Genomic DNA, 119,151 nt, shown 5'->3' with positions numbered 1-119,151 from the left:
TTCTTTATAAGACCAAACAAAAAAAATCAATTAAATATCTTACATATATCAAATTTAATAGCTATATGTAGGGCAATAAACAATTGAAAATCGTATTCAGTGTTTAGCCCATTTTGGGTAAAGACAAATAAATGCTACTCATTTTAGGTCATTTTGCACAAATAAAATGAATTATTATTCTGGGAAAACAGATTGAGCGAATTATCTGGAATTAGCACACAAGAATATTGAATAAACTTAGATGGGTCAGTATAGAACATACTTTAAATCACAACCTGATTACACTTATTTTCTTTATGTCGGGTCCTATTTTTGTGATATACGAACTAATTATGAATGAAGCAAACTATTTACGGACATTTTAAGAATATCAATATTAAAGCTTTTAATATTTTTTTGTTTTTCAGTTTGACTTCCTGTTAAATTAACAGGGAAGGACTGAATATAAGAACATTTTTCATCAGTCATTTTAAAATACAAACTGAAATTGGTGAATCTCTTACAGAATATTGCTTTTTTTTGCTTTCACTATTCTTGAAAAATTAATAATGTTAGGTCTATGAAATTATGAATTGTCTAAATATGTCTTTCTCAGGCATTGAAAATAGGAACATTCAAACAAATAATGAAATTCGTCACCAAACAGATTTTCAGAACATAAACAACACACTCTAAGACTTCTATCCAAATTAAAATATCTACCTGTTTCAATTGGCATTTTGTGGTTCATACATCTAAATTTGAAAAACGCTATTGCTAAATCTGATGGTAAAATGTTAAAGTATTTCTCAAAACCATATTGAGTTTTAAAAATTCTATAATTCAGACATTTACTGGATTCATAAATAGAAGTTTGCCAACCTTGAATAGACTGACCCTTAATTCTAGCAGAAATAATTTTCTTAAAATGTTGGCCGGAATTGACTGATTGAAAAATCTGATAACTTGACAAACCGAGAGAATCTAAAGAAGTATGCACAAATTTCAACCAAGGAAAGTCCCCATCAAAATCAGAGTATAGTTTCTTTGACATGCAATACAGCATAGAACAAATTTTATCTTTTTTATCATTAATCAATTTGCCCCTATAGTTCAGAACTCTTGACTTAATTTGCAATGACAAAGGCAATATTCCTAGCTCGCCATAAATCATACATGATGGGGTAGATTGCTTCAGTCCGAAAACTAATTTAATATATTTTAATTGGAAACGATCTATTATTTCTACATTTTCTACTCCCCAGACCTCTGATCCATATAAAATAATAGGAGCCAACATTGCATCAAATTAACTCAATTGTATATCAAATGGTAAGGCAAGTTTCCGAGACTTTGTTAACACAGAATACATAGCTTTTCGAGCTTGATGAATCCGTTTTTTTTCTTTTGCCCAAAATTTTTTCGTTAAATGAAAATAAAATCCCCAATATAATGAAAACAATATACGATCTCAAGTATGTTACCCTCAAACTCTAGAGGATTAATATTATTCAAACCCCTTTTACTTTTACAGAGCACAACAATTTTTGTTTTGGCAGTGTTTACCTTTAAACCCCAAATATTACAGTAATCAGACATTGCAATTAATGCTTTTTGTAACTCATTAGGACTTTCAGCTAAAATAACCGTATCGTCAGCATAAAGCAACATAAACAATTTAAGATAAACTTCAAAATCATCTGTGCTTAAAGTATGATTAACACTGTTAGACAGGAAATTTAAACCTTCAAATCTCTGAGACAGGAACGAGTTCTAGTCATTTAAGAACAAAGAGAATAAAACTGGGGATAAATTTTCTCCTTGTCGGACGCCAGACAGACTTGAGAAAAAGTCAGAAAAATGGTCACTGACTCGAACACAGGACTTAATATTTTCATACATATTGTGTATTATCTTAAAACATTTACCATCTATATTTGAACTTAATAACATGTTCCATAAAGCAAGTCTATTTACAGAATCAAAGGCTTTTCTATAATCATTAAAAGCACAAAATAGTTTCCTTTTGTTAGCCAAATACAAATCTATTAAACATTTTAGTGAAAAAATATGATCAACTGTACTGTATTTCTCTTCACAAAGAATATTATCAGATTTTTAAAATTTATTCAACCGACTATCCACAACAGATGTAAATTATTTACCAAAACAGCTCAAAATTGTTATTCCCCTGTAATTGTCAGGATCATTTATATCACCTTTATTCTTGTATAAAAGGAAGAATTACCCCTTTACTCCAAATTTCCGGGAAGAAACCTGAATCAAAAATAATATTAAATAGTTTGCAAACAACTGGTAACATTGAACATGGCAAATTCTTAAGGTATTCATTTAAGATATTATCCATTGGTGTTGCAGATATGTTGTTCTTTAAAGCATTTAAAACTGACTGAATTTCATTAACTGTAAATGGTAAACTTAGTCTTCATTGTAGCTGCTTATCTGATCAATTTCTACCTCGTTAAAATGTTCTATATTATGAATGTCTACGTTATTTAGTTCCTTAAAATAATCATAAAAACCTCGCATGAAATTTTATCACCGTTTTCCAGTATGATTTGGGATCACAGTTTTTCTTTTGAAAATTTTTGTTAATTTCCGTCTTATATTGTTTGCTTCTCCTCTGCATATCTTCAAAATTTTCTAAAGATCTGTTTACTCTATACTTATTTTTTGCTAAAAAACCATTCCTAGCATTTCTACAACTCAGATCAAACCAAGGTTTGTCTAAACATGCGGCTTCTTTACCTTACTCTTTTTATCTTTTATAGGATAACTATTCTTGATCAAATTACAGTTTTGAGCTGCAGAAAAGAATCACATCTGAAACTTTTTCTGTAAGATAATTTATTGTACGGTGATCAAAAACATTCAATTGAGTACAGTCATCTAGTTCTTTCATAAGATCTGATACTAGATTGTCATCAAATTTACTAATAAAATCTGCTCTGCCCTTTAATATTGTCCAACAATGCTTTGTGGATAACACTATCATATTGATAACTATCATTACTCTTGTTATCATCATCCTCCTCTGCCTGAACCTCACAAGAATAACAAAGTTCTAAAACACAGTGAACATCAGACAATAAAGGATCAAATTCTTTAACATCAAAGAAGGTTATTCTTGGAAATAAACTACCAGATAATAAAACATAGTCAATAACACTTTCATTAGTCGCCGGTAGAAACCGGCGACTATATTTGTAACAGTTTAATATTATACCTATGGTAGGAGAAGCCCTTAAAATCTGAAAATAAAAGCATATCAATTATTGAACAATTAAAGACCACAATTATTTTTCAGTAATCTCAAAAATTCAAACATATGATAACTTTGCTCAATGAAATGAAATATACACATATTGACATCTTAAAAGGCAACATTACAATTTTCATAAAATGAATCAATAATGTATCCCTAAGGATCAGTCATTGAATATTAGGGTTACTTTTAGTTTTTTCTATGTGTCAAGCGTTGCTATTTTATGATATATGAATCATGAATGATATTTGAAATGACACTTTTAAATTATTTGGTTGTTTATATTTTATGAGACCTATTATATTTCAATTTTATCTAATTATAAACAAATTCTCCCTGTTACTTTGTAAGAATCACGTGGCTACATGTTGTATGGTATCGTTATAAAATCTATTAATAGTAACAGATTGCTGATAAGACATACAGGTAACTTGTTAATGGTTGGCAAATGGTTTGGCAGCTGATAAGATGCAAATCATTGTAATTTTGTATAGATAATTACATATGTTATTTTTCATTAATCAGTTTCATATTTTATATCATTAGAAAAACCTGTATACTCATATTATACACATTAAAATAAATTTTCAAAACCTTTTCCTTTTTTCTTGGTAAAGGGTTAAACTTGGCCCTTTCTGTAAAACTTTTGACAAGAAAGTTCAATAGTTTAGTTAAGGTTGAACATCACAAAATAATTTTATGCTTAAGAGGCACATTATTGAAATATAAAATGATAATCGGTGATTTCGTTATATTCCGTCGGTTTCCGTCGCGCAGGTTTCCAAAACGGTATGACGGTAGGAGTCCGGAATCGTATTAGATATATAGAAAAAAAATGATATACTATCTTTGTATTGATAGTTTATCGCACTGAAAGGCAATTAAACGTTAATTTTATATATCGTATGTAACGATGGGAATACATGTACATGTATTGATTTCAACTAAATTATATATTTTTTCGATAGCGCATAATAATGATGTACAACACCTTTACAGTAGAATTGCATTGTTTCATGCAAATAATTAAAACATATATATTTTCATAGTCACCTTTGCAAATATTCGATGATCGGTAATTATTTGTCGGTAATTATCGGAATCTGAACTAGTAATCCATACGGATTTCAATGTATGGTACAGCAGTATATGTATAAAGTACAATAACAAGAAGAATTACCAGCATATCACTTGCCTTACAAGCCTCGGTGGCAAACATTACTCAACTTATTGTTCCTCTTATTTTTATACTTGAACCATTAAACTGATATTTTCTTATATTTATGATAATACAGTCATTTTCTATCCGGCGACTTGATTCTTTAGCATAAAAATCTCTACTTGTATATAGTTGTGGTTTTACCAATGTAAGCATCAGCACCACACCTTCCAAAACAATGTGTGGTATACGGAAAATTGATCCGGATAAAAACTATTAGGTTCTCGTACTTGTGTGCAAGTTATGATAAAACAAGTGTTATGACATTGTCGCAAAACAAGGTTTTCCTGCCAATATGAAAAAAAAATCTACAAAAAATGATCAAATCACAAAAAGACGAAATTATCATGTAGTGGAGAAATGAGTATATTTCCTGACGTATACTCGTATAAGCAAGAAAAGTAGTACAGTGACACTAACAATATATTGCCAATTTCCACTGACTTGCTAAATGCTATGCTCTTACTACGGAAAGGCTTAAAATGAAAGACCGGTATGATTTTCTACATTTCTACATTATCCAAAATGAGTCAGACTTCTATACATATACATATGCGTTATAATGAAGTTATGTTTATATTCCACATTTGCATTACATTTTATTCTCTTTTTTTTGCGAAACCTCTAATATTAAATTTTGCTTACCTTTTATCAAAAGTACCGTGGGGGTCCTTTTTCATTCTTTATAACAAGTAACTGATTGGTAAACTTAAATGACCACAAAAAAGGTGAATCGCCTACAAGCTCTAATGATAGAATGTATAATTCGACAATCTAAATGTGCTAAAAGGCACCAATGAATATAAACCGGCTTAAGCTGGTGACACATTCGCAATGTGATCACGTGATTTCTGAAAAACAATAAACAATATAAAGGATGGTGCGATCACGCGTGATGAAATTGTAAATACTTATGAGTGCCCATAGATTATGGACAGAATATTCGTTTATAACTTCGTAAAAACAAATTGCAAATATATTCTATTTATTGTTCGACATGTCCTTAATGGTCATTCGTGATTAATTCATCAGCATGCCCCTTCCACATCACAAGGTTATTACCTATGTTGACGACAGTTTTACGCAATTTTGTCTTGTTGATCATTGTGAAAGGGTATTTTTTGTCTGAAGTAAACAGTGCAAGAGTATTACATGTAACTAGTATTATAAGAATTAAACGCGGTCAGCTGTCAATTTGACGTCAAGCCCGCTTAACTAGCCTGTAGATGCTTGCCCCATTAAATTATGTCCCAGTTTTTTTGTATAGTTTTTGTGGGATTCATTCATTTTATTCATTCATTCATTCATTCATTCATTCATTCGTTTAATCGTTTTCTTTCTTTCTCTCTCTTGTATGATATGATAGATGCTCATACTCATAAACTGTGTTACGATAAATACACAACAATCACATTCACGTTGCTTTATGCTCTCTTTAATAATCTTAACAAGATACATACATACATACATACATACATACATACATACATACATACATACATACATACATACATACATGTATATATATATATATATGAATGCCCTATTCATTTGGCCATATGCTAAAAATTAAATACTTTTGTACGTGTACTGGGTTCTGGGACAAAAAATATTTTTGTCCCAGATAATTTTGTCCCAGACTGGTTGGAAAATTAAAAGTACAAATGTAACTACAACACTAAATTACATTTTTTTGTTGTTATTCTATCAATTCTTTAAAAAATCTTCCCGAAGCCGGTTGCCTAGCTGTGATCTGTGACAATTCTAACTACCTTAATTATGGAAGTTTAGTAAAAAAATACTTTAAGACAGTTTGTTCCGGGAATTTGACACACATTACAAAGTTTACTTAGTTAAAAAAGATCATCACTGTCAGTGGTCCTCATATATAACTAGTTGACGATGTACTTGTTTCTTGAAAAAAAAGTTAAACCAATAATACTTCAAAAACTATGTGTCGGAGTTATCTCCCCAACCAGTATCTCTGTATGATAACCCATTAATGGGGACCTAAACGTAGCGCTTTTAAATCGGTACGTTACGATACCGAAATCAACTTGATTTCGGTAAAGTTACCGAAATCAACTTTTCATTACCGAAATCAACTTGTAAAATCACAATTAAGCGTTTTATTATATTTTTTTCCATTATAATATATTACAATAGGTTAAGTTTGACTTTCATGCAAAAAATCAGTTCGAAATAATAAATAATTATGAAATTAGAAACAAATAACTAAATATAAAGATTACTCCCTGATTTGCCACGAACCGAAATATATGTTACAATACCGAAATCGGCTTGTAAAATCACAATTAAACGTTTTATTATATTTTTTCCATCATAAATATTACAATAGGTTAAGTTTGACTTTTATGCAAAAAATCAGTTCGAAATAATTAATAATCATGAAATTAGAAACAAATATCTAAATATCAAGATTACTTGAATTCCCTGATTTGTCACGAACCGAAATATATGTTACCATACCGAAATCGGCTTGTAAAAGTTAAAATAAACATTTTAATAGATCTTGTTTTAGTAATTAATATAAAATCATTCAAACTGAACCATAAACAAAGGAAAATAATATTTAATTATAAAAAATGATGATGTTATAGACGGATAATTATGTATATCATATCATGATTACTTCCCTTGTTATTAATGTGTTTTATTACCGAAATCAAATCCGATTTCATTTCAAAGATGAGAATAATCCCTAATGCATGAATTTCAGAAGTCTATTTAAAAGGGTATTTGAGTGAGTTTTAAACTTTGAATTCATATCGCTTATTTTCAATGTTTAAATTTTCCCTTAAGTCAGATAACATAGCAGCGTATCATCTCTTTGATGATTCTTAATGATTTCAAAATACAAGATTAAACAAAACTGTGTTTGAAGTTATCCGCCTAATTTAGATCACTATTAACATAGTTGATTGAAAATTATCACAGTACAGTCGAACTTCGTTCGCTCGAACTCGGAGGGCCTGTGAAAATTTGTTCGAGAGATCGGTAGTTCGAGCCAACCGAGGTTGAACTATTATTACGTTGATCAAATGCCTAAAGGTTTTCCTAGCTTACATCGGTCGAATGATAAATGCGTCACTATAATTGTTTGTTAGTACATGTGTTTGCCGAATATTCCACATGTTTCATATTCAGAATTATTATCCCAGTGTTTTATAGTATCAACGGTACGCTGTGTTAATCTATATTCATGCATATAGTAATTGATTGAGTTCGATTGGGCAATCACACCAAACTTGTTGAACAATGTTCAAAATATATTTATATGTTTATAATGGGATGAATTCAATTAAAAAAAATAAATGAATGAAATATTTATTAAAAACATTTACAGCAGCGTCTATTTATAGTCATCTACTAAAATAAACACACATACAAGTATCATTCTATAAATAGATAACACTGTTACGATTCACTTTACATGAACCACGGTTGTAATTAAAGCCGTCCGGGTAAACGTCATTCTTTATTTGCATGCATATTTCACTTATTTCACAAGTTGTTTTCTTTTTATCGTTACCATAAACGACAAATCAACAATATTGTCATAACAAACAAATCGATTACAACACCTCTTATTTTGTATAACCTTTGTCACGATCACGAGGTGTTAAAAACATGTGTCGCCGACTGTCATACCGACCTGTCTTTTTGTGTTCGAGCGAAAAGGTGTGATTTTCACTTTATTTCTGCCGAAGGGACCAGAGATCAGGTTCGAGAGTTCGAGCGATCGGTGTTCGAGCGATCCGAGGTAGAACAATATAAATTATATAGGAGTTTTGCCGGGACTGGGCGATGAGTTCGAGCGAAGGGAGGTATTCGAGCGATCCGAGTTCGAGCGAACGAAGTTTAACTGTATTTAATTTAAATCCAATGATTATGATTTGATTTAATTAAAAAGACGTAGCGGTTGCCATTTATCATGTAATCATAACACCTTTTCTATAAAGAGCAAACATACACGTGCTCAGACAATAGAGGTGCTAGTTGACATTACATACTCGTTAACCGCAATTTTTTAATATACATCGGCGCATGGAAACTTTAGAAAGACTTTTTTTATATAGTTTTATACTATAAATATTTCAGATCTATTAAGCTGGTAAAATATAATGTTATATTAAATAAATTGTCAAAAGATCGGTTTAAACTAACATGTAGGGGTGGTCGCTATACGTTTCCGTAGAAAACATTTCGGTATATGAGACAGGGTGCCTTGATATTATTGTTACCAAATTGCATATCAGTTGTTCCAAAAATGTATGCATTTTTTTTGATGTCCCGGATACTTTATAATATATTTACATATTCTACTTATTGAAAAAGTTGTTAAGTCATGATTTTATGTTGATCGATTCATAATCTTTTTAAATTTCATATCTGTAAACAGCATACATTTATGGAATGACTGATATATATTTATATGATGGAAAAAAATGGAACACTTTATACTGACAAATTTCAATTATGAAATGTTGTAACTTGTACGATATGACATGTTGTTTATTACTGTATTAAGTAAGGTGTGAAGTAATTAAGACAGGAGGTACATGTACAGTTGACATACAATGTATGTTAAAGATAAAAGATTATAATGAACCATCGATTTATTTCGCAATAAACATTTAAATAAATACTAAAATATAAAACTATTATAATAAAGAGTCCCCATAACATATGTTAGCGATTTGTTAATATATAGTTTAACTGTTCAATAAAAGAAAGAGACAAACTTTCCGATTTCCAGTTTTACTGCCTGATACATTATACAATGTTTATGGAAAATTTTTAGAGCAGTCGAATTATACATCTGTATCCAAATCATAAAACATAAACATGTACAAAATTTATTATTAGATTTAACTCATATTACAGAGTATTATATTTTTCCATCATAGTCCGATCATAGCTTTTTAAAAATACGATTTGATTAGAAAATTATTATGCACGATAATCACGTGCAGATTTATCACATGCTTGTAATAAATGGTTGCTGAACATACATAATTTGTGTACCAAATATTTCTAAACCTGCAATATATTTTATTGCATAATGACTTAAAGTGAATCAAACCCTGTTCGAAAGTTCATTTCATAGGTTAGAGAAAAAAATCTTACTTCGTTCATTAATTTTGTACCGTGTTAAATGAATATATATCTTTTTTTTTTCATATTCATGTTCCATATTCTATTAATAATCGGTGGAAATAGAAGATAATGTTCTGTTCGTTATAAATATCGACAAGTTCTTATATGCCGGAATAACATTTATTTTATTGTTGTTTCCTTGTCTATAAATGCTTTACACGCATCATTGTTCTTTTTAACTCAAATAATGTACAATAATTAAACATTTTATTTACCCCTGTTCGTGCCTGTATATTGAAATTATAGCACGTGTATTTAAGCATCAGCGACAGCGCACGTTTAGTATTTATTTATTTAGTTATTTATTTATTTAGTTATTTGTTTATTTATTACAATGTTACTTAAAAAAATAAAAGAAAAAAAGAAAAGAAAAAAAGATGGGCCATGAAGAGAGCGCCTCCCCGTGGTGTGGCCTGGATGCACTGAACAGATATTACACGCGATATCTATTCTGTTGCAACTGAACGCTTTCATCAATGCAGTCGGGTTTTCTTAAATTTCAAAAACATAAATTATCTTAAATAATCACTATATATGTATTATACATGTATTTATATACATAATTTAAACTTAACAGCTGATTTCGGTAATGCTAAACATTTAGAACAAAGGGAAGTAACTCAATAATTACATTTTTGTTAATAACATCTTTAAAATAAAATATTTTCAATAGATTTTTTAACTGAAAGTCTATTACACTAATTTTCATCAAATAATGAAGAAATAATAGCAATATTTTAACTAGGTTGGTTTTTACGAGTTGATTTCGGTAATGAAAAGTTGATTTCGGTAACTTTACCGAAATCAAGTTGATTTCGGTATCGTAACGTACCCCTTTTAAATTACAGACTGACTGCTTCCGGGTCCATATAGACGAAATATTTTAATTTAAGCGACTGCTAGTTTCTCCAAATTTCTAAATAATTATCATTTTAAAGGTTTATAGGCTTGTTTTACCAGTGTTCAGCCTATTACGATTAAATGATTTATTTAGTGGCGTGAAACAATTTTATTGGCGTTTTTTGTTGTCAGTTCTTACGTTTCACCGGTGCCAAATATCCCGGATATTGAACATGGAACAGATGTCAACAAAGTGCGTAGGCGATGCAAAATAAGAAACAATTGACATATTTATTTAAAAAACAAGCATGAGGACCTTCTAAAATAAAAACTAACCAGGTGAAATTTCATTTGCAATTAGTATTTTTGGTGTTAGATTTGATAATTCTGTTTTGTATCGACTAGAATTATATTGCTGCAGCATCTTTGTATAATTTCAACAATTCAACTGTTCAATTAATTAAATCTGTTTGTGGGTTTTAGACAAGTTAATTATATTTTGTTACATCTAGGAAGTTGTCGTTGTCATTATTTTTTGCAGCATTTTGGATGACAGTTATAGCATTGCAACATATTTGTCACCGTTTTGGTTCTATCTACATGGACACTATCACTGCCCGATTAGAAGTTATTGGGAGAGATAACTAACAATGAAAGGAAGAAACCACCCACCTTACCTGATAGATATTTGTAATTTTGTTTCTTAAACAAAGTCCCAATATTTTATTTTTCAATGGGCAGCACAAAATACCCAAACATTGCACAAATATGCCCAAACATTGCCCAAATAGACAAAAAATAAAAAAATGCTGTTTTAATTATGAATTTAATATGTACTTTCACTTATATATAACCAAATATACATTTTCCTATCGGTGTGTTTCGAACCGAAATATACCCAAATGTAGATCTACTCCAGTTAAAGCTATTTTAAATTTAAAAAGAATAATATGATGGACTCTTCACTCTTGTATGAAATTTCAACTAAATTATACCTTAAACAATTAAATGTAGACAACAATAACTATCATATCTTTATCTAAAATTGCAAGTTTATTCATTGATGAACCTAGATCAGCAAATGTCACAATTCTTACAATATCTCAGCTGCCCATTTCAACAGAATGAATGAAAGTTATATCATACATGTGACAGATGAAATGGGCCAAATCTGGATTTTCAGCTGGATTTTGAGACTCAAAACTGGATTTTTTAGCGACTCGAATTTCAATGCGTGTTTGGCACATTTGCTTCAAAGAATCTATATTACGCTCAAAATCATTAAATTATTATATTTTTTTATGATTTTTTTGTTGATCAATATTAATTTATTTCACCAAAAAATAAATAAATAGAAAAATAAATAAGTGTGGTCGTACAGGCTATTTCTAAAACAGTCACATTTTCAATTTTCACATTTCATTATTTTCAGTTTAAATAATTATATCTGTCTTTTCAGTCATACAATAATTGGCTAATAATTTAAAACACAAGACTCCGACAGGTAAATAACGTAACGTAAGTAGAAGACTCAAAATAAATGCAAGAACCGTTCAGTAAATTAAATCCACATTTTTGCCTCGATGATTGTATAATTCCTAAACAAAACAAAAAAATTACCCACTCACTAAAAAGGTTAATTTGACATGGTTTTGTCGCATCTCAAATGATCCACTTTAAATGATTCTGCTTACCTTTAATCTTTATCAGTCCGGCACTAATCAAAGGTTGAGCCGAATTCATACATGTAAATTTACAGGGTCGTTTTGATGACGTATTGATGACGTAGCGTGTAATACCTACTGCCAAATTAGAAAGGAGGTCAATTAACTGAACATGATAAATTTTGGGTGATGGAACTGTTTATTAGTCGCCTTGCTGTCAATTAGCGACTCAACATTTAATCCGCTGTAATTTAGGATATGGACAGATAACAATCAATGCCCAGAGGCACGGTTTACATTTTAGATACAGGTGCTGTGTTTGATTTTTTTTATGTTGATTTTTTTTTTAAATATCGGGAATTCAAGCTGTAATATCGGGAATCGGGATCAGTGTCGAAATATCGGGATTTTTTTAAATCCCGCCGGGATATCACATGTATGTTATATGCAGCTAAGTCATATTAAAGCTACATGCCTCCAGATTAGTAAAAATATTTCAATAAAACCAAACTTAAGAAAAAATGCACTAAGATGTAAGGAAAAGTAAAAATTTTCAAGAATCAAGTAATACTTTACATATAATGTACGATTAATGACTGATATTTCAGTATTTACCACCATATTTCTACTGCGTTAGTAACGCAGTAAAGGCTATTTATGCATATTTTGACCACCTTTTGGTAATTAATGTGGTTTGTCACTTTGTAAGTGCAATTGATAATGTGTAAATTGCTTCCTTTAAGTTACTTCACACTATTACATGTTTGAATGCATTTTCAAAATTTTCATGAAAATTAGCATGAATCTGGAGGCGTGCTGCTTTAATATTATTTTATAAATATTAATTAATTTTCTCATTATAATCAACATTTTTATACATACAAAAATGAATATTAGTTAGATTAGTTAGATCTCAATGAGTAATTAACTCCTAAGGAAAGAGATATCAGCATGAAACTTTCTAGGTCAGATAGATTCATTGGGTTAGAAGTACATTGAGACAAAATCCCCTTACTTTTCTTGTTAATGCCCAATTTTTGAATTATCTCCCCTTTTAACTAAAATCTGGAGTATCTAATAACTTTTATAAATATCTAATTAATTGGATTATCAACATTAACATACTTTGTATTAGTTAGATCTCAATGAGTAGCTGTGCAGTGCACAAGAACCATAACTCTGCTTTACCTAGTTTTGGAGTTTATGCCCTTTGTTTATTTTTACACTTTGAACTTTGTCCGGAACATAACTCTAAGATTATAAGAGATATCAGCATGAAACTTTGTAGGTAGATAGATCTCATTGGGTAGAACTACATTGCAAAAGAACCATTACTCTGTTAAGCCCCAATTTTTGAATTATCTCCCCTTTTAACTAAAACTATAGGAGATATCAACATGACACTTTGTAGGTAGATATATCTCAATAAGTGGAGTTGCAGTTTACAAGAATCGTAACTCTGCTTTGCCTTGTTTTGGAGTTATTGCCCTTTGTTTATTTTTACACTTTGAACTTTGTTTGGGACATAACTCTAAAATTATAGGAGATATCAACATGAAACTTTGTAGGTAGATAGATCTTAACGGGTAGATGTGCATTGCACAAGAAACATAACTCTGCCTTGGCTTATTTTGGAGTTTTTTTATTTATTAGAAGTCCAGTGCAAAGAATAGTTACTCTGCCTTGCATAATTCTGGAACTATTGCACTTTAAACTTTGCCTAATTCTGGAACTATCTCACTTTGAACTTTGTCCAGGGAACTACAAGAGGTGTACTTTCCTGTGTCAAAAACCTATTCTGGGAGCATCAACCGGTTCAAAACGGGTTCTTGTTGTTGTTTTTTTTGGGGTAGGGGGTATATATATTATAGGAGGTCCGAGGAATATAGTTAGGCATTTTTTCCATATTAAATATTATCAATTTTAAACTTGAAGATCTACTAAAAATGACTTTTCAAAGTTACCAAAACATGAAAATGATTCATGTAGTCAAATGACTCAAAAAAAAAAAAACTGATTTGACTCATGAAAATTTTGGCTAAAGAGACTTTGACTTGTAAAATTCTGACCCTACTGAGAGTGAGAGCCCTGTACCTAGTAGTAATACTCTCTGGGTTGGGTTAAACACATTTTTCCCCAACCCAGCCAAACCTCACACTGTAGGCTGTTTTATTTTAGTATTCATATAATTTAGAATGTTTATATACTACTATCATATAACAAGGCAAATGTTAATGCTTGACAAGTCCCATCTTATGTATGTAGCAGAGTAAGTTTGAAGCAATGATAAGAGATAAATGGTTACATCACAGTTTATAGATACATGTACATATGGTATTATGCTATAATAAGATAAGAATGTTATTTCTCATGGAATTTTAGTTTTATCATGATATGAAACAATTATCATATGGTACATTTACCATTATATAAATTAGATAATTTGGTTTCTACTAATATGATGCAAAAGAACAGTTTTGTTCATTCTAAAGTCTATTTGGCGACCTGGGTATCTTTGGTTTCTAAATTAGTGACATTATCTAAAGCAGGTAATTTGGGATTTTATTTTCACATGTTGGGGGAACATAATCATGCGTTGGGGGAAACCATAATCATGCATTGGGAATGTTTACTTTGTCTAAAGGTGACGTCTGAGTAAAGGAAGGTAACTCTATAGAAGAAAATGGTGACATTATAGGGAAAAAATACATTGTTAAAGTGATTTACTTTGTAATAGAAGGAAAACATCTATAAATTAAATCACACTTAATCTTTTAATATAGAACAATTCAGGAAACAAATATGGCTTCAACAACAGACGATACTGCTAACTATGACAGCTATGATGAGCAAGAATATGATTCTGACAGACCAACAGAAAGATGGGCCCCACTAGGTGCTGTATCAAACCCTGAACCATCATCTTCTCTATCAGAACACAGGTAATTATAGATCATTGCTTAGTTCATTCATGAATTGTTTCTTCTCAAACAGAACACAGGTAATTTAATAGATCATTGCTTAGTTCATTCATAAATTGTTTTTATGAGTTTGACCAACTTTATCACTTTCTGTTATCATGTACAAACCTGGAAAAAGGTGATTGTTAAATACTCAAGGTTATGATTTGTATATGCTCACAGTAATGGTTAGTATATGCTCAGGTTATGATTTATATGATTTGTATTGATTTGTATTTACTTAAGGTTATGATTGTTAGATTACCAAGGTTATGATTGGTATAATAGAGGTCCTTTTAAATTTTTTAAGCATATTATCAAACAAAATTGTATGTCTAAGTGTACCAATTACATCATACATATTATACATGTATGGTATTAAACAGTTAAACACTAGTGTACACACAAATTAATGATTTTTTTTTATTTATATCAGTGGGTTTATGTTTGAAAGTAATCAATAAAACATAAAAATTAATATCTGATGATTTAAACAATTTGTAAAATCTTCAAGATGTGCATAGCTTTCTTAGCTTAGCTTGACTCAATTTAGAATAATTAGGAAATCTCAGAGTACTGTTTATGAGATGTTTGAGTAACTGTACCGTATTTGCAATGTTTGGTTAAATTATAGGACAATTAGTAATAATGGAACATGTACTCTATTGTTTCAATCATCATGAATCCGCACAAGCATTTTATTCAGATTTATTCAGCCACTTGTTTTTCTATAAGACAGTATGCTCAGCTGTAATACAATGCAGTAATGTATATTTCAGTCACCGTAGTGAATCTGAGGAGCTGCAAAGGCTTGAAGAGGAGCAAGAACAACTGAACTCTTCGTTGTTGGCATTAACAACACATTTTGCACAAGTTCAATTCAGACTTAAACAGATTGTTAGTGCAGATAATGATGACAAAGAGGTATGTTCTAGGTGATTTTGTCACCTTAATGCAATAACAGGCTAAAGTCCTTCTAAATTTAATAGGAGTTAACCAGTTATTGCACTAAGGTGACGATTTTGTAATATTTTAGTAATGAAGACATTATTGACACAGTGGTTAAACCTACTGACTTTATCAGGGCTTCCATTTAGTTTGAAAATTTGGAAATCAGAGGCTGAAAATATCTGAAAGTCACATTATTTAGGTAAAGAAGGAAAAGCACTATATTTTGTAAGTCACAAGCCAAAATCAGAATAAAATGACTCCCAAATTTCCACTAATCGAAGCCTTGCTTTATAAATTATATCAATTGACCATCACCATTTTAGGATCTAATTGATAACATTGTTGACAAGAAATTTTCATGAAATGTTAAACAGGAAGAAAGTGTATAGAAATTACATGATGGTTCTATCCAATATGCTTGTTTGTGCCGTTAATAATGAACAGTGGGGTATCTTTAATAGCTTATCACTGGTAAAAGGTGGAGTGTCCCCAAAGCACCTTAGAATAAATGGTGTCTCTACAACATGAAAAATGTGTAAACTATTAATTTAATAAGGCATTTTACAATTGCTAGTTTCTTATCTGCCCTGTATTTTTTCCATATTTTAACAAACATTTCTTTAAAGCTTCGTGTTTCATGTTACTGTCTCTGGGTGCTAACAACGTTTTAACAGTATGAACTTCTTCAGCATTTTATTGCTTGAAATGAGGCTTGTAGTCAAGTCATAGCCATGTACTTATTAACCCATTGATATAAAACATATTTTAATACCCTACTCCTCCACCAAAAATACACAAAAAAAACATAACAAAACCATAAGTTTTGTATGTCTGGAATAAGTGATAATCATGATGACAATATTTACAATATTACATTTTTTATTATTTTAGACACTATTAAAGGAGTTGGAAGAGTTTGCCTTTAAAGGTATACCAGATGTGAGAGGTTGCAAGGTGCAAGATGCGCAGATTCTGGAAGAAATGGTAGGTTTGTTTGAATAATTTAGGTAATACATTTATGATACAGAATCAGGGTTGTGAAAGTTTTTTGGAATACAGATTCTCTGAAGTATATCTTACAACCAAGACTTGAAATTCCTTCCTTGACTGCTGTATTTTTGTCTGAAACAATTTGAGTGATCAGGATAATATTTTGTGTTATGTCTTAGATTTTTCAAATGATTTATTTGGTATGAGAAGTTGGCATTTACTTGTGGAGAAACAGATATTTAAGGAGCAGAGTAGAGTCTTGGGACACTGTCTACTGATATATGACTGAAATACTGTTAAAATATTAATAATTTGAAGAAACAAACCAACTTTATCTTTTACAGAGTGACAGAGAGCATGAAACAAAATTGTCAGAACAACGAGAAAAACAAAGGGAGCTAATTACCCAACTTAAGTCACAACTTGAAGATCTTGAGACCTATGCTTATGAGGTAAAATTTTAATACAAATGACTTAAGTCCCAGCTTGAGCTCATGAGATAATATTTGAATACTTAAAAGTCAGTGTTTATAAGGTGATATCTTACTTTGGTATAAGCTCAATAGATGACATTTTATAACTATTTTGATTTTAGGTTTTATGGTGCTATTTTACATTAGTCCAAGCTTATGAGTTAACCTGTTACTTTGCACTGTTTATGAGCTAACATGTTACTTTGGCACCAGCTTAAGAGTTAAGCTGTTACTTTGCACTGTTTATGAGCTAACGTGTTACTTGGCACCAACTTAAGAGTTAACATAATACTTTGGCACCAGCTTAAGAGTTAAGCTGTTACTTTGGCACTAGTTTATGAGTAAACCTGTTACTTGGCACCAGTTTATGAGTAAACATGTAACTTGGCACCAGCTTATGAGTTAACATGTAACTTGGCACCAGCTTATGAGTTAACATGTTACTTTAGCACCAGCTTATGAGTTAACATGTTTCTTTGCACCAGCTTATGAGTTAACATGTTTCATTGCACCAGCTTATGAGTTAACATGTTAATTTGGCAGCACCAGCTTATGAGTTAACATGTTACTTGGCACCAGCTTATAAGTTAACAGGTTATTTTGGCACCAGCTTATGAGTTAACATGTCACTTGGCACCAGCTTATGAGTTAACATGTTACTTGGCATCAGCTTATGAGTTAACATGTTACTTGGCACCAGCTTATGAGTTAACATGTTATTTTTGGCACCGGCTTATGAGTTTACATGTTACTTGGCACCGGCTTATGAGTTTACATGTTATTTGGCACAAGCTTATGAGTTAACATGTAACTTGGCACCAGCTTATGAGTTAACATGTTACTTGGCACCAGCTTATAAGTTAACAGGTTATTTTGGCACCAGCTTATGAGTTAACATGTTACTTTGGCACCAGCTTATGAGTTAACATGTTACTTGGCACCAGCTTATAAGTTAACAGGTTATTTTGGCACCAGCTTATGAGTTAACATGTTACTTGGCACCAGCTTATGAGTTAACATGTTACTTGGCATCAGCTTATGAGTTAACATGTTACTTGGCACCAGCTTATGAGTTAACATGTTATTTTGGCACCAGCTTATGAGTTTACATGTAACTTGGCACCAGCTTATGAGTTTACATGTTATTTGGCACCAGCTTATGAGTTTACATGTAACTTGGCACCAGCTTATGAGTTAACATGTTACTTGGCATCAGCTTATGAGTTAACATGTTACTTGGCACCAGCTTATGAGTTAACATGTAACTTGGCACCAGCTTATGAGTTAACATGTTACTTGGCACCATCTTATGAGTTTACATGTGACTTGGCACCAGCTTATGAGTAAACATGTTACTTGGCACCAGCTTATGAGTTAACATGTTATTTTGGCACCAGCTTATGAGTTAGCATAATACTTTGGCACCAGCTTAAGAGTTAACCTGTTACTTTGGCACTAGTTTATGAGTTAACATGTTACTTGGCACCAGCTTTTTAGTTTACATGTTACTTTGGCACCAGCTTATGAGTTAACATGTTGCTTGGCACCAGCTTTTTAGTTTACATTTTACTTTGTCACCAGCTTACGAGTTAACATGTTACTTGGCACCAGCTTTTTAGTTTAACATGTTACTTTGGCACCAGCTTATGAGTTAAATTGTTACTTTGGCACCAACTTATCAGTAAACAGGTTACTTTGACAACAGCTTGTGAGTTGACATGTTATTTGGCACCAGCTTATGAGTTAACATGTTACTTGGCACCAGCTTATGAGTTAACATGTTACTTGGCACCAGCTTAGGAGTTATGTTATTTTTGCACCAGCTTATGAGTTAACTTGTTACTTTGGCACCAACTTATGAGTTTACATGTTACTTTGGCACCAGCTTATTTAATGCTATAACAGATCCTTGTCTATTTGGTTGTATTTTATTTATATCCAACTTCAATTTTACTTGTACCAAGCCTCTACTTAAATTTTACAGACTGGAGAGTCAAAGGAGCTACCTACAAGCAAACAGATAGAGAAACAAAAAGTTGTATTAGATCAACTAAGAAACACACTTGATCTGAAAATCGACAAACTTGATAAACTAAGGTAAGATTCTTTCAATTATCACAACACTTACAGTAATAGAGACTCAAGCCACCAGTATAATTATAGCCATGAGTGCTGTCACATCTGTTCAGTCTGAACAGGCTCTTTACTGTTGGTAGCATAATTTAAGCATTTTGATTTTGAACTTGATATAGCATATTCACAGTAAAGGACTAATGGTTTACAATAATCAAGCATGAAAATGATAAAGTTTATACTAACACTTTTGTGTGTTTGTCGTGCTATTAGTTTTCTGACTTGAATCTGCTGCACTGTCTTTATATTGGCATGGTGGTTAATGATTGAACAATATATATTGCTTGATTGATTTATATATTGCTCTTTCAGATTTGACAATTGTATTATGATATAATTAAGAAAAGAGATACTGATTTTTGAGTGCATTGTTGTGTGGTATTGCATGGTTTGAGTTAATATGAGAAATATTATAGTCAAGAAGGTCACACAAAAAACTTTTCTGAGTTATAAACCACATGCCACCCAAATAACAGTCTGTTAAAAGATATACTGGTCTGGTTGGAGAGATAACTCTGACACTAAATCACATATTGTTTGCAATATTTTAGTTATCTTCCTGTGTATTTTAAAATATTGAACCACCTAAACAAAGTTTAGTTTAATTACTTACATTACACTATAAAAATTATGTTTGAAAAATTGAAACTACTACTTAAAGGTCCTGAATGAGGTATACAAAACAAAGCCTTTTACCCCACAACAGTAGATAAAGTTAACTATTATATCTTTAAGTAAAAGATGACAGAAATATCAGAATCAATAATTTATTTTTACACCTTATATGTTTTATCTAATTTTTGTTGATATAAAACAAATTTTTAAGAATCTTTCCCAAGTCAGTGGCCTGTGGTCAATACATTACAATTCTAACTACCTTATTGTAATTTAGTAAAAAGAATGTTGTGAAGCCATTTTTATCAATGAAAAGTTTAGGTTATTTGAAAAATATTTAACAGTTTACCAAATATCATCACATTCTGCCCTGCTCCTATACTACTAGGTGACGATGTGCTTGTTTGTTGAAAAACAAAGTTATAACAATAATATTTATCAAGTGGATAGAGTTATCTATGTGTCAGAGTTATCTCTCCAACCAGTATAGTAATGCAATGTCTATTCCCATTCATATACAGGTATCATGTCTGTATTTGCTTGATTGTTTTGTTTTGAAATGGAAATAATGACAACCATGTTAGAATAAGTAATAGGTTGCACCCGCTTGTAGAGGTTTGATAAATTGTTTTGAATGCAGTACTAACACTTGCAACTGACTAACATGTTTTTGGTGCTTGATGTGTGATTTCAGTACTGAGGAGTTACGACAAGTGGTGGATCATGCTGTAGGCCAGGTAACTATTTATTAGAGTACTTGAAACCAAGGGGAAAAAATGTTGTATCAATATTATAGCAGTTTCACTGTTAAACCAATACCTCCCCATCCCATTTAAAAGGTAACATGTTACAGAAAACATAAGCCCATTTCTGCTACAAGTTCAAAAATGAAAGGGAACACAGTCTGTCTCCTGGCTCAAGGGATATTTTAACACGAGTTAAGGTAGTACACCCCTAATGGGCACTATAAGGAATTGTAAATTTGACAACATAGGACAGTTATATGCATTAAATGTCACCTGTATGCAAAATTTAAACAAAATTTACCGTGTGGTTTATGAGTTATGGACATTTTTATGAACTAAAACTTTGCCATTAGAAGGGATTTTTTCAGAAATGAGGAAACTCTAAATAATCTATAATATCATCAATATGAAAAATGTTTTCCTTTTGCTCATTGTTCAGAAATAAATAATGACATTTAGGTAACAAATTAAACAAGCAAAATGATTGTTTTTAAACGAAATGTTTTTAATATGTATTAAAATGTAACCCTACCCCACCCACTTTTAACACTTATTTGACCATTTCCCTATGTAAAAAGCCTTATTTAGAATATCCCTAAAATTTTCCAAAATGAGGGGCTATTTTCAAAGTTTGCCTAAATTTTCTTTAATGTATATTGGTTGGTCTTGCAAAATATAAAATACTTTTACCGTTTAGTTTTTATTTTATTAAACTTTGAAAATATCTGGTATCATATTTGCTATTAAATTTGGCATTATTTAGTAAATAAATACCTACAATAATAATATAATTAAAATAAAACACTTTTTTCTTCCATAGGGGGTCTGAGAGATTAATAAAAAATGTTAAAAAGAAAAAAAAGAAAGAAAAAAAATTGCCCCTTCTGGGGTTTGAACCCACGCCCCCTCAGTTTCAATACACTTTACAGTGATTTTAGCCTATTTGAATACTCTTCAAAGTGGAGACAGTGCATTAGGGGTGTACTACCTTAAACTAGTATTTTTACATAGTATAGTGTTAATCATGCCCCTATTGTAAAATTTCAAATACTGAGCTCTTTCCAGAGAAATAGAAACACAAAGGAAAAAGGGGTGATATTTAATTCAACATCTCAGTCACATCCCCAAAGCTTCACACCAAAGAGAATTAAAGACTTTTGAACTTTCTCAATTCAATTTGGTATCCCTGTAAGCAACTGTTTATCCAGGGCCATATGACCTGTCATATTTTTATAACTAATAATTTAAGCAGAATCTCACATGTTATATGGCAAACAATATTTTTTACACAGCCATATAACACACACACACAAACTTTATATTAGATATTTTAACATTGCATAATCCCTTTATTTGTGGAAAATGTAAAAAAATTAATTCAATAAATTGACAGCAGCTGTGTATATAGATGATATAAATGCCTTGTTTATTCATTCAAATTCAGCGATAACAAATGTGTAATATTGTAATGTTTAAAGTAACATTATGCCCATTCATGAGGAAATGGTAAATGTTAAGGTAAAATTTAAATGAGCTTTACATTTTGTCATATTTGTTTTATATTTTAAAATACATTTATATGTCATCCGAATAATCAATAACCTCTGTGACCTACATAAATATCTATAAATATCCCTTTGAATTTATCGGTAATGTTTAATTTATAAAAAAAATTGGGACAGTCTTTTTATTTTTTCGCCAGTTTTAATATTTTCTCCTAAACGTTAGTCATTATTAATTTTTGGTCAATTTGATATATGTATTTGTAACCAGAAATAGAGAGAACATCTGCATCTTTCAAGATTTATGAAATGTTTACAAAAACTGGCAATTTTTTTATATAAAATCTATTTTAGACTGATGCAAGTTTTCTTCCTTTTTATTTGTATAGAAGTAATCTGAATACCAGTATATATTTTGCATTTTCTTTAAAGATATATTATAAGAGAGTAAGATAGGTTAAAATGATTTTATGTCAACAACAGCTGTTTAATTCTTCAGGAAGTTAATGACAGATATTGCTGTTGTATGACATATATACGTGATATTTTAAACCATCTTCAATAAAATCAATATCTTAACGCATAAAGCATGTCGTCTTCCCTGATGTTTTCACCCTATTCAATATCACTCAGTTATCACTCAGTTCATAAGGATACTTTTCTTACATAATAGAATTGTTTTTGTTACATCTTTACACTGTTTGAATTTTGGATATCTTGATATCTTGATTATGATAGACCAGCTTGCTCAGTGTGACCAGGGATTATACTGTACAAAACTTAGTTTTAGTATATTGATATAACTTTTCCTAAATTCAACAATAGTTGGTTCCAAGTTCAAAGCAGGAAAGTTTATTATATAAATGTATGAGGGTAAATGTAAAATTGAATTAATCATTTTCAGATTGTTAACCCAGCAAGGGTAAAAGAGAAGTTAGTGACTCAATTAAAAACACAGATAACTGACCTAGAGAGATTTATTGACTTTCTACAAGGTAAGGAATTTTTCTCTTTACTTAATTTGACTTGTATTGATGAAATTATTTTTCAAATTGATGTGGGATGTTTATTGGAGGTCAGACTTTCTTCCATACATCACTCACCCTCATACATTTAAAGTATATAGGCTACACATTAAAGTTAAGAAGTAGATAATATTTGTCAATACATACTTTTGTTTTTATTTTCAAATGATTTGACACAAAAATTTACCATGATATGAATTTTATTGTGTGTCTGATCAAGGTATTTTTTATGTCAAGGTCTCACATACAGGTCAAAGATTAGACATTCAATCTTTAAGTTATGCGGCTAAGTTTTCAGATTTGGTTGTCAAGTTAACTTGAGTAAGCTGGAACATATTTTATTTTATGTTAAATGAATTACTCTATGTACTTAACATGTATATGAATACATGTATATTTCTTTACGTTCAGGAGAAGCCACTAGCCCTGGTCCTCTTGGTGAACACAGGTGTACTTGTCCAGTTCACCAATCTGAGGGAAAAGGAAAAAATAAGGTAAGTAAACCCTCGCAATACTGGAATCAGTGCCTTTTGTAGTTGTAAAGAGAACAGAATATAAAATGTTTGAAAAAAGAATTTGATAGGTTTGATAATGTTAACATTGGTATTAGCAGTATACCTGTGCAATGTGCAATTTTTAAATAAACAAATTAGAGGGTCGGTAGCTGAGTGGTTAAAATCCTTGACTTCAAACCACTTGCCCCTCAATGCTGTATGTTTGTGTTCTGACAAGGAACTTGGATTCTTTTTGCGTGGGGAAGCTACCCAGCTAGCTTACAGAACATCAGTTGTTTTGCTCAGGTGCCTGAAATAATGTATGGAATGGCACCTGAGGTCTTCTTCTTCTAGTAAATCTAGAAAGTCTCCATATGACCTATACTGTATTGGTGGGGTGTAAAACCCAAACAAAAAATAGAAATAATAAATAAGAAAACAAATTAGGTTTATTTGTATTGATATGAAATTATTTTCTTTTTCTCTACAGTTTAATTTTGATGAGAAAAGTGTGAGTAAAGACAGGAAGGATAAAAGTGTTGATGGTTCTGGTGTAAGTATGTCCCTAAATATAGCCAGCCGCAGTAGGGTTAAACTTTTAATTCATTGGTTGAGACGCAGACACCAGAGCAACAGATAAGCTTTTAAAGTGAATTGGGTATTACTCCATCATTTCCTTTGGAATTGGGTATTGGCTCAATTTAATTGGGTATTCCAAAACTCGATACCCTATGATTTCAAGATCAATTATGAAGATATGAATATGATAAAGAAAATAGGATTAACAAATTACTAGAACTTTTCACAATTGTTTTATGTTTTATATAAAATGCTCATGTTATATTTCATAATATTTTTAACAAGTTCGTTTTTTGACTGATTTTTGATTATTTACGTCTGTTATGTTTCAAATCATTTTCCCTTTTGTACGACGCCATATTGCTTTGATACAGCTGGGACCTACTTATTGACGGTCTCCGCAAAATCAACGGTCTCTGCCGGTCTGTAAAGACCGACGACCTGAGTAGACAAATCGACGGTCTCATGCTTTATTGATATGGCTTAGTCGGTCTTTGGAGACCGGGGACCGTTGAAGACCGGAAACCGTTGATAGTTAGCATTGATTCGGGAATATTTGGATAGCATGCATATCAATATAATTGGTCCAAAACAACTAGCATACGACAGATTAACTTTACGGTGATGAAAATGACAATACGCACGGGTTTTTAAGACAATTGCGTATTTTATTTTTTTAGATGGGTTTTGATACGCATTCTTAAATAATCAATTGCGTATTTTATAAAATTAATTGCGTAAATACGCAAATACGCACCTTATCTGTTGCTCTGAGACTCTGTAACTATTAGGCTACCTCTCAGCTACTATAGCATTTTTAAAGAAGTGAAGCATTGTTTGTCTTCTTTTTTATCTAAGTTTCATTTCCTTTTTCTTTAATCATAGAACAAAATGAGTTATAGCTAATAGCATGTGCTGTGTTTATTTTTACTTATAATGTATAATAGGAGAATTTTTTTTTTTTTTAAATCAGTTTTGTGAAAACAAACTTTTTTAATGAAATGTTTAAACAACTTCCCCACCAGGATCAAGAGAGTCATGTGAAGCAGCTAAAGAGGACACTCCACATGCTGCAGATCTTTCTCATTACACAACTAGGTTGTGGCAGTAGAAATTTCCAGAAAAATGCAATGAAAAAGACGGCTAAAGGCAATCATTGGGGGTAGGTGTTTACAGCTATAAATCTGTATTTTTCTATTGCATATTCATCAAGTGTATGATGAAACCTTTTAGTGGTCTCTCTGGCCAAGTGGTTAAAGTTGCTGATTTTAAATCCACTTGCCCTTATATGTTGCTTGGGAATAATATGTTAAAGTTTATTTGTAGTACTTACAACTTTTATTAAGTCATAGTGCTTATAAATTTTGTTTAATCTAAATAGTACTTGTTTAGTCAAAATATTTATTACTTGTTTAGTTATAATACTTACAATTTCTTTCTTGTCCAAAATAATAAGTTTTTAAGTCATAAGTACTAAACATAGTGTATATGCTCTTGTCACTGTCAATATTGAGAAATAAAATTAACTGGTATATTTGCAGAGATTTGAGGGCCAGGTTAGAAGTTGCAATAGATAAAGTAATGACAGCAGCTAAATATCAGCCAGTTAATGATGATGAGGACAAACCAGAGTTTAACAGTGACTCTGAGGAGGTATGTCTAACATATGTTTTATATCCTGATATGGCTACACTGCCTACAAGAAAATGCTTTATAGCTACATCTCCTAAAAAGATTTTATGGCTACACCTCGGCATAAGGAGGCTTTCTACCATTTATTATTGCTATATCTCCAGTATATATATATATATATATGTTTCATTGTGATTTTGTGTCGCCTCTACAGACTAGTAGATTTCAGTATCCAAATACTAAAAAGCTACAATCAAGCTTCATAAAGTTGCAGCCTAGCATGGTTCTCTACTGCTGGCAAATATGTCAATCACTTTCAGTTCCAGCTGGTTTAGAGTTAAGAAAAGATATTAACCCTTTCGCTGCCAAAGGGTTATTGATTTATTAATCACATATTTGCCAGAGGGTTTTTTAAGAAATTACTATATTATAAAATTAATATAATTATTAGTCCCCTACCGGTTTACCGGAGGGGACTTTAGGTTTACCCTCCGTCCGTCTGTCCGTCCGTCTGTCTGTCTGTCAGTCCGTCCGTCCGCAAAACTGGATCCCGCGATAACTTGAAAAGTACTGAAAATATTTTTATGAAACTTGGTATATGGATAGATGGCAGTATGGAGATTATGCAAGTCATTTTCTTTTCTTCCTATGTTGAAAATTCTGGTTGCTATGGCAACAAATAGGCTGAAAATATGGCAAATTTTACACATAAACTGGATCCAGTGATAACGCAAAAAGTACTGGAAATATTTTTATGAAACTTGACATATGGGTAGATGGCAGTCTTGAGATTATGCACGTCTTTTTCTTTTCTTCCTATGTTGAAAATTCTGGTTGCTATGGCAACAAATAGGCTGAAAATATGGCAAATTTTACACATAAACTGGATACAGTGATAACGCAAAGAGTACTGGAAATATTTTTATGAAACTTGACATATGGGTAGATGGCAGTCTTGAAATTATGCACGTTTTTTTCTTTTCTTCCTATGTTGAAAATTCTGGTTGCTATGGCAACACATAGACTGAAAATATGGCAAATTTTACACATAAACTGAATCCAGTGATAACTCAAAAAGAACTGGAAATATTTTTATGAAACTTGACATATGGGTAGATAGCAGTCTTGAGATTATGCATGCCTTATCTGTTCTTCCTATTTTGAAAAAATATCAGTTGTCTTGGCAACAAATAGGCTTAAAACATGGCAAATATAACAATATTTGTGATTAGTCAAAAAGAGCTGAACATTTTTATGAAATTGCATCTTTAATTCTAGTCCAATATATTAGACGTTACAGGCTTGTTATAGTTTTTGTCGGTCAAGCCTGACGTCTAATAGTTATTGCTCAAAAACGCATAGCATCATAAAAAATTCCAAAAATGTCTATTGTCCTGCCTTGCAAGCTTTATTCAAAAGATTATCTTATTTTCTTTCAATTTCAAGCTCAATCATACACAAAAACTGTCAAACGATGTACTTATCAATTTAAAATAAAATATAAACATCAATCTGTTTTTGTCTATCAGCCATACTGGTTAAACAAGGTGCTTTACATATTGATTCCAAATTTTTGAACGGAAAAATATATTCAAACACACTGACGGTGCATGGGCAATTATTTCGTTAAAAAAATATTCCGTTAGATTGTTCTGACACAGTTAAACGCTTGCATTTGAATTAGCCAATCAGATTTCGCGCACTTTACGGCCGCCATTTGTTTATGGGCTGTAAAAGGAATTGAAATACATGAGAGGATTTAATCATGATTTTTCGGATGTGACAGTTTAATTATTTTGACAAAAGGTATTTATTTTTTAGTTTTGTTCATAAATAGGTCAAAAAATATGTAAATACACGCTGTCTTCATTGTTTTTCGTTCCGCCCGATTTTCTGGCGGAACATGCTATGGGTTTTTGAGCAATTTCGATATGACGTTGCTTTGCCCATAAGCAAAAATATCTCAAAGCGACGTCATATTTATAGGACTACTTTAATTCAAGAGTTATCTCCTCTTTAAGAATTTTTCTTTTAAAAATGTTATATTTTGGTAACAGGGATGTTTCAAATATTAACTTTAGAGTGTCTTTCAGTCCGTCTGTCTGTCTGTTCATAAAAACTGTATCCTGTGATCACTTTTAAAGAACTTTTCCAAAAATTTTTTTTTAAAATAGAGAAAAATTGAAACATTATTGAATGGCCAATGGCCCTTCAGAATGTTGATGGGGTTCTAACCGGTAGGGGACATATGGATTGCTTGCAATACTATGATAATTGCTTGTTATTATTTGTTATTAGTATTATAATAATTATATATATTTCCAAATCTGCTAGTATAATAATAATTATTGTCGATGGTATAATTATCTCTATATTTATTATTATTATTATTATCGATGGTATAATTATCTCTATATTTATTATTATTATTATTATAATTATTATTATTATTATAGAAACGGCAAAAGCCTACCATATGACAAATACCCCAAAAATAATAAGGACATAAATATGCAGTCCTTATGGCAGTAAAATGGTTAATACACATGTAATTTTTGTATTCAGAGCCAAGAGATGAGCAGTCCATTATTAACACAGACTGTGAGAAAAGACCTAGCCATGGCAATCAGGGATTTAATACAGCATGGTCTGATGGAAGTAAGTACAGGGTATTTTTCTTCTCTTAGAAATTCTATAGAGCATGTATAATAGACAGTGTGTCCTTGCATGTCTTTTCTTTCTTTGTACAGAGTTTATTTAAGTTCAAATATATAGGAAGCTTTAAGCATATACAGTAAACTTCACTTATAGCGAACTTCCGGTTATAAGGATCATTTTTTTGGGCTCGAATTTTGCCCTTCTTTATTGAATATAAAAATATACAGTGAAAGCGAACGGTTATAAGGAATTTTTGCTTATAAGGAACTCATTTCCTTGTCCAAATTTAGTTAAAAGTATAGAAAATTACACTTTTATAACAAACTCAAAAATATGAGATCCAGCATTTTCAACTTTTGTTTTCATTTGCACGGATTAAAACTCCGCTGAATGTACCTTTTATTGTTTTATGTACTTCAATACAGCTGTGGAAATGAATTTGTATAGCAGTACATAATAGTTTTCTATTTAGGATATTTTTAGCATTAGTGTTCTTGTCACCATGATAAAACGGTTATTCTTTTTATCCAAATGTTTCTTTGCTCGAGTAAAGTAATTATGATAATTTATAATCGGTTTTCAACATAATCGCAAATGCTTTTCCTTGCTAATCCATTGAAAACTTCAAAGTATGCTTGATTAAAATAAAAAGAAATCTATTTATTTCATAATTAAAGGTCACCCTTAAAATATGATAAAAGTTTCAATATAAAAGGAAGGAAAAATCGAAAATCTTTTTTATTCTTAATCATAGAAAGAACACGAAAAGCACTGGGTTTAGAAACAAAATATGATCTTTTATGAGAAATTGGTGAAAGGGTAAAACTAAAACTGAAAAAGCAAAAGATTTTCAAATTCCTAAAAGTATACTCTCGGGTATCGTATCTAAAAAGGAAATAAATAACTAATTGTTCTAAAACAAATGCTCTTCAAAATGGAGGACAATGGTAAACAATTAGTTTGTTATATGTCAATCTGTTGGCTATAAAAACTCCTGATACTAGGAATTAATTCGCTATATGCTTACAAGGAACTCCAGATATAAGGAACAGATTTTGAATGCCAAGCCTAATGAGTTAGTTATAAGTGGAGTTTACTGTAGACACACTCTAGAATCTGTTCTCAGAATTAAACAGTGCCATACAATCCTTACATTATTAGTCGTAAACATTAATGAAGAACATGTGCAATAGAATCAATACTAGTGTTTATAAAATTATCAGAAGTTGTTAAATATTTAGTTGTAACAGTTATTTGAATTCTTACCTATGTTTCAGCTGGGTCAAAGTTCAACACTTGTACCATGGGGATGTTTCCCATCAAGATCAGCTGCTGTCACCAAGGAAATGCATGCCTGGGATCTGCTACTTAAGTATTATGAAATGAAGGTAAATAAGAAATAAAAATTTAGATGTTTTACTTTGATTATAAAAAAAAACCTTAAAAGGAGTAAAAGGGAGAAACAGTCAGTACCAGTTAAGAATTATGTCATTGTATTTTTTAAATAATATGCATGTAAATTTTGACAGAAGGTGCATGAAATATGCTCAATGAGTAATTACTGGTTAGTTATTCAGGAAAGCCAGTAAGGTGGACTGATGCCGAGACATGATCAAAAATGTGTTCATAATAAGAATAAGGAAACAAACAGTGGTGTACATGGAATTCCTGTTGAAAGTTATGACATTGAAAAAGCAATATTTAATTATTATACCCCCAAAAACGAAGTTTGGGGGGGTATATAGGAGTCACCCGGTGGTCGGTCGGTCGGTCGGGCGGTCGGTCGGTCCAGACGTCCGTTGCATTTTCCTTGTCCGGAGCATAACTTGAAAACTAATGGTTGGAATTCAATATAACTACATACAATGGTCAAGCACATTGAGAGGAAGTGCAGTGCACAAGAACCATAACTCTATCTTGACTAATTACAGAGTTCTTGCCCTTTGTTACTTTTTCTTGTCCGGGGCATAACTTGAAAACTACTGGTTGGAATTCAAAACAACTTCATACAATTGTCAAACACAATAAGGGGAAGTGCAGTGCACAAGAACCATAACTCTATCTAAAGTAATTACAGAGTTATTGCCCTTTGTTGCTTTTCCATTGCTTTTTTTTTTGTCCGTTGCATTTTCCTTGTCCGGAGCATAACTTGAAGACTAATGGTTGGAATTTAATATAACTACATACAATGGTCAAGCACATTGAGAGGAAGTGCAGTGCGTAAGAAACATAACTCTCTCTTGACTAATTACAGAGTTATTGCCCTTTGTTACTTTTCCTTGTCAGTGGCATAACTTGAAAACTACTGGTTGGAATTCAAAACAACTTCATACAATTGTCAAACACAATAAGGGGAAGTGCAGTGCACAAGAACCATAACTCTATCTAAAGTAATTACAGAGTTATTGCCCTTTGTTGCTTTTCCATTGCCTTCTTTTTTTTGTCCGGACCATAACTTGAAGACTAATGGTTGGAATTCAATATAACTACATACAATGGTCAAGCACATTGAGAGGAAGTGCAGTGCATAAGAACCATAACTCTATCTAAAGTAATTACAGAGTTATTTCCCTTTATTACTTTTCCATGGCTTTCTTTTGTCCGGACCATAACTTGAATACTAATTGTTGCAATTCATTATAACTTCATACAATGGTCCAGCACATTGAGAGGAAGTGCAGTGCACAAGAACCATAACTCCATTTTGACTTATTACAGAGTTACTGCCCTTTGTTTCTTTTCCTTGTCCAGAGCATGACTTTAAAACTACTGGTTGGAATTCAAAACAACTTCATACAATGGCCAAGCACAATAAGGGGAAGTGCAGTGCACAAGAACCATAACTCCATCTTGACTAATTACAGAGTTATTGCCCTTTGTTACTTTTCCATTGCTTTCTTTTGTCCGGACCATAACTTGAAGACTTATTGTTGGAATTCATTATAACTTCATACAATGGTCAAGCACATTGAGAGGAAGTGCAGTGCATAAGAACCATAACTCCATCTTGACTAATTACAAAGTTACTGCCCTTTGTTACTTTTCCTTGTCCAGAGCATGACTTGAAAACTACTGGTTGGAATTCAAAACAACTTCATACAATGGTCAAGCACAATAAGGGGAAGTGCAGTGCACAAGAACCATAACTCCATCTTGACTAATTACAGAGTTATTGCCCTTTGTTACTTTTCCTTGTCCAGAGCATAATTTGAAAACTACTGTTTGGAATTCAGTACAACTTCATACAGTTGTCAAGGACAATAAAAGGAAGTGCAGTGCACAAGAGCCATAACTCCATTTTGACAAAATACAGAGTTACTGCCCTTTGATACTTTTCCTTGTCCGGAGCATAACTTAAAACATACTGGTTGGAATTCAAAACAACTTCATACAATGGTCAAGCACAATAAGAGGAAGTGCAGTGCACAAGAACTATAACTCTATCTTCAGTATTTATAGAGTTATTGCCCTTTGTTCTTTTTCTTTGTCTTTCTGGACTTATTACAGAGTAATGCAATTAAACTTCATCAATGGCCAACCACATTGAAAGGAAATGCATCATACATGAACCACAATTATCTTTAATTGCCCACAACCATAACTCTATGTTTCAATTCTATTACAAGGTATTCTGTTACTAGTAACATCCTCATTTCCGAAGCAGACTTGTGGGGGTATTAATCACATTTAGTGATAGTTCTAGTTTTTAATGACTTAGTGTGTAAACCACCCATTTATTATATTTTATATTGCTCTTGCCTTAAATTTTATATTCCATTATTATGTATGCTATGTGATATAGAAATTGGGTAGGACTAAAACCTATCAAAATACTAAAATATTATTACTGATCATTTTTCCAGCATGGGACAGAGTATAACCAATCTCCAGCAAGGAAATTGTCTCAGTCGTTCCATCTGGAGATCGTTGGTGGTAAAGCGATCACGTCAAAGCAGACGCTGCTCGGTGCAATAGATACAGTCATCTCCTCACATACACATCTCAAAAGATCCGAAGATTCTCACTTCAAGGCATTCATATGTCTCGCTCTCAAGTCAGTGTTATTTTTTAGTGTTATTTTTATATTTAAAGTATTTTAACTGTCTCCATGTTTACTGTCTGCAATGGAATAGCCTTGCTTAGAAACTGGAAATAGTCACATATATGTTTTAAAGATTTCAAACAAAATTGGTCTTCCTTTACAATTTTGTTGTTCACCCCTTTAGTTCAAAAGGAAGAGCATCAGATTTGTAATACAGGAGTTGCTATGAGGTGAAATATTTCCCTGACAATTGATCTCTGGCATTGAGTCTAATGGTCATATGTCTCACACCTATGATTCAGAGATCTTGTAGAATAAGTAGTCAGTCACTTTGGAAAATTGGTCATTACTAGTAAGTTATCCAGGAAAGCCGGTTTGTTTGAGACTGCCAAGATATGACCAAAAAAAAGAAGATAAAATCTGTATAAAAACCAAAGAAACAAACCATAATGTTGAGTGAGGAAACCTTTTAATAAGCATTACAAAGACAAATTATTCAACCAAATTGCTGGCTTTTGTAAAGTTTAGAGTTTGAAAATGACCAAGTATATGTATTACTGTTCTTTGTATGTAAACATGGAAATGTTTATTAAGACTGATGATTAACAAAAAGAATAATTACTTTGAGATATATTTTGTTGTTTAAAGAACCCTTTATGGAATGATGTTTCATATACTACATGAACTTATAACAATAAATGTAATATATAACAATAATGATGATAATGATCATACATGTATAATTATCTTTCAGTGAGAACAAACTTACACAGTGGTTAAAGTTGATATTCCGGACACAAACTGTCGTAGACAATTATTACCAGGATTGGAGTTATGTTGCCAGAACAGGTTAGACTTGACATTCTGTTTTTCTTGTTATAGCTCACTAGAACACAAGGTGTTCATGGCAAGCTATTGTGATTGCCCTCTGTTTCGTGTCATCAACAATTTCTTTAAATAACATCTCCTCTAAAACCAATGCCTGCACATTAACCAAACTTTACAGGATTGATATTTGGGTGGTCCCATGTCAAAGTTGTATAAATGGTTGCAGTCCATTGAGTAGGTAGCTCACAGGGCCAGAAAAGAAGTTTCAAAAATGAAATGATTAGTAGTCAGCCACTTACAGAGAGATCGGTAATTGGTAATTACTGGTTTGTATTCCAGGCAACATGTTAAGGTGGATTGACCAAAAATGTGATAAATTAAATTTGTTACATTGGATGCCGGCTTCACAAACTTAAAACAGTGTTTTGCAATGTCTGCAAGACTGTGATTTTAGAAAATTGCTTTTAGACTTTTGCTGAGATTCTTCAGGTGAAGCTGTTTTGAATCGTTATTTGCCATTTAAATTTCTACATATCTTATTTTCTTAGGTAATTATTAAAATAGAAGGTCAGATTTTAATTCATGTTTTGATTTTACAGGGTTTGATGATGCAATAAAGTCTCTTGACAAATTGAACTCTGTAAAGTTCCGGTTACCTGTTGACTTGGCGGTACGACCTTTCAGTAACATCAAGGACGCTTTTTAAACCACAAACCTACCACAAACATTATCAGAATGCAGTTAACAGTAACAGCTCTTCTCTTTGACAAATTTTAGATCATACTTATGTCAATTTTCAGGCTCTTTTTGTGGTTGTTTTTTTTTTCTCCAAAAAAAATGGTATTATAAGTTTCCATAAGAATGTTTTAAGTGCTAGAAATTTATGATAAAAAAAAAGGGACGATTTTCTGCAAGAATTACTTGTGGATTATCATACTATATAATTAAGATGTTATGTTAATTTTTTTGCTTCAAGTATTACAGACATACATGTATATTGAGGGTTCCATTTAGTGTTGTAGTAAAGTGTTGAACATTGAGAGTAAAGTTTAGTCACATGCCGTTTATGGCCTTTATTTGTTAGCAAGTTTTACCAGGAATACATCAGCTGATTACTTACACCTTGTTTTAAAAGGGATTAGCATATTACTATATACTTTGTTAAAGGCACATTATGCCACAGAAATAATTACATTTTTCATTCTTAAGAAAGGGCAAATATGATTTTATGATGTTTGAATAATGGTTTTAGAGCATGTTAGATGCTTTTTGCCTGGAGAAAGTAGTGCTGAATGTGAAATTATGTGTCATAAATGTAGCAAAATGTAAACAAAGTAGTATTCTGACATCCATAAAAAGTACTAAACTGTTATAGTTGTACAAATTGCCAAAAAGCAAAAGATGGTTCAGGTGATGATGACAAATGTGTTACTTTTTGGAAACTATAACAAGACATCAAAAATGAAAAGCTATAATGGAATAGAAATAAAAGTATTTCTGGGACATATTAGGCCTTTAAGTTATAGATAGATGGTCTTTTTGCCAAAATTTGTGTTCTTTTTATGTTGTATTTATTTGGTTTCGGGTGAAGATAGTTATAACATTCCTTCATTTTTTAGGGGAAAATTGGTTTGATAGAGACAATATCATAGCTATATATAGCTTATTTCCAAATATATAACATCATTATACAGCAAACATATGATGTATATCTATCTATAGGGTCTTTATGTATATTTAGTTTCTTTTTGAAACAGATTTTATTTTGTTTATGTTGACTTTTTCAGCAATTTATTCACCCTGTATAGCAGTTAAATAAACTTGTTCATAACCTTGAAAGAAGCAGTTAACAAATATAATAATGAGGTTGTTCAAGTTGGTCTTTAAAACGAAATAAAATTATGCACCTTCTGATACATTAAACAGGACCAATGTGAAAATTCTTTATCGAGAAGTGTGACTGTTAAAAGAATGTCAAAACTTTTCAATAAAAAAATATCATTTTGACTTGAAACAGTAAATTCAAACATATTTCTACATTCAAACATTGAAATGTTTGTAGCTATTTTTGAAATGGAATTGCAGTTTTCACAAGATAAAAAACGTTCTGTGAAGTACTGCTTTGTCTCAAAAGATAGTTTTATGTGAGATTGAATCATCAAATTTTTTTTTTGTTATATTGATAAATATTTTTGTTTGTGATATAAACAATTACTGATTATATTACATTAATAATTTTCTAGTTTCTAAAAGAAAAAACTCAGAAAATGTGATTTTACATTTTACATTAAGTTGTTTTTTTATTGTTTTCTCTATAAAGTGAAGTCAATTTAAGTTACTCATAATAAAAATCTCCACTTCAGTTATGGGTATGGAAGTTGTTGAATATATGTTAGTAATAGAGAATACTGGTTATCAAAATGATAGTTGTACATACTAACAAGAATGTTGTGATAAAACTTGTGCAATGGTAGGTTGTTTCACACTCTTTAAATGAGTTTAGTTTATAAGGTTGTGAATCGATAATACTCTTTTTTTCTGTTTTATTAACTCTATTGATAATATTCACGAGGATGTAATTACTTTGAGAAGTTTCAATTAATTGGGGTTATTAATGCACGAAGTTATTAAAAAGTTAAGTTGTTAATATAGACTGCTATTATAATGACTGAGGTTATTAATGTAAGATGTTATTAAAGATGTATGTTATTAATGTAGGCTACTATTAATGACTGAGGTTATGAATGTAAGATGTTATTAAAGATGTATGTTATTAATGTAGGCTACTATTAATGACTGAGGTTATGAATGTAAGATGTTATTAAAGATGTATGTTATTAATGTAGACTGCTATTATTTATGCAAGATGTAATAAATGATGTTATTTATGACCGAGTAAAATGTTATTAATGACTGAGGTTAATAATGTAAAATGTTTTTGATGACTGAGGCTATTAATGTAAGGTGTTACAATATGTCTAAGGCTATTAATATGAGATGTAAAAATGTCTATTGTAATCTCTTAGAAACCTAGTTAAATATATGATAAGTGTCTGACACTACTATTTTAAGATATTATGAATTAATGAGGATATAAATGTACAAGATTATTGTTTGGTTTATTCCCCCCAAGTTGAAAATGTTAAGGGACCGAAATTTGGGGGAAATGGAAAAAAAAAATTTTGAAAATGTTGAATAGGGAAAAAAAGTGTTTTAAATTTGTTGTATAATAATTTGACAAAAAATTTTTAAATTTGCCTTTTAAAATAAAAAAATGAAACGGAAGGGCCCCCTAAAGGTCTTAAAAACCACCCCTTTCCCAGGTTTAAAAAAAACCCCCTTTTTTTGATTTCATACTTTTGTTGGCATGAATTTTCCCCCCAAACCAAAAAAAAAATAGTTTTTTAAAAACATGAAAGATGTTTAAATTCAATTTAAAAAAAAATTTAAAGCACTCTGGGGTTAAAAGGTAGTAAAATTAAACAAAGATAGTATTTGAACATCCCATACAAACTACGGTATTATTATAACTGTACTTTTCGCATAAATGCCAAAGATGGCTCAGCTTTATTGCGAATGAGACTAATAGGAAACTAGAAATAAAAAGCTTTTCAAAAAATAAATATGTCGGCATCTTTAAGGCTTACAGGGCCCTTTATAGTGTAAGTTGATATAAATGTGTTGGGCTATAAATGTAGAATATTAAAAATGTCTAAAGTTGTAAATATAAGGTATTTTGTATTTATGGCATTTATGAAGGGTTGATTTTATTGCATCACATTGATGGTGAAGTGACACACGAGACAATATGTGTGCATATTAACACATGGACAAGTTGTAAAAATGCCAAAATAGTTCTGTCGGTTTAAATGATAAATTATCCCCTTACCCTTACTCTTTTATTTCTTATCTGTCCAAATTGTTTTTGGTGTTCACATACCATGGGCTGCTTTTCTTGTGCAATAATATATCTTTGTTTGTTACTTTTATTAGATGAATTGTTATTAAGATTTACTTTTTAAGATAAACAGAATATTTGTTGTTTTGTTTATGAAAAAAAATAATGATTTCCATATTAATTATATAGAAATACATATAGGTTCAAGAAGTGTTCAGGCTCATTAACAAAGGGAAAAGAATTTTAAAAGCTTTACATTCATTTGATTCAATATAGAGATTTTTTATTTTTTATATTAGGAGGCTATGTAGCTTACAGAAGGTTGTTAATTATATTCATATGATGGCTTATACCTTATGCTGATACCCAGAAGGGCATCTTAGGTATTCCTCAAACAGTAAAGCTACAAAGTTGTCATAACACTTGTCCAACTTGATACCCAACATGTTAAATACACAATTGTCTGGTAGAATAAAGGACAGGATTAAGCCATCAGTGTAGAGTAATTACTTCATTTATATCTTTTTGATGTTTAACGAGACACCTCTGTCCAGTGTTCATCTTCAGTTTACTAGATCTTGAAATCCAAGATGTAATAAAAATGAACTGTCTTAATTCAAAGATGGGGCAAAATTTTTTTAAAGGCAATCCAGTGATGAATGACCTTCTATTGTGTTCACTTTCATTTTCAGAAAACTGAACTTTTGATCTTCAAATACAGTCACTGTTTTTTGAAGCTCATTCGATGAAATAAAATTTCATCTTACCCAAACACAAACAACCTATATAATATATGCCATCTTTTGATTCAAGAAAAGATAATTCAATTTTTTTTTCACGTAACTGGGTTTTCTGGGGAGACAGTTATTGAGAGATATGTTAGGGTTGTTTTTTTAAAGATTCTGATATTTTAAACTTTTTATGGGATAAGAATCATCATTACAAGAAGATATGAACATTTTTACAAAAAAACATTACTATGTTATTACTAGGCTTCAGTTTGCATTTATAAACAAAATCAGGTAATTTTGAGATTTTATTTGTTTTATTTTGTTGTAATTGTTGTTTTTTTTCTCTCAAGAAATCCATTTCTATTTATAGTTTGTTATCCAGAGGATTCTTTATAAAGATCTGTTTACATAGACTCTTATTCTTGACAATTATATACAAATATTTATTTTATTGTATGTCATGTTTTTGTTGTTTTGCTTTTTCATTTTTCTTTCGTTTATTCTCTCTTTCCATGACTGTTACAATGGTATTATTCTTTATTATCTTTTTATAGAACAGGTTCTCACTTTAATATGATTTAAGTATATTTCTAATTTTTGTGGTGACGGTAATTTTGGATACTTAGTTTTCAGTGAGATATAAAACTTTCCTAGCAGATTTCCATTCTTGAATTCATAAATAAAATAACTGACTCAGAATATTCACTTTTGTTTCGATAATATTCATAGAAACTCAGTACAGTACAAAATTATGTTTGATTTGTAATGCAGTTTTGAGTAACTTTGTTGATAAAGTAGCTATTGACATGTTTGTATATTCTAAGTAAATAAAAATACTTTTAGTATAGCTTTTTGTAGATACAACTGAAAAAAATGGCCAGTTTTTTGCTTGGGGTCATTCTTGATTGGGGTTTTCCTTTTTATAAAAATTAATAAATATTAGAAAGTCAAATTTTGTAAGTTTTCCCATTTTATAAAAATTAAAAAAATATTAAAAAAGGGGGATTTAATCATGTTTTTTTCATTTAAAGTCTTTCATTATTTCCACAAAACAATATTTATGTAAAATTTGCATTAATTTTTTTTCATATTTCAAGAACAGCACTATTTACTAGTCAACATTTTGTTTTGTACCTCTCTGGGTGAGATTTATATTTTTCCTGTTTTAAGGTTCTCTATATAGTTTATCTATGTTGTGTTTTTAGATTTATCTTCTTAAGTTCTAAAACCAGTTTGAACTTTAGCATCTGATTGGCCAGTTCTAGTTTATAATTGACCAATCGTAGAATGGCAATTTGTTGACTTGTTGTTTCACTTGGTTTTCCCTTCTGATTGGCTGTTTTGAAATTTGATATTTACCAATGGTTGAACGGCTTTACCTAACTGGTATACAAATAATTTTTACTCTGAAACTTGTACATTTGATAGGCCAGTTTCAGTTTGGAATTGACAAATTCTAGAATGGCACAAACTGATTTTCTTACTTAATATTTTACATTTATCATGCTTTGGTTAGTGATCTTTGTTTTTTGTTGTAATTATTTTTTGTTATTTATTGTAGACTTTTTATTTTAAAAAGAGAAAAAAAAGTGTGTAAACAACAATTCAGAAGCTCAATACTTCTAAAGATGCATGTATAGTAATAATAAACTATGGGTTGGGAATTATCTTTTACAATAACTAGAAAAATCATGTAGTAGTAGGTGGACCTAATACCTTCACTTTGGGACAAAATTCATATGAGAATTTTTATTTTGCTCACAGAAAAACATGAAACTCAAATTTTTGTTTTTTGTTTTGAATCAAATAGAGAAAGAAATGGAGGTAAAAAGTAATCATAACTTACTTTTATAATACCCGATTTAGAAAAGTAAAGGACTTGTATCAGTTTTCATTGTTTCAGTCAATAATATATCCATTTTTTAGCTCACCTGTCACAAAGTGACAGGGTGAGCTTTTGTGATCGCTTTTCGTCCGGCGTCCGTCCGTCCGGCGTCCGTCCGTAAACTTTTGCTTTAAATGACATCTCCTCATAAACCACTGAGCCAATTTCATCCAAACTTCACAGGAATGTTCCTTTGGTGGTCACCTTTAAAAGTGTTCAAAGAATTTAATTCCATGCAGAACTCTGGTTGCCATGGCAACCGAAAGAAAAATCTTTAAATATCTTCTTTTAAACAACCCTAAGAGCTAGAGCTTAGATATTTGGCATGAAACATCTTCTAGTGAGTGTCTACCAAGTTTGTTCAAATAAAAGCCCTGGGGTCAAAATTGGCCCGCCCCAGGGGGTCATTGATTTTCCCTATATGAATATAGTAAAAACTTAAAAAAATCTTCTTTTAAAGAACCGTAAGAGCTAGAGCTTAGATATTAAGCATGAAACATCTTCTAGTGAATGTCTACCAAGTTTGTTCAAATAAAAGCCCTTGGGTCAAAATTGGCCCCGCCCCGGGGGTCATTGATTTTCCCTATATGCATATAGTAAAAACTTAAAAAATCTTCTTTTAAAGAACCCAAAGAGCTAGAGCTAAGATATTAAGCATGAAACCGCTTCCAGTGAGTGTCTACCAAGTTTGTTCAAATTAAAAGCCCTGTGGTCAAAATTGGCCCCACCCCGGGGGGTCATTGATTTTCCCTATATGCATATAGTAAAAACTTAAAAAAATCTTCTTTTAAAAAACCATAAGAGCTAGAGCTTAGATATTTGGCATGAGACATCTTCTAGTGAATGTCTACCAGGTTTGTTCAAATAAAAGCCCTGTGGTCAAAATTGACCCCGCCCCAGGGGGTCATAAATTTTCCCTATATGCATATAGTAAAAACTTAAAAAATCTTCTTTTAAAGAACCCAAAGAGCTAGAGCTAAGATATTTAGCATGAAACATCTTCTAATGAGTGTCTACCAAGTTTGTTCAAATAAAAGCCCTGGGGTCAAAATTGGCCCCGCCCCAGGGGGTCATTGATTTTCCCTATATGCATATAGTAAAAACTTAAAAAATCTTCTTTTAAAAGAACTCAAAGAGCTAGAGCTAAGATATTTAGCATGAAACATGTTCTAATGGGTGTCTACCAAGTTTGTTCAAATAAAAGCCCTTGGGTCAAAACTGGCCCCGCCCGGGGGGGTGGGGGGGGGGAAGTCATTGATTTTCCTTATATGTGTATAGCAAAAACTTAAAAATCTTCTTTGAAAAAAACCCAAATAGCTAGAGTTTAGATATTAAGCATGAAACATCTTTAAGTAAATATCTACAAAGTTTGTTCAAATAAAAGCCCAGGGGTCAAAACTGGCCCTACCCCAGGGGTGTCATTGTTTTTAACTATATGTGTATAGTAAAAACTTTAAAAATCTTTTTTTTAAAAAACCCAATGAGCTAGAACTTAGATGTTTAGCATGAAACATCTTCTTATGGGTGTCTACCAAGTCTGTTCAAATAAACAAATAAAAGCCCTTGGGTAAAAATTGGCCCGGGGGTGTGGGGGGGCCTATATACAGGTGAGCGACCTCAGGGCCATCATGTCCCTCTTGTTTTAAATTCTTTTGAATAAAATGATTTATTCAGATTCATGCATTTATTTTAAGTTATAATGTGTACTTCACTTAAGGCTTTTTAAGCACTGATATTCCAAAATAAATAATCTCATTTCAGGTCTTTGCCAAAGAGCTATTTGAAATCCAACTTTTTACAAACTTTTTTTTGTTTATTTTACTTTACTATGGATAATTTATAAACAGAATACAAATATATGTGAAGGTTTGTGAAAAAAAAAAAATATGTTGAAATAATTGCTTCAACTAATAAAAGCATATATTGGTAGCATATTGAAGAGTTGCTTTTTTTATATAACCATTAATGTCCATAGGAGCATGTAGCATTACATTGTAGTTCTAGAAAAAATTTTGTAAAAAATAAATACCCTCTGTGAAATAAAAATTAAAAAGGGGTTTCCCAAAAGCCCATGGACAACAGAAGTACTTGCTTTTTAGGTTTTTTTTGCCGTTTTTAAATTTCACTGTTATTGACAACACCAAAAAAATCACAAGAAATCATTTAATTAATTTACACAGAAAAATAAAGGCGCCTGGTAAACACAATGCGGCCCATGCTCTGAGGTCATAATTACATTATGTGACATTATGTCAATGTTTCTTATTTTCAAAGTGTAGGATACACTTGATGTCAAGCCACCTACTTATAGGAAACATGCACAAAATATGTGTTTAAAATTCTCAGCACAGACTATTTTTAGAGTCTAAAATTACTGGGATACTGCAAAATGTTTGATATCTGTCTTCCTTCACAGTTCATGATCGCTCGACTATGTGCCTCCAATTTTTAGCTTTTTTTCGTGTCCTTATAAATATTTCTTATGACACTTGTAAGCTTACGCTTGCAAAACCTTGTGATACTTTCACACATATTTATCATGACCATTGGTGTCATTAAAGACTAAAAAAGTTTTTGATTACTATTGCGGGGCCGCATCGAACCCAAACATAAACTTTTTTTATGGGGTTTTTTAACGACGGGGCATCAATAAAAGGGAGCACTGAAAGACAGAAAATTTTAAATGTATGCCCTTTTTTTTCCCTTTGAAATTTTAAAAAACATTTAATGTCAGAAATACGGTATATGCAATTCAAAAAACAATCAAAATTTTTAAATTTCTTTTGGGACCTTTTTAACCGTTGGGGGAAAAAGCTCTGGGTTCCCTTGGGGGTGCTATAAAAATTAGTGAGAAGTAAAAATTTTTTTTTTTTTTTTAAAAAAACCCCAAAAATCCAAAATTTAAAAATGTTGCAGGCACTTTTTAATTTGAGCCTTTTCCCATGGAGGGTCCCCGGTCAAAAAAAAAAATGAAAATTTCCCAACAAGCTCCCTAGAAATCAAGCCTCCTATAAATCATAACTTGGTGTCGTAAAAATCATACCCTACTTGGTGTCCTACAAGTCATGCAGTTTGAATCCTAAAAATCATACCCTTGAAGTTCTATAATCCATACACTTGGTGTCCTACAAGTCATGCAGTTTGAATCCTAAAAATCATACCCTTGAAGTCAAAAATGGCCATGCCATTGAGTCACTTTGGTTACACAGACTTGTGTAGGCATGTTCAATTACTTCTTGTCATCGAGGTACAAGCTCCCATTGATTCACCTTGAAAGTTTTACCCTGCTTTTGGCAACCCATATAGTGTAACCCCAGATCAATCTTGTCTTTTCAGGTATCCATTTATATACCATAATGATGTAAGATAATGCACTTTAGTGAGTTCTGGCATAACAAAATAAGTACAGGACACAAACATGGGAAGTCTTATACCCCACATCCTATCACCATTCCCCACATTACAAGGAAATATAAAATACAAACTTTGAAGAAAGAAATTTTATTCAACTTTAAAAAGAACTTCATGGATAAAATAGTTAAAAATACAGCTTACAACATACCATGTAATAATATCCCAGTCATTATAAAACTGGTGAAACTATTAACTATATGAAGTAAATAAAAGATAAAAGCCTATCTACATGTATTACAAACACTGATCAATCATAAAATTGGCACGATTTTCAATTTTTAAAATTGCAAATTCATATTTCCTATTGCCATCAATAATCATATTAAAAAATTTTTTTACTTTAAAACAATTTGACAGAATTTTTGGGGGAGATCTTTTACTTTAAAAGAAACAATGACCCCACTTTTCTTTTCCCCAAAAAATTTTTTTTAATTTCTTGGAACTTTTTAACGAAAATCATTTTTTTAAAACAATGACAAAAAAAAACTTTTTTTGAAAAAAATTTTGGGTTTTGGAGTTAATATATAAATTACATAAAAAAAACCTTTAAACCCTTCAGCCCCCAATGTTGGCAAAAATACAAACACATTTACTTTTCCACACGTTTTTTTAAAATTTACAGAAAATTGAAAACTTTTTCGTCACATAAACATATACGGGTATATAAACATTGTTATGATTCATGTCATAAAAATATTCTCAATATAATATATAGAAAAAATTCTAGAGTATTCTCGATTATAGGTGACTAAACTTCTGACAATAAACAAACATGTATATATTATATTATATATTCTATAAAGTTACTTGGTTTAAAACATGTAAAACAATAAAAAATTCTGTTTAAATCCAAAGTAAATTAAAATACCTACATTACCTTTTTTTAAAATTTAAATCTCCCAAAAAAACTTAAAAAAACCGGGGGCCCCAATTCCAGGTTTTTTGAACGGGTCCTTTAATCAATTTGGGGAATTAAGAGGGAAAAGTAAATGTTCATCTGGCCAATATATTGTCCTGTCAGACGGCATGGATGTGCAGGCTCTATACTGATGGCAAAGTCTAATCCCTTTTAGGTAAGATTTATTATTTTATATACAAACGGCTATCAAAAAGTAACAAACGTCTGTATTGAATATAAATATTGCCTATACACACACATGATAAATAAATATGAAGAATATATCCCTCCTAATGATAAATTCAAATGGCAAAACAATTGTTTAACTTTCAACTGGTAAAACTAAGGACTTACGTTTGCTAGCAGCATACAGTCAGGCCAGCCTGGACATCCATGTAGTAAGGCCAGCCTGGACATATATATAGTCAGACCAGCCTGGACATATATGTAGCTGGGCCAGCCTGGACATCCATGTAGTCAGGCCAGCCTGGACATACACGTAGCTGGGTCAGCCTGGACATCCATGTAGTCAGACCAGCTTGGACATATATGTAGATGGGGCCAACCTGGACATCCATGTAGTCAGGCCACCTGGACATCCATGTAGTCAAGCCAGCCTGGAATACATGTAGCTGGGCCGACCTGGACATCCATGTACAACAGCCGGACATCCATGTAGCTGGGCCAAACCCGGAATCCCATTAGGTAGGTAGGTCAGCCGGACATCCAGTAGTGCGAGAACCAGCTTGGAGCATATATGTAATGGGGCCAGCCGGGAACACCATTGTAGTCAGGCCACCTGGAAACAATCATGTAAGTCAGGCCAGCCGGGACATACAGTACTGGCCGACCTGGACATCCATGTAGTCAGGACCAGCCTGGACATCCATGCATCAGACAACCCTGGACAAAATTAGCTGGGCCCAACCTGGAATAATCCATGTAGTCAAGCCAAATGGACATCCATGGTAATCAACCAGCCGAAACACCATGAGTCAGGCACATAGACAACCCATTGTTAGTCAGGCCAGCAATGGACAACCATGTAGTCAGACAGTCTGGGACATCCGTAGCAAGGCAAAATGGCATCCATGTAATCAGACCACCTGACATCCAAACCAGGCTGGAAAATACTTTAAAACAGGCCAACCGGAATCCAGAGCAACCCGGACACCAGTGTCAGCAGCCGGACACCAGCAGTCGCCGGCCTAACTTTTGAATTTCTATCTTTACCATTTGAATAGATAAAAATCGGGAAAAAAGTGTGTTTAAATAAAAATTAAAATTCCCACAACTCAATCAATTTAGTAATAAGCTAAATTTTAAAAATAATACCATTACTCATTACATGAATAAAAAACGTTTAGGGGTAGAAAGAACATTTTACAAGACCCCCTTACAGTAAATGCAACACAACTTTTAGCGACTTAGTCAAAGTTTTATATTCCAAAAGGGCCTCACATAAAAAATAATCTTCCCGGCAATACTTTTTTTTGAAAAACAAAACAGCAAGTAGAAACTGAAATTGCCAGGGTTTGGGAAAACTGCGAACACAAAAACTTTTTTTAAAAAGGAATAAAGATTCACCAGGGAAAATTTTGACCAAATTTGTTTGACATTATACCCTTTAAAATTTTGGAAAAAATAGTAAAGGAATTATTTGTGAATAAAATTTAAAATTTTTTTCTGCACCCCAAAATGGGTTTTGACCTTAACATGTGCCCTTATTACTAAAGTCAGGAAGTGGACAGATTGGGTTTGATTGAAGGAGAAATTTGATTTTTTTATAAGTTTAAAAAAGCATTGATATGGTTCCCCAACAGACAATACTTTAAAATTGCAATCTTTTGGGATTGGGGGGCACTTTAATGGATCAAAACTTTTTACAAAAAACCAAATTTTTTTAATAAAGTAAAATTTGCTATTTTAGTGTAACAAGTGCGTGTCCCCAAGGAAAGGGTTTAGACCCAATATTGTTTCTTATATTCATTAATGACATTGAAAGTCAAATTAAAAGTACCTTGCGTCTCTTTGCGGATGACACCAAATTATTTAACCTGGCAAATGTAAATGAAAGACTTTAATCAATATACAAAATGACAATGATAGTTTAATACAATGGAGTGAAAAGTGGTTAATGCAATTTAATGTAGACAAATGCTGTGTATTTCATTATGGACACAATAACACGGAACATCAATATTTTATGAAAAGTGACTTTACAACTAAACAATTGAGGTCTAGTGAGGAAGAAAGAGATTTAGGTATATTATATGATAAGGATTTGAAATTTCGACATCACATAAGTAATTGTATCAATAAAGCAAATAAAATAACTGGATTGGTCAGAAATACCTTCTTACATGTTAATATCAAGCAATTTCGGAAACTTTATAAAACACTTATAAGACCACACCTTGAATATGGAAATATTATTTGGAGTCCAAGATTTAACAAGCAATTATCATAGTATTGCAAGCAATCCATAAGTCCCCTACTGGTAAGAGCCCAAGCAACATTCTGAAGGGCCATTGGCCATTCACTTATAAATGTTCCAATTTTAAGTAAATTTGTTGAAAAAGTTCTTTAAAAGTGATCACAGGAAACAGTTTTTATGTACAGACAGCCGGACTGAAGGACACTCTAAAGTTATTTTTTAAACATCCCTGTTATCAAAATATAACATTTTTAAAATCCTTTCATGATTAAAGAAGTTGGAGTAAAAATTACCAATTTCTCAAAAAAAAAGTCTAAGTTCAAAAGGGGCATAATTCTGGAAATAGTCTTGCTAGAGTATTAAACACTCACAAATGTTGGGTGATAATAAGAATCATTTATATGAAGTTTGAAGTAGATACATTCAGAAAAAGAAGTTATTAAAAAAAAAAACAATGTTTTTTTTTCATGAAAATTTTAAGTTCAAGGTAGGTAATTCTGATAAATTTTGTGCTAGAGTTGTAAGCCTTGTCACATATGATGTGGTTGATGACTAGCAACTTATATTTAAAGTTTGAAGAAAATACCTTAAGAAATAAAGAACTTATAGTGAAAAAACTTAAAAACTAGAATCAGAAATCTTGAAATTCAGTCTATTTGTTGCCATAGCAACCAGAATTTTCAACATAGGAAGATAAGAAAAGGATGTGCATAATTTCCATACTCCCATCTACCCATATGTCAAGTTTCATAAACATATTTTCAGTACTTTTTGTGTTATCACTGGATCCAGGTTATGTGTAAAATTTGCCATATTTTCAGTCTATTTGTTGCCATAGCAACCAGAATTTTCAACATAGGAAGAAAAGAAAAGACGTGCACAATCTCCATACTGCCATCTATCCATATATCAAGTTTCATAAAAATATCTTCAGTACTTTTTGCGTTATCGTGGGATCCAGGTTATGTGTAAAATTTGCCATATTTTCAGTCTATTTGTTGCCATAGCAACCAGAATTTTCAACATAGGAAGAAAAGAAAAAGACGTGCATAATCTCCATACTGCCATCTATCCATATATCAAGTTTCATTAAAATATATTCAGTACTTTTTGTGTTATTGTGGGATCCAGTTTTGTGGACGGACTGACTGACAGACGGACAGACGGACTGACGGACAGACGGACGGAGGGTAAACCTTAAGTCCCCTCCAGTAAACAGGTAGGGGACTAAAAAAGATATTGAAGCAATCGAAAGAGTTCAAAAAAGAGCAACAAAAATGGTTCATTGTATCAGAAATTTATCGTATGTAGAAAGATTAAAAATTCTGGAAATTCCTACATTGGCTTACAGAAGATTTAGAGGTGATATCATACAAGCATGGAAATTATTAAATGGGAAGGAAGATATAGATTATAATGTATTTTTTGAAAAAGCACAACTTGATAATCATCACATCAGAGGAAATTCCATGAAGTTGAAAATAAAATCATGTAAAAAGGAAATAAGAAAACATTTTTTCTCATTAAGAGTAATACCAGAATGGAATAAATTACCAGATACTGTAGTATGTTCACCAACGCTGAATTCGCTAAAAAACAGACTCGATAAGGTTATGAAAAACAAATTATATACTGTTATAACGGATAATAATCATTGGGTGTCAGACCTCGAGGGGGTTATAAGAGATTTCTGATCTCGCGACCCTACGCTAGATAAAGTATAATGTAAGGGTATGTGATAAAAACAATTTTAAATTCCAAACTGGACAAGTCATTGACATACATTAAACAGGTTAAGTGTTAAATATCACACAAAAAATACTAGACTATGGTAATTTGATTTATTCCGAGGGTTTATTTCCATGTAAATAAACAATATCATTATCAGAAGAGTCTAAAAGAAATAAAAAGAACAATTTTATGACAGACTCGCATGGTCTGTAAACAAGCAGGATTATAATATAATAACAGCATGAGGCTGTCTAACAAGAGAAAACACACTCCAAACAAACTACACTATCACATTAAAATCACAGATAATTTCCAGTCTACAAGCTATACATGAAAATAATATACATTGTAGTAATAAAAGTCACTAACTTCCTTCTAAAGGCTGAAAAAAAAACATCCAATATAACATTGTTACTGTGACTCAATAAACCACATTCTATATGTGGTTCTGTGAAATTTTACAACCTTACATATTAATTATTTTTGAACAATTAAGACATAACATAAAAAATTAAAAACATTCCAAAAGCTTAAAACAAGATAAAACTAATAATTGGTATATTCTTTGTTGCATTCTAACTAAATACGCATGTGAAAATATGCATTGAATAAAAAATTTAATTTAGAAAGTAAAATGTTTGATTTTTTAGAAATTTAGAAAGTTTTGCAAGTCAAGCTGTAGTGAAAAATATACTTCCCAGTTGAAATCATTAATGAGGCGGTCAATTTAAAAAAAAAGCTAAAGGAAGATAAATATTGAAAAGAAAGTTACAATTATGTGTATTTTGTCGAAGAGATTCACATTAACATGCTGTTTGATATCAGATCAATTTTTACAGAAAGGATGCTTTATTTTGTTGGATTTTTAAGTTGCATCAACACTGTAAAGGTCATAAGGTGACTGTCCAGCTTTACTGGTGGAAGAAAATCTCAGAATGATGTCCCTTTCTACATTATTTAAGGTATAAGTGGGCATCCTAGTAGGACCACCGACAGTCCAAAAGTAAACCTAAAGGATACAAAGCATCATAGTATAGTATCATATGAAATATTCAATGGTAATTATACACAAAATAGAAATCAGATCATTTTGAATAAAAAATCACATAAAATAAAAACAATATACAGATCTCTAAATGTGATGTACATACATAAAAAATTTAAAGCAAATTATAATTAGGAAAAATCAAATTGACTGTACAGAAGAGTCCCTTCTCTCGACCACTCTATTTCACAAACTATCCAACTCTATAAGAACTAATTTTGATCACTTGATTTGTCTTTCTATCCAAAGAAATAAGCCCTGTTATTGGGACCACCTCTCCTATTAATAAAAATTTAATTATTTAATGCTGAATCCATTGATGACATATTCTTCAGTCTTAATTATACGTATGTATAAATAATACAGACCACTTTGCCACCGGGTTTATACTTTATAAATTCTATAAAAAAATATTTTCTAAAACTTTCGTCCTATCACAATATAACTAAAAGATAAGGGTCATACATTTGCTGGCAACACACAATAATAACATGTTGTTTTTTTCTACTCTCCAATTATAACAACTACATATACATATACCATTTTTCAACATTACAAAAAAATTATGCCTCCAGAAAAAATTAAAAAATGACAAATCAACCACCAGTCTAGAGCCAGACCAGCATGCACTTTCATCCAATCTGACCAGTCCCTATAATACTCTTCAGTATTTGAAATAGAAATCCCTAAATCTATCAATGGACTGTTCCCATTTCATAGTAGGACCCATCCATTATAATTATTATATATCTATATGTTGTAGGGTAAAATATAAGTCCAGTAATAAGGTGGATTTTTTCCCCCTCTTCTATCCTTAATTAGATAAAGTGCTAATATAAAAGAAATTGTAGTATTTCTATATCCAAAATAGTACTTTACTTTTGTAACAATGTTAATTGTATAATTACATTTTATTTCATGCTTTCCAGTGTTTTATTGTAATATATCAAATGATTATATTCTGATAAACCACTAGTGAAATTTATAAAATATAATTTTCACTGTAGCCGGACTATATCTGAATGCGGATGAAAAGAAAATCAAAACTGAATGGAATAACAGGCAAAAATAAATGCCGTCATGCGTAAATTTTGCTTATTTCGGAAAAGAAAGGCGATGTCACCATACATTATGTTAAAAATGTAACAAAATTAGAGAAATTTAAAAGAACTATATTTCAAACTTGTTGATGTGACGTCATGATGTGATGACGTCACGAAGGAGAATGCGCGACGTTACGCGGCAAAATCAGTAAAAATTACTTAAAATCACTTAAAACGCATGAAATAAAAAGAAAATTTATTTGTTTTACATATAAGATTGAAATATATTTCATTCGTGAACACCAGCTATTATATTTTCACTCGTGGCTACGCCACTCGTGAAAATATTGCATCTGGTGTTCACTCAGTGAAATTATATTTTAATCTTACACGCAAAACAAACAAATATCCTCTATAAAAGATTCTATAAAATATGCATATTTCAGTCTTCTAACATTCATTTACTGTTATTGCTTCATGTCCATCGTTTTGTTTTAAAATTTATCCTGATGAAGGTGTAATCCGGAACGTCAGTAAGTAAATAAGTTGTTTTGTTTATCTTTAATATTTCTACATTAACAATGTTAATATGAGAAATTTTTACCAGCAAGCAGAATAAATGTTTGGTGAGACAGAATGACAATACAGACTGGACTTCCTCTAGATTGATATACATCAAATAACTGACCATTTGACTTGAGGCACCAAAAGATGACATTTACAATAGACGATACCAACAACTTTTGTCCTTACAAATGACAATCTGTACAAACTGATTTAAATGTATAATAAAAAAATATCTTGTTTGTACGTCCCTGATACAGCTAGAAATATTCATTTGCTGGATTTAAAATGTATAAGATCAATGAGTAAAGATCTATAAGTAAAGCTGTAAATAAAAGATGCCCATATTGTAACAAATAATCATAAAAAATAGTAATAAGAACAAAAACACAAAAAAACAACAACAAAAAACTTAAAACTATGAAAAAAATATAACACTATGAAGGAATGTACATGTTGTATTATTGAAAGTCTAACAATCAAAGTTAGACTTACTTAACTTGTTCTTTTCAAAACAAATTGTGTTACAAGTCTTTTGTGTTGAAACTTTTAACTGGAATACATGAGATAAGTCAGTCTAAGCATGGCAATTAGGTGGAATATGATTTCTACAGATCATTTAAATTCCACAGATCTATAGTAATGTATATATCAGACACAGACAAGCTTGTAAGGTTTATAAATACATGTACATGAAAAATCCATAAAATTCTATAAATATTTCAAAATTGTAAAGATCCATACAGTTCTACATATCTATACCTCATATCTTATGATTATAAAACTTAACAAAAATTCTGCACACCAATAAAATTCTACAAATCTTTTAAGTTTAAAAATCTAAAAAATCTACAGCTCCTTAAAATTATATAAATCATATTACTTAAAGGTTGATAAAGTTTTCATATTTTTGTATGTAGAATGTTTGAAATTAGATGAGCTTTTGAGATCACATATATAAGTCAGGTTTTCTTTAAATTACAAAATCATAAAAATCTTCCAAAAAAAACCCCAAACTTATAACTTTGTACACATGCTTATATCCATGGCAAAATTGATACTGTTATTCTGTACATGAGCTTTTGAGATCTATATTTATTCTTCTGTTAAATTCTGCTATTAAATCTTCCATATTAAATGGCAAAGCTGTTACTATCATTCTCTCTGGGGATTCACTTAATTTTGCCGGCATGAAATTTTGTGGTTTTGTCTAAAAAACATTTTCATGGGATCTTAAATTTGTGGACTGTTTATTTTTCCAAAAGGTAAAATGTAAATAATGGGATGCAAAATAATCTTACAGCAGACAAAATAAGATTTCGTTGTACCTAAAATTTGTGGATTGACAAAAATTAGTGTCCCACAAATAATAATTTTTTTGCAGTAAGCTGTTTATAACAACTCACATCTATCACTGTACAATTGGTAAATATGTGATTATCATTAGTAAACTTTTAAAGTGTAAAATTTTTCAATACAAACAACTAAGCAACTAACTACACAACCATTTGTAAGTGGTAAAATGCTAACACATTTCATAATTTTTACAATTAAACTACATGCACAAGCTTTTTATAATTGAAAATCTCAAAATTCTTATTTGTATAACACCAATGAGGTCTAAAAGCCTAAAATCATAACAAGAGCCACCGCTGGGTGGGGGCAACGCTCGACTTTTTACTTTTTCCAAAAGCAAACAAAGAAATGTTTGAACAAATCTTAACGTTTCCGTTTTATAAATTTAATCGGTCTGTCTTGTCACATTAGTTTTGTCTATTTATTTTGTATATATAAATATACTCATTTATATATGTATATAAAAAGAAACATGCAATTCTATAAATAGAGTGGTGTTCCTTTAAGCTTTCATAAAATATTCTGTGTATAAAAATAAATTTAATTTATAATCAAAAAGAAAGATCTAATTTGTTCTATAAAAATAAATCTAACCTATAATACATGAATAATATCTGTAAAAAACATTCACCTCAATATTGGAAAAAAATTAATTAAAGTAAAACAGAACAAAAGAAGGGATCAAAAATTAAAAAAAAAAAAAAAAAAGTTTTATAATAACAAGAAATGAATTAGTAAAACAGAATAAATGATTTGGGGATCAAAAATGAAAATAAAAAAAGTAAATTTCTGTCACTAGAGGTAATTCAGTCATAGATTAAAATGAGCCGCGTCACGGCAAAACCAACATAGTGCGTTTGCGACCAGCATGGATCCAGACCGGCCTGCGCCTCCGCGCAGTCTGATCAGGATCCATGCTGTTCGCTATCAGTTTCTCTACTTGTAATAGGGTTTGTAAGCGAAAAGCATGGATCCTGATCAGACTGCGTGGAGGCGCAGGCTGGTCTGGATCCATGCTGGTCGCAAATGCATTACGTTGGTTTTGTCATGACGCGGCTAAAATATCATCTGGCCCATCACGTATGCTCTATATGTCAGACGGCAAATACCTGCAAGTATGCTATAAAAGTGAGACCAGTTTTAGGTCATAAAATAAAGAAGTCAAATCACTCCTAATTTTTTGTTTAATCCTTAACCTGTTAGCAGCCTCAGATTTTACCCATGTGACCAGTGTAGGCCGGTCAGACCCTCTTATTATGGTCTGTACTGTTTGCTTTTCAGTCAGTACATTTTTAGAAAATTTTCTAAAAAATTATTGTTTTGTAAACTGAATTGGAAGATGGAAAAGTCGAATGTTTGGTGTGGTAATGGTTAATGATCACACAAATTCATGAAAGAACCAATAACTCAATAATTAGAAGATATACATGTACATAAATCATGATTTCATGAGAGCTGATGTTACATTAATACATACTGCCTAAATGGACTGAATATTTCTATTAATACATATATATTCATAAATACAAATGTAGTTCAATTAGTTTAAACACAACAAATTCTACAAATTATCTAAACAAAAGAGTTGTCACATTATTCGAATGACATTATAGTGTATCATTGAGGAAAAAAAAGAACAATCTTTGTGACCGCCTGTCATATTAAAGTCATCAATTATTTAATGTTTCCTTTGTCTTCTAAAGAATGCTTTCTCCAAACCCATAAATGGCGATTCAAACAGAAGGGAAAGCACAAATGCTGCTCCATTTGCCATTATAAGGTGACCAAAGAAGAAATATACCTGAAAAAGAAGGCAAATAAATCTTACCTACAATTACTAAGTAAATGTGAAATTAAAAATCAAAAATTTTAAGATAACAAAGTTTCTGTTCTCATGAGCACACACTGAACGAGATATTTGAAATAAGTTATAATTATGAATAAAGTAGATTCACATGCTAATGATGTCATACCTCCAAACTATGAATGTGTCCAGAGACCCAAAGGTCATACAACCTGTGTACAAAGTCAGGGTTTGCAAATTTGATTCACTTAATATGTTTATAAATTGGTTTTAATCAAATATGACGTTTTTCTTCAAAAAGCTTGTCACAATAAGGTAGGCGTGCATTTATTCAACTATCCTGAAATGCCTTTGGACCGAATAGTTTACTGTTGGCCACTCAAGTTTCAGAAGTAAGATATTAAAATCCCTTTAACTAAAAATTGACAATTTCTAAATCAAAGCAGGTCCGGTTCATCATAAAAATTTTGAAAAATGAAATATTAAATAAGACAGCTTACCGCATCAAAGTCAGTGATATATATCGGGTCTCGTTTGGACATGTAATATATCTCCATGATGACCGGATGGATGAGGTAAGAGATATACGTCAGTCGGCTCAGTGGTATAAATAACTTCCATGACAGAAACGAATTTATTATCCCTGTAAAATATAAAGATTACAGTTACTTTTGGTACATACATATAACATTGTGTTTTTATGTTATGGAATCTTCAAATACCTTAAATGGATTCAAAATCCTCGAAAATACACTACAGTTTGTTCAATATATGTATGAGACATGTATTAAATTTTGATACAAACATTTTCACATAGATTTATACGAGGAAACACCATTGAATTCTAAAGCAGGGTTCGTACAGACATCCAATGCCAAAATTCAAGGACTTTTTAAGCACTATTTAAGCACGTATTCCCATTTTTCAAGCACATTTGTTGCACATATACCGACACAATCTTCAACCTATGATGGATAGTTTGTTCACCATTTTTTGTTAAATACAAATTTTCTAACATTATAGAAGAACAACTAAGGGTGCATCAAGTACAGATTAGTTCAAAACAACTGCAATTTGTCCACTTACTGTTACCTTGAGTAAACATTTCATTGATTTTGATACTAAATTGGATCTTTTTTTTATTTTGTTAACCGTTGATTTTTATCAAAACTATGTCATTCTGTGATTCAAACATTTTCAAGCAAATTTAAGCACTTTTTAAGCACTTTTCAAGAGAGTAATCAAATTCAAGGACTTTTAAGCACTATTTTACATTTTTAAGCACTTTTTAAGAAAGAGACTCAAATTTAAGCATTTTTTAAGACTGTACGAACCCTGTAAAGGTTGTGCGCATCTCTCAAAGGAATATTTTCTTGCTATAACTTGATTATTAATAAAATGCAAATACACCTTGAACCTTGTTAAAATGTTTAGCCTTTGCCATCAATATAAATCCCAGCCAGTTTGCACAATGCTGAAGTGTGACCATGCCCTATTCTTGTGCTGGCTTAATTTTTGTATTTTGATACTCAAAAATCCCTTTAACTTTAAATGGACTGTTTCAAAAATGCAATGCCGAACAAATCCATTGCAAAACAATTCAGCAAGTTAATGGTGAATTATCTATTTTTTAGTTTGAGATAACATCTAACTTTAGTGATTTCCTTTAATGTCAAGCAAATCATTTGAATACATCAATAGCTGTAATTAGAAATTTATGGAAATCTTGAACAACCTACCTCCATAGCCAGTGGCACAAGCATACACCACCCAACCAACACCAAGACCCCATACAGATGAACTTAAAGCATTGTGCAGGGCATTCTCTTCCTTGCTAGGTATATGTGTACCCCTGATACTGTCAAAATTACCGTACAGTGTTGACAGGCAACATGCTGTAGCAACCAACCATCCAAGCAAATTCTGAAACTGAAAAAACAATACAACAAGAGCATGAGTAAACAATTCCTGTTAATGTGAAAATTAACTGTAGTAATATAAAAATTCACTGCAAAACAATACTGAATATGCAGGTTTTATTGAAAAGAGCTTTAACCAAGTGGTAAAGGTGTCTGGCTGTCATAGGATACATGGGCTCCAGCCACATTCAGGACATAATTATGTTACCTCTTATGACACAAGCATATAAAAGTTTTTTTGCATGTAAGATTGAAATATAATTTCACTGAGTGAACACCAGATGCAATATTTTCACGAGTGGCGTAGCCACGAGTGAAAATATAATAGCTGGTGTTCACGAATGAAATATATTTCATCTTATATGTAAAACAAATAAATATTCTTTTTATTTCATGCTTTTTAAGTGATTTTAGGTATTTTTTCACTGATTTTGCCGCGTAACGTCACGCATTCTCCGTTGTGACGTCATCATATCATGACATCACATCATCAATTTTGAAACATAGGTCTGTTAAATTTCTCTAGTTTTGTTACATTTTTAACATGATGTATGATGACATCGACTTTCTTTTCCAAAAGAAGCAAAATTTACGCATGACGGCATTTCTTTCTGCCTGTTATTCCATTTAGTTATGATTTTCTTTTCATCCGCATTCAGATATAGTCCGGCTACAGTGAAAATTATATTTTATAAATTTCACTAGTGGTTTATCAGAATATAATCATCTGATATATTACAATAAAACACTGGAAAGCATGAAATAAAGAGATATATCAGTGATACAAAACTGATAATTTCACTGTTTTAAACAGTGAAATTATCAATTTGATAATTTCACTGTTTTGAATTTAAGCCCCTTACGTTGTTTCAGTGAAATACCAGCGTGCACAGTACTAGGAACCAACTTAATGATGTGACGTCCAAAATGATGTCACGTTGTATTATTATTTGGCGCGCTTTTCATTCAGTATTAGGTTAAATGTCTTTTTCAAATGTTTCTTTGCATATAATTAAAAGAAAATTTGTTAAGTTTAGTGTAAGATCGAAATATATTTTACCTTGTGAACACCAAAAGTTCATATTTCACTCGTGGCTGCGCCACTCGTGAAATATACCTTTTGGTGCTCACTCAGTGAAATATATTCCGATCTTACACTGAACTTAACAAATATCCTCTATTTATTTATGTTTTAAAAAGGTACAAAAATAAATCCAGTTTCATTGGCTCTATAAATAAATATTTTTTGAAGATAATGTTTTATATAAACCAGGATTTACTTGTGTTAGGACATAAATCTTTCTACATTTTTATGATTATAATGTTGTTTTTTTTCCTTATAGTTGACCTGTATATCACTTTAGTTTAGACTAATAGAAAAATATATGCAATAATTACATCAATAGTTCCACTGATAGAAAACTTGTGTTGCCTTTTAGAGAATCTAAATATCTAACCAACAAAGAGAAACGTTTTTTTTAATATTCTGAAAGACCAGTTTATTCTATCCCAATAAGTTCTTTAATACATAGATTTTAGCATTCAATTTCTGTATAAATGTCCCCTATTTCTTTGAACCCAAAAGACTGGGAAGATACATTTAAAACTTTAGTATAGTGAATAATAATATCTCACCCTGGATATTCGCTTCTTGCAGTCAGTTTTGTACATGATATATCCAAATATCATGCCCACTATGTATGGTCCTATACGACAATATGGCTTTGTGTAAATTGTGTCAAAAAATTTCCCTGTATTTCTGTAGAATTATAAAAAAATATATATAAATTAAGCATTTATTTAATCTTAATTATTAGCTGCACCAAAATGGTAAAAGTGAAATAAAATTTGTGTTACTATGCTTTACAGTCTAACCTCTACACAGTAACACCCTTAAGGAGACATATAAATAGAGGTTATTGCTCTACATAGGTCCATACTGTGGAGGTTATACTGTATTTTTGACTTTCCGCAGTCTGTACACTTATACCATCATAACTGTTATATTATACTTCAATTAAACATAGTGTGTAACTTTAATTTAAAATATAATGCCACAAAAGAAGTGGTTTTTAATGTAATAATCTCTGTTCATTCTAACATTAGCTTTTAGATATTGTGTAGCTGTTGACAGACAAATACACACACAATGCCAAAACTTTTTCCCTTTGTCATTTTCACCAAGATATAAAAATGACAGGCACAAATAACGCCATGAGTTTAAAATTAGAAACCTCTGCAGGTTGTCATGGAAACCTACTTACCCTGGATCTCCACCTACTCCAATGATGTTCATAGGAAAGTAGTAATGTGATGTTAGCACTCCAGTAACGGTGAAACTTGTAATAAGGAACCCAAAGCATACCAAACCACCAAAAATACTGGAGCTGAAAGAAAGATAAATTATTGAAATCAAAAGCATATAAAATAACCAAAAATACTTTAGCTGACATAAAAGAAATGTTCTGGATTACTGAATTCCAAAACAAACAAAGCCACCAAAAATTGTAATACTTGAGCTGAAATAAAGGCAGGGTTTGGGCGCTACCCATTGTCTAAATTAAATTATAATATTTTCACAAATTTACAGTGACTTAAAATTGCAACGCAACTAAACATTACATAATTACCAACAAGTGTAAAAATCTATTTCAAGCATTGGTGACCTTGCCCCTTGTAACCCCAAACTCCACCCTAATATAAAAAATGTTTAGTTAATAACCTTTGGAACACCTTGATGGTTATTCATTATCATCTCAGAGTTGAAAGCAATCTCCTATGCAGTGATCTTCCCTTATCAGTACAGAGATCTCTGCCATCACAAACATTTTTATCAATATTTTGGTATTTTATATTTTTTAGTTTTTGAATTTATTGATTATTATTTTGTATACTTTTGATAATTTTTTGATAAATTATAATGAACATAGGTATGTAAAGTTAAAAATAAAACAGAAAGAGAAAAATGATGTTAGATTTTCTATGTAAAGGTCGATATTACATTTGAATTTCGACGTAATGTCATGTGACTTTCATCATCATGTGATGTCTGTGAAGGCAGTGATTCCCTAAATGAAAATTGTTTATTTGTTTGTTTCATTTTACACCTTTTCCCAACAGTATTTCAGTCATATAGGCAGGTAGTTTCCTAACCATCGTTCCTAAATGAAAAAAAAATACTTACAGTGTCTTGTGACTTAAACAGATTGTTAACATAAAGTAGGTTCATCCAGAAATTATTTTCACAAAAGTCTTTTTCTGTTCCTCTCTGTGACCAGAATGGACCATTTGAGACATATCTTAACAGTGGTATGTATAATAACATTATCAGACCATATGTTGGTGTTAACCTGAAAATAAATGTACAATACCATTATCAGACCATATGCTGATGTTAGCCTGAAAATAAATGTACAATAACATTATCAGACCATATGCTGATGTTAGCCTGAAAATAAATGTACAATAACATTATCAGTCCATATGTTGGTGATAGCCTGAAAATATATGTACATTAACATTATCAGTCCATAGACTGGTGTTAGCCTGAAAATATATGTACATTGACATAATCAGTCCATAGGCTGGTGTTAGCCTGAAATTATATGTACAATAACATTATCAGATCATATGCTGGTATTAGCCTGAAAATATATGTACAATAACATTATCAGTCCATAGCCTGGTGTTAGCCTGAAATTATATGTACAATAACATTATCAGATCATATGCTGGTATAAGCCTCAAAATATATGTACAATAGCATTATCAGACCATATGCTGGTGTTAGCCTGAAAATATATGTACAATACCATTTTCAGACCATAGGCTGGTGTTAGCCTGAAAATATATGTACAATAACATTATCAGACCATAGCCTAGTGTTAGCCTAAAAATATATGTACAATTACATTATCAGTCCATAGCCTGGTTTTAGCCTGAAAATATATGTACATTAACATTATCAGACCATAGGCTGGTTTTGGCCTGAAAATATATGTACATTAACATTATCAGACCATAGTCTAGTGTTAGCCTGAAAATATATGTACAATACCATTTTCAGACCATATGCTGGTGTTAGCCTGAAAATATATGTACAATACCATTTTCAGACCATAGCCTAGTCTTAGCCTGAAAATATATGTACAATTACATTATCAGTCCATAGCCTGGTGTTAGCCTGAAAATATATGTACATTAACATTATCAGTCCATAGCCTAGTGTTAGCCTGAAAATATATGTACATTGACATTATCAGACCATAGCCTAGTGTTAGCCTGAAAATATATGTACATTAACATTATCAGCCCATAGCCTAGTCTTAGCCTGAAAATATATGTACATTTACATTATCAGACCATATGCTGGTATATGCCTGAAAATATATGTACAATAACATTATCAGACCATAGCCTAGTGTTAGCCTGAAAATATATGTACATTAACATTATCAGACCATATGATGGTATATGCCTGAAAATATATATACAATAACATTATCAGACCATATGCTGGTATATGCCTGAAAATATATGTACATTAACATTATCAGACCATGGGCTAGTGTAAGCCTGAAAATATATGTACAATAACATTATCAGACCATAGGCCAGTGTTAGCCTGAAAATATATGTACATTAACATTATCAGACCATAGGCTGGTGTTAGCCTGAGAATATATGTATAATACCATAGGCCGGTGTTAGCCTGAAAATATATTATGTTCGTTAACATTATCAGACCATATGCTGGTGTTAGGCTGAAAAAATATGTATAATACCATTATCAGACCATAGACTAATGTTAACCTGAAAATACATGTGTACATTAACATTATCAGACCATAGGCCAGTGTTAAACTGAAAATATATGTACCATAACAATATCAGACCATAGGGTGGTGTTAGCCTGAAAATATGTGTACATTATCAGACCATAGGCCAGTGTTAGCCTGAAAAAATATGTACATTAACATTGTCAGACCATAGGATGGTTTTAACCTGATAATTGGTAGAGCTTTGGGCTCTGAATCAGGTGACCTGGGTTCGATTTTCTGATGGTATAGGCCACTATCATTGGAATTGATAATGAAATGTTTCCTACAGTCATTCACACTGTACCTCTGCTGTGGCATGTACAGAAGTATGTCGGTTCCTTGCAAAAGTGAAGGTATTAAGTACAGACAAACTGCCTGAAAGCCTATCAAGAAAAGATGCAGTTTCTGAACAGTTCTCTGGTGAATTCAATGTGCCTTACAGCCTTGATACGAACGGTAAACAACAAAAAATGCCTTATTTTAAGCATATACATGTATTTTGTACACATATAAACTTACATATCTTAAATTGTGTGTAATGAAATACACGACTTGTACTTTATTTCTAAAGTTGTGATGTTACAACATACAGTCATATTAGTTTCAAACCAATTACAATGTTATAATGACACTGATATGTACAGTTATTTTAATCAATATATCAAAGATTTATAACAACAAGAATGTAGATATAAATGATATTTTACCCTGTCCATGCTAAATATCTTAAATGGACATGTCCATTTTTTAATCTGGACAAAACCATTAATAACTTTGAATGAAAGTCATCATATTGAAGCAGTCTATGTTTAAATTTTAGTAATATCACAATGAAAATATGGAAGTTGGTCAGCTGGATTTTAAGAGTCTTATATAAATGAAGCATGCTGTTCTTGATTTATACTAGTGGCAAGGGCTTTATGTTTCCAGTTTAAAAATACTACTGGTTAACATTTATGGCCTTATATCAAACTTTACCTCCAGAATCTGTGAAAATAAAACATTCCCCACTTGAAATTCTTCACACCACCAACCTTCCTTAACTCCTTCAGTGAAAGATATGCTACTAGAAGTCCACTGTAAAGATAGATTATATAATTGTATTGGGGCGTAAGTCACAATTTAACACTCATGTAGAAACTGTCACAGTATTAACTAGTACAACATTAAGCTAATGACACATTGTGCATGATTCTAAGCCTGACAGGCATTAATATAGACCAAAATAATGACCTATATGTAAACAATAAGTAAAAGAAAATTGATGAGTTACATATTACAATAAATTTAACAAAATTCAAAGGTCAGTCACAAAGTTTTAACTGACAATTATACCAAAAGGGAGCTATTTAAAGTTTTGTTAAATGTTTATAATGTTCTATATCTTACAATCAATCAACAAAAAAAATACTGAAACTGTATCAGTAATCAATAACATTGTATGAAAAAAAGATAAAACATTTCCACATATTTGATTTAAATCTGATAAACAATAAAAAACATAAGAAAATATCAAATAACTTATTTCATGGTTAGGGTCTTAGGTCTTGCAGTCATATGGCAAGTTTTAAGCTTAACCAGTGGATAAACACCTCAGATGTCTAATAAAGCATATTTCAGACAGAAACAGACCACTTACTTAGTAGAACCACATTATTGTTAGTGTATCAAAGCTACAACTTTTAACCACTGAACAATAATTATACACCCCGCCCCAAATTTGGGTAAAAAACTTTACTTCTTACACCTTAAATTTTAAAAATAAGAACAAAATATAAGCTGGAACTTTATTATCAACTAAATTCTCACAAACCTTAACAAGAAAAATGTATCCACGGCAACTGTAGCATTCAAAATGGTCATGAAGCTGAATATTTTTACATGACTTTGTATAAATGGATAAATATTTTCTGAAAATATCAAAAAAAGTTGGTGTTATATATAGTCAAGTTTGAAAATATCATCTTCATGAAAACAGAGAAAATATCAATTAAAAAGAAATGTTAAAATGCTGCAAAAATCACTGGAAGTAAAACATATTTACAAATGCATGTAAGTCTGATTATGAAACTAGTACATGCGACTTCTTTGAATAATTGACAAGAGTGTTTTCTAGGAACTAACTAGTATATGTGTCACAAACAAAGTTTTACCCAAGTAGGGTTCGCATCCACAATTCAATTGATAAGCAAATGATTTACTTACTAGCTGAAGCTGCCAGGAAGGCGTATGAATGTCCGAGAATAACCCACGACATGCTGAGAAACCGGATCCCGTTTACAGCCCCTAATGTGCCCACACCAGATTTTGTACTGAGAAGCTTGGAACCATTAGTGTACAGGGAGAATGCTTGAAGAACTCTTCCACCGATCCCTGAAACATTTAATATAACATGTAGAACATAATTATCTTTTAATGCAAACAGTCAAATAGTCAAACAGTTCTTTAAAATAAACAATCCAATTACAACATACTAAAATTAGCAGTCCTAAAATATCATAAAAGGTCAGTTTTATTTAAAATCTTGACTTTTTTCAGAAAAAGAAACAAGACAAAAATACTCATCAGTTCTATGGAAATAATTGAAGTATTGATCAGGTTTTACAGAGTTCTTGAGAGTAAAAATGAGTTTATACCAGAATCGGTGAGTTAAAAATAAATATCAATTAAAAATACAAGAAAATAAGAAAGAGGTTGTATGAAAGCTCCAGTTCTAGAATAATTACTATATATAACGTCATTAAAATGTAATGTGACAGTGACATTGTCTTTAAAGTTTATTTTAATTCATTGAAAATTAGTATTAAAATTGTATTGTTTATGCATTTCTATCAATGTATTATCACATTTTGTATGATTATGTAGTATGTACAAGTCAAAATAAAATAATGCCCTGTTCTGTTCTGTTCTTATCAAACAAAGAAGTGATGGCAAAATTTATAGTTATACCAAGACAAACAGAAAACAAACTTAAACATGGTGTAATGAAGCATTCCTAATGAAGCATGAACATATAGAGCAAGGCAATACCAATTTCCAAAATACCAATTTCATCCCCCTCCTGTATGTTACTCTTTCCCTCGTTGCTGTGACCATCACCCTCCGCGGGTATGCTACTATATCCACGGAATTTAATATTCCGGCTGGAATTGTGATCTTCAGGCCCAGGAACCAGGGGTTCTGTTTCATCAAGATGCTCATAATCTTGTGAAGCATGGAGCCGATGTATAACAAACACGTCATATATGGTTCCTATGACAACAATCAATCCTAGAAAGCTGAGAACAGTTCTGGAAAAAAGGTGAAAAAACAAATAAACAATATATACACTAAAATGTAAATTTTCAACCATAAATAAGGAATAAAGTTATTAAACATATAAAGAAAATCAATACAGCAAAATATTTAATTGGAGACTGCTCAATAATTTTGTAAAATACCTGTAAACCAATTGTTTTTCAAACCTAAAACTTAAAGAATAAAAGTACACTAAAATCAAAACAATCACCAAGACTAAGTCATGAACATCAAATTCTGAAGATTTGCAGTTAAGGTGTTTACATATTGTAGGTGTCATTTTCCCTTCTACAGCCAAAGGTTCCCACAACCACTGTTACATATGAAATGAAACACTGGAAACCAGAAAACTGTTTAGAACTTACAGCGAGAGGAAAAAGTTGTGAAGTCAGCAGCGTGTATCACTCTTACATGATGGCCCCTAATATATATGAAAAGAAAAACTGGAAAACTATTAAGAACTTACATTGATATTATTGCTTTGGTGTCAAGTTTGATACCATCATAGCACACTGCTACATCTGCATGTAATGTGGTGTTCCCGAAGGGCACCAGGCCTAATACTGTGAAAAATACAAGTTTATAATATGTTATTTTTGTTAGTTGCTAAATGTATACAATAAAATAAGTACAGGTATAATGTATTATTTTAATAAACTGTTACATGTGTATAAAAAATAAAGAAAACATTTTGCCAAGGGTTAGAGAAGACTTATTGTTGGAAACAGTCAAACACCACAAACCTAGGCCCAGTAAATATACCATTATCTCTTGACTCTTAATGACGCATGATTACTGGAAATGAAAAACGTTTGACCTTGACATTTAAGCTTCAATCCTTGGTTTTGCACGAGAAACACCAGGTCCATGTGCCAAACATTTATGCATAATTATTTCAAAATCCTTTTGTAAATGACAAAGTCATGGGCTGGACACTGCCATCAATGTATTCTTAATCATATTATGACTTTGAAGATACAAGTATGACCTTGACCTTTAAGCTAGAAACCAGATTTTTTTTTTGCACATAGCATGTCATCATTATGTCTAATACATTTTTGCAAAGTTATTCTAAAATCAAATCAGGAATAATAGAATTGTAGGCTGGACATAAACATCAATACACAATATGCTACCTCTCTAAAGAGAAGAATGGGACCAAAGTGTGGCCCAAAAACTGGCAATAGCACTAATCAAGCATAAATGAAGAATCAGTATAAATGTGTACTTATATAGTATAAAACATATCTGCCTTCCTTGGGAAATTGTACAGAAGTTAAATAACCATTTGCATTAATTAGATGATGAAATTTGTATATCTAATTAGTAACATATCAGCTGAAAATTCTCACTGCACAAAGTTATGTACTATGTTTGTATGACTATTTTCTTTATTTTCAATGCCTATTGACCAATACTGCATCAAGCCTCATTTTTATTTTACTGACTAAATGATATATATTTGATCATAATGAGTGATATTTTATATATCAAACTCGTTAAATCAACCATGTTAAAATGACAATCTGACCAAATACTTAATTTCTTTATTACACAATTATCTGAAGAAATTTTAACGAACATATGAGGAAGAAAGTAAAGGCTTTATTTATTGAAGATACACATTTGATTTCCCAGTCTTCCATGTGTTTACCTCTAAGAAAAACATAATTTACAATATATCCAGCTTTAAATTACTACAATAATACAGCATCAGCAATGTGGTACATTTAATGTACATTAAATTGTTAGAACAAGAAATGCATGTTAAATATTTACATTATATTAAAAAGTATACATATGAAACAAAAACTAACCTGAATTAAAGATGATCAGCACGTCTGATCTAGAACATGTGTTCGGCATACAGACACCTAACTGTAAATCCCCAATTGGTATTTCTGCCTCCTGCAGAATGTATCATATATATGTTAATATCTTATGTAAAACATTTAATCTTTTATACAATTATGCATTTTGACAATCTCTCTGCATGCTAATATATAAACTGACTTGCCAATGCAGTCAGTAAAGTCTAACAGCATTATATTATATCTCAATTTCCTACCCAATACACATCCTCTGTGCACTACAACCATACAAAACCATCCCCATGTATATCTTTAGATAAGAAAAAAAAACACACAATAATGTTGAAGGTAAATATGACAATAATTAAGGTAAAGAAAGTAGATTTTAAATCTCTTACCCCCATTCCAGCAAGTGATGGTGCTGTTGCTCCGAGGGGTATGCCAAGTTTGCAATACTGGCCATTGAACGGATGAGTTGGCACTGATGAATTAGGTCCAGTCATAATGGTGGCAGTAGAGTTAACACACTCATCATATTCTCCCATCCAGAATATATTTCCATTTAAAATGCCAGACGGTATCTTCCCTGTGGCATCCAAAACTATATAAAAACAGAAAACAATAATTTATGTTTAAATTATTAAGGAACCAGAACATGTTGTTCCAGTAACATCCATACATAAAATAAACATACTTTTCTATGCCAACACCTGGGTTAGTACTCTCTCTATTCTCCAAATAGTTGAACTAATAAACAAGCCAGTATGTAGAGGAAATGACCTTATTACAAAAATGTATTCTGAAATAGGCTTTAAATTAATAATGCAACACTTTTGATGAGTCAAAACTAGTTAAACAATCAAAGGTCTCAATAATTTTTTCAATCTTTATAAAATATACTATAAATCTTACATCTTAATGCCCATGTTTCCCGTGTAATTATTGCAGCCCTTATAGTTGCATTCAAATTTTGTAAACATACTTCAGATATATTTGCTCCTGCTAAAAATCTGCCATATTGTCCTTCCTGCAGTAACTGAAAATACAAAACCATAATATGTCTATGTACATATATTTTATAACAGTACCAAGCCAGGTAATCTTACCTACACTTAATGCAGTCTGCTCAGCCTCAATATATTTGGTTTTAAGTAAATATTATCCAAAAACTTTAAAGGTCATATGGCCACTTTCCAGCTTTACTTGTGGAGTGAGCACCTGAGTAGAACCGCACATATTCCTTAAGCTAGCTGGAAGTCCTCACATGACACATTTAAAGTCTCTGGTAGGAATTGAACCTACAGTGTGAGGGGCAATATGGTTAAACACCATAACCATTCGGCCACAGACACCTCTTTATCTATAATATTACTAGCTGTCATTTTACTATTTTGATGTTGACAAATTTGAAAGTATAAGTAACAATGCACAAAACAAACCATTAAACAAGTTCATGATATACATATAGCAGTGTTAAAATCTGGCTCAATCATTTTCCTCACTACACACTGTCAGTCGTTATAATAGACTTAACTGCATAATGTAGTAAATGTGTAACATGGATTCCTTCTGAATACTCTCTGGTTTTCAACAGCAACTTCTTCAGAAAAATATATATGTGATGCATTGCAATCACTTTGAACAATCAGTACTGCAATCACTTTGAACAATCAGTACTGCAATCACTTTGTATAATCAGTATTGCAATCACTTTTTGCATAACAGGTATTGCAACCACTTTGTATATAACCAGTATTGCAACCACTTTGTATATAACCAGTATTGCAATCACTTTTTGTATAACCAGTATTACAAACACTTTGTGTATAATCAGTATTGCAATCAATCTCTGCATAACCAGTATTGCAATCACTTTATGTATAACCAGTAATACAATCACTTTGTGTATAATCAGTATTGCAATCACTTTGTATAAAAACAGTTATTGCAATCACTTTGCATATAACATGTATTGCCAAATACAAATCTATTATATCTTTTCAAAATACAGCAAACTAGAAATTTAAATGTGATATCATATAATTATATTTTAATGCATCATGTTTGTATTTCTGTCTTAACTTATTACACTGACTGCATTTAAACTATATTTGATTTAGATAAATATATGTTGTAGGCACATTTGCACAATGAGTTTAATCTTTCCATCAATTTTATAAACTTAACAGATGCTGCATATGTTAAATATATTGGATGTTATCCTATTCATAAATCACAAAAACTGAATATCATTAAGGTTTCACTTGCTTTGGCAGATCTATTGGTAAATGTTGTAATGGAAGACCCATTAAAATTAGTAAAGTTCAAACTCTAATAACTATATTACTGGGGAATGCAAAAATTTAACATTTATACAGATGTCTAAACTTACTGAACCATAATTTTCTTTTCAAATCTGTCATTTAATTATTTCTTACAATATTTGTTATATTATTTTATTTATTTATTGTTTTTTGGGGGTTTTTTTTGAGATTACATAATCCCTCCATTATAACTGTTCAAGTGAAGGTCACAATGTGATATTTGAGCTTATACTGGTGTAAAGAAAGACCAAAGATGACAAGTTTTTTTTTTGAAGGGGGGGGGGGAATAATATTGTTTTTTGTTGTTGTTTTTAAAAGGCCAAAAAGGAAAATTTAAACAAGTGAAGAGATTTTTTAAAATTTGTGTGATTAACGAGAATCATGTCTGAATGAAATTAATGAAAAAAAATTGAAGGTTACCATCCTACTTTTTTTAAATATCTGTCCCTGAAAGTGAAATTTTGTCCTTTTTTTATTGGTTATTTTTTCAGAAAATTTGGACAGGCCCTCCTTTTCTTTAAGTTTAAGCAAGAATTGTTCAACTGTAGCATATTTCCTACCTAAGGTAAAAATAATCTTAAAGTTTGAAAGATGTCAAATCTAGATTGAGCTAAATCATTTACAATTATACAAATTACAGTATTGCCTTCCTCAAATGAATTTTCTAACAAAAAAAATGAAATTTAAAATCAACATTCATATCAGTTTCTATTGAATATATAACAAGAAAATTTCACATTCCATAATTACAGCTTCAAAAAGTTTTAAAGTTTGCTTACATATGACAGAATATGATATGCTTTATAAATTAAAGTGCAGATATATTTGCACTTTTAACTGAAGGTTTAAACTCTGTGAAACACATTATATTATACCATTTAACAAAATATTATATACACTTGCACAAAAGTTGATTCTAAAGGTGGTATTTTACAGGTTACACACTGTGGACTACCAGTTTTAATTGGTAACCAAATATGACCAGAAAAAACAACACCATATCTCATGTAACAATTTATTATTCCTGCATGGACATAATTCAATAAAGAAAAGCTATACAATTTATATGACCTATGAGTAAGTCCTGATATTGCACTGTAAGACTAAACATGTAAAAATAAAGCTAGACAAGCTAAAAACCATTATACCTTAAAATGGACTTGTCCATCTTTTCATCTTGACAAAACCATTAATCCTTTTTAGGGAAAATTTTAAATTGTACTGATTGAATAGCGAACATATGGGGGCTGATCTTGGTCTGCAATGGCCACTCAGGTAGGATCACTCATTTGCTGACAGAAGGCTATAGCTTAATGGGTCAATTATATATTTATTTGTAGGTACATTAAGCCCATCTCACACAGTACACACGGCTTACACGGTTGGCCGCCCGTGTAAACCGTACATACAACCGAACTAACCGTAGTGTTATCCGAGTTACACTCGGGCCATTCGAGTGCATCCGTGTAAGCCGTGTATGATTTTTAAAACTTTTAAAAAACTGGTACGGATGCCATGTCCGTGTATGACCGTATTAGCGACCGTAAAAGACCGTAAGAGACCGTGTGAGACCGTATGAGACCGTATATACAGCCGTATGTGAAGTTCACTCCACAAGTGAGCCCAACCGTATCAAGGTCGTATATAAATCGTACTGAATCGTTCGAGACCGTCCCAAAGTCCTACATCCAACACCCGATTAACACCCGAATGTCACAAGATCACGGTACGATTCAAACGAGTGCACACACGGTTTCATACGATCACCATACGACCAATACGGTTCATATACGAAACATACATGGCCGACACGGTAAAGTACGGGTATACAGGGTCTCACACGGCCTCGTACGGTCTAACACGGCCTCTACGTCAGCAAGAACGGTACAAAAAACACAACTACCTGCTGCCACCCTACCAAGAGTGCTTGCTGCATCACACTAGAATGTATCCAAAGAAGAAGTTTAGACGCATCTAGAAGGAATACAAGGAGAGCCATCCAGGTCCACCGACCACTCCAACTTATTGACCCTGATAAGCTGGAGGACCAACCGGCAATAACCGTGTCTCCCAGGGATTCAGACTCCAATGCCAGCTCGGTGGACCCTCCAGCAACTGCTGCACAACAGAAAAAAGACACATTCATTTTGCATTGCTTCACCTTTTTATTCATTTATTGATGTTAATATTAGTTATAAAGATTGTTGACATGTTATATGGCCTTATATAAACGGCTGTTTGTAAATATAACCCGATCCGCTAGGCGAGGGTTATATTGCAAACAGCCGTTTATATAAGGCCATATAACCTGTCAACAATCTTTATAACGAATTTATAAAACAGCAAGCATCATTTGTAGAGGAATAAAGCGAGATTTCTTTATAAAACGACAGCAGCCGTGTATATAAAAATATATAAACGTCACGATTATCCAATGAAAAGCGACTTTACAAACGTGCAGTATTATAATGATCTATATATAAGTGTTCTTCGTTGAGATTTCGAAAATTCATGAAGCCAAGTCATCAAAATGGGTTAATTTATATCAAAACATACACAAATGTGTGATATTTCGAGCCTAACTCGAACAAAAGACGGCGGGACCCTATGTAAACCCTGTGAAAGCCGAGTAAATCGAGTAAAAGTCGTGTTTAATCGTACCAGACCGTACTAGACCGTACTTGGAACCGTACAACAGTCGTATGTATTCGTATGCAAATCGTGTTCAAACCTTGTTTGACCGAGTATATCCGTACTCAATTCGTACATACTCGTGCTATATTCGAGTCTAATTCGTGCCAACTAAACCACAAGCACGGTTGGAGCTCAATACTCGTACTGGTCATTCAACCCGTGTATAACCGAGTATACCGTATGGGAATCGTGTGTCCAACCGTGTTTTGTGTGAGACGGGCTTTAATTAGATTTTCATTTTAAAGGGACTCCACTGAGGTTTTTTGACATGACAAGACTGGAATTATTTAAGATTTTTGTACCATTTAATGTAGGTCTGAACCAAAAACTTGTGAGCAAATTGTCCTCTGTTTTTTCTGGAATATTATTTTACCTTTATATTATGCAAAATGGTCCAAAAATGAAAACCGTTGAAGTGCTTTACATTTAAATTGGGCTAAGAATTGCACAACCTATGAATTTTCAATTTTGAGTATATATCTTTATCATTCTTTAAAGATTTTCCATTTTAGTTACTGCACTTGATCAATTTTATGTATTTAGGCTTTTAAGTAAGTCTTCTTCTTTGTTAGATCATGAAACACTCATGAAACCAGTGTCTAGGGGGGTGGGGTGGATTCACTCATTTTTGAGAATTCCCTCCCCCCCCCATCCCCCTAAGGAAAAAGATCAACAAATGTAATAAAAGTATAAAAGTACTAATATTGAGTAAGCAACAGTTCTGCACCTGGTCATACCGCACCATTATAAATGATGCTCTAAATCAAAGATAAACAGGAATTAAAGTTTTTACAAATAAAAGATAAGTGAGTGAGAGAAATCATATTTCACTGGTCAACTATTTCACATATCGTAATATCAAATTAATATTTCCCTATAACATTTCTCCAATTTTAATAAAGATATACTACGCGCATCTTTGGGTAAAAACTTTTATTGTCAAAATTCATTGCAATCTAGAAAAATTCTTCAAGAATTTGAATAATAAGAGAATGCACAAAATTATGATGTTTAAGCTACAGTCTCACATACATCCCGGCAGAGCCCCGGTAGACGTCCGGGGTGATCCGGGAACGACCGGGGTACGACCGGGAACAACCGGGGTACATCCGTAACTCTGCCGGCAACGTCCTGGATGATCCGGGATGATCCGGGAACATCCGGCATTCGACCCCGGATGGAATAAAATATTTAATATCACCGGGGTGGTCCGGGATGATCCGGGAAGGTATAGCTTTGCCGGCTTCATCCTTAGCTCTGCCGGGAACGACCGGGGTTATACCGGGAAAGCACCGTAGCTCTGCCGGCACAAACCGGGGATGATCCGGGGTATGATATAGCCGGTAGAGCTACGGTAGAGCCCCGGTATATGCCGGCAGAGCCCCGGTAACTACAGGCAGAGCCCCGGAGGATAAAGGTAGAGCTACGGTTGATCCCGGTAGAGCCCCGGCAAAGCCAGGATCATTTCAAAAGAATAATGACAATTTGCGATGATTGCACTTGTTTGTATTAAAAGCCTTCCCATTTCCCTTCTATCCAGTATGGCATAAGGGTTTTTCAGAAAATCATCACGAATTACTATTCTGGAACATTAGATATTATATTAAATAAAAATTATGTATCAATGTTATCATTTTCGGGCGTTTTCAATCCACCGGGGTTCTACCGGGGCTCTGCCTGGATCGTCCTGGGCTCTGCCGGGACTCTGCCTGGATCGACCGGGGCTCTGCCTGGGTCAACCGGGGCTCTTCCGGCGTCATCCGGGAACGACCGGGGAAGCACCGGTATGAACCGTAGCTTCACCTGGGCTCTGCCTGGATGATTCGGAGCGCATCCTGGGTGGTTAGTAGGGAACTACAGTAGTGCTGCCGGGGTAAGTGTGACTGCAACAATAATTTCATCCCGGATCGTCCCGGTAACTTACCGGGATGGTCCTGGGCTCTGCCGGGAATAAGTGAGACCGAGGCTTTAGGAAGCTGTATCCCCTTTTTACTGGTCAAGGTCACTGCAAGTTTTTTAATGAGACTAATTTGTATTCATACTGTATTTACCTAGAGTGTGTAGAGTTTGAAATGTAACATATCGTCTCTGTGTGTACATTTCTACTAAACAGATAATATTTTACATTTAAAAAGAGACTGAATAAAAAATATCAGTTTTTTTGTTTTCAAATATCAAATTTGAGCATAATCATATAATAATTTGAGTTTTAAACTTTTCCTGCTATGATTTTGTTAGTTGTTTTTTTTCACTATCCTACACAATACTTTTTTGTTAACAGATAAAGTGTTTGCATAATAATAGCTTCAACATTTGAATATCCTTTAAATTTTGGTACATGAAATATCATACTGTTTAAACATGCTGTATATTATATCTTAATCTATACCAAGTACAGCAAACATTTTATGATTCATGTTCAATATCGTATCACAGGTATTACAGCATGCATACCTGTGTGCAAACTTACATTTTGCTTTCTAACGAAGATAAAAAATCAATCATTTACTATGATATTTTACTTATCCTTTACTTTGTCAGTTACTAGATATTTACTTTAATATGATCCACTTTTAACAGAACTCTTGCATACAATGACATATAATGTCATTTCACTAAAGACTTTACTATTTTATTTCACTTGTCATTTTGATACTTATTAAATTCCTCATAAATATGTAACTTAATATAACAGAAAAGAAGATCAAAGTACAAATTAATTAACTTGTGTAATTAATACATGCATACATGCAATATGCCATGCAAATTAAGATGTTCAGCTGCTAGCTAATTTAAAGGCTATATGTTAATATATACTGGCGAATGATGTGTTGTAAATCACACTGAAAACAGCATTTGATGTGGTTTACATTCAAGCATGGTACATATTCACTCAAGTCTTTTTTTTTATAGGGTCAGGTTTTTACAACCATTTCAATTCACACTGACACTCTAACTGATACTATTTTTAAGATCATAATTATGGTATCTTTCCAGCTTTCCTGGTTCAGGACGATCTCAGGTACCTCAAATGTGCATCATTCCAGGCACAAGAAGGGACTGCAGTATAACCACTGACCATCCATAAAGCTAACAGGATAACTTCTTCACATGAAAGAATCTGCAGTCCCTGGCAGGGAGTGACAGGATTTGAACAGCGGAAAGACTACAAAATAATAATTATAGATGTAAACAAGGGAATTTATAATTTATAAACATTAGTATGTTTGATGTTAGTGCAACACACCTTTCATTGTGACAAAACCAAAAAAATAAAGGACCAGTTATTCAAAGTCAGACCCCTAAACAATGTGAACATACTACTGGTATCTCTGAAGGACCAAGAAAAAACCTTAAAATTACAGTATGTTTGTCACATACATTTATTATCTAGAAACTATTAATTATATCTTACCTTTGAATACAGGTGTCTAATATCAAAGTCATTAGATAAAGATAACTTGTCTAACTCTGAATCATGTTGTAGAAGTTGTGGCATAGACTTGATGATGTTACCATAGTGATCATTCCCTGCTGTAACCAATGGCAACAAGGTGCAAAGTATCAAAATCAGTGCCATCATATCTATGTGCCTGTAGAAAATATATGGATTATTATTAAAGTTAAATGCTATATAGTTTTACAGGCACTGTGTTTAGGGCAAAATCAGGTCAAAACTTTTGTATTTTGCTCTATGGCTCATTTTGAGGAATGAGTCAAATTTAATAAACAATTGTGATTCATAACATTATTTGTTTATCTATGATAATTCATCTATTAAGTACTCAGTGATTTTTTTTTCAATTTTAAAAACAGCCTTTCTGAAGGGGAAAATATAGCCTAAGGGAAATCTGAAATCAAATTCATGGAATTTACCCACACGTTTGATAAAATTTTCAATTTCAATTCAATTTAACATGCAAACAAGGCTATCTATAGAGACAGCTTTCTCATATACAAGTCGGATGCTGATAAGTCCTGGTACTGGTGGAAAAATGCACAGGGCATTTAAGAGTAAAATATTAGCATTTTCAGGAAAATATACATTTTTGGACTAGGGAAAACAGCCTTTATTCATCTGTAAAATGTCATACATGTGACATCCCGGCGGGATTTTAAAAAATCCCGATATTTCGACACTGATCCCGATTCCCGATATTACAGCTTGAATTCCCAATATTTAAAAAAAAAATCAACATAAAAAAATCAAACACAGCACCTGTATCTAAAATGTAAACCGTGCCTCCAGGCATTGATTGTTATCTGTCCATATCCTAAATTATAGCGGATTAAATGTTGAGTCGCTAATTGACAGCAAGGTGACGTAATAAACAGTTCCAATACCCAAAGTTATTCTCACATGTTTAACTTATCACGTGTCGTGTGTAAGTCAATTGACCTCTTTTGTAATTTGGCAGTAGGTATTACACGCTACGTCATCAAAACTACCCTGTATGAATCACAGGTTATCGGCGTGGGACCAAGCCCTACCCCTAAGGTACCACCCCCCAGGACCCACTATACTACCCAAATATACTTCAATACATTCAAAATACATGTCAATACAAAATCAAACAATTCTATCAAAAAATATAATACTGATACTATAAACTACATCTATCAAAAAATATAATACTGATATTATAAACTACATAGTTTATAGTATCAGTATTATATTTTTTGATAGAATTGTTTGATTTTGTATTGACATGTATTTTGAATGTATTGAAGTATATTTGGGTAGTATAGTGGGTCCTGGGGGGGTGGTACCTTAGGGGTAGGGCTTGGTCCCACGCCGATAACCTGTGGTATGAATTCGGCTCAACCTTTGATTTTCTTTGATTAGTGCCGCACTGATAAAGATAAAATGTGAGCAGAATCATTTAAAGTGGATCATTCAAAAACCTGTTTGAGATGTCTAATTAACCTATTTTTAGTGAGTGGGTATTTTTTTTGTTTTGTTTAGGAATTACTCTATCATCGAGGCAAAAATGTGGATTGAATTAACGGAACGATTCTTGCATTTATTTTGAGTCATCTTCTTATGTTACGTTATTTAACTGTCAGAGACTTATGTTCATGAATAGTTGTTGCACGTTTTTAAATAGCTTGTGTTTGAAATTATTAGCCAATTATTGAATGACTGAAAAGACAGATATAATTCTTCAAACTGAAAATAATGAAATGTGAAAATGTGACTGTTTTAGAAATAGCCTGTATGACTACACTTATTTATTTATTTATCTATTTATTTATTTGGCGAAATAAATTAATATTGATCAACAAAAAAATCATAAAAAGTATAATAATTTAATGATTTTGAGGGTAATATAGATTCTTTGAACCAAATGTGCCAAACACGCATTGAAATTCTTCGAGTCGATAAAAAAATCCAGTCTTGAGCCTCAAAATCCAGCTGAAAATCCAAATTTGGCCCATTTTATTTGTCACATGTATGAAATGTAGGGGAAAAATCACTGGTACTTTATATATTTCAAAATTTCATTCCGGTTAAAATACTATTATATAGACAGGTGTAGTTAAATGGACCAATTCCCATTTTTAAAAATTGTTTAATTGTTACTTACTATGCTAAAAAATGCATTAACTTCAAGGTGACATTTGTATTAATTATAATTCTGTATACAAAAAATTCTGTCAATCAAACCTGAATGTCACAAAAAATATTTTTCAGTGGAAAAATTTGTTTTTTAGTATTCAATGGTAAGAATGAAAAAAATACAGCAGCAAAATTGAAAAAGAATGGTGTTACAACAACACAGTGATACATTTTGATACTTTTAACTAACTGTTAATTCATTGTTGTTTAAATAATATAATGACTGTTGATGTGTAATATTTAAATCATCATCACCGGGATTTATTAAATATGATGTTTAAAAAGTAATTTACAAGTTTTGATAAAATAAAAACTCTTTAAATATTTCATTAAAACATTTACCAAAAATGACAATTCCTTTTTTTCTAAAATGACCCTTATTTTTCTTATTTTTTTTTTTTAGATGTTGATAAGAAAAATTAATTACATATTTTTCTTAAAGTTAAAGACTGAGAGTTTGATATTCTGATACTTCATGGCATTTTAATTGAAGGGACGTCTTGTAATGTGTTATTCTTTCAATTTAAAGGCCTCCGACACCCAAAATATATATCAAACAAAAAAGTAGCATTTGTAACAGGTTATGTCAATATTATATGATTATCAGTATTTATGACATTGTCTATTAACTTCAATATTATATAATAGCAGTATTTATGACATTGTCTATTCACTTCAATATCATAACAGTATTTATGACATTGTCTATTAACTTCAATGTAATATAAAAGCAGTATTTATTGACATTGTCTATTAACAATATAATAGCAGTATTTATCATTATGAATATGACATTGTCTATTTACTCTAAAATAATAGCAGTATTTATGACAATGTCAATTAACTTCAATATAATAGTAGTATTTATGACCTTGTCTATTAACTTCACTATAACCGCAATATTTATGTCAGACATTGTCTTTTAACTTCAATATAATAAAGCTTTAAAAAAGTCATTCTTATATAGTGCACCAATAATAAACTATTTCAGGTCATAGGTTATTGTGGTATCGGTTATTGTACAGTATACATTTGACACATAATATTATAATGCATGCATGTCAGTTCTAATTTAATTATTTTTCTCTTTTACTCTTTATTTCTGTAAAAAAGTTTTGAAAGTTTTGATCTGAACTAACTAAAACTATCATAAGGTTACTGTCCTACAAATGAACTTTTGAGGCCAATGACACAGATGCATATGAACTTCTTATTTATAATATTAAACACAACTCTAGTAGATCTAGTGTAATAGCATTAGTGAAAACATTTCTAAATAAAGTATACATTATGTTTAAAATAAATAAATATGCACATTTCAATAATCTTAATTTCTATGCAAACACTAAGAATGACTTAGGTGATTATAACTGAAAATTAAGCATAATAATTTATTACTTACGGTTGACACTGTTCTCTGCCGTTTAAAGAGTAAAGCCAAGAAGTAGGACACCGGCTGGACAAACGTGAATAACTTCCCTTTGATTTAGGAGGCGTGACCGATAGGAGCGCTGTGAAATCCAATATGGCGCTGCTTATGAAATTACTTAGTTTTCTAAGAATTTTCCATATTTTATGATACATCTGCAATTAAGTAATGTTGTAAATACGTCTTGATATGAGCATTAAAGCATTTGATCTTGTACCCGCAATTGAGCGGGTACATCTCATGTCAGAGAAAGCCAAAACCCAGGTTTTACTATTTTTTAACTTTCATTTTAATGAATTTTACAAATTGATGTGTTAAAATTTCTTTTTAACAGATTAAGCACTGAAAGTACGTTTAATAATGTTTCAATGTTTTAGGATGTTGTTAAATACATTCATGAGAATAAAAACTGAAGTTTGTTATAGATAACAAAATCCAACACAATCTTGTGAGGCCTGACACCCACTAGAAACCTGAACTACCTAATACCATATTCAAGGACACAATATCACTCCTATTCATTTTTCCCCAGAAGTATTCGTCTGTGGAATGGCTTACCCGTGTCCTTACAAGCTAGTCCCAGTATAAACCTCTTTACTGGGCAGCTGCATCCTTTTTACCAGTTCTAAGCCAGCTTTGATTTTAACTTTTATCTCGGTCTTGTAGTTCTTTTTAACTTGCTTTTACCTTGTGTCTATAAATTTGCACTTAACATATTTGTTTTTAACAGCTATTCCCAGACAACGCGCCTGCTTAGTGTCATCGATTACGATTTTGAAGCAGTATAATGTAGATGTCGATATGTAGAGAAATTTTTGGCCTAACTAGCTACTTTTTGACATATTGAAATTCGGAGATAAAATTGGGGTACCACTAAAATACGCAACGGAGATTTTTTGGCGCAACGGACGCAACGGGCGCAACGGAGATATTTTTTTTTAGAAAAACCGGCACAACGCCTTTTTTAAAGTCAATGTGCTATATTTAAGCATCTAAAATGATTGTTTAGCACTATTAAGTAAGTATGTTTTAAAATGTTTCATAAATTGTATATGTTTAATTGCACTGAAGGGTTATATGCCTGGCGAAATGGAAATTTCATGGCGCAACGGAGATATTCTTTTAGAAAAAAACCGACACAACGCCTATTTTTAAAGTCAATATGCTGTATTTGAGCATCCAAAATGATTGTTTAGCACTTTTAAGTAAGTATGTTTTAAAAGGTTTCATAAATTGTTTATGTTTAATTGCACTGAAGGGTTATATGCCTGGCGAAATGGAAATTTCATGGCACAACGGAGATATTTTTTTAGAAAAAAAACCGACACAACGCCTTTTTTAAAGTCAATATGCTGTATTTGAGCATCTAAAATGATTGTTTAGCACTATTAAGTAAGTATGTTTTTAAAAGGTTTCATAAAAATTGTATATGTTTACACTGAAGGATTATATATGCCTGGCGAAATGGAAATTTCATGGCGCAACGGAGATAATTTTGGAAAATCGGCACAACGTATGTACTAATATATGAAATTAATTAACACTGGTCAATGTTATTTGAATAAATAAATCAAAAAAAAAAAGATTAAAAAACCTTAATCGTATATCAAATAATCAAATAGCTGCAATGATGATGTTGTAAAGGATTGTGTGCCGGTGAAATGGTCATTTTGTCTGCGCAACGGAGATTTTTTTTTTTGGCGCAACGGAATTTAAAAAGAAAACAATGTTTGTCCTAATAAGTAGTAATATGAAGAAGTAAATCATTAAAGATATTAACTGAATTACTAAAGTGGTGTAATATTAATTTAAAAATGGAATTAAATACGTTTTTATCGTTATGGCTGACACTGAAAGACAAGTATGGGTATTTACAATCTGTTTCATTTTTTTCCCGTTCAATCCGTTATGTTTACGAAAAGTACTGTAATAGCTTTTCTATACATAATTTTCAGAATTTTACTTGAAAAATACGAAAAGTCCATAATGCATACGCTGTGGACTTTTTAATGTAATCTTAACAATAAATTACCAAATTTTCAACAAAAAAGCTGCTTAATGGCTTTACTGCTGCACTTTATTTGTTAAAAGCATGACCAGTAGCAAGCAAATTTGCTAACCATATTACATTACCTTTTTAGTAATGATTGAAATATTTTATGCATTTTTAAATTAAAAATAGTAACTATACAAAATATTAATTGTTTGATGAAATTATTAAAATAGTAAAACGACATGCATGTAGAATTTGATGTTCTTTCTATTTCCATTTTAAAAACAGTGAAAACACATAAAATAATTAAATTGAACGTTACTTACCAATCAGAAAACCCCGTTAAAATCAAATGCAGCTACTGTTTATTTAGCGAAACAACAGCAATTTGGTGATTTTGAAGAATGTTTTATCACGGGTGTTAAGTACCGGATAATTAAATTACCAATGACACGTGGTTGATGTTTATTGGACACGTGTTTTCACACCATTTAAATAATGTAAGAGGAACGTGTATTGACTTTAAGGTATTAAATATTTTTTATAACTTGTTATTGTCGAAAATATTGCTTTTGAAGCTTATAACCAAACTATGAGAAAACAATGTGTATATATAATGTGAGACGTAATAAAACATTTTGGAGTCTGAATCCGCCACTGATGACGGTCAAGTTTTCTATTACAAGTGTTAAAAACATTATTAAACACCCGTGCCTTACACGTGCACGATACGTTGCTAATTGCTAACAATTCTCGCGTAATTGATTACCTTAAAAATTTAAAATTGTCAATATCATAATAATGAAATATTTGGATTGCTTTTGATGAAATATACAATGTATACGCAACAAACAATTATTGAAAAAGTACACAATGATTAATGAAAGATAATAAATTAATAAAATAATATGATATGATAAAACTGTTATGATAATCCCCGTTGCGCCGAAATATTCCATTTTGCCGTAATTTAAATATCTTTTACAATATCCTTTTTTCAACATTTTCTAAAATAAAGGAAAGTTAATCATTTTTAAAAGACTGTCACTTATTATTCTCAAATTCTTAAGTTATGTTCAAACATAAGATCTACCCGTTATGAAAATCTTCATTTTCCGTTGCGCCGAAATTATGTCCATTTCGCCGTCCATTTAGAATCTGATATATTCAGTATTCTACCTAATAAAATCAAACTTATACAGTATATGTAAAAAATATGTATAAAATATCAACAATACCAACTTATATGATTATTTTATGTTTTAGACATAAAAAACAGTACACAGTTTTGAAAATAAAATCTCCGTTTCGCAATAATCAATCGACGCAACGGAGTTTATGAAAGGTATAACACAACAATACAATGAATGTTTATAATAAAAAAATACTGAACATTGATTCTGTAATATCAACATATGAGTTTATTTAGTATATACTAATGCAAATTCAATTAAAAATTATGTATAGAAAAAGCTATTACAGTACTTTTTGTAAAAAATAACGAATTGAACGGGAAAAAATGAAACAGATTGTAAAATCCATACTTGTCTTCCAGTGTCAGCCATAACGATAAAAACGTATTTAATTCCATTTTTAAATTAATAAAACAGACTTTTATTACACCACTTCAGTAATTCAGTTAATATCTTTAATGATTTACTTCGTCATATTACTACTTAATTAGGCCATTTTAAATTCTGTTGCGCCAAAAAAAAAAAAAAAATCTCCGTTGCGCAGACAAAATGGCCATTTCGCCGGCACACAATCCTTTACAACATCAACATTGCAGCTTATACGATTAAGGTTTTTAATTTTTTTTATTTATTGATTCAAATAACATTGGTGTTAATTAATTTCATATATTAGTACATACGTTGTGCCGATTTTCCAAAATTATCTCCGTTGCGCCATGAAATTTCCATTTCGCCAGGCATATAACCCTTCAGTGCAATTAAACATATACAATTTATGAAACATTTTAAAACATACTTACTTAATAGTGCTAAACAATCATTTTAGATGCTTAAATATAGCACATTGACTTTAAAAAAAGGCGTTGTGCCGGTTTTTCTATAAAAAATATCTCCGTTGCGCCCGTTGCGTCCGTTGCGCCAAAAAATCTCCGTTGCGTATTTTAGTGGTACCGATAAAATTGTTAAAGCAGCATGCCTCAAGATTCATGCTTAATTTCAAGAAAATTTTGAAACTGCATTTAAAAATGAAATATTGTTAAGAGAACATCAATCGAGACTTTGCAAACAGAAATTATAGTATACTATAATTTAAATCGATCGGCCGCTACACATTTTATGTTTTCAATACACTTAGAACTGCACACTTTCAACTGCACAATTCTTTTAACACAATATTTTACATTCTGCCATTTGGAATTTTATGCACTGCTTCCATTTTTTCTGGTTCCCTGTCCTATTATGGCACCCGCAAAAGTGCGCAGTAGACTAGTCTATGCATCTGTTTTCAATCAGAATTCCTCGGTTGTTATCGTTATCTTGTAATTCGAAAAGTTGTGATTGGTCATTTACCCATAATTTTGCAATACTTCTGGCAAAAGTTTTAAAAACCATCACTATCTAGCAGGCACTCACATTACCGTCAAGCTGGCCTTGTGAGCAGTCAAGCTCGCTATTACTTGAATCTTTTTACTTTTCTTAAAATCTTAATTAATAGATTTTTCTCAAGTTTGAACTTTGATTTTTTTTTAATATTTTGGCTTATCTGGAGGCATAAGGCTTTAAGGGTTATATAGTCATTACTTTCATAAACTAAAATCAATAAATGTACTATGCTTCACATTTGATTTTTACAATTATTTGATGAAAGGTTGTACATGTTTGAAAACATTTTTATTGAGATGTGATAGATTTAAAGCAAGTAATCATTCATTTCACAACATTAAAAACATTAGATTCTTCTAAATATCTTTCAAGTTTGGGTGACAATTTCCTAAGATTTAACCTTTACTGAGCATATGAATAATGAATATCCAAAACAAACAATTCCCCCTGTTTTATTAAAGGAAATGTTAAAACATGAAATAAAAAGGTTAAGAAGGCTTTATGCACAGCTTATGTTTGTTCTGTTATTTGGCATCCCTGGCCTAAAGTATAAAGTGTACAGAGAGATGTTGTCAGGTATGTCTGTAACAACTATGAGTTCACCAATGTGTTACAGGATTTACAGTGGAATACTTTATATCAAAGAAAGGTCCATAATTCATTACAATTTTTATACAAATTCAATATAACCTAGTCTTTTTAGACCACAATCACTTAGTACCAACTAGAAATTGAAATTTTCTTATATCCCAGTCTCATATCCAATACCATCTGAAGTCTTCTTACCTAGAGCTATACATTACTGGAATAGCCTCCAAAGTTATATCAAAGCTAGTTCCAGCCTTAATATTTTCTCAGGAAGAATTCAAGATTGGTATTGGTTAACATTTAAAGTCCTACCGTGATATTTTTATTTTATTACTGCACTCTGTTCTTTTATTCTTTCATCTTTTCACTTAAGCACCTATACTAGGGGTGTTCAGGAAGTTTAAGGACTTTTGCTGTAGTTTGATAAATAATAGGAATCGAAAAACAAGAAAAACACCATAAAATATTTAATTCTTTTACAGCCAGCTGTAAAAATTACAATGAAATACATTAAACAATAAATAAATTACAAATAAAACAAAACATACACCGAAGCATACCCGGAGCACGCTAACGTCACGTCAGTGCTAAATAGGTTAACGTCAAAATACCCCGATCGTCATATCAACTCACTTCTCGATGTAATCTCCATTCACAGCGGTACATTTTCTATGCCTCTTGACCCTTTGTCGTACTTGTCCTCGTACCAGATGTTGTCAAATGACGAAACTATTCTCTGGGTTTCAATTTGTAATTCCAACCCGGAATCAAAGCGTCAACCACGCAGCTGTGCTTTGATTTCCTTGTCTTTTCCTACACAAAACTTGATGATTGCCCTGACTTCAACGTCCCCTATTGACGTCATTTTTCTCTTGATTTGTGTAAGCACCAGTGATGTTAAAACCGTTGTTATTCAAACAATTGTAACGATTTAGTAGAATTTTCAGGAAATGACGTTGACGTTGCATTTAACGCTCGTGCTTTTTCGTGACGTTATCCATTGTAATTTAAGAAAATTATTATCAATTAAATATATTGGTACCATTAACTTAAATACGATAAAATAGGAGTGCTCCGGGTATGCGTTATGCGGTTCATATAGAAACAAGTTTCATGCGGTATTTGTCTATTCTTGTCAGTGAGCGTTATACTACATATTGAGCACATATGATATTTAAATTACATTTTGTGAAATATGGATAAAAACGCACAATTAAGGAAAATAATACAGCAAAAGTACTTAAACTTCCCGAACACCCCTCATATGTTAAAATATTTTAGACTTATACTGTTTTTCCCTGGCAGTGCCCCAGTTATTATCTTCATTGATTATCCAGTAGTATCAAGTACAAGTTAATTTTGTTGAGAATTTGGTGTGATTTCTATCATTTGATACCTTCAACTACTGCTGTACAACATCCAGTAACAGTGATGTTATACTGCTGTCTATTTTTCTTTCCATTCATTTCAAGTCAAAGTAGGGACAAATTGCAATATAGCTTACACTCCAAGTCAAACTGGATTGTAAGACCAAATTTAGGTCTCTGTTGCTGAATAATTATGATTCCTGGTTGTGGACCACTTGCTATTCAACACTCAAATATATATACTAGTAACATACAGGTTTTAGTGTTGGGAGCTATCTAGTTAGCTTAGCTTGACTCAAATTAAAAGGCTTTAAATTTTATGAAAGTTATTAGTTTTAATTTTTATTGTTGTTTTTTTCTTTTCAGATTGAATGTATTGATGTGTGTGGGAAGAACTTGTATATTGGTACCAATGATTGGTAAGTACTGTAGTAAGACGCAATGTGGGTTTTTCCATATTTTTACTCCTGTTTTTAACCCCAGTCTTGCATATTTTCATTTTAACCCATTACGCGATATACACGCCTTTTTCACCCCCCCCCCCCTTTTTGTTGTCTCTAATGGTGAAAAAATGCCTTATTTAGGCCCCCAACACTTGTTTTTGTTTGAGAAATGTTGTTTAAAAAAGTGACCACTTTTTCGGCGCGGCCCCCCAACCAAAAGATACATCAGGGGGTTGCCAGAAGGGGGATGTGCCCCCTTCTGTTTGGGGGGTTTGAAGGGGGCGGAGTCCCCCTCATCGCCAAGAAAATTTTGGACTTGTGAGAGGCTATAAATGACCCCAGATTGATCATAAGGTAACGTGTAACCAACGCTGAAAAGCATTTGACTCTATCTCAATTCATTGAGAAGTTGCAGCACTTTGAAATCAATTTTGATGGAAAAAATCGACACAAAATAGTGATTTTTGGCAATTTTGAGATTTTCCTTCGTTGCCATGGTAACAGAAAATTTAAGCCTGAGTATGTTGTTTCAAGGGCAATGGTCCAGTCAACATTTGTGCCAAGTTTGATTAGTGTTGAAGCAGTTTTTGAAGCAGTTAAATATCACACTGGCCATAGCTTTCGCAGAAGCGGTGGGTCCATCGCAGCGGCGGTGGAGAATTTGTCGCAGAAGCGATGGATAGAATATGGTCGTTTGCTGTTGTCGGTAAGTATATAACTGAATTTTGTTTTATGTTTTAATGTTTTACTGGCAACACTCGGTGAGACTGGAGCCCACATATGTACTCTTTCAAGCTTTTACACGGACACGGTGCAATTCATTGCCGTTTATGCAAACACTTCTGTACAGTTTGGTGAGGGGACGCCATTTTTGCCTAATTGTGGTTAAAACACATACAAATGTGTGCAAAACGACCCCATAATACATTGGCATCACATTGAATGAATGATACCTTCACAAATTAACCATAATTGGAAAATTGGGGAAATATTATTGCCTGTTTGCAACATAAATGACAAAAATGTTTTCGTCACAGACGGCGGTGGATTCGATTGCAACGCAGTGCGGTGGTCCCGATACCATTTTTTTATATTTTAAGAATTTAACTTGACGTAAGGCACTTTTCAATTGAGTACAGCCCTTTTCTTACTTTGACATCTGAGAAACGCGTTTATTTTGTTAGAAAAATATGAGATAATTTCATAAATCGACGGCAGCCATGTATTTAAAAAGTACATTGTATGTATATAAACGTCACGATTATCCAATTTAAAGTTAGGTAACAAACGTGCAGTATTATAAACACATACACGCAAAATTAAGGAGGTTCAATACAATTATATTCTTTAAATTAAGCATGATGCTAGAATATGATAACATAAACATTTAGAGCGAAAAAAAACTTAGGGGTCACCGATCTCATTTCCTGTACGTGAATTTGATTTTTTCCTTAATTGTGGTTATTTCAAGGTCATATAACTTAAATGTAAGTCTGAAAAATCTTTTTTTCCCCGCTTGTTATGTTCTTCACTATATTTGTGTACATTTTCAAAGAAAGACTTAATTCCATAAAATATTTCTATTACCTTTTTTTTTATTTCATTTCATACTTTAAAATTCTTTAAACATATACCATATTTGAAACCATTTTTTTTTTCGATAAATGTCACAATTTAAGAAAAAGAAGAAAAACTAAAGCTATTAAACGCGTAGGTCTTTACAAAAAAAGTAATAGAGAAAACTTTTTCTGAGAAAACATAAAATTTATTTAAATTGGTGTTCTCAGTATATAGTAATATAACACAGTGACATTAAAAACTGAGGTTGTTTTTCGAATTCAAGAAGCATGTTCTGTTTATATTTATGAGTATCTCTTATATGTCTGTATGACAAAAAAATGTTGAACCTGGAACTTACGGTCTTTTTAAGTCCAAGGTTGAACGTGGATTATTCTATGATAATTATGGCTGAAGTAATTTTCAATGGAAGGAAAATGAAAGCGGACCTCGGACATATATTTGTACGAGCGTATATAATAATAATTAATATCGTTTTAAACATCAAATAAACACGTTTCTCAGATGTCAAAGTAAGAAAAGGGCTGTACTCAATTGAAAAGTGCCTTACGTCAAGTTAAATTCTTAAAATATACAAAAATGGTATCGGGCCCACCGCACTGTGTTGCAATCGAATCCACCGCCATCTGCGACGAAAACATTTTTGTCATTTATGTTACAAACAGGCAATAATATTTTCCCAATTTTCCAAATTATGGTTAATTTGTGAAAGTATTATTCATTCTATGTGATGCCGTTGTATTATGGGGTCGTGTTGCACACATTTGTATGTGTTTTAACCAAAAATAGGCAAAAGTGGCGTCCCCTCATCAAACTGTACAGAAGTGTTTGCATAAACGGCAATGAATTGCACCGTGTCCGTGTAATAGCTTGAAAGAGTACATATGTGGGCTCCAGTCTCATCGAGTGTTGCCAGTAAAACATTCAAATTCAGTCAAATACTTACCGACAACAGCAAACGGCCATATTTTATCCATCGCTTCTGCGACGAATTCTCCACCGCCGCTGCGATGGACCCACCGCTTCTGCGAAAGCTATGGCCAGTGTGAATATGTTAGTTTGCTAAAGAAATCCATCGATTAAATAGTCATTTAATTGCTAGATAAAAAAATTCAATAAAAACTGATAATTACTTTAAAGTTACACATTATTTTAGAGAACTTCATTTGTATGCATATTCCAGTATTAGTAAGTTGGGAGTGCAAATTTGGCAGAATAATCTTATACTTTACATCTATATAAGTGAATAAATATGTAAAAGCTTGCTATAGTATGAGCTACATTGTATAGTTAGACATGATATTATCTAGAATGACATTATTTTTTAGTTTTGTTGTGCATTACATTATTGAAGAGAGATCATCTAATTCTGGAAAGACTAGTTTCCATAGTGATAAGCAGGGTCACAAATATCTCACATTGGTAAGTATTGTTATGTAATTTTTGGAGAAAAAAAATGCCTTTTTAGATATTTATCAGGGGCAGCAAAATCTATTGTCTGTATTACCCAGGTTGTCCTACAGTTTGTAAGGACAAGTGGAAATTTTCAAGAATTTATTGATAATTATATAAATATCATACGGACAAGTTAGAAAATGCCTAAGGTAAAACTGGGCAAGTAAGTCAAAATCAGATTTTGTCGTTCCTATTTAGTATATATGATATTATGCTTTTATATTCTTGAAACTTGCTATCATATGATCATCTGTATATCATAATTACATAAATTACATTGTTTTTTCTTTTGAATAGGATTTGCATTCAAAAAAAAATACCAATGTGAGTGCAGTGGTTGCCTCTTTTAAGTTTAAAACCTGCCATGACAAATGTATTGTTTTTATTTTACAGAAAAAACCAGTTGTGCAGTTAAAGGCTGCCTCAGCTTTGAACAGAATTTTAGTATTATGTGACTTTACACTGACAATGTTGAATATGCTTGATCTGGAGGTTTGTATTTGATTAAGTAATCTTCTTTCCCCCCACCCCCCCCCCTCTCACCCCTACCCCTAACTTTGAAATAAATAAGTGTATTAATAAAGCAATAAAAAAACTGACTTAAAAAATGGGTAATATTGTTAATTGTCAGTATAGTAGAACATTTATGTCTGAATTCATATAATTGACTAATACCTAAACTTTCTTTTAGATTTTAGTAAAAGTGCTCTTATACAAAGTACATAAACATGTATTTTGTATATAATTTTTTATTGCCCTTCCAGATTTTTTCCGCCTTTTTGATTGGATATTGATCACCCGAAAGAAATTGATATAACCGAGCTAGACGGGTAATATACACACTAAATTTCCCCGTTGGGTACCCAACGTTGTAAACGACATGCGCTGAGGTGATGCGCGTACGGTTCGATTTTACGCGGTGTAAATTCCGATTTACAAGCACTTTTTAACTGTCAAATGATAAATATTTACCAAAGTAGAGTAATGATACAAATTCCCATCAGTATTGAAAACAAATATGACCTTGTGAAAGCTTGATATTAATTACAAAAAAGTGCTTTCAATAGACTACTCCTTTTCTCTTGTTTACATTCATTAGGTACGGGGAAAATACGTCATGTAATTATGTGACGTCATGTTGTGACGAAGAGGTACCCTAAAGGGAATCTTATTTCGACGTTTCATTTGAAACAGCAATGATTTTTTAAAAAATTGTCTAAACATGGCAGGGGAAGGGTAATAAAATTATTATTTTGGTTTTGGAGTGATATATGTGGATATATTACCTGCCAAGATAAATATCACCCTCGCCTAACCGCTCGGGTGATATAAAATCTTAGCAGGTAATATATCCACATATATCACTCCAAAACCAAAATAACATATAATATACAGAATACATTGTAAAGAGAAAAAATTGTAAAAGCATAAAGGCAATTAAGAAGTCAAGAGTCAGCAGTTAAAAAAAAGATAGGTAGGGAGGCTCACAAGGCTGAAATAAAACTTTTTGCCTAAATATTTCAAATTTGGGTTGCATAATAGCAAGCAGAACTATTTTTTTAAAGATGACAAAATAATCCCTATTCTGTTAAGTTATTCTTTTATGATGTTGAACATTACATTGTTTCTGTACAATAGCCTGCAGTGGGAGGAGCTAAAGTGAAAGGTGTGACACATTTCTGCCTGAATAACAACCCTGTTCAGAGCAGTCCATTTAGTGTGGAGGTGTGTGTAGCATTGAAGAAGAAACAATTACAGTTGTACAACATTACTGATGATAGAATGATCCATGTGAAGGATATATCTTTATCAGAGCCTGCCAGTGTTATAGTATGTATATGTATATATATCCTGGTATAATGGTAAATGTATATAAAACTTCTACAGTTAACCTTTGATCAAAAGCACTTTACTAGAAAATAGAAATACCAACAAAATACTAACCTTTGATCAAAAGCACTTTACTAGGATATGGAAATACCAACAAAACACCAAAATAATTTGTTACCAGGGTTTTCATTTTTATCTGAGGCAAGATGTGCCATCCAAAACAGTCAGTGTGACCAAGAGTCAAGGGGGATATGTTAATCTATAGGCTGAAAATATAACTGATTTTTACAGCATTTCAACCGATGAGATATTGATCACCAATTTGTTAATAATGAAAACATTACTGACTACATGATAAATAATATAATATTGCATACTAGAATTTTTAATGATAAAGTTTTATCCATGAAGTTCACAAACTGGTGTGCCTTCTTATAGTGACATTATGCTTATTTTTTGTTGTCAAGTTTAGCTTAATAAGCTATATATTTCAATGGATTGACTGTTAAAATGGTCATTGAACAATGATTGATAGAGACAATTTATTTGGTAAAAATATAAAAACTGCCTAAAATATAAAAAGATTGTCCCTCTCTTTTTATCAAGTGAACATTACCATCAATTTATGAAGGGTGTTTATAGATATTTCTGTGGGTCACAAGAGTCACTGATTATTTTCGTGAAACAGATTATAAAAACTAAATCAGTTGTTAGAAAGAAAATATGCCAGACAAATTTTGTGAAGTCCATTGACAACACTTGCTGTAGAATTGTCCATGGAGGTGCTTTCAAGTTCCTATTCTGCCAGTTAAAATGGAGTTGCCATGTAACCTGTACAGTGATAGTGTGCCATATAACCAAAGTAAGACAGAATATTTACATGTATAATAGAAAGTTATTCCCTTTTAGGGTCTGGATGGACATGTAGTTTGTGCAGCAATGATGTCACAATATTGTATGATAAATTATGAAACAGGACAGAACACAGATCTCTTCCCTGTAGATACAGAACACACACATCCTATTGTGAAGAGGATCAGTAAGGTAATATAGTCATCTTATTTCTACCTGCATTAATTGTAGAATATTTGGGCTCACCTTCTCACCTTAATGTTGTTGTTGTTATATGATTTAGTTAAAAAAATGTTGCATACAACATCATGTCTCATTAACCATTGAAGGGATATAATTGAAAGTTTACACATGTCTTGATGGAGTTCATTGTAAGTCACTATCCAGCCTGTGCATGAATTGTTGTTGAATTATAATAATTATATGTAAACTTTATGTTTTTGGAAAAAATGTGTGCTGAAAAAAAGTTCCTATTGCTAAAGGCCATATTTTCTCATGAATGACTTTTTAAGACATGGAAAAAGGTGAGATATATTAATTATTCATTAGCTTATGATTTTGTATACATTGTACATGTGTAAGACCAGTATTGAAATTTAATTTTACTGTTATTTCAGGAAGAGTTTTTGTTGACTGGTCCTAGTGCATTAGGTATGTTTGTCACATCAGAAGGTATTTCTCAGCGACCGCCACTACAATGGTCAGAAAACTTACGGAGCGTTGGCTATGTACATCCATATATCATTGCAATGAATGATGAATTTATTACAATACACAGGTAAATAAATAAGTATGTTTGTTCTGATAGGGTTTAGGATAGGTGGATACACTTGTGTCACTTATATTCAAAGTGGTCATATAAAGATTATAAAAATACATACTGTTGAAATGTTTACAGAAGGAGAGTAACCAGTATGGTATTGGATGGTATGTTACGGCATTTTCCATATCACCAATCAAGGGGGTAAATGTCAACAATCTGCCTTTTACAGATTTTACAATATGGAAACTGTTATGTAGGTGGTTGGTTCTACTCAGGTGCCCATTCGTGCCTTAAATAATGCATGAAAGGACACCTGAGGTCATCCTCCATCAGTAAAGCTGGAACGTCACCATATGACCTATACTGTGTCGGTTTGATGAAAAACCCAATAAAACAAACAAACAATGTTACCAATGTGTAATAAAGTTTAAATGGGTTACTCTGGGTTTTAATAGGGATTAAATAATGAACTTTGTATCACTCTATGCATCATAAGTGTATTTTTACATGCTTAAATGCCAAAGGCTTACTTCTAATAAATCATAGTTTTGAATGATAAAAACCTATCAGTATTATGTATTGTCTGTTATCACCATTAACACAGTAGTCTGTTATAATTTAATATTTTATAATATAGTCAAGACTACAGTTTAATAAGACATTTTTTAATTAAAAAGAGATGTATGATTATAATTTACTTTAAAAACATGTTAATATCTGTATTTCAGTATTCTTGACCAGCAGCAGAAACAGGCTATTCCATTTCAAGGTGGGGTTGTCCTCAATGATTTTGATGGTAGATTATTTATTGCCTCCCCTAGGGCAATTTACTCCATGGTACCAGTTGCCTGGGAAAAACAGGTACAATTTCAAATCTTTGATTATATTTGCCATTGATAAAAAAAAACAAAAAAACATTGATTGGTATTTTGAATTTTCTTTATTTTTTACCATAGCTGATACGGTACCCTGCGTGATTTATTTTGATGTTTAGCCCTTAACCTGTTGAATTTGTATTATGGATTTGCCCTGCTTTGAATTTGGAACATTCTATTCAAAGTTTTAGGGATTTCAATATCAAAATACCAAGAGTGAGCTACCAACATTATAGATAGTAGGCTGGCCTGGCTTTATACTGATGACAAAGGCTAAGCAGGTGTGGTTGCAGCAGGGCAATGGTTAAAGAAAAAAAATGATAGATGTCTGCCCAAATATAAATACAGATTTATCTTAATATTTTACACTGACTTAAAAGTGGCCATTTTTAGCCAGATAGTCCTAAAATGATATCATGTTCATGTTTTGTGTAATGTATAACATTACAGTCAAACTTGTATTAAGCAACCGCGCAAGGGAAACACCCAAACTGGTCGCTTAATGAAACGGTCTCTTAAGACAAAGCATAAAAGTCAAAATTTACAAATGACATCTTTCTTTTGCGGTGGGAATGTTTTTCAACTTCATTTATATAAATGTTTAATGATTAGAACGCTCGGATAATCTAAATGGATGCTAATGTAAAAAAATAACTTTCTGATATTTATTGACAAATCAGTTTTGATCCATTATGTACATGTTTGACATTTTTCCAGACTTTTTAAACTTCTCCGTTGTATTTCCTTGTCTCCAACACAAACACCCTGATAAGTGAAGCTTTTTTCTGTTGTGCATTTTTCATTTGAAATAAACAAACTACATCTGATTGTAACGATTAATTTAATTGTTGATCAAGTTCAAGGTCAATTCAATGCAGTTTAAATATCAACAGCTAAGCGTATACACCATCTGAGAAGGGGTGGAGCGTTGCATTGTTTTATCGGTATTATTGGATAATAAACGTTATGCGTATACTTACCTTTATTTGCACACAATAAAACAGTTTGGCAAATAGAGTTTTTCACACATTTATATATTGTGTTTTGATTGTTGACACTTGTGACATTACGAGGCGACTTTCTCTAAAAACACAATTACTTGACAGGTAAAAGTGGTTGTTTAATGAAAAGATTGATCTCTATTAGCTGACTAATTAGTGGTCGCTGGTCTTGTTGAGCAAAAGTCGCTTAATGCATTAAAGATATAGAGAGAAAATGAACAGGGGGAATTGAAAGTAGCCGCATAAGTCAAAAGTCGCTTAATACATGTGGTCGCATGGGCAAGTTAGACTGTACTTGTGTCTGTCTAAAATGTTTGATAAAACATTAAAAATCTAATAAGTTGAAAGGAATACTAGTACAAGTTTAGTTCATTAACTTTAACCCTCTGTTTTTCTGAACACGTTGTAATAATATTGGACATTTCAGGTTCAAGGTCTGCTGGCAGACAAGAGAACACAGGAAGCTCTCGACTTAGCAAGGAACGCCAACCATGCTGGACTTACCAAAGATAAATTCTTAAAGGTAAATTGAATATTTCATTATATAAAATGATTTGATAATTGTTTAACTTATAAAATATTGTATGTAGTTATGTATGGTCCTGGTGATATGCTAACAGTTAAACTGCTGAATTTCGAATCTTGTCCACCTTTCATTTTTGGAACTGTCCATTATAAATTTTTGGGGATAACAAGATTAAAATTTGACATTGATCAGTCAACAGTATAGAGCCTTATGGTAAATGCTAAACATTCTTAGACTCAGTTCCAGCTAAGTTGAGAGATCAACAAATACTTTAAATGATTGATTCAAGTCTCTTTTTTATCAATTCTCAATGCTCATGAGTCATTTTATGACGAATATTTATTACAATAAAGTATTACTAATTTAACGATGTTGACAATGATAATATTTGTTTTCTCCTCGTCTTTTTCAATTATCTTGACATTTTGATCAGTTTTTCAAAGAATTCAGTGAAAGAATACTTGCCTTGTTGTCATACAATCTAAGCTAGGGATTGCAGGTTCAAGCCTTTCTTGGGTCATGACCATGTTTCCAAATAGAATTATACTTTTACATTACAAGTTATTCTAGATATTTTTGACGGATGAGTAGCTCATATAAGCTTTCCATCACAATCTAGCTCAAATCTATAGATATATGTTTGAACTAGGAGATTGCCACAGAATTTGTACAGTACATGTATTTCTGTCTGACATAATTTCATGTTGTTTATTTTAGATATTCCGTAGAATACAACAACAGGCTGCTTTTATAGAATTTTCACAGAAAAACTTTGATGAAGCTCAAGATTTATTTAAAGGTGGTCAAGTGGATATTAGAGAAGTTAGTAGTAAAATATTTACTGATATTATAAATACAATTATAAGCAAATAAATAAGGACTCTAATTAAAGTATTTACCGATAACATTAATACAATTATAAGCAAATAAATAAGGACTTTTATTAAAATATTTACTGATTACATAATACAGTTATAAGCAAATAAATAAAGACTTTTATTTAAATATTTACTGATAACAAAAAACAATTATAAGTAAATAAATGAGGATTTTATTAAAATATTTGCTGATCATATTAATGCAGTTATAAGCAAATGAATTAGGACTTTTATTAAAATATTTACTGATAAGGTTAATACAATTATAAGCAAATAAATGATGACTTTGAGGAACACATATGTATTTATTTATGGAAAGATATGTGCCTCCAATATTGTTTGGATATAAAGTTGAATCTGCATCACATAAAGTTTGGAGGTTGTTTAATTAATAGAAGGACATTATTTTATATATATTTTTTTTTCTTCAAGATATAGAATTTTATATGGATGTAAAGGAAAAAGCTTGATTACAAGATTACTTTCTTTTAACAATCAATTAATTAAAACCAGTAAACAGTACCTTTTAAGAATACTCTTTCCATATACTGTTTATAATGGTGGATGTTATACAATACATGTACGTGGGTTGTCCCAATATTCTGTGACAATATTGTTTAAAAGCTAAATAAAACAGTTACGAATTTGATATTTTAATATGTTATAAACCAATATAATTAAAACATTTTCCCAAATTTACATAGAAAAATATCAACAAACAACAAAAATATGTCATAAACACCATGGCAACTAACTGAATCGCGGCGCACGTCAAACGTCAAAGACGGCGTTTAATCTATATAAGGCGCCTTTCTCAAATACTCTCAATGGCTTTAAACGCAATAATGGTGCAGCTTCACCCATAAATCGTCAATTACAGACCCAAATCATGATGTTGTAAATGTCTGTTGAATGTTTGGATGGCATACATTAATTTTTCCTATACGCAAACTTCCGGTCTCGTTGCACCTGTTTTTTGCTGTATGAAATAGGCGACGAAGATCGGTCTTCCTATCCGTGTTTTCCTTATTTTCGCTTTTTGTAACGCGAAACTCTGGTTCCGTTCATGCCTTTTGTACACAAATGCTCAGGATATGTTGCTAAACTGTTCTATTTGGTATATTTGTTGAAAATCGTAACATGTGTCATCTCGAAATAGTCATAAAACATGAGTGACCTGTTCACTGCGCCGCAAATTCTTCGAACGTCGCCATTTTAACTTTCCTATTTTACATGAGATATTTTCATTTATTCGTATCTTTTTCGTTTCTTAAGTTATTTAAATAAAATTTTCTGAGATGATGTAAACATATTAGCAGAGGAAGTCAACATGACATTGTGCAGACACATCATCAAATAATTGAAATATACAAAATTAATTTTAGCCTATTCATAACAAAATGCAAATTATTTGACGTGCGCCGGTAACTCAAACCAATTTTGTTAATACTGAAAATTTCTAAGTAACTAGAGTAAATTTTTTGTAAATGATCTGTTGTAATGTTAAATAATAAACTTAACGTTTATATGTGTGAACTATTTTCTATTGGCGTTAAAAATGAATCGTCTATAAAATTTGTCACGGACTTTTGGGACAACCCTCGTATATGAAATACTATGTGGTAATCAATATAAAATTATTTTTCTTTTTTTCCAGTTGATAAGTTTATACCCACGTCTGATGCCATCCAGTAGTAATTACCAGCGAAGTATGCCAGCTCTGCACGAGATAGCAGATATTAATCAGTTAGCACGTGGTGATCAGAATGTGATATCACAGTATAAAACCTTCCTTATAACATACTTAGAGGATATTAGAGGCACCAAAGACAGTCATGGTCTCAAACAGGTAATACAGACAAAGATCCCCTAACCAAAAATCCCTTTGGCTTGTCACATGAAATATGACTAAAAGTTCCTTGCTAGAAAACATTAGTCCTATGAACCTGATCTGATTTTTTATATATATGTGTGTGTGGTCTTTATTTGGATGGTGTCTTCACTTAAACTGAATAACGTTTTTAAAATGTATTTTATATTGAGAACAGTTATTTGCATTCTGAAAAATGGTAACTAATGTGTAGTAAGTTATTTTCATCAAAATTTCGACCATGTATATTTAGAATATGCATTTAAATAATACTTCTACTTTATTTTTTGCAGTCTGTTTCACTTGATTGTTGCCAAAACCATAAATCTGGTAAAAAAGTAGATTTTATTATAATTCATCAAAAAAATTCAAATTTATTCAAAAGTCTCATTTTTAAGACATTAATTATAGGGCCAAAAGTATGTACCACAGATCAAGGTCATATGTAAAAAGAACATAGGTTAATTTGAAACTTTTTACCGGATTGTTGACTTGATTTTATTTTTCTAGGAAATAGATGTGGCATTATTAAAACTGTATGCAGAGAGAAATTCAGCAGAGTTATTGCCCCTGGTAGAGGAGGATTCTGGTTGTGATTTAAAGGACTGTGTTGAATGGTTGGAAAAATACCAGAGACATCATGCTCTCGGCTTGTTGTACAAGTATCACGGGGATAATGATAAGGCATTGAATATATGGACTAGGTAAGAATAATGATGTTGTATTTATGGGGTATTTCATTAAAATAACAGATATCAAATAACCATTGTAATCAGTCATATAAGTAAGTTATTCATTATTTTATTTTAGTGTGTCTGTGGCTTAGTGGTTATGGTTTCTGCCTTGAAATCATAAAGCCCCTTACATCTGTTAGTTCAAATCCCATTAGGGATTTTTCATGCAAGGAATTTATCTAGCTAGCTTAATTAAAGCTGGTGGTCTTCTTCGCCAATAAAGCTGGAATATTCAAAAATATTCATAACAGTGTGTTGGTGTAAATAAAATCAAACAAAATAAATTATTTTTAATGTCAAGTCTGTTTTAGAAATATGTTTGTCTATGGCATTAGGGATGTTGACATTCCATTGTCACCAGCTTAGAACAAAGTCATTATGTACATGACTGTTCTGCTGGCTCCTTGTTTTTAGCAATTATTTTATGAAATTATCTAAATTAGCAATTGAAAGTTCCTCACTAAACTTAACTTGTTTTTTTTTAAGAAGTTGCAGATGAAAGAAGTGTTGTTGAAAATTGTTGGATAAATACAGTTATTAAAATATTTAATTGTTATAGTAATGAAGAATCAGAAGAAGCCATTTTACATTTGCTTAAAAATGTTAGAAAAGTGTTTAAAGTTTTAGAATATCAATGTTAAATAACAATGTGTTTTTAACTGTATTTATAAATGGTAAAAATCTTGTTTTAAATATTCCAGACTGGTCAATGGAGACATACAAGATGAATTATTTCCTGGGTTCGAGTTTGTTGTAAATTTTCTCTCAAGGTATCATTTTTCGTTTTTTATTTTCTATGAAACTGATATAAGTGTTTCTGAATGCATTATATTGTTGTAATGGTGTAATATATACCAACATGATGGTATGATATTTATATATAATTGATCTCAGAACTGACAATGATTGGCATATGCTGCCAGTGCAGAGCTAGGCAAGTCTGCTGGCCCATGAACTCTGACCTGACTCTATACCTTCAGCTCTGGTTCAATCCTTTTTCTGTGATGACTTCAGACATTAAGTCTAACAGTCATTTGTTACTCACCCCTGAATCTGAAATCATGTCTTGTCACTTGTGGAGTAATTGTTATATACTGGTTAATTGTCAAGAAAAGCTGGTTAGTTAGACCAACCTCTGGGATGTGACCAAAAATGAGTTAAAAGTCTATTTTAAATCCAGACAGACAAACAAACAAACTGTACTAATATATTTCAATATTGATTAACATATAAGCTTAAGTAAAACAGAAAAGTGATTTTTTTTTCTGTATTATATTTATAGTTTAAGTGACCATGATTTAGTTTGGAAGTACATTGACTGGGCATTAGAAAGGGACCAAGAATCCAGTATAAAGGTATTGTACTCATGTTTTACTGTTTTATTGGTTGGTAATAAAATTTCCGATATTGATATGTAATGTGTGCATTATATTATATATTGAAATTTTTAGTAAAATGATAATAATGTTAAGATTTTCATATATATCAGATACATATATTCAGAGTTGTTTTACTTTATATGTGTATTTTAAGTCCAAAGAAGTGAGAATCATGATTTGTGTATTGTTCTATACTGTCATTCCAATAAAATGACTTTGCCCCTTCGTCCATACAGAATTAATTTCAGTTTGATTGTGTAGGAAACTATAAGCTTAAAATCTATTCCTGGAACTAACCAGTACTGAGAAAAGAGTATAAAGTTTCTTGCTCTAGGAAAAAGTGGCCTTGTCCCTGATGGGGCTTGAACCCAAATGGCTAGTGATTCTAAGATAACTAGTCGAATATGTTAACCTGCACCTTTTTAGCTCATCTGTCACAAGGTGACATGGTGAGCTTTTGTGATCGCTTTTCGCCCAGCATCCGTCCGTCCGTCTGTAAACTTTTACTTTAAAGGACATCTCCTCATAAAGCACTAGGCCAATTTCATCCAAACTTCACAGGAATGTTCCTTTGGTAGTCAACTTTAAAAATTGTTCAAAGAATTTAATTCCAAGCAGAACTCTGGTTGCCATGGCAACCGAAAGAAAAAACTTAAAATATCTTCTTTTAGAAAACCGCAAGAGCTAGAGCTAAAATATTTGGCATGAAACATCACCTAGTCAGTGTCTACCAAGTTTGTTCAAATAAATGCCCTGGGGTCAAAATTGGCCCCGCCCCGGGGGGGTCATTGATTTTCCTTATTTGTATATAGTAAAAACTTAAAATATCTTCTTTTAGAAAACCGTAAGAGCTAGAGCTTAAATATTTGGCATGAAACATCAACTAGTCAGTGTCTACCAAGTTTGTTCAAATAAATGCCCTGGGGTCAAAATTGGCCAAAGAGTTAAAGCTTAGATATTTATCATGAAACATCTTCTAATGGCTGTCTACCAAGTTTGTTCAAATAAAAGTCCCTGGTTTAAAATTGGCATTGGCCCAGGGGCCTATATACAGGTGAGCAATTTCAGGGCCATCATGGCCCTCTTGTTCTAAACTGTCATGCCAAAATGCTGAGCCTGCCCTTAACAAGATTTATTGAAGTTGGATTATTCTCTATATTTCAGATATTGACAGAACGGCCAGCCCAGGAACCTCCCTCTGAGAGATTACGACCCGAGTCTGTGATAGATTATTTACATAGATATCCAAAAGCTGTTGTAACATACCTGGAGTATCTAGTATTTCAGAGAAAATTAGAGGTACTTAATAATTTTTGTGTTTTTTTTTAACTTTTCTCCTTACTCTATGAGTAAAATTAAAGATGATTTAAAATTGTTTTTAAACTTAGTTTAAAGGCACAGATATCACAGAAATTAATACATATGTTCTTCTGAAAAAAAAGGCAAGCATGCTAGATGCTTATTTCCTGGATAGAATAGAGCTTGAAATGAAATGATTTTGTCGTAGAGGTAGCAAATGTTAACAAAGTGGTATATTGCCTTTCATATTTAATCACTTTAATTATACTAAAAGCCAAAATGCTATAGAAGCTAAAGGTGACTTAGTTTTATAGCAGATGATTACTCTTCTTGAAACCAAAAAAGGACATCAAAAATAAAAAAAACTTTTGGAAAAAAAAGAGATTACAGGGCTTGTACAGTTTTAAAAAGTGCTTAAATTTGAGTCCCTTTCTTAAAAAGTGCTGAAAAATGAAAAAAAATTCTTTAAAGTCCTTGAATTTGATGAGTCTCTTGAAATGTGCTTAAAAATATGCTTGAGAATTGAATGACATGGTATTGGTAAAAATCAACATTTAACAAAACCAATCAAATTTAGTACCAAAATAAATAAAATGTTTGCTAAACAGTTACAGTATAGGGACGAATTGCAGTTGCTTCGAACTTGTGTTGTTCTTTTGTAGAAACACTAAAATGGTGACCGGAAAATACTACACATTTATATAATGAGGGTATACTGTATACATTACCATAATGAACAAGGATAATAATTACGATTGTTAGTCATATAATGGGGCGTCCATGGCCCAGTGGTTAAGGTCATTGACTTCAAACCACTTGCCCCTCATCGCTGTGGGTTTGAATCCCAACAGGGACTTTGGATCCTTTCATGTGAGGAAGCTATCCAGCTAGCTTATGGAACGTCAGTGGTTCTACTCAGGTGCCCCACGGGCCTGAAATAATGTACAGAAGGGCACCTGAGGTCTTCCTCCATCAGTAAAGTTGGAACGTCACCATATGACCTATATTGTGTTTGGTGTGACGTAAAACCCAATCAAACTAACTAGTCATATAACTGATATTTGTTACACTATGTATGTATGTAATGAGAGTAGATAAACAATGATAATGATTAAATCTGCTGGTCATACTCGAATATTTTACTATACATGAAAACATATATCAAAATATCACATAATGTACAATGTATGTTATTTAGCAGTCAAGAATAAAGTTTTCAATGTTTTATGACTTCTTTTTTTTAAGTTACTTTATCATTGGTTTAATACAAATGATATATGTGCAACAAATTGTGAAAAATGGGAAATTGTGCTTAAAAAGTGCTTGAAAGAGCAAGGTTCACTAAGCACCAAAAATGGCCCCATCTTAGATATTGATAAAAACCTAAAGGTGTTTAGTACAATGTGTTACATTTTCAAAATAGACATTTATTAGGCATTTCTGGTTACTATGACGACATAATGACGTCATAATTAGAGCACCTGTTTGATTCAATTAAATCACAAATTTGACGACAATTTTCATACAAGACTAATAAATTTGTGTGTTTGACTGAATTAAACTCATAAAGATAGCAATATATTTCTTATATATTGTAAACAAAATTATAGTTTAGTTAAAATTAGACTATTGTGTCACAAAACTAATATAAAAGATAAATGGAGCTCATTTCGGATATTCCAAATTCGGATATTTAGAAATAAAAATGTGCATGCATATTATTTTTCGCCTAACTTAATGTATTTATTTTTACTTTAATTTATAAATACTGAAAGTTTGTTCATTTTTTAATAATAAATGTCTAATTTGCTTGTTATATTCATCTACTTCTTATATTACGCTTAAAATAAGGGTGTATAGAATTAATCGCAATTTTAACGGCCTTTTTAGTCAGTCTTTAGACAAGGACGTTGAACATAATAATAATTATAATAATAATAATAATAATAATAATAATAATGATAATTTATATTATTATTATTATTATTACTATTATTATATTATAATAACACAAAACAGATAGGTATTTCTGTCTAACCTAACTAAACTTATACTGAGTAACTATATACATGTAAGCAAATAGTATGTAAATACTAGGAGTTGTTGACTTATTCCAATGTATAGTGTAAATGTCTGCCTAAATTAAGTAAATTTATAGATATAAAAGTACGTTAGAATTTTTTTGTGAAGTAAAAATAATGTTTGACTGTATGCTCTTTTGGAGTATACGTAATATTTGATACTGAACTGCAAATTCAATACTATTTTCTTTTATGAATTATGATACAGCCAAATCCAGAAAACGATTTGTGTTATTTATAATTATGGAAATCAGACTTTTATTACAATTGTAATGTAATGATCCATGACGATATGAGAACTCAGAAAAAACAAGAGCTGTCACAGAACGTGACAAAACCCCCCGAAGGATTCTAGTTCTTAACCAACTATTACATGTTAAGTGTGGTGGTAAAAATTGACAAAGTTTGAACCCCAGCAGTGAACTATAAGAAACCTAGGCCTTGTTCACAACACATTATCCATCAATGGTGACTTTATATTTTTAAATAAAAATTGAAACTTTCATGTATATGGAAGTTACAGAGCGGACACAACAACCACCATTTATATGTATAACATAAATATTGAAAAAGTTTCAACCCCAGCAGTGACCTTAAACTAAGGCGTAGGAACACGGGTCTTAAGGGCAACACATCATACATTTATGATAATTTCATATGTGAAATAAAAAATATAATCCTTTCATGCATATTATTTTCAGAGCAGACACGACCCATCTCTGCCTATATGTATATAAATATCAAAATTAACAAAGTTTGAACCCCCACAATTACCTGGACCTAAGTCATAGAAACCAGAGTCTTGTTCGCGACACACCATACATCTATGGTTATTTCATATATAAAAGAAAAATTAAAATCCTTTCATGCATACTGAATCAGAGCAGACATGACCACCACTGTCTATATGTATAAAGCCTGAATGACTGACGGAATGACAGACTGACAGACGGACGGTTCGATTTAAATATGCCATCCTTCGAGGGCATAAAACATTTAATATTTACATGTATTCATAATTTATGTGACATAAAACAACTCTAAGAAAGATTTGGTTTATATCATTCCAATATGCCCTTACATCTACATAATGAGTGTAAATTAAACACTTAACATAAGAAAGCCTACAATCAAAAATTTAATTTAGCATTGTCTCTATTATTGTTACTTTTAACGATTCTCTTTCACACTGTATTGAATGGCTATCAATTTCAAAATACAGCTACATGATCAGCAAGATTATCAGCCCATTTTTTCACTCCTGACTGAGTCTCACAACTCCTCATGGTGTCCATATGCGAGGTACCATGTAATGGTGGAGACATCGGAACACATTCAAACTACGTGTGCACCAGCCATAAGAAAGGCAGTAATACACATCAATGCTGTCATTCGTGTAGATAATCCAATTCATGTAGTTATGGCTGCTTACATGTATGCTCTGCAATTTCGTGCACAAAATAAAAGGATCCTTTTGAATTGTGAAAAAGGAAATGTCAAGACTTTCTGTCTATTTATTCTTGGAAACAGCTAGAGCTTAATACCATGCTTTTTTCTCATCCTGGGAAAGTGTACTGAACACATTTCGTCCGTTGACTCCTAACATATTTCCTGCTTTGGCAATTTCTTGTGAATATTTGTTAATGAGAATAATACTAAATTATTAAGATTTAAAACTTCTTGTTGAATTTTTAAGCAATTAAATGTCTAACAAATCTTTAATACCTTAAGAACTATGAAATTGCACTGACTTAAAATGCTAAAAATCTGAAGGAATAAATACATTAATGAAATAACATATTATTTACTGAAAAAGCACTATCTATTTTATTAATTATTAAAACGAAAAAAAGAAAAAGAAAAAAAAAGAGTTCATGATCTAGGTTTTGAACTCAATTCTCCTGGGTGAGAGGCTCCCATGCTACCACTGAGCTAGTGCCACATTACCAGATGTTATGACATCATTTAACAAGTAGTTTTACATATACATCAATGCAGACGATGTGGAATTATAAAGTTTAAAGATCCTGTTACACATTTTTTTCATGGTTTTATTTCATAAATATGATGCTCAAATTAAGATTTGTCAATCTTGTAAGTTCAAATAAGCATTATTTATAAAGATATTACCCAATTTAACATTTTGCGTAAATAAAGGGAGGTAATTAGAAATTTATTTTCTATAAATTCCAATTCAAATTTTCCAATAAGAAATGAATGCATGTAACTTATTGATTAAATATAATGTGCACAAATATTTGCAGTACACATTTTACATATTCTTGGATGTTTGAAAATTGTTTTATTTGCATAATTATATACATATATAATATTTTGCAAGTGTGTGATACATACAGTAACAATATCAATCACAAAACATACAGGATCTTTAAATACTCTACATACAGTACTGTATCTTTAAATTGTTTTGAGACTTGCATTAATTTAATTTCACAAAGTAAATTGAATTCTTCTTATCTACCTTTTAAAAACCTCTAAATCACTGTGTTTAAACGACCACAGTTGTTTTTGTTGTTGTTGTTTTTTTGTGAGGGCGAAAGAACCGGACCCAGATCAAGTATTCAGCAATAAAATAGCTTGAACAGCATAACTTCTTTCAATGAATCAATAAAATTACATAACAACACCTTGCTAATTCTAAGAATGAAATATTTAAGGCATAAGTAGAATTTCAGCATTTATTTATAAGCGTTTACATATAATTCTTTTAACCTGCCAGAGTTTTGTTTACAACCGTTACAGTGGAAACCGTCGAACTCGTACCAAAACATAATCGTACTTATTTTAGTGAAAGTGCCTTTAATTTTCTAGAAATGATTTTCCTGCAAATATTTATTAAAATATATGTTATGAATCATATTTCAACAACTTAGAATAAAAATTAATAATGTTGAGTTCAATATACATGCTCCTTGATTTGCATTTACTGAAATTAATGCCAGAAAATGACGTTTAGATATTAGATAAAAATCTTATTTTGGAATAGAGCACAGGCAAGCCCCAACTTTATATTGATATAGTTGAAGCCTTTGATACATTACAACACAATGGTGTAATGATTTTGTTGGGGCTGGACTGTGCTGATACTTTAATTTTCGTTTAAAACACCAAAAATACGTGAATTTTCCTAATTTTGCTGGAAATAGGGGTATTTCCATGGAACATAAATCATACTAAATGTAAACATATGTCTATAAATTCATATTTTTTTAACAGTTTAAGGATTGAACTTATAAATAAAACCTAAAAACAAGAACTTTTCATCAAATTATTTTTTGCCAAAATCTTGGGCAAAAATCCATGGTTAGTGAACCTAGCTCTTTGGCATTGGATGTCTCTAGAAACCCTGTTTTACCAGGCTTAATGGGCGTATAATTGAAGTTTTACATATCAGTAGTAATCAGGGCTGTGTGGTTATGAATTCTGACTCTAGATCAAAGTTCAAAATTTACCATAGATTTTAATACTTACAGAAGTTCATACAGAAAACAGTGTTGATACCAAACATCAGTTATTGTTGAAATAGTGTCACAGCTTGTACTATATTTAACATATTTATATATTTTCAGAAAGAGAAATACCATACACATTTAGCAGTGTTATATTTAGACAATGTATTACAACTGATGAAAAATAACAGTGTGAAGAAAGAACAAATTGATATAGCAAGGTATATAAATATATCAGATAAGTTAAAAATCTAAGGCCAATAAGCATAGCCAAAAGTATGCTATAGCTGTGGTGGTAAAGTGGTAAGCATACCGGACTGGCAATCATGAGATCTGTTGTTGGAATCTTTGCTTCCCTAGATGATTTTTTGTGTGATCTTCTTCGTATCATAATGACTTGTAATTCTTGCTATTGATCCATTAAGCAAGAAACACAAGTTCACGAACATTGCAACAGGGGTAAGATTTTCTTCAGATATCCTCATGATCTTCTACATGTAAGGCTGTGACTATATATGCATTGAGTCTTCATAAAATTGCTCAAAGTCACTAATGGATGATGTCCGTTACAAAAGCTTGGTTATTTAATGACTATCATAAGCTGATGTGTCTTGTAAAAGACAGTGTTTATAATTGTGATAAATAATAAAGATACATTTTACCTGTTCTTGTGATTGTAATAATTTATATGAAAATGTATAATTACATGTACATAATTCCTGACCTTTATATATTACAGATCCAAATTACGGCACATGTTGCAAATGTCTAGTTTATATAGAGTGCAGTTAATACTTGGTAAAGCCAAGGAACAGGACATGCATGCTGAATGTGCAATTTTATATGGCAAGGTTTGTATATATACTGAAATAATATTTATATGTACAGTACAAAATACTTCATACATATTCTATATGTATACAATATCTATTTCTTTGCACATGTATTCTTTAATGGGATATTTGTTGACTGCTCTGTCATCACTATTAACTTGTTAATGTATACAGACTTTGGATTTGCTATATCTATTTCTGTATAGAGCGCCTGTTTTACTGAGTGAGTTGTTCATCATAAATTTGGGTATGGAAAATACTTCTAACACCATACATGTTTCCTCTCCACTGCTGATTAGTATGGAGAAGTTGATAGTTACTTGTGGAAAATCATATGACCATTGTTCAGAATCTAGATTCTAAATATCCCATTGATATATGACTGAATACCTCAATGGAAGATTTTGGTCTACAAGCAATATTCTACTTTATGTCTGTACAATTAAATCGTGTGAAGTAACCCATGCATACTCATTATTTATACACTTTATTAGCATGATGAATGTAGTTCATTGAAATCAGTACCCACGGGTTCCGTTGATGAATCAAGATAAGAAATGATTAATTAATGATTAATTGAGTTCTGATACTTAAAGTTTTTTTTATTGTCAATAAAATATTTCCAATAATTTTTTTCTTACCTGAATGTTTGCCTTAAGGTTTACTGTTTGTGGTTTTTATTTTGAGTTGGTTTCTAAGCACAGGTTTAACACTGTAAATATTTTGTTATTCTAGTTAGAAGACCATGAAAAAGCATTGAAAATATTAGTTCACAAATTACGAGATTACGGTGCTGCTGAAAATTACTGTCTAGTCAACTCTGAGGGGCGGGACACAGCATACAGGAAACGCCTCTTCCATATTCTACTTAGTGTGTACTTAGATCCTGCTAATGAGTAAGTTAATTTTCTTATTACTCTCTTCAATGCTTCCAGATTTAATTAGGAAATCATTTGTTGTTTTTTTTTCTCATCTTGTAAATCAGACTGTCAGTTCATAATTGTGATACAGGTTTATTCATTGCCAAACAAAGCAAAGATACTTCCTGATTTAATTTACATTATCTTGTATTATATCATAGTCTTTAAAGTAAAAAAAATGGGGTTGTGGGGTTAGTACTTTTTTTTGGGGTTAACTCAAACCCTGGCGGGCAGCTTCAGTTTTCCTTCCGTGAAATCCAGGAAAGACAAACAGGTCTGCAGTTCCCCTTTTTATAAATAATTTTTTAAAATTTTTCCTTTTAAAAATTTTAAAAATTGGGGTTTAAACCCATTTTAAAAGATAAAACAAGACTTTTTAAAAATATTTAAACCCAATTTTAAGATTTTGTTAATTAACTTAATTGTTTTTCCCTAATGGAAATTTTTTGTAAAATAAAGGGGGTTTTTAATTTTTTTGGGGCATCCTCCCGATTTTTTAAGGGTTTTTTATTTAAAACCCACTAACCCCCCCACTGCTTAGTTAGAATCCCACCAGGGACATTGTATTCTTTCATGTGACAAAGCTATCCAGCAAGCTTACAGAACATCAATGGTTCTACTCAGGTGTACATTTGTGCCTGAAATTATACATGAAGAGTTACCTAATTTCCTACTGCTGGAAAGTCACCTTTTTTCCTTTTCAGTGATGGTGCAACATAAACCCCTCCCCCCCCCCCCCCCCCCAAAAAAAAAAAAAAAAAATGACAATTCAAGTTATTTTAGTTTAATCATTGAAAGATGTTTAGATGGTTTTTTTTTTTTACCATAACCTTTTTTGCTATAGATCAATACTGAAGCATGTTTCATGAACTTATTACCTTTATAATTACTAACTTGTAGAAAGAAAGATTTGATGGTAGGACCAGCAATAAACCTGTTGAACAGTAATGTTGGAGACTTTGATGTTGCAAAGGAAATGGTAAAGGGTTTTTTAATTTAAATTTTTTTACTACACAAAAATTAACAGGGGAAATTTTTTCCCCAATTTTTTAAATTGTTGAAATCCATTCACATTTAAAAATTTTGCTTTTAAAAATTTTGGTTTAAATAATTTCATTTTAAATTTAAAAAAATTTTCCCTTAAAACCAGGGTTAACACAGTTTTTCCCGTTGGCACATTTTTTGGGGGGCCCCTCGATAAAAATGAAAATCCCTTTTTTTTAAATTTAAAATTTTATTTTGTATTTAAACACATTCAGCCCCCTTTTAAAAATTTTTTTTCCAAGAGAAGGGGAATGGAATTTGGCAAAATATGTGATTTTATTGATTTTTTTAATTTCTATCAAAAAAATTAAATTTTAAAAAAAAACCTTTGGGGAATAGGGTTTTAAATTATGCCCCTTAAAAAAATATCAAGCTCTTAATTTAGTTTTGAAAAATGGTTGCTGGTCGCATCTTTATTGAATATGAAAGATGTTTGGTTATTATTCATCACTATATAATTGTTAATTTGATCAAAGGCACTGATTATCATTGATTATAAACAACATGTGTCTATCTACATCAACAGGTTATTCAAATAATACCGGACAGCTGGTCCATAGCATTATTGTCAGATTTCTTAAAGAAAGCAGTACGGACAAACATGCACACACACCGAATGACACGCGTAGAACGTATGATGTCAAGGGGAGAGAACTTACTTGTCAAGGAAATTAGCATAGAAGGACAACATCAACCAATTGTCATGACTGAAGAGAAGTAAATGAGTTTTGAAAAACTTCTGTATTTTTTCTTTAATGTCATTTGTTTTGAGCTCTTTTAAATCAATTAATTTAATTTTGGTTTCTGGACTGTTGCCATAATTATGAGGAAACATGGTAGTGACCAAGTAGGGCTTGAACCAATGACTTATACTTTTTACTGTAAGGCATCCCGCATTCTAAAAGAATGATTTTTAGTGTTGGGGCTTTTTTGGGGTTAAAAATTTAAATTTAAAAAATGGAAAAATTGTGGTTTTAGCGGGGGTTAACATATTTGAACCTTTTTAAAAATCTTGATTTATTTTTAAGGAAAACCCAACACTTGGGTTACCCGGGAAAAAGGGAAAGAATTAATCATAAGCCTACTGGGCCCCAATAGATTCTACCCCCTTGACTAGTGCAAACAAGTTCCGCCCAAAAAACCCTGGCCGTTTTATAGGTTGCAAAGGTTACAATTAAATCAATAAAATTTTTTTTAATTTTAAACTAAAATGGAAAGATTGGGGTTTTTTAAGATGAAAAAGGGGGAAAATCTATTTTTGATTTTGTGGGGGTTTTATAAAGGGTAAGTTCAACTTAGTTTTATGTACAGGTTGTGTTTCATAGACTCATTTCTTTGTTTGTTTTCAATATCATTATGTTTAACTGTTTTTTTACATTGTTGAATCATTGTAATTTTTTTCTTATTTTCAGACCATGTGCAGTGTGCAATAGACCATTTAATGAACCATCTTTTGTGCGTTATCCTAATGGGATAATTACTCATATACATTGTGCTAAGAATAAACATGTGTGCCCCGTCACTGGAAAACTGTTCTGCACGAAGAAGTCATGACATCGGATACAGTTAAAGTATTAGTTTTAAAGATTGTAGTGAAAAATTCTGTGTCATAGTTTCAGTACATTAAAAATAGTCCTGTGTTATATGATTTCTGTACATTCAATATAAAAAAGCCTTAATCTGTGCGTAGCTGTACTAGAAAAGATCATAAATCATCATGATTAGACTGATTTTCAAACACCAAAAAAGGACCAACAGAAAACCAGTCTCAGAATGAGCAGACATTAACTTTAGAATATACATATACTATGATATGTTTATATATATACTGACTATTTGATAGATGAATGTAAACCATCATAAAATAGTGGTTTTTTTCTTGGTTTTTAGGTTTTTTTGTTGTTTTTTTAAACTCAGCAATGTCATAAGCTGAAAGCAGACGTCATTTTAATAGAGATTCAGAAACTTCATTATTTCAGAGTTGATACTACATGTAGTATGAAAGATTTTTGCTCATAACAAATAGTTTTTTGTTTTTGTTTATTTTTTTCGGTGTTTTATATTTTTCCTGCTTAGAGCAGACGTCATGTTAAGAATGGTTCAGATAAACTTTTATTTTAAAACCAGTTTGCCCACATACATGTATGAAGCAGTATATCTTGTCACAATTCAGTTGTTGTTGTTGCTGTTTTGTAAAATATTACCTGCCGTAAGCAGATATTACTTTAAAAAAAAATAAAATTTCCCAAATATATAGAAAAAACTTTTGGTAATTTTTTTTACTGTTTTTTTATTTTTTAATGAATGGGGGAACCCTAATACATGGTGTTCCTTTTTAATTTAACTTTTTTTCCCAAAATTTTTTAACCCCCGAATTTTTTTCACTGGTTTTGCCCCCCTTTGAATTGGAAAAATCCCTTTTGAAAATTAGCATTTTGGGATTAAAAAATACAAAAATTGAGGTTTTAACAGAAAAAGAGCCCAATCGGGCGCACAGAATAAGGGTGGGTCCGGCTCTAAAAGCTGGTGGGAAAGGCTCATCACTTTTGGCCGAGTAGGTTTTTTGGGGAAAATATTATTTTGGGGGAAAGGATTTAATTTAAAATTTGAATAAAACAGAACAACAAATTTCAAAATCATTTAAAAGATAGTTTAAACAAAATTAAAAAGAAAAAATTTTAAAAAAGATTTTTTTAAGGGGGGCCCCTAAGTCTCCCTTTAAATTTTTTATTTAAAAATCAATACTGTATTCGGTTTAAAAAAGATAAAAACTTTCCCCTTTCTAATAAGGGAGTTAAGTTTTATTTTTTTTTTCTATATTAAATATATTAAATCAACACCAGAATGTTAAAAAATAAAAACAAAGAATTTAAAGTGTGTCCCAAATATAAACTTTTATTTTAAAAACAGAGAGTAAAATATGTAATTGGTAATAAATTGCCAAAAAAATAAAAAAAATATTTTAAACATGGGCAATTAGGTAATTTACCTGTAAAAATAGATTATTTAAAGATGTTATTTGTTTAAACTTTTGGGTTTGGGTGATTTCCCCGACTTTAGAAAAAGGGCAATGATTTTATGGGAAAAAAAGGCCCCTTAAGCAAATTTTATGGGGAAATTTTTACATGGGGTTTTTTCCCTTTTTTTTATAGTGAAGAGGAAAATGGGTTTTTGTCAATAATAGGGGTTTTCAAAAAGTGCAATTATCCTTGTTTAAGAGGTTATTTTATTAATATAATTTGTTTAAATGACTTTCAGTTACCACTAATTGATGAATCATAATTATACATTTTAGTTCAGTCATATTTAATGAATATATATATTGGGAGAGTGTAGGAATTTATGTTAATAATTTCATGAACTTACCAGCACTGGTGTCATATGAATAACATACAGTACTTGTAAGAATTACTGGTTTCCCAAGGGACATACACCACTTGCCCTTCACCACTGTGGGTTCGAATCCCGACAGGGGCTTTGAATTATTTCATGTGAGGAAGCTATCCAGCTAGCTGACGGAACGTCAGTGGTTCTACTCAGGTACCCATTCGTGCCTGAAATAATGCACGATCTTCCTCCACCAGAAAAGGTGGATCGTCGCCATATGACCTTTTCTGTGCCAGTGTGACATAAAACCCAATAAAACAAACAAATAAGGGACATACCGGATAATCAGAACTGCTGTCATAAAATAAGTCACATCTTCGCTGTATCTAAATTTGAAAGTTTTCATATACTGGTAGTATGACTGAAACTATTAAATGAAGAAATTAAGTGCATACCATTGTTTCAGTTTTACAGCCTAAATTATTGATATAAATAAAAATGTGTTTCAGTGTTTCTAAAATTGAATCATATGTTAATTATTCATTATCTGTTCATTGTAATTTCCCCCTATATAACTGAGGACAGAACTCACTTAAAATAGATTAAGAATTCTTTATGATATATTGGCAGCTAGTGTTATTTATCTTCTTTAAGTATCCTAAGCTTTGCTATTGTTTTCCCTTGATCCTATCTTACAAATTTGATACACAATATGTTCTTTTAGCTGTATAAACTGCATATTTTTTATAATCACTGTATTTCTTTAACATCTACTTTTTCCATTTCTGAAGATAATTCTTTTTTTATGCCCTCACAGTCACATCATTGGGATGTGCAACTTTGCCCTAATCAGTCTGTCCTGCTGACCGAGGACCGACAGAAACAGTGAAATGTGGGGATGGGCATTATATTTATATACCTGCCTTTTTGGGTTTTTTTATTTCTGTAAGTGGCTTACTTTCATTATATCACTTCAGATTTGTTTAACATATTAAGAATTTTCTATTTTTGTATAGAGGCTGATCTGATACCTGAACTTAATTAATGTTAAAGGGAGATCAGTACATGATTGTAAACTAATTTCAAGAAAATATTGTTATATAGATGATTCTATTCTTTCTAGAATATCTGTTTAAAGAAAAGTGATTTTTTTACTATTTTCACTATGTCTGTTATTTACAGCTATGATCCATGTAAACATTTCTATAGCAGTTTGTAGAAAATACAAACCAACTTTATTAAAATTTGTATAATCTATACATCTGGTAAAACATGTTCGTGCATAGGATTTCTATGGGTTTTTTAACTTTTTTTACCAGTATGAAGGGTATTTTTAGTAGATGTGTAATCTTTCCTTAGTCTTAAATTTTTTCCCATGTCAAAGAAAGTTTATTTTTAAGGCGCATCATTCATTTTTTTGCTGATCCAAATTGAATCAATGAAATCAAAAAGTCATACTGGTAGATTCTCGCAAAATACTGGTAATCAGTGATTCTCCAATTGTATTCCTGTGGAATGTAATGGATGGAGATAATTTCTGTGAAGCTTCTCAATGTAAACCAGTAAATGTCAGTCTAAAATTTTTAGGGGAGTGGGGATGGCCTTGACCCACATCTTTGACAATTTTTGTAGTAACTATGTATATATATGTATGTACTAGCTGATTTTCGTTCTCTTTATAGCTTCTTCTGATAAGTGATAATATTGTACTTTTATTTAGGAATGTTGAAAACAACAAATATGAAATTTCAAATGTTCACTTAGCCCACATACAATCATATAAGACTTTCACCATGATTTAAGTTCGCTTAAGTCGTGATCATACTTGCGGTCCCTGACTCTTATTCCTGGTCCCTGTATCTAGGGATAAGATTCCTGGTCCATTTTTCTAGGGATTAGACTCCTAAATCTAATTATTACACTCCAAGTCTCTGAATATTGTAAATGTAATGACTACACTCCAATTCCTGAACATAGGGATCACACTTAAAAGTTTCTGCTTGTTGACCATTGGCTAACACATTTTCAGTTTCAATAAGGTCATCTTGGGTCATCTAGGAATCACACTTCTGATCCTTGAATTTAGGCATCTCTCATAGTACCTGAATCCATAATTCCTTGATCTAGCCATCACATTTTCTGAATCTAGTGATCAAACTTCTTGTATCTAATAATTATACTTGGATCCCTGGACTCACAATTTCTGATTTTTTACCAATGGATTATACATTTTCAGTAACATCAAACCTGTTTATATGTATAGTAATACATATATATTATAGGAAAAAACAACAAGTGGCAAATGCTGTTAATGATTTTATTTCATTTTTCTCGTCATATTATTTTCTGTTATCTAGTATATTTGAGTGTGTATGTATATTCTGTTTATGTGATATTATTATGTGATAATAAACCATGAAAAAATTGATCCCATCTTCTTGTTTATACATGTGCACAAATGATTTTTTATGACTGCCTAAAAAGAAGAAACAAAACAAACATTTTTATGATAACCTTTTTCCATGCTATATTTGTGTTACAGATCAGCCTTGCTAAAATTTTAACACTGTTGATGCAGTAGATTTTTGTATCAAAATGCTAGAATTGACCCTTATCATGCAAAATATCTTTTATGAACTTGTTCATCTTTCAATCTGTACAAAATAATTATTTTTTCCAAAAAAAAATCAAAATAAGTACTGACTGAATGAAGTCAACAGTGCATACCACAATCTGTGCTATTTGATCTTGGACTGCGCTTGTAGCATAGGTAGCTGTTAGAAGACTAAAAATAAGCACCCACACAAAGTATAGACTTGTCAAACTAAATTGAAGCACAGGAGGTTAGACTAAAACTTACTACCATGTAACTAAGGCAAGATACTACCTGTTGGATCCAAAATTGATCATCATTTATCACCAGTATAGAGCCAGGACACCATGAACATACTTGTAGGCTGATCAGGCTCTATACTTGCTGACAAACCTAAAATTTTAATCTTAACATTCTTTAAAATGATAATGGTCTGTTCCAAGACATGTCCATTTAAGAAATTTAGCATGAATAGGGTAAAATAGAAAAAAATCACAGCTGGAAAAATCAAAGCTGTGATGATTGTGAAAGAATAAGGGCATCTAATAAGCCGAGCATGTGGATTGGTCATGAAATTGTAAAATAAAATAATGAAAGTAGTATGCTTTTGACCGTGCATGCATTTAAGCAAAATGTATTTTAACAGTACTGCATATTACATGAAACATGTATTTCACGAACAAAGCTGTTTATACATGCATACTTTTAGCTATCATAACCAACTGGTTTATCTATTATATTTAACTTTCACTCATCAATAAGAAAGAGGAAAAAATATTATAAATATTTATATATAAATAGATATAAATATTTGCTTTGTTAAACTGACAGGTTCCCCTGAATGACATGTACATGAATAAAACTTTACCATTCAATTGAGAAGGCCATACATTAATGAATATATTACACAGTTGATATAACACAAGATGTATGCACAGTTAAGTAAGCAATCAAAAGAAATCTGACTGATATATATGTCTGACTGGTAATCAAAAGTGATGATGAATGTTCAGTAAAAAAAAAAAAATATTTAGTTTATATAAACTGAGATTATTCAAAGTACAATGTACTGTTTCTAGTCCTAGTTTCCCGTCCCTGAAACTAAGTAGTGCTCACCAGGTGTCAAATCCCAATCTAAGAAAGACCTAAGTCCATGATCTCTGGATTAAATATAAAGAGAAGCTGACAATTTAACTGTTTACTTCTCCCAATATAAATGTTTAAAATCAATTTCAAGTAGGAGTAGGAATGATGTTTTCATATTTGCAATGATATAAAAACATAATGTCAGCAATAATAAATAAAAAATACCTTACATAAACAGAACAAGAAAAGAAAATTAAGAGATCAAACTAATGAAAGATAAACATTTTGATTCGGTATTTAATGAATTAATTTAATACAGGATATGTAAAATTCAAGTAAAAAGCAATAGCGAAACAAGATTTTGTATAGATTTAGTTTTTTTTAACACAGAGGCATTTTTCCATTTTTATTGGTATAAAGCAATATTTTACCAGTATCTAAATAAGATATGAAAAGATGGCCCAGTATGTCTCAAGCTAAAGGGGCGAAAACAGTGGCCAAGTAGTGTCTACATTTTAACTTGGTTGAATCATGGCGACAATAAGGCATTAGTTAGTCCACAAAACAGACTCAAATTTTAATAATCTTACTTGTGGCTGAGGGGTTGCCTTTCAGAGTTGAGGCATAAGAATTGCAGCCAACTTTTCTCCCTATGTGATCGTATGAAGGGACTAAATTGGTTTGAATTACTGGAGTCTATGCATCTCTTAGCTCCAACAGGTGAGGTGGTTTTGACCCCTGGTGTTGCTTCAAATCTGTAACATCCGAGCTCAGCCAAAATCATCTTTCCTGTTTGGGCGCTATATGACCTCAATTGGATTGGTGCACCGTAAAACCAACCAAACAAACATCTAACTTGTTTCTAAAAGGATGTTTAACTTACTCTATTCTTCATTGTAAAAACCTTGAACAAATTGTCTACAGACCATTCCCCAAAGATATTACATGCTTATGCAACAATAGTTTTATTTTGGCAACCTATATATAATACAATAAACACATTCAAAAATATATTTTGAAATTTAGCAGGTTTTAAAATAACAAAAAATGTTGTAAAACTTTGCATCTTAACAGCTTATAATCAGATTGTAAAGAACAAACCCGGGATATAACCTTTTATGTAAAATACAGATTCAGATTACATGTGCTTTTAAAAGTTACATCATCTTTTCAATGCACAACATAACAACTGCATTAGAGGTAGATTTTTTTTTGTAATTCTATTTACTTTTTTTAAGTATAAATTACTCAAGGTAAACTTCACAAGGAAGTTTTCATTAAATACCATCTTAATTCAACCAAATCGGTCCTGGTTTTTCGACTATCTATACAATAGAGTGATAGAAAGTTTATATTTTAAATGCTTTGATAAAATGTTTTGAAAGATTATTCACTATAACCTTACACTTTATTGTATTTTTATAGCCCGAGTTACAAGTTTTAACAAATGAATCATAAAGTTTCTCATCATACATTTAGAATAATCTGCATGAGAAATGTCCCTCCTATTTAACATTCTGTTTGACAATTTTTATCACATTTGCATTTAAAATTTTTGAGTTGTATATTATTAAAGTAGGAAATTAGGTTATGTGCAGGTAAAATGCATGATAATTTGTGAACACTACACAGCTTTGCATGAAGTCTGAGGTTTATGGGGAAAAATATACATAATCAAACAATTTAAGTGTCTATATGTAGACAGGTAAAGAAAGGACTGTTATCTATTACAGATACTGCAAATGTTAACATTAATTTTTGTTGATTTTCACCATGTTTTGACATGTTTGAGGCTGCCCTAAATTGTCCAAGCTTACTTCTACAACTGGTAGAGCTGGTCAGTTACTTGACTGGTTGACAGCTAGCCCCTTGATAGATTAGTTTAAATATTCCTTCAACTTTGATTATGAAGAAACAGTAAGATTCGAACCTGGGATTCTTGGGTAGAGACACAGACACATTAACCAAAAGACCACAGCTCCTGTCATGGTTGACAAAAGTTCTTTATGATTTTTAAGTTATCATAGGCTCAGCCCCTTAGTTTCTATCAAAGATCAAAGTCCCATAGTGTGGACAAAGAAAAATCCTTGTGAAAAAGCACCTCCATGATTGGTGGGAAAAAGACAACCCCTTTTGTGTCTTACAGTGCTATTTAAGAGAAGTAGGGGGCCATCTAACTGTAAACAGAACAAAAGAGAACAATAGAGTTCATTCTGTAACAATAGAATAAGGGCCTGATGGCCCTCTATTAAACAAAAGAAGATAACAAAAGAAATGGCCCCTTAGTCCATTTAAGTGGAACGTCCATGCACAAAAATACCCTCAAAGGGACAGTTCTTAATGTTACTTTAGATTATAAAGATTTGTCCCTATCAATGTTTTCGATTTAAAGAAATAGAGGATATTTGTTTAGTTCAGTGTAAGATCAGAATATATTTCACCGAGTGAGCACCAAAAGGTATATTTCACGAGTGTTTGATCTTACATTAAACTAAACAAAAATTTTCTTTTTATTGTATGCAAAGAAACGTTTGAAAAGACATTTTTACCTAGTACTAAATGAAAAGGGCGCCAATAATAATACAACATGACGTCATTTACGACGTCACATCGTTAAGTTGGTTTTCAGTACTTTGAACTCTTGTATTTCACTGAAACAAAGTTAAACGGGCTCAAATATTCAAAACCGTGAAATTATCAGTTTTTATTTCACTGATATATTTCTATAAACCAACGAAAAGCATGTAATAAATATAAAATATTTCTTATGCCTGTTTTTTATCGTTGGTTCTTGCATGAAGGTCTTTCTGTTTATATTGAAAGTATGGTATCTATGGTACATGGGTTGTGAGTTTGAGACCCAAGGTCAGCTTAAAGCACATGTTTGAATGACAACAATATATTAAACACCATTTGAGCCATGCCATGACAAAACCAACATAATGGGTTTGCGACCACCATGGATCCAGACCAGCCTGCGCATCCGCTCAGTCAGATAAGGATCCATGCTGTTCACACTTGTTATAGGGTTTGTAAGGGAACAGCATGGATCCTGATCAGACTGTGCGGATGCGCAGGCTGGTCTGGATCCATGCTGGTGGCAAACGCACTATGTTGGTTTTGTCATGACGCTGCTCATTTGTTCCCCAACTCTGCTTCACATGAAGACGAACTGTAGATTTGTACACTTTATAGTTCACTGTCTGCCAGTCATATATCATTGAAATATTATAAAAGAAACAAGTGTTTAAACCATCAAAACAAACAGTGCAT

At 31.6% G+C, this 119,151-nt stretch overlaps 3 protein-coding genes across 4 annotated transcripts; 2 read left to right on the top strand and 1 right to left on the bottom strand.

Moving 5' to 3' along the window:
• The first annotated feature begins 10,705 nt into the window (after positions 1 to 10,705).
• LOC132756113 (RUN domain-containing protein 1-like) lies at positions 10,706 to 36,944 on the top strand. 2 transcript variants are annotated; one of them, XM_060747103.1, is made up of 17 exons: positions 10,706 to 10,844; positions 14,953 to 15,111; positions 15,909 to 16,053; positions 16,972 to 17,064; positions 17,415 to 17,522; positions 19,528 to 19,640; positions 20,986 to 21,028; positions 23,444 to 23,534; positions 23,976 to 24,058; positions 24,549 to 24,611; positions 25,663 to 25,799; positions 26,179 to 26,290; positions 28,835 to 28,927; positions 30,205 to 30,315; positions 32,791 to 32,981; positions 33,724 to 33,818; positions 34,397 to 36,944. In XM_060747103.1, the coding sequence occupies exons 2-17, from the start codon at positions 14,972 to 14,974 to the stop codon at positions 34,501 to 34,503; spliced, it is 1,725 nt and encodes a 574-aa protein (XP_060603086.1). In that variant the 5' UTR covers positions 10,706 to 10,844; positions 14,953 to 14,971; the 3' UTR covers positions 34,504 to 36,944. The 2 variants fall into 2 exon arrangements, with proteins under 2 accessions (XP_060603086.1, XP_060603087.1); XM_060747104.1 differs by lacking the exon at positions 10,706 to 10,844 and adding an exon at positions 14,643 to 14,718.
• Positions 36,945 to 48,879: 11,935 nt separating this feature from the next.
• Positions 48,880 to 75,055, bottom strand: LOC132756114 (nose resistant to fluoxetine protein 6-like). Its single transcript, XM_060747105.1, has 16 exons — positions 74,884 to 75,055; positions 67,363 to 67,486; positions 66,849 to 67,051; positions 66,457 to 66,547; positions 65,106 to 65,202; positions 64,373 to 64,632; positions 63,548 to 63,715; positions 63,156 to 63,252; positions 62,321 to 62,419; positions 59,707 to 59,872; positions 59,194 to 59,216; positions 58,787 to 58,987; positions 58,158 to 58,281; positions 56,343 to 56,532; positions 55,104 to 55,246; positions 48,880 to 54,600 (listed from the first exon to the last, which is right to left on the bottom strand). Exons 1-16 carry the CDS (start codon positions 75,049 to 75,051, stop codon positions 54,478 to 54,480), a joined length of 2,277 nt encoding a protein of 758 aa, XP_060603088.1. The 5' UTR covers positions 75,052 to 75,055; the 3' UTR covers positions 48,880 to 54,477.
• A 3,523-nt stretch (positions 75,056 to 78,578) lies between these two features.
• On the top strand, positions 78,579 to 111,101 carry LOC132756112 (transforming growth factor-beta receptor-associated protein 1-like). The gene is made up of 21 exons (XM_060747100.1): positions 78,579 to 78,781; positions 85,408 to 85,460; positions 88,391 to 88,484; positions 88,911 to 89,009; positions 90,156 to 90,347; positions 91,257 to 91,391; positions 91,817 to 91,977; positions 92,691 to 92,823; positions 94,266 to 94,361; positions 95,082 to 95,186; positions 96,900 to 97,091; positions 97,623 to 97,816; positions 98,548 to 98,616; positions 99,129 to 99,201; positions 100,390 to 100,524; positions 106,196 to 106,296; positions 106,815 to 106,926; positions 107,644 to 107,804; positions 108,729 to 108,802; positions 109,400 to 109,589; positions 110,285 to 111,101. Exons 1-21 carry the CDS (start codon positions 78,707 to 78,709, stop codon positions 110,424 to 110,426), a joined length of 2,586 nt encoding a protein of 861 aa, XP_060603083.1. The 5' UTR covers positions 78,579 to 78,706; the 3' UTR covers positions 110,427 to 111,101.
• Positions 111,102 to 119,151: the final 8,050 nt, after the last annotated feature.

Source organism: Ruditapes philippinarum, unplaced genomic scaffold, assembly GCF_026571515.1.
Source record: "Ruditapes philippinarum isolate M1 unplaced genomic scaffold, ASM2657151v2 ctg1974_1_1_1_1, whole genome shotgun sequence".
NCBI lineage: Eukaryota > Metazoa > Mollusca > Bivalvia > Venerida > Veneridae > Ruditapes > Ruditapes philippinarum.
This window is presented reverse-complemented; position numbering and strand designations above follow the sequence as displayed.

Bases quoted from the DNA above. Each gene is read 5' to 3' on its own strand.
- LOC132756112 (XM_060747100.1), top strand. From the start codon at position 78,707: ATGAGCATTAAAGCATTTGATCTTGTACCCGCAATTGAGCGGGTACAT. The intron at 97,817-98,547 runs GTAAGAATAATG...TAAATATTCCAG, and splicing joins GCATTGAATATATGGACTAG to ACTGGTCAATGGAGACATAC. The intron at 107,805-108,728 runs GTAAGTTAATTT...ACTAACTTGTAG, and splicing joins TACTTAGATCCTGCTAATGA to AAAGAAAGATTTGATGGTAG.
- LOC132756113 (XM_060747103.1), top strand. From the start codon at position 14,972: ATGGCTTCAACAACAGACGATACTGCTAACTATGACAGCTATGATGAG. The intron at 23,535-23,975 runs GTAAGGAATTTT...CTTTACGTTCAG, and splicing joins ATTTATTGACTTTCTACAAG to GAGAAGCCACTAGCCCTGGT. The intron at 33,819-34,396 runs GTTAGACTTGAC...TTGATTTTACAG, and splicing joins GAGTTATGTTGCCAGAACAG to GGTTTGATGATGCAATAAAG.
- LOC132756114 (XM_060747105.1), bottom strand. From the start codon at position 75,051: ATGATGGCACTGATTTTGATACTTTGCACCTTGTTGCCATTGGTTACA. The intron at 56,533-58,157 runs GTGAGATATTAT...TTGTTTTTTCAG, and splicing joins GCAAGAAGCGAATATCCAGG to TTTCAGAATTTGCTTGGATG. The intron at 54,601-55,103 runs GTAAGCTGTCTT...CTTCTTTTTCAG, and splicing joins ATATCACTGACTTTGATGCG to GTATATTTCTTCTTTGGTCA.